The sequence below is a fragment of the Lepisma saccharinum genome, chromosome 20, assembly GCF_977018435.1.
Source record: "Lepisma saccharinum chromosome 20, izLepSacc3.1, whole genome shotgun sequence".
Taxonomy (NCBI): Eukaryota; Metazoa; Arthropoda; class Insecta; order Zygentoma; family Lepismatidae; genus Lepisma; species Lepisma saccharinum.
The window spans coordinates 45,363,833-45,508,011 of record NC_139248.1 but is presented as its reverse complement, the minus strand read 5'-3'; the positions used below and the strand labels follow the sequence as shown (position 1 = coordinate 45,508,011).

At 36.3% G+C, this 144,179-nt stretch overlaps 3 protein-coding genes and 1 non-coding gene across 4 annotated transcripts; 2 read left to right on the top strand and 2 right to left on the bottom strand.

The window, feature by feature from the left end:
- The first annotated feature begins 2,567 nt into the window (after positions 1-2,567).
- Positions 2,568-4,266, top strand: LOC146003260 (solute carrier family 25 member 3-like). Its single transcript, XM_083141445.1, has one exon. The coding sequence runs from the start codon at positions 2,947-2,949 to the stop codon at positions 4,012-4,014; it is 1,068 nt and encodes a 355-aa protein (XP_082997571.1). The 5' UTR covers positions 2,568-2,946; the 3' UTR covers positions 4,015-4,266.
- A 26,535-nt stretch (positions 4,267-30,801) lies between these two features.
- Positions 30,802-31,204, bottom strand: LOC146003861 (small subunit ribosomal RNA). Its single transcript, XR_014443862.1, has one exon. It is a non-coding gene; the product is annotated as a small subunit ribosomal RNA (ribosomal RNA).
- Positions 31,205-39,176: 7,972 nt separating this feature from the next.
- LOC146003453 (uncharacterized) lies at positions 39,177-40,530 on the top strand. Its single transcript, XM_083141739.1, has 2 exons — positions 39,177-39,238; positions 40,137-40,530. The coding sequence occupies exons 1-2, from the start codon at positions 39,177-39,179 to the stop codon at positions 40,528-40,530; spliced, it is 456 nt and encodes a 151-aa protein (XP_082997865.1).
- Positions 40,531-61,816: 21,286 nt separating this feature from the next.
- Positions 61,817-129,203, bottom strand: LOC146003452 (trypsin-1-like). Its single transcript, XM_083141738.1, has 7 exons — positions 129,146-129,203; positions 125,329-125,514; positions 123,702-123,864; positions 122,239-122,450; positions 87,377-87,579; positions 73,552-73,609; positions 61,817-61,938 (listed from the first exon to the last, which is right to left on the bottom strand). Exons 1-7 carry the CDS (start codon positions 129,201-129,203, stop codon positions 61,817-61,819), a joined length of 1,002 nt encoding a protein of 333 aa, XP_082997864.1.
- Positions 129,204-144,179: the final 14,976 nt, after the last annotated feature.

The window sequence follows — 144,179 nt, the reverse complement described above, 5'->3', positions numbered from 1 at the left end:
AAATTCACATTACCATTGTTTTATTATACTTTAATTAATTAATAATAATAATAAATTAATTAATAATTCTTATAATTAATTAATTAGTTTAATTACTACTAATGCAGCTGCTATTTATGAAATAGAACAAAATTACAATTCTTTTGTTTCAAAATAATTGTCTAGTCAACGGTTATTTGTATATGATAAGTGAGACATTTTAAGTGTGAAGAAAATCCATAAAAACAAGCAAATATATTAAATTTATTGAAATAATCGAAATATGAAACTAATTCAAGGAGCCGCGCTGGTCTAGTCTGACAACTTCGTGGGATATCCGGGTTCGATTCCCGGAATTGGTTGGAATTTATCCAGCCTTGTCTCCGCACCCAGCCTATGGGTATCTGAGAACAACCTTGGGGGATGAAGGCTGCCGGAGCATAGTGCTGATCACATCACCTGCAAAATAGTTCGAGATCAAGAATCTTTGGGGCCCACCACACCACTATGTGTGACTTCATGGCACGGTGCTATATACACGGGGGAATTTACATTACCTTTACCTATGGAACTCGCCCAGGGTGGTGATGAAGCGCGAGAATACATGTTGCTAAATTCCACTGAGTCTATGTTTTCGTTGTAAAGTAAGTTTATAGACATTCCAACACATTTATCCCTTCTAGGTGATTCACAAAAGACTTCTTCGACATTATTTAATGATGTGGATGTAGACTCAGCATCACTTGAGAGTTCACAAGGGGATGTGAAATCAGTACCGGGAAGAACGTTTGCAATAGGGACGAAGCAAGGAATTTTCACAATTCTCGCAAGAGTCACTGCGCGACTTTTTGCAAAAGAAAATTGCAAAATTGAACTTTGCGGCCGCTTAGATTGTGTTTGGAATGTTGTGTTTTTCTTCATGCTGCATGGGAATAATAACCCAAATTATTATTATTATTATTATTATTATTATTATTATTATTATTATTATTATTATTACTGTCGCAGATCTTTGACTGTGATAAATTAGCCATTTTTAATTTTTTCTACAGCATTTTCCATAATATTTCAAGAGCTCAAGGGGGGGGTTTAAACCCGGTAACCCCCCCCCTTGCGTACGCCACTGTCTCTAAGTAGTGACATATTAACATGCCGGGGCGTGTTTTCAGCTCAACGCTAGCCTCGAAACTTTGGAAGTCTCGTTTTTGCCTTAAACTGAACGCAGAGAAACGCGAGAACTTGCAGGGATCATTTTTCCAGGGTGTAGTTTTTAAAATTGCTGTAAAAAAGAAATGAGTGGAAATGTCCATTATAAGACGAGGGCGTTATGCGATCGAAGAGACGACATATAAAAAGAACTCCGTCAACCGTATCATTTTATCATAAAACTAGCTGATTACCCGCCGTTGCCCGGGTATTTATTTATCCCAACCTTCTATTAGACAGGAAAATAATGAATTCTAACTATAGCGTAAAATGTAAGTTAATGTAACTAATTTTTAAGGGTGTGCTGTATCCCGAAAAGTCGGGACCGGGATCGAGAAAAAAATATTCCAGTCCCGATCCTGACTTCGGCAAATGACTTCCCGACTTTTCGGGATCCCGAGTAGTCGGGAAATACCGAATGGTCATTTTAAAAAGTTGTTAATTCTCGACGTTTTCTGCACTGCAAGTGTCTGGAACTTATCGGAAATGGTTTGTTTTTATCCGAGAAATGCAAAAACAATCACTTAAGTTGGAAATGACTTGTAGACTTCGAGATTTTCAGAGCTTCGGGAAATTTCGAACATTTCCCATCCCCAAAATTTCCCGACTTTGTTGGGAAATGGCTAATTTTTCCCGTCCCGAATGTGGGGATTAAAAAAAAATCCCGTCCCGACCAAAACAATTCTGTCCCGCACACCCCTACTAATTTATTTACAGACACTACGTGTTCAATGGGCCTCTCCTATGGCGCAGTGGTAACGTCGTCGCCTTGTAATGAAGGGGTCACGGGTTCGATACTCGGTGGAGGCACATATTGGTTCGGACCCCACTTTAAAAACTGTAGGTCCAGTCCCGCTTAGCCTTACTGTGCATAAAGTGGACTTAAAACACCAACTAACTACGTGTTCAAGGTGCTGTACTAAAAATAAAAAGTCCTCACAAGGAAGAGACACAAAAGAAGAAGAAGCTATAGATGAAGTTTTGATTAATCTGTTGTCTTGTTGTGATTTTTTCCGCCCGGCACGCATATTTACGTGTAGCACACATTCATGCATGATCTGTGTTCACTGGCACCTTCGATCAGCTTTTTGAAGCTGGCTTACGGTAATTAATTTTATTATCGTTAATTTTGCTTTGAACTTTGAAAAAGTCGATAATTGTGAATCGGGTGTGAAAGACGAGTGTGATAATGGTTACATTAGGATTCCTTCCATGTTGAGAACATCCTTCCGGAAATTTATTATTTTTAATTTTATTTTCTTTTTCGTTTTTAACTATCGACCCAATTTAATTAGGTGTAAGCACATTGGTCTCAATTAAATGCATTACTTCCTATATTACTGTTATTATTAATTAGTGTCTCATTTCACTTTAATATTGAGTTTTTTTTAAAAAATTATTTAAAGAATAGTCTTGCTTTTGCAAGAGTTCTGTAGTTTGTAGGTATTTTCCGTACGAAAGTTAAGCACTTCCTATGCTGAAGGCAACTTGATGCCACAGAGAACGTGTTGTATAGCTTATCTTTAGTATGCAGTGGCATTCCAAGGTCAACTTGTCTCCCCTCCAACATCTTTGGCACAGTGTGACTAATGTTTACAGGATTATACTAATTGCCTTTTTCAGACGAATATGTCCGAGCATGTCCGATGTGTAATCAGGAAAACCACCGTGAAATTTTCGTTCTTTTTGTGGTGTACACTTCAGTGATTGTGAACTGTAGTTACTGGGCTTAAAGTGTTTATTGTCAGTATTCTGGAGAAGATGTTGCAAGATTTGCTTGAAATGGCCGTAAGCAATTCATTTGTAAACCCTTTCCAAGTAGCACAGTGCGAAGCTTCAAATAAAACTGAAATCCAGAATCAACTTAAAACTCCATCTCCACCTGTGGTGAAAGAAAGCAACAGCTGTGAATTTGGCTCAACTAAATATTATGCCTTATGCGGTTTTGGAGGTATTTTATCGTGTGGACTAACACATACTGCAGTGGTACCTATTGATCTTGTGAAATGTAGGATTCAAGTAAACCCAGAAAAATACAAGTCTATCTTTAATGGATTTAAGGTGACTCTTCGTGAAGATGGTGTTAAAGGTTTAGCTAGAGGGTGGGCACCAACGTTTATTGGGTATTCTATGCAAGGTTTGTGCAAATTTGGATTTTATGAAGTGTTCAAAATTCTGTATGCAGATTTGCTAGGTGAAGAAAATGCATACCTGTGGCGTACATCTATTTATTTAGCTGCCTCAGCATCTGCAGAATTTTTTGCTGACATTGCTCTTAGTCCTATGGAAGCTGTAAAGGTTAGAATTCAAACCCAGCCAGGATTTGTGACCACATTACGTGAAGCAGTTCCAATCATGCACAGTCAAGAAGGATTGTCTGCATTTTACAAAGGTTTGGTGCCATTGTGGATGAGGCAAATTCCGTACACAATGATGAAATTTGCATGTTTTGAAAGAACAGTTGAAGCTTTGTATAAGTATGTTGTTCCAAAGCCTCGCAGTGAGTGTTCCAAATCGGAACAGCTTGTTGTCACTTTTGCAGCAGGATACATTGCTGGTGTATTTTGCGCTCTTGTTTCTCATCCAGCAGATACAGTTGTATCAAAGTTGAATCAAGATAGTGGATCCACTGCTCTCGATGCAGCCAAGAAACTAGGATGGGCAGGCTTGTGGAAAGGTTTGACAGCAAGGATAATTATGATTGGTACTTTAACTGCATTGCAGTGGTTTATATATGATGGTGTTAAAGTGGCTTTCAAACTACCACGACCACCGCCACCTGAAATGCCAGAGTCCCTGAAGAAAAGGTTGGCTTCAAAACAGGAATAATAGGAGAAATTGAAATAATTTCAAATTGTTGAAGTTAGTTAGCTAGGTAACTTTAATGTTTTGAAACAAGTTGCATATCTGTCCTTTTAGTCTATAGTGTTGCTAAAGTTAGTTTATCAGTTGGGAATTTTGGGAATGATTCAGTGAGAGTGACTGCAGCAAATAACAAGTAAGTGTGGAAATATTTCATCATGAGAATGCTGTGCTGTTTTTGGTAGCATGTTGAGAATCATATTTTATTGTTTTAGAGAAGTGAAAAAAAAATGAGGGATCACCAGATCTGCATTATTAAGAGGTACTCCATGCACTTAATGAACTAAATTCAATAAAAGTTATTCCTATATTGTTGTCATAAACAGGACCATATATATTTTACATACCTAGGCGTCATATTCTATAGCTTAAGTAATGTAAAATTACAATGAAAAGTAACAAAATAATTACTTTTTATTGTACCATTCTTAAGAAATTTGACACATTCACTGCCACATAAAATCATGCGTACTGATGCCAGGTTGTGATTATTGCTGGTATTTGATTCTGCTCAGTAGGAGCATTAAATGTTGTATCGAAGTGCTTTCAATATACTAATGAAAGGAAGGCTGTAATGCCATAATTCTTGCAGAGGATTGTATAATTTTATTTTATTTTATGAACACAATATGATTTTTTTTATGTAGTATTCATTTTCAAAAGAATGGGGCATACACAAAAGGAACAGCCATGCCTGAGTCAGGATTCGAACCTGGAATCTTCGGTGTTGAGATTATCTGTTGGCCGTTCAATGCTCTAGTTTCCACCTACTGTGTACATGAAATATGGCATCAGTGGAGCCATCTCTCTTTATCTTCATGCTTATTGAGGGTTTCCCTCCTGTGCTCCCTAAATGTGCCTGTTGTGAAACCTAAACAAAAAAGGACACTAAATACAATTTTACAAATTGAAGAATTATTTTGTTCCTCTTGAAATTTAAACACTATAGAATTTACATATAATGAATGTATCACTGTAATACTTTGAAGCCTGCTTCTGCAGTGCAACATACAAATCTGATCATAGGAGCAAATTAGGCATATATGGGATGTGTAAGTTATGTTTTAAATTTACAAGTTTCATGTAAATGTTTTTGATTACACACATATGCATCTGATTAAAATTTATTTTATGCTGTGCCACTTGACTCTCACATGTGTCCAGTTCATTTGTTATTAATTCAGATAGTTTTTATTACTCACAATGTTGCACTTTTCATAGAATTTTGCTTCTGTCCTTTATTATCCTATTTGTTCTAACAAATATTACGTCAAAAAACTATACAAAATATGAAATCCATTCCTAAAGTATTGCTGTGTTTTTTTGTTACATCCTGTATGTTTGATTTGTTATTTCTATGGTACCCTTGACCCTCTATACTACCATTAAAAGTGGAAAAAATTTGGCATGGCTTATGAAGATTACGTTTATGTATGTTTTCTTTTTAGCTCACGGAGATGGTTCCACATGAAGTAAGGTATCTTTGTTACCTTAACATGAAGCATCGCAGTCCAAAGGCTTTACACAAGTGAATATAGCCTACTGCTTCATGAACACAAAATATTAATGACAATAATATTATGCATTTTACATAAAACAGTACTATAAAACAGGGTGGGTAAAAGTCATGATTCTAAATTTTGAAAATAGTATTTGATAATTTTTTAAATATAGCTAGTCAATTATGTTGATTTTTTAAAGAAAAAAACCACTTAAAATTGCTTATGTATGTTTTTCGACACAATACATATAGATATATCTTTTTTTATATATATAAAGGCTATTTCTCATGAACGGCCCTGTAAAATGTTCGAACAGTTTGATTAAAGCAAATAAATAGTTACATGTAAGTAAATTTTTTTCTGTTGCTGAACCTACTTTTGAAAAAGTTTATTGAGTGTGCTAATGATACTATAATAATTTCAGTAACTTGTCTTCCAGTGAAGATAAAACATTCTGGATGCACTGTATACTAATTATAACTAACTTATTTTTTGTAGTCTTTATAACTGAATTTTGGCATTTTTTATGATAGTTTGCAAAATATCAGCTGCCATGTTTATTTGCAGCTTAATGATACAGTTTAACATGATTAGTATTTTGTATACTACACACAATTTTTGAGTATGAAAATTATTGAGTTTTGAATCGAGAAATTTTAAGTATGTTTACAGTTTACATTTTCCTTTTGCGTGAGCTACATACACCCCGTCAGTGCATATATTTTGTTGCCTTGCTTTTTCTTTCAAAACTTTAGAGTATCTTAGAGCCTAATAACACCATTGAATGATTAATAGATTAATGAACATTCACCAAAAGTGATTCTGATATCTATACAAATTAGGCTACTTATGTGCATTATTCTATAAATTATTCCTTTAATTGGTGATTTTTCTAAAAAAAAAGAAAAGAAAGTCACCTGATTTAAATCGCAATTTTAATCAAACCTCTTTGCTATAAAATAAAGTAAATGAAACAAGAATGACTGAAAACTTATGAAACCAGTATAGAAGTGCAACTATTATTAGGAATGTTAGATTTATTGATATTTTTAATTTTATGTTAGGTTAGGAGTGCTAACTATTTGAGTGTGAATACGACACTTTTTTTACTAATAAGAAGTGGCAAAAGTACTCTTCAGATTATACTTACGTGGACCTTAATTTGGTGTCAAATATCTCTCTTATTTTTGGTTTCCATGCTCTGAAACACATTTTATATTACATAAAACATCGAAATCTATAAATTACAAAATAATTCAACATAATTCTTAAGGGGGTACCGTGGATCATGGGCCCCATTTCTACCACCAATTGAAGTTTATCCTAGTCTGGAAAATCATAATTTGTGAAGTAGTGGAATTTTTGAACTCTAGTTCTAATTATTAGTCAATACATTTCAAGTATTACATGTGATGTTTTCTCCCATCCCTCATACACATCTCTCAAATACTGTTCAGATTCCCTTCACATAATTACTTTTACATGTGAAATTAACGTTCTAAAACTTTAAGTGCAAATCCACGTGTAGTAACTTCAACCCAGACATGTGCATGCACACTAATTGCTCCAATGATTTAGTCTGGGAAAAGTCGGGGAATTCTATTTTTATAAAGTTATAGACAACCTAATGGATATACCTCCCATTGATATCACAGCGCAGCTGGAAAAGGGTGGGAATGTGGCGGCAGGTGTAGCAAGTGTGCCCTAATCCATACAGCTGATGCACAGATTGGATTTTTTTAGTAAAATATTCTAAATAAAAACATTTTCAGTTCGTTACTATGGATTCTTATCTAACATGGGAATAGATTGATACTTTGCAGTACAGTCTGTGTTACTTATTCTTCTTTTCTAAGTAAAGAGCAGGATAGTTATTTGCCATATAAAACCCACCATAGTTGTGTGCAAGGAGGGGACGTCATGGACGTCTGCAGATTTTTTCTACATTATTATACTTTCACCTAGAAGTTTAGTGTAGAACCTTATCGCTGTTATTAAACGATATTATACTCTTAAATAAAATAAAGTATTTTGAAGCTGATTACAGTTCAAATTAACTACGGTGGTAGGGATGCAGTGTGCCAGCATAATGGTCATTGCTCCTCCCCAACCTTGCTCACTTCATTGCAATGTCTGCTTTTCTTACACGGTCTTGTCAAGTTCAGAGCCACAGTTTGGGGGCAGTGGGAGTTGGCCCTTTGTAAAAAGAGAATGCCATGGCGCCGCATCATATTTTTTGTGCCATAGTAAATCAATATTTTTTTCAGTTTGCAAAAATTTGGATCTGAAAATTCTCTTCCTCGCTTTGCTTGCAATTGTATTCTTTTTTGTAATGTATTATAAATTACTAGAGAGAGAAGTTATAACTACTAAGTACTTCAGGCCCTTGCTACTAAACAGTTTTGTCTTAAATGCATGAAACACAATTGTTTGGAGGAAATTGAGCTCTGCACATTTCAGAGACAATTTTTTTTTATTCGTTATGCTTCCTCTATGTTGCTGCATTACACACACAAGCACATTTACCCATCAATGCAATGAATCTAACACAGTGAGATAAAATGAGGTTTCTCTTTCCTGATTGAACTTTCATCAAGGTTTTTGCCCCTCCCCCCCTAATCAGAGGGTATGCGCATGCCAATGAAACCCACTGGAATAAAGGAGACAGCATTATAAGGTCAGGCCCCTAAGAAGTCTTCCTAGCAATCATCTTTTACATTTTAGGATAATGCATTTACTCACTTTATTATAATTAAAGAAAAATATAAAATAAACACTTCGTGAGTGAGTATCGTTTTAAAAACAATCTTGTAAATGACGTTTCGCAGAGCTACGATCCGCTTCTTCAGGTTTCTTTTTTATCAGCACATAAAATGCTTCGTCAGGTGGACAAATCCAGGATTGGGTTAAAAAGTTTTGGATTAAAAGATGTAAAATTACTTAACTGTTAAAAAAGCCATAAGGACTTGACAATTTTTCTAAAGGAGCTGTGTTCCCATCCTACCCACACGGCTGACATCTGCTGTTACATACGTGTGTTACATTCCTTCCAATGAGAACTCTATCATTTCCGAAGCTGCGTGAGTCACTTCGGGCATGACATGGAATTTCACAGACTCGTCATTGTTTTTACCCCATCGTTTAAACAGGTTGATCCATTTTTCATCCAAGTTGCCATCGTCCCTATTTAAATTTTTCCCCCCTGTCTATACAAATGCCTCATGAATGTTTCTATTGGGTTGTTTTAAAACTCTTTACCACTTCTCTTTTTGTAATTTTATGTTTCATTTCTATAACATGCTCGGATAGCCCCGTTTTCAGTACCAGTTCTGTAATATCCTTGTCATGCTCATCCCAGCATATTCCCATGTTCCTTCCAGTTTGTCCTATGTATTCTTCATTGCCAGAACAAATTATCCTATATACGCCCTTCTCATCCCTGTCCTCGTTACATCCCTTTCCATCCTTTTTGTATTCAATAAAAAACTTCTCAATATTTCGGGGTGCTCTCATTCCCCCTTGGGTCAATCCATGTCAAGTGGTCCAGGATATCAGAAAATCATTGCTCCACAATTTTTTAAAAATCTAATTTTCTCTGTGCAGTTACTGAATCATGTTGTTAGTTGAAAACTGTTATTATTTTAATTTTAGTGGCTGTACGTTTCAAGTGGCAGCCATATTTGTTTTCAAAGGTCCGCCATTTGGTGGTGTCGTAAGGGGTTACCAAATCTGGAATATCTCATCCCCTAATTATCCTAGCGATGTGAAACAAAAACCAAAATGATCAGCAAACTGTAAGCTACAAGACTGTGTATTGGCCATTGTTATATTATATGAATTATGAAAGGGTGAAATTTACATTTCAAAAAGTAGGTCATTGATGCTAAAAGTCGTGATTTTAGCAGATAATATTTGCAAGAAGGGAAATGGTCAGGAAGTTGAGTTTTACTGGATAAAAAAAACTGATATAGATGTGCTCATTCACCAAGTTTCAACCCTTAGACATTCCCCCCTTTTTTCTAGAAATGATTAAAAAGTTAGAAATGTGAAAAAAGTGCACCTTTCACAGGGTGGGGGGACCTGATAAAAATATACAATCCCTCCCCATAACAGGTCGGTATGAATATACCAGGTGTCCATAAAATCCCTTTACAACTTCAAAAATTCACTACAAATGCAAATGAGATATTTGAGTGCTGTTTTTTTATTGTACTCGTTTACTATTAAATTTTGTACTAATAGTCAATTTGTGTATTTCTGGTAACATTGTGAAGAAAGAGAGGTCCTCGAAAGGAAAATGGCTACTCCACAAGAAAAGGCACAATGTGTGGCATGGTTCATTGAAACAAAATCCGGCACTCAGACTCAGGGAAACTCCAGGACTAGGTATGGGAAACAACCACCAGCATGTCCATCAATTCATGAACGGCACAGGAAATTCATGGAGACCGGTACAATTTTGGATAAAGCAAGAAGTGGAAGAAAACTAGTATCAGAGGAAGATATCGAACGTGTAAGACAAACCTTTGTTAATTCTCCAAAGAAATCCATTCGCACTGCTACCAGACAGTTACAGCTACCACGATCAACAGTGCACAAAGTCCTACACCACAACCTGCGATTGATTGCATATAAAGTTCAACTGTTGCATGCCATCGAGCCCAATGATAAACCAAAATGCAAAACATTTGCAGTGGACATGCTTCATCGAATATCGGAGGATGCAATGTTCCTCAACCGAGTGTGTTTTACTGGTGAGGCAACATTTCATGTTTCCGGTAAACTGAACACGTACAATGCGAGAATCTGGGACTCAGAAAAACCCCCATGTGACAATGGACCTCAAATGAGACAGTCCAAAGGTGAATGGGTGGTGTGGACTGATGTTCAATCAAATCATTGGTCCATTTTTCTTTGTGGAGCAATATGTGACACCACAACTGGCTGACCTTCAACCAACCGTCCTTTACTAACAGGATGGTGCACCACCACATTGGGGATTAAATGTTCGTGACTTCCTGGACCAAACATTTCCCAGTAGGTGGATTGGACGGGATGGCCCTATTCCCTGGCCACCTCGTTCACCAGACATAATGCCCATAGATTTCTTTCTATGGGACTACGTTAAAGACAGTGTATATCGAACAATTGTACGGAACGTTACTGACCTCAAACAAAGGATCACTGATGCCATTGCCACCATTGATGAGGCTATGCTAGAGTGGACATGGCGCGAAATCGATTTTCGCCTTGACGTCCTTCGTGCAAACAATGGTGCCCATATTGAGGTTTATTAAGTTATGAAAAAAAAACTTTAATATATACTGCTACTATGTGACAAATTTCATTTAATTATCTCTTCATATGTGTTCGGAATAAAAGCTTGAAGTTGTAACAAGACTTTATGGACACCCTGCATTATGTACCAAAAATTAGGATTTTCAGATTTCATTATAAGTACCGTTAATATTAACACAAAGTTATACCTACAAATAAGCATATGCAGAAGTACGGATAAATGAGAGTTTACTGTATATACATCATAAATCAATTGACAGTGGATGAATAATGCACAACGGGGTTTATCAAAGCATACAAGAAAAAGTTATATGAGGTAAATAGAATAGATATGCATGAAAGCAGTAAGCAGGTTGCTCGTTCCAACATGCACAATCGTGTTCAGACATGCATATCATGGGAATTCACCACTGGTGCCTCATTCATATGCTTGCAGCTCAAGTGGAAGGTTGTGATTTTGCAGTTCTGTGTACCGTTACATCCAGTTAGTGACAAAATGGAATGTTATGTAGGTAAATTAAGTGGTGAAGAATGTCATAAGGATGTGTATGGGCCAGTATCAAGAAGCATTAAGGCACTTGGTGACTTCAGTGAAGAGGAATCTTCTGATATTGAGAACAAGCAGTGGCATTGGAAACATATGCAACTACCATGAAGTGAAGTTTTCTCGAAAGTATCATCATCTTTTTGGTCAATCGTGTTGCGACCCTCTAAAAATCCATAAAAAAGTCATATCTAAAGGACTTTTCAGAAATTACGAGTGCACACCTACTAAAGGAAAATAATTATGTTGTAGATCTGATTCCTGGGAAATCCTTATGTGCTACATGCTACACAGACTATTTTTTGTGAAGGAAAAGTGCAATAACAAAAACAATGATGTCACCTCCTAACAGGTGACATAGTTGCATGTATTTATGATGCAAACTGGTATATTGGAATTGTTGAAGAAGTCGGCACCGAACATGATGACCTCAAAGTTCATTTTTACGAACCACAAGGACCATGAACTTCATTCCAAATTTCAAGAGACCACAAGACAGGGTGCCTTTCAAGAATATTTTATGGTAGCTTACACCCATTGAGCTTACAAATGCAACTGGTCGGTGTCACACTATCACTCCTCAGTTGTGTGATGAAATCTCACAACTTTTTGTGGAACACTGTTTAAGTGGTAATAAGCTATAGTTCTTGTATGCTCTGATAAACCCCTTTGTGAGTTATTCATTCACTGTCAATTGATTTATGATGTATATACAGTGAACTGTCATTTATCCGTACTTCTGCATATGCTTATTTGTAGGTATAACTTTGTGTTAATATTAAAGGTACTTATAACAAAATCTGAAAATCCTAATTTTTGGTACATAATATATTCATACCGAACTGTTATGGGGAGGGGTTGTATATTTTATCAGGTCCCCCACCAGAGGTGCACTTTTTCACTTTTCTAACTTTTTAATCATTTCTAGAAAAAAAGGGGGGTATGTCTAAGGGTTGAAACTTGGTGAATGAGCACATCTATATCAGAGCTCTTTATCCAGTAAAGCTCAACTTCCTGACCATTTCCCTTCTTGCAAATATTATCTGCTAAAATCAGGACTTTTAGCATCAATGACCTACTTTTTGAAATGTAAATTTCACACTTTAATAATTAATATATAACAATGGCTAATACACAGTCTTGTAGCTTACAGTATGCTGATCATTTTGGTTTTTGTTCCACATCGATAGGATAATTAGGGGATGAGATATTCCAGATTTGGTAACCCCTTACGACACCACCAAATGGTGGATCTTTGAAAACAAATATGGCTGCCACTCGAAACCTACAGCCACTAAAATTAAAATAATGACTGTTTTCAACTAACAACATGGTAAAGTAACTGCACAGAAAAAATTAGATTTTTTAAAAATTGTCGAGCAACATGGATTGGACCACTTGACATGGATTGTCCGCCTCTTAGTCTGAAGTCTTTTAGGATTCTATCGAACTTTTCCGACAACCCTTTTACATACGGAATCCCCACGTATTTGTATTCTTCATCCCCATTTTCTTTGATTTCACCTTCTTCATTTCTATCCTTACTCAAAACTTTTAGGCCCCCTTCTTTATTCTTCTCATTTCCTCGATTTTATAACCATTTTTGATACCCACGTTCATTATCCAATTTTCTTCTTTCTCCCTTTCTTCCTTCCCTACAGTTAGAAAGTCTACCAGCTCGTATGTAAAAATTCATAAAAAGATTATTCTTAATTTTGTTTGCATGTTTAGAATCTTTGTGTATATATCTATCCCCTGCTTTGTGATAAACCCCAGTTAAACTCCATCTTTAACTCGTTCGATCCTTAAATCAAAAAAATTAATTACACCATCTTTCTCCTTCTCACTTGGAAATTTTATTGTACTATCCTGTTTTCCCAAAATTTCAAAAATTTCTTTTTTCCCCGACTATCAAGATTGTTTTTACAACGATACTCACGTAAGTGTTTATTTTATATTTTTTTCTTTAATTAATCATCTTTTATTGGGAAACCATGATTCTAAAAATTCTTGTTCCTAGGTCAGGAGGGTGAATAGCAGGAAGTCTTCCTTGAAACAATATGGCAATTCTTACTAGCATGTAGATTCTTACTAAAGTCAGCTGACCAGTTACTTGTGCTTTGTGCATGTACTGTGTTTGTGACAGTGTGAAGTGCCAAAATATTCTTGGAAAAGGTAGGTTGTTAATTTTTGCTGTTAAGCATGAATTACTAGACTCATATACTACATCCCTGATTTAAATTATTTTGAATAAATAATGTATAGAAAAATGCACATTAGGATTTTGTAGATATCAGAATCACTTTTGGTGAATGTACAATAATCATTTAATGGTGTTTATTAGGCTCTAAGAAAGGAAGCAAAATATATGTACTGATTGGGTGGAGCTCATACAAAAGGAAATGTAATATGCTAACTATGATCACATTTAAATTTATCTTGATTTAAAATTCAATAATTTATATAAACAAAAATAGCAAATATTTTGTGTAGAACAATGTACAAAATACTAATGATGTTAAACCGTAAATATTGTCATTATCATTAAACTGTAACTAAACATGGCACCTGATATTTTGCAAACTATCATTAAAAAAATACTAAAATTCAGCTACAAAGACTTTAAAAAATATATTTTAAGTTACAATTATAGAGTTCATCAAGGATGTTCACTAGAAGAAAAGTTACAAAAATTATTATAATTACATTAATATGCTCAACAAACATTTCCAAGTAAGTTCATATATCTAGTAGAAACAGAATAGTATACATTTAGATATTATGTTTTATTTGCTTTAATCAAACTTCAAATATTTTACAGGGCCGTTTACTAGAAAAAGGAGGTTCTATATGTATGGTGACAAAGACCATACAAGCAATTTTATGCGTATTTTTTTAAAAAAAAATTGATTTAGCTCAACAAAATGTGATTTAAATTTAAAAAATATCAAAATATTTTTTAAAAATAAAAATGATGATTTTTATCCACCCTGATTTGTTACTTACGCATAAAGCAATTCTCACACAGTACTTACCGTATTTCACTGCATAATGGTTGCTGATTTTATGCCAAAAATCTAAGAAAAAATATTTATAATTTGTTTTTATTTGCCATATATTTCTTAAATCTACAAAACTTCCTCTTTTCAATGAACAAAAATTTGTGAAATTTTATTTTCATTTTCAAACATTTTTTAATATATTTTTCAGCAATGTTTTGTGAAGAAAAAAAAGTACAACATTGTAACAAATGTAAATATAGAGATATTTTAAGTTTGTAATCTGGAAATTTCAATAATTAACTACATAAACTATCAATACATCTTTCGAATCTTGCATAAGAATAGTTCTTATGTGCCCATAACAAAAAATAATTACAAATTACAAGTAATTATCTTTGTATGAAAAAATGGCTGCAGGACAGGACCAGACGATGTATCAGTTGGTTCTGCGTCATCTGTAAAAATTAAACAAATAAATAAATAAAATAAATTTTCATTTGACATACACTATACAAAATAATAAATGGAAAAACTAAAAATACATCAGTGCATGTAGGAGAATCAAGCAAGAGGCAAGATGAATAGACCCAAAAAAATTACCTCTTCTCACTTCATTCATGAAATACTAGAGTTTGCAACACTGTTTATATTGTCGACAATAATTATTACGAATATAACCTACCTTCCAAATCTTCAAATTCATCTGCATCATCAAAATCGTCGCTTACTTCAAACTCTGAGTCGGAATCCTCTACGCAGTCTGGATCTAACGACGCCATTCTAAACAATGCACAGTACAACAATCCGACAACAAACAGTCGCAGGTGCGAGATAAAAATAGCACATGAGTCACCTAGTGGTCGGAATTTCAACAGAGGGGTTTGAATGAACACGAGCATGAGACGAAGTACGAGCATAGCCCGTCGTTCAATCGGCAAAGCGATTGCATACCGCAGGATGGGCTATGCCCGTCGTTCGTCCACATTGACTTTAAGTGCACTGCGGGCTACGCTCGTCGTGAGACCCCAATGTGTTAATCAATAGAAATTTATTCTTCCCAAGTTTAACTTCTATGCATTCACGCACTCACTCCCGCTCCCAATTCTTCATTCAAGGAAGACATAAGTATTAAAACCCAATATATATATATGGATACACTCATTTGAAATACATCGTAACAATTATAGATACACTATTGTGGTAGTGCCGAAAGAAGTCACTGATAGACTTTTTATAAAAACGTTACGTACTAATCCAGCTGGTTCGGAGTAGAGAGACAAAAGAAAAATAATAATTTATCACTGATTGATTTTTTTGTAGCAAAAAAAAAGTCATTTAAAGTTACTCATGAATTTAGAACAAATATTAAATCTCTTGACAGCAAACATCTCATGTTAGCGAGTTACAAAAAAAAAAACTGAATTATACTAAAGCCCACATTGACCCCTTTCCTTCCCCGTTACGTAACATGGCAGAATCCAGATCGACTCGGAAGATATGGCAGCTCAAACATATAACGTCAGCTAAATGCCATGCCAATTACGCAACGAAGGGGAGGTAAAAGGTCGGGCACCCGTTGCACGAACTAATTGATATACCTGAAGTCTCTCCGCTCCGGCTGGCATCTAATCCTGGTCTGTACTGAGAGTCTACTCTGTCAGAACTACCGTTCTGTGTGTGTGTGTCTCGTTCACTGAGTTTCCAGCGCTGCCGATCGACAAGAAAATTTACGCATGTGCAGAGTTACCTCTCGAGGAAGCAAAACGCGCTCTATCGAGAAAACTGCACAACTAGATAATATTATGTAATGATCAGTGACTTATTTGTGCGAGTGGAATACTTCACTCTCATATATCAAGAGAAGAGTGAAGCTGTGGCGGAATAATATTTATATAATATATATCAACCGTCCCAATTCGAAAGTGATGAAAAACTGAATAACGTATGCAAGAGAAAATGGTGGAAACTGAGATAGAAGAGCAAGAAACAAAGCTTTGCTTAAGCATGTCCAAGGGCGGAACGAGAAATTGCTGTAGGGACTGCCTCCAAGGACCAACAGGTTTTGTTTTTTTGTTAGTGCTTTTTTTTGTCCACCTAAAAATTGGTTATAATGGATTTTATCAATTAACCTACATGACATTTATTTGAAAATTAATACTTCGTTTCCTTCGCTTCTACCTCAGTTGTCGTGAAGCACTATTTACAATATGTAACTTAAGAAACTGCATACATGATGCTCACGAGCCTTCCCAGACTTTCCTAAGAGGGAGCAAACTTTTTTCCATGTGTTCTGCAAACAAATCTATGAAAGAAGTTTTTTTCTCATATTTACAAATTACAAAAGGCTTTATTTTTTTTTTATTTCCAGCCTGAAGCACAACTAAGATTTTAATGCTTGAGCGAAAATTAGTATTTGGATATGTCATGACCTTCTCTTTTCTCTATAAAAGAGAGAGAGAGAGAGTCATGTAACTGGTGATTTGCTTGGCTAAGGGGAATTTCCTGAGAATTCTTCCCATTCCAAATATTCCTGTATGTGTGTGTGTGTGTGCGCGTCTAGAGATTGATGCGCTTATGTATGTGTGTAAATATTAAGACATTGACCTGTTAAGAATGTTACATCAATAATACTGTCTCGGGAATGTTATGCTCTTCCCTTTTCTCTATAAAAAAGAGAGATTTGTGTTGATTACTTGGTTAAAAAGAATTTCCCGATTACTTGTTTTGTCACGAGAATTCTTTGCATTCCAAACATTCCTAAGTGTTTGCGTAGAGATTGATGCACTTACAACTATGTGTGGGCATTAACCTGTCAAGAATGTCACATCAATAATACTAGCTCGGAAATGTCATGCCCCCACCCTCATTCTCTATAGGAGGTTATGTGAATGTGCTGATTGGTTGACTAAGGGAATTTCCCGATTAGTAAATTGAGGTTATAAATATAAAGGTTTTGCTAATATGGAATGCAAAAGCTCAGTGCTTGGCTCCCTCAGGGATTCGAATTCTGTTAGGTTAAACAGCATAAAAATTTCACAGCAAGAATTCTCATATGGACTGACGATTTTTTTAACAGACTTAATAATGAGTTATAACCTGTGTTGTGATACCACTATAAACTGTATACAAAATATGCAGTCCCTAGAATGAGATGGACGAGGCTTATGAACCTCGACCTATATAGGTGTACAATTTGGCAATGAATGGATGTTTCTTTTTATTAAGCATAGCAGTGTGTTTTTGCTTATTTTAATATCAGACAACAATGTTAGAAAGTGTGTGCATGGCCCCAAGAATACAATTTAAAATCACTAATGTGATATGAACCCCTTCACTTGTGTGTATTTGAATATGAAAGTGAGATACTTTGAATAATTGAGGAGAACAATCACAAATAAGCTTGCAACGTTATTGGGAGGGGTTACGAGTTCAAACTTCAGACGATTTCTGTTAATCTGCTAAGGCCCAGGGTGTATGGATATCAGTACGAAAATTTGTAAAAAAGAAGAGGCAATTTTGGCTAATGGCAACGATGAGGATGAATAATGATAATTATGATGAAATTGATGTGTTGGCACTTAGAAAACAAAACTTCAAAGTGTATTGCACCAACAGCAACAAAACCTCAAAGTGTATTGCACCAACAGCTACAATTGTCCCCCCTACCCCCACACAAGGTAGTTAACAGAGGTGTACTTTTGTTGGTTTACGACTCTGAGGGCTTAAGTTACTAATTTCACCTATAGCTGTACATATTAAAAAAGAAATGACCTGAGCAATAAAATATAACAATACCGATTCTGGCTTCTTGTCGGATGACTTAGTGGTAATGTTGTTGCAATCTCACCCCCGATGGTGTATAAACTTAAATGTTTTGCATAACATGAAATACTGTTAATGGAAATGTGTTGTTTCTAATATTCTGTATAGAAAGCAGATAACAAGAAAAAGAAGAAAATAAATGTTGCTGGCAGATATGAAGCTTCAACCCAAACACACATGTGATCAGATAGAATATCAACGATGCGTTTATAACTAACATGTGATTATTCACAATTCAAATAGTGCAGTGGAAAACAACTAACTCTCTAGACTTCTTAAACCCGAAGAGAGCTAATACAATCACAAGTGTAAATAATTAAATAAGTTACAAGGGGCTGAGACATGGTTCGAATCTTTTGATCTAGGTATGGATGCAGACAGGCACTAAGTTTTTGTGTGTTGACACAATTGATAATGGAAAAACCCTCTTCAACACAATAACATAGTGGTAATGTTGGTCTTGCTTTGTTCCCATCGATAACATAGTGGTTACATGAAACAAAGAAATAAAAAAAAATAAAAACACTGTCTCCTATAAAGAAATACTTCTCGAAATTATTCAACTACTTTTTCTCTTCCTATCTTTGTAACTAAAAAAAATGTTTTGTCAAACGTTTGGATGACTATGAAAATATTGAAACATATGATGTAATAATAAAACGTTGTTGCATTGTAATGAAATGAATTCGTTGAATATGTAGAATATGGTAGGATATATCTTAAAATTTTAGAAGCTATTTGTTATGGTATTCTTTCTCTTTTTTCTCTCTTTCCACTCTTTCTTAAATTCTCATCCTCATAGTTAAAATTAATCCAAGAGAAAGTATATATTTTGTGTTGACATGTGAAACATGCAATAAAAATGCGTGATTAATAGTTATGGTCAAAAGCTGAATAAACAGTGAGGGTGATATACGCAAGCTTCCAGGCATGTGATTTGCACAGAATTAAATACAAAATTGAGAGATTGAAGGCTTTTGTTGTTAAACCTTCAGGTTTAAGAAGGCAAGAGAATTAGTTGGTTAATACGGAGCTAATTAGAAACTGCCATCCTCGAGGCTTCATGCCCGACCCTGTGGCCGAGTGGTTAGCACATCGCACTGCGATGCCAAGGGTCCCGGGTTCGAATCCCAGTCGGGCTTGGTTGTTTGTGAATGTCCATTCATCAATTTCATCACTCATCCCCTGGTTGTTTGTGAATGTCCATTCATCAATTTCATCATTTCATCACTCATCCCATCTTCGCAAATTAGCCAAGAGGCACAAAACGCTAAGTAAAATAAACTAAATCAAATCGAGGCTTCATAATGCAAGCCTCGCCTTCTACAAGTTTATTTTCGACATGATCCTTGCTCTTGTTATGCTTTTCACAGATAACATCAAAAGCTGTGACATGCGATTTTTTGGCTCTTCTACTTATTATTGTAAGTAGAAGACACTTATGTTTTTTTTTTACGTCGCAACGATGAGGATAGTATTACATGGGTTTTGGTGAGTCTCAGACCTCTAGGAAAAATAAACTTCTGTAGGATTTTTTTGTGTAGTAGTGAGACATGCTAGCACCGTAAATTGAACAACACATAACTGAGATTTTATTGAAAAGCAAGCGGAAGCCTTGTTGGAAGCTGTTTGAAGACTGAAATGGCTATGCAAGGACACTTATTATAATGTTAATATTTTAGTATAATGTCTTGAGAATTGCTTCTCGATAATGTTTGGTATTTAATTTAATCTATTGTTAGATAAAATACATAATTATTAGAATTTAAGGACGGAAAATATGAACAGTGAATGAATGCTACGTTTGACTAATCGTGAAGATGAGGATGACAGAACGTTCCATCGTTCTTATATAAATGTTGAAACGTCATGTCCGCACAGTCATTTCGTCGTTCTTCATGGAACTTTCAGCCTGACCGAGGAAGTCCAGGCTACGGAGCAGATGGCTCAACAGTTTGAGGATTATTTCTACCGTTGTTTATTAGTGTAACTATGGTGTCTTTTATCATATTAAAGACAAGGTTCTTTGGTTTGTAAAATTATAAGCAATAATCATTTGGATAGTATTATATATTATCAACACATTTTAACTTTCAAAACACGGATTTCTCCAATTGTGTACTGGTTTACACTGTTACCTTGCAATCAAGATATTTGGATTTGATTGGAAGCACAAATCAAATTTTACATCTAAGTCTACAAGTAAGTCTAATCAGCCAACCATGTTCACATATAACATTTTCTTATGTAGTTTTTCTGCTTCTACAGTCTAATTGCTATGATGGCGATGAGTGGCGATTAGATGTTTGGTGACTGATGCCATATCAATCTGTCATTTGCGACCAATGTGCAAATGACTGGCGATTATGTGCTTTAAGTGAAAAAGTGCCATTTTAGGGACATATCTCCGTAGCTGGTAGCACTAGCTTAACGAAACAGCCAACATGTGCCTAAGTATTGGCCATATATTTACATGAAAATTCATATATCATGATTTTGTACCGAAATTGGACCTGGCTACCCTGAATTTTCTTTGCCCACGCTCCGCTGCTACTGTGCCTGGTTCTTTAATTGATTCAGCATAGCACATTCATTGGAGCAGCGCACGTGCATTGTTGAATATTTTACTACTCATTCTTACACCATTTGCAAGAGGTTTTCCAAGAAAAATACCCTGCTTCTGTTACACTTCACAAAGCAACTGTTTTACGACTAGTGCATCGATTTCGAAACCAGACTTGTATGTGACAAAACATGAAGTGGCCGCAGTGGGGGATGTGCGTACAGGTCTGGAACAATATCCAACCAAAAGCCTGAGGGAAAACAGCCAAAAGAACAGAATATGCTCTGCTGAAAATTCTCATTCATTCCATTAGGTACCACCCCATCCACAAAAACTTGGGAGTATGGTGTGCTGCATCCCGATGATGTATTGTGTTGCGAGTCCCATTTTCTTTGAGCAAACCGTGGATGGTGTTACATACTGTGATATGGTCACTCAAATTTATTTCCCTGCTTCAGGAGGATGATTTCCAACACATCCAACCACCCTACAAGAATTAAAGACAAACATTGAAACTACAATTTGGAACATTAAGGAGGAAACACTTCAGTGAGTTACAACCAACATGCTTAGAAGTGTGGAGCATGGATTCATGAGGAGGGTGCCCACTTTGAACATCTCCTGTAAACGTGGCGCATAAATATTGTGTTTGCTATTGTTGTCAGACTGTTTCTGTTCTCAGACTTGACAACATTCAACAATATCAATCGCTAACAAATGATCCCACAAATTGTTAAGAGTTGGTATTTACTGTTGAATATCAATTTTCAGATGTTTTCCACAAATTAACAATGTTTATAAAATAGTGGAATTGCTTTTCTTTAGATAAATAATCACATAAATTTATTAACTCAATGATAACTTACACGATTAGTGATTTAATTGGAAAATGTAATAACCAAATTGTAATAATAATCATAATAAAAAGTATACACAAGGATTAGAAGGAACGTAAAACCTCGACGAAATTGCGACGTGTAGTACCTTATTTATGACTAACCCTTACAATTTCGAAACAAGCTCTCAGAGATGGGTTGGAATGACAGGGTTGCCATGTACAGAGAATTTTACACTTAAAAGTCAGATTTCCATTCAAAATTACGATTTTGATTTTTCACGGAAATGTATGGCAAATACATAGGCACATGTTGCCTGCATCTGTTGACAAACTTTCGTTCTGCTATACTGGATTTCAGTGTAGGAACCGAGCACTTCGATGTTTCTCGGAATTTGGAGGGAGGGGTGTTTCCACCCCTCGCAGGTCACCAACAGGTAGGGTTGGGTGTTGCCTTTGTGCCCAAACAATGTTTCCAGCTCGTGTAGTTTGTGACCAGATCGAAGAATGACCGCTTGTGTGGTGGTAAACCGCATATATGCAAACAGTTACAAATTCCCGAATCAAAGCGCAATACACACTAAATAAATATAATGATGGCGGGATGCCTATGTAGATTATCATATCTCTGGGTAAGTAGTATTATTCGCACCAAATTATTCTACTATTGACACAACCTAAAACACTCAACGTGTTAAAAGTAATTATCTTCACTAACTTTATGATTTCTTGAGTTGCACATTATTTTTCTCGATTTTGAGAATGCTCCTTAGCAAACGATGCCTCCGTGATGGCGCCTTTGCCTTGCCTTGTAATCAAGGGGTCTCAGGTTCGATACCCGGTGAAGGCACATAGTGGTTCGAATTCCACTTTAAACCGTAGATCCAGTCCTGATTAGCCTTGCTGTGAATAAAGTGGACTTAAATTATGTTTCGACTTCTTAAAAGCCTTTCAAAGAATCAAAAATTAAGCAAGTAAATACATTTTTGTCATTTTGAGGTAAATTATCATTTTGTCTAATTTTGGTTCATATGAATCTGCCTCATCCTCCTCCGTGATTGTGCGGTCTAAGGTGCTGTGCTTTGGACTCTGGCTTTCATGACGGCATGGGTTCAGTCTCTGGGTTCTCGGCCTGTGTATAGGACTGGTAGTAACCCACCATCGTGAGGAAATTTCCGGGGATGGGGGGGGGGATCAACATGCTGGCACCACATCACCCTTTTACTGATTGAATATCTCCACACCTCTACATAGGATAGTGTGGGGGGGGGGGGAGACTGGCAGTTGAGAGATAGGCCAAGGCCCTTCAAGGGCTGTCAAGCCACGGGCAAATATCATTATTATTGTTGTTATGAATCTGCCTCGCTCAATAAGTTTATTTTATTGAGTCAAGCACAATAGCGAACCCTTGCAATGAGTTACTGGAAAGACATGTGTGTGGTTGCGCATATATTTAAACATCTAAAGAATAATTATATTCTTTTGGTAAGGAGTGGTTGTCATTTAACAAACTTTATTGATTTATTCTATCAGCATTATTGAAAATATTGTGCCATGCTGAACTTAACAACTTAACAAAGGCACATTGATTGCTTAATGAAGCATTTTTCTTGTGTTGCAGAGCAGGTTCGGTTTTTGAAGTACAATGCATTACACAGTCCGTTCGAAGAATTTTGAGAATATTGATGTTTTATGAGAGGGACCACCGCCGAATAAACATCTGTGGATGTTTTACAGGTTTCATCGCATTTAAGATGGTAATTTTCCATTGCAACATGTCTGTTGCTACTCAGACGAAGAGCCTGATGATGCTGACAAAGTTCCGATTCATAGGTGGCAACACTTGCAGGCAGAAACGACCTTGGCAGGAAGGAACTCTGATTATAACCATGTTGACAACTGACTCAAGAAGCCCCGCGACCAACAGAACTCTGAGCCTATGTTGACATAAACTTCAGTGTTAACAGCTACGGATATATGTCCCTAAAATGGCACTTTTTCACTTAGTGCATATAATCACCATCCATAAATCCATCAAATGCTGCACATGATCAACACACACACACACACACCAAAACCAAAGTTTGTAAGTGTGAAAATTTGGTGAACCTGACAAAATTCCTCAGAAGTGACACTGGATGGTCAGAATGAGCTGAAAAAGTTAAATTTTCATCAAAATCAATAACCTGAATTTTTCCCTATTTTGGGGAACTAACCTGGAGCAGATATGCATTTCGGGGAACTCTGAATGTGTGTGGAAATTTAATCTGCCAAACGGGGACTTTTAACCTATTTGGGGAACTGTGTGTCATTTGAAGATGCACACAAGCTCCTCACTTCACATAAAGGTCCCCGTTAATATGATGTAAAGCAACGTCGTGCACACAGTAAGAAATTTGTCCAGAATTTGTATTTGAGAAAGTGTAAATGATTTTAGGAGGGTATATAAGTAACTTTTTTGCCAATGTACACTTTCCATTTACAAATTGTTAATATTATTTCATTTCCTGCATGACTAGATGCCAGATAAAAATAACATGAGAAATGATCAGTTGTCCTCAGATCCATATCGGCCTTCCATAAAATCTGTGCAATACTTTTCTGAAAGTAAAGTAATACAATTTTAAAGAAGCATTACTCCCACTGTGAGTTACATGAGTAGGTAATCCATCAATTATTATATTGAACTGCTCCATTCCATCCATTCAATAGTGGTTTGACCCAACTTATCTGTTGACTAAGATTGACTCCATGGGCGTAACTTGGGATCTAATTTTGAGGGGGCAGAATCAAACTGGGCCTAATTTTGAGGGGACAGAATCAGACTTGTGCCTAATTTTGAGGAGACAGAGTCAGACTTGTGCCTAATTTTGAGGGGGCTGAATCAGACTTGGACCTAATTTTGAGGGGGCAGAATCAGACTTTGACCTAATTTTGAGGGGTCAGAATCAGACATTGAGCCTAATTTTGAGGGGTTAAAATCAAACCTGGAGCTTAACTTTGGGGGAATAGAGACTAAAAGTTTTTCATTCCATAAAAACAGCATCCAGGATTATTTGCTAAATAACTGTGATGTTTGCGAAATCACAAATATTACTCTTGATTACCTTGCTCCTCATGTCCCCCTAACTTGTAAATTTCAATAAACCTGAATCTTTTTAGGAGGGGATGGCGAGTGCCCCCCTTGCCTCCCAAGTTATGCCTATGATTAACCCAACTTATCTGCTAACAGTCAACCTTATAATGGGTGGTGATTATTAAAGTCTCCAGTTATGATTAATGGAGTCTTGAATGGACAACATATGAGGCTTTGTTGTGTATACAAACACACACAGATGAAACTTAAGGTGTCAAGTATATTTCAAAGGGTATGTCATCTAGGTAATCGGAGATGACCCGGCTATAATTTTGAAAATAGTTGTTTTTCATTTCTTCGCAATATTCTTCCCAACCAATATTTGATTCATACATTTCTTTGCTTCCATAGTGCGAATGTTTTCAACCGTTTGCAGCTGAATGTCCGAGAGGCTTTCTCCAGCTGGTGGAATCTCGACAATCATGTGAGAACCAGCTCCTTTTAAATCTCTTGACGGGAGAGAGGGGAGAGGGGAAGGAAACACTGCTTCTCAGGCACGATGATTCCGTGGCCAGGTTAACGTTCTTCTGGAGAGAGTCCACCAGTCACTCTCTCCACCCCAGAGTCCTTGCCGTTCCCTTGGCTAGCAACCATTCTGCCATTCATCCCCAATGGCCTTTGTATCGTAGGAGCTGTGTTGTTTACGGCATGGAAATTTCTTAGGGATGGGAATTCTGGGTTCACAAATTATGTACTGAAAAGGGAAGTAGGGAAAATACATCTGAAAGTACACGAGAAACAGGGAAATCTGAACAATATTTGCGAACCAATTCTATGTTAATTCTCATTTTACATTTGCTTCTGTCTTCCTGATCTCTGCTATTTGAACGGAATTTGTCAAAGGGGAAAAGCTTAAATATTGAAGATCAAGGTAATTAAATCCTGGGCTGGGTTATCTTCCCAGAGGCAGAGCTGTATGCCACCAGGTGCATCCCCAGGTTGCGGATAGGGGAACGGCCAGCAGATGTGTTGGCTAGCTGGAAACAGTCGCAGACAAGCAGCAGCAGGATTGGAGGAGGCAGCTAGATGTGGAGTGGCAACAGCAACTTGGTAAATATTGCAAGGCTCCGAAGAAAATCCTGTGATGTGGTGAGGAGAGCCGCCACTAAATAAGCTCATCCCCTGCTGTCTTGCAGGGAGGGGAGGGATCCCCAAAGGCTAAAGGAAGGATACCCTGACTAAACCTAGGGTGGGACAGACTTGTAAGGCATAGTGAAGCCAGCTGACCTAGGGGAGTAAACCCTAATCAAATCCTGGTCCTCCAAGAATGGGGGTTGGGCATGGGGTGGACAACCCCATCCCACAAAAAGAACCACATACTTACAACTAGCCCGACCCTGTGGCCGAGTGTTTAGCACATCGCACTGCAATGCCAAGGGTCCCAGGTTCGAATCCCGGTCGGGCTTGGTTGTTTGTGAATGTCCATTCATCAATTTCATCACTCATCCCCATCTTCGCAAATTAGCCAAGAGGCACAAGACGCGAAGTAAAATAAACTAAATCAAATCAAAAAAATCAAAATACTTACAACTAAATACTTACAAGCCTGCATTGCAAGAAGTACGTTGGATTGAAAAAGAGAGAAGCAACTGTCTTCTGTAGCTGTGATGAAAGGCTGCATATGCTAGGAACTGAGTTTATAATACATAAACAACTAAAACATCTAGTGATAGGATTTAAAGCTATAAGTTCAAGATTATTGACATTAAGAGTTAAAGGAGAGTTCTTTAATTACAGTATAAGCAATGACCATACACCTACGAAAGTATCCACAGATGATGTAAAATAACAATGAATTAATAATTCTAAAAACATCAAGGAAGATATAATTATATCATCATTAGCTCCCAAAGCCAATATTTTTATTAAACTACTCCTTGATATTAAAATACAATTAATATTAATTACCATTATATTATTATTAGCACTAATAATATTATATATAAAACATCCACTATCTATGGGGGTTATACTAATTATACAAACTGTTACTGCATGTTTAACAATATCAACATTCCTAAAATCCACATGACTTTCCTATGTATTATTCCTAGTATTTTTAGGAGGGATATTAGTTCTATTTATTTATACAACAAGACTTACACCAAATGAAATATTCAAAATAAGAATAAAAATATTGGTTTTAGGTGTAACCCTAATATTATTATGTTTATTTATATTAATAATGATAGATCCATTATTAGCCCCCTCAATATTACAAAATATGGATACATATACAACCTGAAGAAATACCCCCCCCCCTACCAGGAATAAAATTATATAATGAATCCATTATAATAATAACTACTATAACAGTAGTATATTTATTTATTACATTAATTGCAATTGTAAAAATTACTAGACTTTCACATGGTCCTCTAAAAATAATTAAATAATTACAAATGATAAAGCCAGCACGGATTTATCACCCCCTACTTAAACTAGCAAATAATGCTTTAGTGGATTTACCAGCCCCACTAAATATTTCATACTGATGAAATTTTGGTTCACTTATAGGAATGTGCCTTTCAATCCAAATCTTAACAGGTCTTTTTTTAGCAATACATTATATTTCAAGAACAGATTTAGCCTTTTCTAGAGTAATACACATCTGCCGAGATGTAAACTATGGATGAATACTACGAACTATTCATGCTAACGGAGCCTCCATATTCTTTATTTGTATATATATACATGTTGGACGAGGGATATATTATGGATCCTACCTATATTTTCACACATGATCTATTGGGGTCATAATTATATTAGCAACAATAGCAACAGCATTTGTTGGATATGTACTACCATGAGGTCAAATATCATTTTGAGGTGCTACAGTAATTACTAATTTACTCTCGGCAATTCCATATTTAGGAACTATATTAGTTCAATGAATTTGGGGTGGATTTGCAGTAGATAGTGCCACGCTAACTCGATTCTTCGCCTTCCATTTTTTATTACCATTTATTTTAATAGCAATATCTATAGTCCATTTACTTTTTTTGCATCAAACCGGATCTAATAATCCACTATCTATCAATAGCAACATGGATAAAATTCCATTCCATCCATACTTCTCCATAAAAGACATATTAGGGTTTATACTTATAATTTTAATATTAATACAACTCTCATTAATATTTCCAACAACCCTAGGAGATCCTGAAAATTTTACTCCTGCAAATCCGCTAGTAACCCCTGTACACATTCAACCAGAATGATACTTTCTATTTGCATATGCCATTCTATGATCAATTCCAAATAAGCTTGGAGGAGTAGTAGCACTAGTATTATCTATTATAATTTTATTTATTATACCAATACATCATAAAAGAAATTTTCGTGGACTACAATTTTACCCCTTAAATCAAGTACTATTTTGACTAATATTTGCAACCTTTATTTTATTAACCTGAATTGGAGCCCGACCCGTAGAAACTCCATATATTACTACTGGGCAGATATTAACAATTATATATTTTATATACTTCATCATATCCCCGGCAACCCTACTATTATGAGATAAAATTTAAAAAAAATGACTTCTTGACTGAAATTTTAAGTGTATGTCTTGAAAACATAAAATAGAATGTAAATATTCTAGAAGTCTTCACATTCTAATTATTATGCAACTAAATATAAATTGATACAATCAAGCCCCTAAAACCAACAAAAAAAAAAAATAATAATTCAAAGAAACCGGAAGAAAACTCCTTCAAGCCAAATATATAAGCTTATCATAACGAAATCGTGGTAGTGTACCTCGAACTCAAATATAAATAAATCCTAAAAAAATAACCCTCAAATAAAAAAGATAAGAAAAATGGTATCCCCCAATAATAAAATTCTAAATAAAACACTTATAAATAAAATACTAGCATATTCAGATATAAAAATTAAAGCAAACCCCCCAGCACTATACTCAATATTAAACCCAGAAACAAGTTCAGACTCCCCCTCAGCAAAATCAAAAGGAGTTCGGTTAGTTTCAGCTAAACAAGAACTCAATCAAGCTAACGCCAATGATATAGCAATAAAAATAAATCATAAATAATCCTGAAAAACATTGAATAAGAGTAGATTATAACCACCAATTAAAAAAATAAAAGACAATAAAATTAATACTAATCTAACCTCATAAGAAATAGTTTGAGCAACTGCTCGAAGCCCACCAAGTAATGCATAGTTAGAATTAGATGATCACCCAGCAGATATTACTCTATATACTCCTATTCTCATACAACATAAAAAGAAAAACACCCCCAAATAAAAATTAAATAATAAGGTGTGATATGGAAAAACAATCCAAACAACCAAAGATAAGAATAAACTAAAAACTGGAGATATATAATATGGGTAATAATTTCTCAAAGTAGGTAACGTTTGCTCCCTAGTAAATAATTTAACTGCATCAGCAAAAGGCTGAAAAATACCACAAATTCCAACCCGGTTAGGCCCCCTACGAATTTGGATATAGCCTAATACCCTACGCTCAAATAAAGTAAAAAAAGCAACTCTAATTAAAACACACACAACCAAAATAATAAAAGAAATAACTCCAATAAATAAATCTAATATCATCTACTATAAAAAGAAATTTATCTTCATTATTGAATTCTAAATTCAATGCACTTCTCTGCCATAATAGTAATTATTATTAATCAATATCACATATATAATATAAGTATTTGGTCCTTTCGTACTAAAACACTTTTATATTAAGAGATAGAAACCAACCTGGCTCATGCCGGTTTGAACTCAGATCATGTAAGAAATTAAAGGTCGAACAGACCATCAAATTTGAAATGCTACACCCAAATGATATCTTAATCCAACATCGAGGTCGCAACCTCTCCTGTCGATAGGATCTCTCAAGAAAGATTACGCTGTTATCCCTAAGGTAACTTATTCTTTAAATCACTAAAAATGGATCCCAAATAACAAAAATTATTGAATATTAAATAAAAAAGAGCTAATTATTATCTTCCCATCACCCCAACGAAATATTATTTAATAATATATATAGTTATACTACTAATCAAAACATTATTAAAATAATATAAAGATCTATAGGGTCTTATCGTCCCCTTAAAAAAATAAAGCCTTTTCACTTTAAAGTAAAATTATTCATTAATTAACTAAAGACAGTCTATTCCTCGTCCAACCATTCATTCTAGCCCTCAATTAAAAGACTAATGATTATGCTACCTTCGCACGGTCAAAATACCGCGGCCATTAAACAAGTGTCATTGGGCAGGTTATACTTCATATAAAAATCATGAAAAGATGTTTTTGATAAACAGGCGAGAATAAATTTTGCCTAATTCCTTTAATTAATTAAATAAATATACTAATAGAATCATAATTTCAAAATAAAACCAATTAAAACATATAATTAAGTAAGAAAGTAAAACTAAACTAAATTTTTAATAAAATTTCAAATAAATTATAACAAAATTACAAAAATTAGCAATCTCCAAACCAATAAATATAATAGTTTATTATAAAGTTATAACCAACATATTAACCAGAAGCACATACCCCTAGTCATAACTAAGCATTAATATTATAATATATATTAATATAAAAAATATTAAAATGTAAAGCTATATTAAATATAATTCCCTAATAACTAGATATAAGGTAAGTCGAATAACATTTTATTACAAGTAGCAATTTTAACAGAAAAATATAACACTTTTACCTTAAAATTAATTCTACTAGCTCCTCACCCTTCGAGAAAACAGAATATTCAATTAAAATTTAATCCTCCCTGATACAAAAGGTACGATTATTAACATCTCCTATAATAAAAATTAATATTTCATATATTTAATAAATCCCAACACTGTACTAATAATCTATAACAAACTAATTTATATGTACTAAGCATATAACCAACCACAATAAAATTCCTTTTCATATATAAACAATTTATAAACAAAATTCAAATAGTAATAAAATTTCTATCAAAATATATCGAATTGCACGACTAACTACTCAATGTAAATGAATATTCTAACTAACAGAAATATTTTGATACTATTCAAACTAGGCACACCTTCCGGTACGCCTACTATGTTACGACTTATCTCACCTATATAAATGAGAGCGACGGGCGATGTGTGCATGCCTTAGAGCTAATAAATCAAAATGTTATTCTAAAACAAAATTACAATTAAATCCAATTTCAAATATAATTACAATACATTATCCAAATCAACATAATGTAACCCATCTCCACCCACTAATAAGCTGCACCTTGACCTGAAATATATTCCAATAGAAAAAAAAACATATATATTTAAATATTCAAACTACGGCGGTATACAAACTGATACTTTACAATAATAGGTCAAATAAAACGCGGAATATCGATTACGGGACAGGTTCCTCTAAATAGAATAAAGCACCGCCAAATTCTTTGAGTTTCAAGATCATAACTAATACTACTCAAACCAAATTCACAATGATAATAATAGGGTATCTAATCCTAGTTTAATATATCACCTTTATAGAATTAATAAAAATAAAGAACAAATTATATTAAAAATTTCACCTAATAAATAAAATATAAACAACCAAAAATCAATTAATTACTACAATTAAGCCAACAATCCTCCACTTATGTCCCCACGTCTAACCGCGGCAGCTGGCACGAATTTAGCCGGACAAAATAAATGTTAAAACTCAAAATCCTGTAATCTAATTTACATTAAAATTAAACAAACCCACATACTGCGAACTAAATCAAAATAAGCCGTTTCAACCCATAAAAAATTGACGGAAGTTTTTCCTCTCTTTAATAAATACATATATAAAATTTAACTAAGGAGATTTAAGCTAGAATAAAACTTTAATTTTAAAATATAAAGAGAGGTTCTTTATTATTACATATTATGTATTATATTAAATTAAATTATAATTAGAAATTATCTCACGAAAACTTCCTCCCTTTTTTATTTTTACTCACTTTCCCGTACTATATAGAACACAATTTTTTTTTCCCTCAAAATTGTGTTCTATATAGATATATTAACTTCTTTTTTCTCTAGACTCAATAAGTGTTAAAATGACATGTTAATTAAGGGGGTTCTAAAGCCATGCTAAAGCATAGACCGAAATTTCTAAGGGTAACCGTACAACTAATATAGATTCGGCAAGGAAGAAATTTTCCGATATAAAAGATTGTTTCATTCACTAGAACATGTGAACCTTATAATTTTGTTACGATTGAAGGGATTTAAGTAAATAACAGAAAATATAAGGTCTCCGTCATGTTCAAACTGCTGCGTACAGATGGCGCTGAAGTGGTACTTTTGTTAATACCGGTGCATTTTCTTTCTTTTATGATTAGAATGGAAGATTTCGTGGTAAAGCAAAGATCACATGTTCTTCCCGCAAGCATCTGAAATACTATGTGAAAAAATGAAAACATTTCGTTCCTTCAGAGAATAGTGCTTATCATTAAAACTTTTGAAGTGGCGTTCCGTCGCAATATACTCCGTGGTGCTATTTTAGCATACACTGTTGCCAAGATTTCACTCCGTGCTTTCTAACGATATGATCAATGCAAGTTCTTGAAAGAGTGAAAATCAAACCAAGCTACCAGAGGATATCGAATCCCGTACATATACGAGAACAAGGGAACAAATATTCCACGGAGGATGTTAAAAAGCTGAACAAGGTCGAAGGCAAGTCTTAATATTTAATTGCGTGTTGCTTAATATTATCCATCAAAGCAAAATGTTTGAAATATAGGCAAAATGTATAATTTATTTACATGTTGAAGAAATATCTTCTGATGTAATATCGGTGAGAATATCGCTTGACACCATGACTTTTTTAACTTCCAAACGAAGTTGATAATTCTTTGTAAAAGTAAAATCAGAATAGAATGTTATATTTTACGTTAGGCATAATCCTAATAACTACCATTTTGAGATCATTACTATAGCATAAAATATACGTAGCTTAATATAGATTATATCTGATATCATTAAATCAATATTGCATAAAATGCTCTATTTTCATTCCTGTAAGTTAATTTCCAAACCTACGAAACTCGTGCTATTCACATGTACAACATCGGAATGTTTATTACAAATCAGTAGTTTGTTTAAATGTTTTTTACTTTGCTCTTGTACATGGTTGAAACGAGTACTTGCTGACTTATTTTCTACAAGAGTTTGTCTCTTTTTATTTTTGAAGCAGCTCGCAAATATTCATATGTATTAAGTAGGTCAGGCTAAGTTAGGTTTGATTCGAATAGATGTAATGTGAGATCCCTGAATGTTGCAAGTTTCGGACACAGTTCTGTTATCTTCCTTTACAGAAACACGTCAGAAAACACGTTTTGTAAACTGTATGAAGCTCTTCTGTTTTCTTGTCCTTTTATAATTTAGAACGGCTCATAATGAGAGTGCATTTCATCCAATAACTTGATGCTGTATATATTTAAAGTGTAAAAGTACACCCTAACAGTTATGAGACTAAAATCTTGCCGTCTATCGAACACAAGTCTGTATATTTACTGAGAATTTCAAAATGAGTACCGGTATAGATAAATGTTCCCATACTTGCAAGTACAAGGGCAATAATTTAATTGTGGATGACATAGAGCTTCATAGAAATCATAATTTGTCCTGATTATGCTACGTATATTTGGTTCATTATCAGATTGGATTTCAGTAGCCGTTTGTACTAAATAATTTACTTCAAATACCAGTGAGTTTGAATCTTAACTAGTTTTTCTCTCAGACTAATTGATTTTGCATGGATGCCTATTATTAACATTCCATGCAGATAAAAGTTTTTTTAAGCTTTTTTGCTTCTTGGCTGGTCTACTATAATAATTCAAATAAAAATATAGTAGGAACTGAATTTCCATTTCATAATGTATTTCTGTTATTTTACCTCCAACTTCTGCTCCTTGGAACAATGATGATGAATAATGATTTGATAAAATGGATGATTGGAACAAAGATAATGATTACATACATACATGAAACCAGGATTCGAACCTGGAGGAACCTCACTCCATATAGCGTTGCAATCATCACTCTACTATGAAAATATTTCTAACAATTATTTTGCCAATTTCTGTTTTAGGCTCATCATATTTAACATTCATTATAAAGTTAGATCATTGAAGTGAGTTCATATCGTGAACCAAGCTGCCCTTTAATAACAGGACGATATCATTAAGCATTATAGTGCCAATTGGATCCATTATTTTCAAATCCATTTACTCAACATCTGTAAGTTCCATTATTAACTCAACTTGTCTAAGGTTGTAACAATGTAATATCAATATTTTTGAAACTTGTTTTGTAAGTTCATAGTCTCATATACGATGATAAAACTATTTTTATTTGTTTCTTTTGCAGATGAGCATTTGAGAAACTAATCGAAGTGTCTTCTACCAATAGTAAATAGCACTATTGAAATTTGTATAAAAGGACAATAGGTTTGACCGACAATGGCAGTTGGTGTATAAGCTTCTACGGAATATACTGTAAATCAACAAACTGGACTGTTTGAACTTTACATGGAAGAGTACATAAATTTTTGCTTGCTAGCGTAGACACTTGATTGAATGGTGATGATTTACTAGAAATCAAGAGTCCAAAATATGCTCACGAAATTATGTTTCAAGCCTTCATAATATCTGATAGCAAGTGGTCATCAATTGTAAATTGTATATTAGGGGAAACAGGAGAAAAAATCAGTGCCAGGGGTGTGACTTACTTGTCTTGTCTAAGTATTGGTACGCATTCATTGATATTCTTGCAAGTTTAAATTTTTAGAGGTATTTTCAAAAATCCTAAGAAAATAAATGATTTGCAAAAAGCATATCTCTCAGACAGTGGCGGCAATTAGGGGGAGGGGCAGATGGCCCCCACTTTTACCCCAATAATATAAAAAACCTCATCTACCAATGGGAATTAAAGTGTCCCTGCCCTCTCCCATTTTTAGAACCCAATCGCCAACACTGCTCTCAGAGAACGCAATAATGTTTTGCAGGGTACGATAAAGAAAAATAATAAATATGCATTGAAACAACAACGTAAATATGATTTTATATATCCCGAAAATCTAGTTTTAGTAGTCCCTGTAAACAATTATTTTGTAAGCTATTGAACTTCTATTCTAATGGTATTTATTACTGTATTGTATCTTCCCTCGAAATACGTTTTTTAAATCATCTTTATGCACAGAAAGGCTAATTGGAACTGGACCTACAGTTTAAAGTGGGATCCAAACCACTATATACAGTCACCGGCAATAAAAATAGGACACCTATATTCTGAAATACCTGCATCCCTGCAATGCGTTATGTGTGTTGCCTAACTCAACGGCAGTGACAGAACTTGCCATTACAATTCACTCATCGCCGTAGATTTAGACAACACACAAGACGCATTGCAGAGAAGGGAGACTTTCAGGATCTAGTTGTCCCATTTTTATTTGACGATCACTGTACACTCACCGTCTATCGAACCTGGGACTCCTGTATTACAAGGCGATTACGTTACCACTTTGCCAAGGGGGAGGCTCAACTTCCCTCGCAATTCATACTAATATGTTGCTGAACTCTATGACATATCAGCAGTGTTTGAATAGTATGAGTTAATCACTTGAGAAAGTAATTCGCATATAATTGCTGTTATTACTGTTCTTTAGAAAGTACTTGACATAGTTATTATTACAGTTACTTTACTCTAGATTTGTTTCATCTCGTAAGACGTTGTTCGGATCATGAGTTGCAAGCGAGATGTCCTTTTCACCACCGATGACCACTAAATGCTAAGCATTAAGTTTCATGAAATTATAACTTATTTCTTACATTTCATGTACAAACATTGAGGCAATAAAATTCACAGTAAACTTCTGTTACAAAGCAATGACGATTAACATTTCATTTCATTTTGTTGAGCAAACCAAATATTTTCTAGAATTTTTGTTGAACTATAAAATTACTGTCCATGAGGATTGTTGGAGATTATGTATGTAGTCTTATATGGTAAGTGTTCTAATACAAATAAACTTGGGATACATCCTGGCTCTTGACGAAAAAAATACAAAATTGTCCTCATGGTCTCGAGATTTTAATAATCATCAATTGATTGATTTGCTTTATTTTACTTCACTTTTTGTGTCACTTTTGGCTAGTTTACGATGATAGAGATGAGTGGATATGATGAAATTGATGAATGGACACTCACGAACATCCATGCCCAGGCCAGGATTATAACCCTGGACCCCTGGCATCGTAGCGCGATGTGCTAACCACTCCGCCAGGGGGGCCGGTTTAATAATCGTCAATTTACCCATTCTTTGAGGAGAACATTTGGTTCAAGTTAATATTTCTTTCCATGCAGTAAAGTAATTGTACAACTTACTAGTTAGGTGGAAAAATAACTGAGTTACAATTACTAATTTCATAACGTAAGTAGTTTACAGTTACTGTTACTTGAAAATGTTACTCATACTTCCAAAGATTCTACATCAGCTGCAGAACTGAAAACCAGAATAGACCAAATCCGTAAAGAACTATGAAACAGGACATTGTGTGGTGACATGACATGCAAATAAATTAGATGCGCTACAAAACTGTATTTAATATTGATCTATTACAAAAATAACAAATATGTCTTCTATTGTGTATCCAGGATTCTTCTGACATTTTTCTTTCAAAATCGCGATATTAAAACTCAGTAAAAATAAGGGTGCAGAATTACATGTTTATTCACTTGAAGGATAAAAGATTGAGGATCGTTAGAGAGCGCTAATATTTATAAATATTTACAACATGTTCACTGAAATTCTGCAAATTTATGAAAGATCTGCTAACGTCACCGATAAAAAATATAAATACGTTCAAGTACTGTCATATAAAGTGAATTCTACAGTCAATGCAGCATTTGCTTTAAACGTAATTGCAAAATGTTTTCAATTATTTCAATTCTCTTCTTACTTTATGCATTTCGTGTTTGAATTAACTACAGCTATCTTTGTATGTTCTCTTCTGCTTTCTAAATATTAAAAGAAATACATAATACAATACAAGGGATTTTATATTACTATTACGACTATTACTATCTTGCATTGCTGATAAATTGTTGTATTTTTTTAAATAAGAACATACAACTAAAATCTCATGATAAACAATTACGTTGCTCCACATCTACTTAGATTTTTCAATAAAATCTGCTAACCAACGTGCGTCATATCCCATCAAGGAATACCCTAATCGACCAACCTGTATGTATCTACCTTGATTACGCGGAGATCTGGCAACATGTCCCTCGGTTGCCATGGCAAACGGTGCTGCCATCTGTTATCGAAAAATTACCACAAAATTGCCTTTAGTACGGCCTTAAGTCAATTACTTTAAGTTAGACTACAAAAGCTTAAAAAAAATTGGATAAAATTAAAATCAATTCTGAAGTATTTTATATTATTTAATAAATAGGTTCTACTTATTGATCATAACAATAAAAGTCTAATAAATAATATTATTAGCCCACTATTATAATTTACTTATAAATAAGATGTCTGAAAAAGGGTTACCATGATAGGGTAAAGTATACATGAAACTTAACATGTTCTTATTAAATTCATTTTTATTAAAAATGAATTTTTATAACTGAAAGAATTAAACTTTCTCCAATGGTATCAAACCCCATAGTGCATCATACACCAAAATATAATAAAAAAGTAAGCTAATTAAGCTAGAGGGCTCATACCCCACATATGAAGGTCTATAATTAATCCTTCCCTTTTTAATGCTCACAACCCCCAAAAAAATAATATTCCTATTGACCCTCACAATAGGAACCCTCCTTTCTATTTCTTCCACCTCATGATATGGAGCCTGAATAGGCTTAGAAATTAATTTAATATCTTTTATTCCATTAATTTCCACACCAAATAATCAACGAAATACAGAAGCATCACTTAAATACTTCCTAATCCAAGCATTAGCATCATCAATAATTTTGGCCGTAGCATTAATTATAATTAATGCTGCAAATTTCAATATACAAACCCAACTTCTAATTATAGCTTTATTAATAAAAATAGCAGCTGCTCCATTTCACATTTGAATACCAGAAGTTATAGAAGGAATAACATGAATTAACTGTCTAGTAATAACAACTATTCAAAAAATTGCCCCATCAACATTACTTAGATATGTAATTGACAATTTAAACATAATTTTAATTTTATTCTATGATACGTTAGAGAAAGCATTTGATGATTGCCCAAAAATGACATAAAAGTAGTAATTGAGGACTTCAATGCCCAGATAGGCACTGAAGACGTGTATCAACCAACAATTGGTAAACAAAGTATGCATAAAGTAACAAATAACAATGGTATGAGACTAATAATGTTAGCAGCATCTCGGAATCAAGTAATAGCAACAACTCTGTTCCAGCACAAAGATATTCATAAAATGACATGGAGAGCCCCGGATGGAAAGAACTTACAATGAAATTGACCACATGCTGATAGATTGTAGACATAGATCAGATATCATTGATGTTAGATCTTTCAGAGGGGCTAATATTGATTCTGATCATTATTTGCTTATGGGAAGGATTAGAGCAAGAATATCTAATAGTTGACAAAGGAAGGCAACCAGCCTGATGAAATTTAATGTCACGCAGTTAAGAAATCCAACAGTGGTTGAGAGGTACCGAAGTAAATTACAAGAGGGATTCTTCGGGACAAAACCGTCGGAAGTAGAAAATGTAGATAAGAGGTGCGACAGATATAAGCTTAGGATTAGTAATGTGGCAAAGGAAATACTTGAAATACAAAAGCTAGCAAAGAAAGAAACGTGGTTCGATGAAGAATGTCAAAATGTAACCAAAGAAAAGAATGATGTATATAAGAGGATGCAGTAAAGAAGTGCAAGAAGGAGAGTTTGGGATGAATATCAAGAGAATAGAAGGATTGAAAAGAGAGTCCATAGGAAGAAAAAAGGGAATGGAAGAAGCAGGAAATGTTGGCGTTGGAAAGCCCGCATGAGCAGAGGAGCGTAAGGCAGATGTATAAGGTGGTAAATAATACAAAAGATGTTTTTAAGCCAAGGACAACAGTCTGTAGAAATGAAACAGGCGATACAATTAGTGACAGTAATGAAATTTTAGAAAGGTGGAGAATTCATTATAATGATGTATTGAATGGCAGTGCAGATGTAGCAGGTATGCTGGAAGAAGGATTAAATGAGGAAGAGGAAGGAGAAGAGGGCATAGAAAGTTCAACGTTAGATGAAGTATGGGAGGCAGTCAAGATATTGAAAAATAGTAAAGCACCTGGGATAAACTTGCAAGCAGAGCTGCTTAAGCATGGAGGCGAGAGTGTCATTAGAGGCTTGAATGAAATAATAAACATAATGTGAAATAGGTACAGATGCCAAGTGAATGGAGGATGGATATTATAGTACCTATCCACAAGAAAGGTGACATGATGGAGTGTGCAAACTATCGTGGAATTACATTGCTGAACGTTTCCTATAATTAGCAAGAATTATATATAACAGACTACTGTACTACCATATGTAGAAAAGTGCATTGGACCATATCAATGTGGGTTCAGGCCAGGAAAATCTACAATTAACCAGATATTCACATGAAGGCAAATACTGGAGAAAAATCTCGAGTTTGGGATCTATTTATTGATTTTAAATCTGCATACGATAGTATAAACAGGGCCCAACTACATCTGGCAATGGAAAACCTTGGAATTCCAATAAAATTACTAAGAATGGTGAGGATAACCATGGAGGGATCTAATAGTAGGATAAGAGTAGGAGGACAATTCTCGGAACCTGTTTAAATAGAAAATGGGCTAAGACAAGGCGATGTGCTGTCCTGTTTGTTGTTTAACATTGCCTTGGAGAAGGCTATATGGGAAGCTCAGGTGGAAATTAGGGGTACCATATATTATTATAAGTCAATCAATATACTAGCATATGCAGATGATGTGGACATAGTAGGAAGATCTCTACATGCAGTGGAAGAAGCATTTCTGGCCATAGAAAGGGAAGGAAAGAAGATGGGATTGGTGGTGAATGAAGGGAAGACCAAGTACATGGCAGCAGGTAAAGCACACGGATATAATGCATCACCAACCATAAAAATGGCAAATTATACCTTTGATAGAGTGGACTCCTTTATCTACCTGGGTTCTGTTGTGACATATGAGAATGATTCACAAGAGAAAGTAAAGGCATGACTTATAGCAGCGAATAGGGCCTATTATGGACTACAGACACATTTTAAGAGCACAATATTGTCCAGAACAACTAAGTTAACACTTTACAAGACACTGATAAGACCTGTATTGACCTACTGCTGAAACTTGGACCAGTTCAAGGAAAGATGAACAGCTGATAGAGACCTTTGAAAGAAAGATTTTACGAAGAATATTGGGACCAGTATGTGAGAATGGAAAATGGAGAAAACAATTTGATAAGGAGCTCTACGACTTATATCAAGAACCAACCATTATTGGTGTAATAAAGGTGGCAAGGTTAAGATGGGCAGGTCATGTGATTCGCATGAGTGAAAGTGATCCTGCAAAGAGAGTGATGTTGGATAGCCTAGGTGGACAGAGGAAAGGAGGAAGGCCTAAATTAAGATGGGTGGATGAGGATGTTCAGAAGCTTCAGTATAGAAATTGGAAAGTTATGGCAAAAAGTAGAGATAGATGGAGGCAAATCACAGAGGAGGCCAAGGTTCATCAGTGGACTGTAGCACCATAAGAAGAAGAAGAAGAAGGTAATTAAATAAATTAAAATTTAAACTAGAAATTCAAGAAATTACACCAACCTCCATGGTGGAGTGGTTAGCACAACTCCATAGGACACCAGCACGCCAGGGTTCGAATACCGGCCTGGGCATGGGTGTTCTTTGTAAGTGTCCCTAATTTCATATCACTCGTCATGATTAGCCAAAAGTGGCAGAAAAGCGACGTTAAATAACAATTTAACAATAACAATCAATCAATGAAGTAATTAAACTATTTATATGCTTACTTTTTTCCATTTTTGTATTTTAAAATGCGTGATTACTTCTTTCAGTGAAATGAATATTTTTTGAAAGGGAAAGCTATCAGATAATATATATATATATATATATATATATATATATATATATATATATATATATATATATATATATATATATATATATACACACACACACACACACACACACACACACACACACACACACACACACACACACATACATACACAAATACAGGGTGTCTCGAAAGTAATAGCGCAAACTGACACAGGTGAAAGTACACGATAATAGAAGCAAAAAGTCTCGGTAAACATTGCTCTGCAAACGAGCCATTTTTGAGATAATTGCAAATGTGTGGTTTCAAGCTGCCACTGGCTTCATTTTTGTAAATGTCGTCCTAATTGGTAAAATGTACTCCTCTTTGCTGTAAGATTCCATTTTCACTACACACTACAGGACAACTGACGTGACTCCCACAGTATGATTGTATCCATCCTGTTTGATTGCAACGCCACCTCTCGGAAATGTTGTTTTGTAAGCAAAGAGCAAACCTCGGAACGTGCAAGGAGTAAAGCACTCGGTGTTTACAAAATGCAATCAGCAACGGCTTCTAACCACACATTATTAGCATTTTACCAACTAGGATGACATTTACAAACAATGAAGTCAGTGGCAGCTGTAACCACACATTCGCAATTATCTCGAAAATGGCTCGTTTGCAGACCCTTGTTTACTGAGACTTTTTTGCTTCTATTATTGCACTTCTAAACCACGTAATATTATAAAGTTAACATCAGTTGCATACTTGGAGGATAGTTGTACCCCACATCCTTAAATACGTAACAAGGAAAATATCAAAGCATTGAAAGACATAGTGCACAACAGATTCCGATGTTATATGGAAGGGGGCTAATGAGGTAGGGGAGGTCACATAGGTATGTGTTAGTGGCGAAAGTGAACATGATAAAGTGACCACGTGACTGAAGGTGAACATACACTGCTTCGGTTGTTACATATTGAGCTGTGTGGGGAACAATTGTACCCCAAGCATGCAAATGACAATAAGTTTATAATGTTATGACATTGTAGAAAGTGCAGCAGAAAATTGCATCTGATCTTAGAAGAAAGACAAAGAAATAGCTGGCCCGCAAATTAGCCAAGAGTGGCACAAGAAGCGAAGTAAAATAAATCAAATAAAAAATAGAAAAAAAGATACAAAGAAAAATGTATAGCACACTTGTGCAGTTTATTCACAGTGTATTTCATACCTTAAAGATAGTTAAAGTGTACCACACGTGCCTAAGTATGTTACAGTATATGATGCACTTAATGGATAGTGCTTTGAGGATGTCCCCTGAGAATTGTGAAACTGTTGTGGTTTCTGGTACAGAAACACAATCCGATTCTCCCTTCTGGACCTCTAATAGGTGATTGCCATGCGACTGCTTCACTCGCTAGACATTTAGTTCATCTCAAGACACAACAAGCACCATTTAATTTATTGAGACACCATAGATTTGGTTTAACCTCTGTGAAAACCAAATCAATGACTTGTGGTTCCCAGAATGAAGGAAGGGCTCATATTATGTATGAAGAGGGGTAAAGAAATCTCACCTTCATCTGGCCTGTAGTCCAGATGGTATTGTAGGACTCTCTAGAGCACTGTGATGAACTTCTGGAGATCAATTGCCCATACATCTTGAAGAGAAAAAAATGTCTCCAATTTCAGTAATGAGTTAACTCCACGTCAGTTGTCAAATTTCTTTTTGGAATAACAGGTGGGCAGTGATGTGATTTGTGCGTGTGGAGTGTATACTAATGATTGGTGTACCCAATGACAAGCACTCCTGGGACAGTTTTTGTTAAATGCTGACACATTTCCATAGGGCTGTTGTACTTCCTGAGTATTTTGAAATGAGAACACCTTGCATGCTACATCATTGTATATTATAGATTACAAAGTACAGGGTGTGGCACGTAAAACCAGCCCACTGTAATCCCGATGTAATTGCTTTGCTAATGAACATGTAAAACATCTAAGTGAACATGTCAACAGAAGATGGCGTTGCTTGAGTTACTAATTCTGTTTCTCACCAACAGGTGGCTTGTGAACCCGTGGTCAAGTGAAAGCAGTTGAGAATCAGGCCTTGTTGGGTGAAGCCGTGATAATGCCGTATTTGATTCCTGAGCGTGTTGCAATTGTTGAAGCTTTTGTGCGCACCGGATCCTTTGTGCAAACAAGGAAGTTGTTTCAGGAGAAATTTCCAGGACGTCCTGTCCCAGCAAAATGCACAATACAGGATTTGATTGGGAAATGGAGGCGTACAGGATCTGTTGCAAATGCTCCAAGGGAAAGACAACCATCTGTCTGCACACCTGAATTACGGAGGCAGGTGCAGAACATAATGGCGAGAAGTCCTCATAAATCAACGAGGAAATTAAGTCAACAGGTTCCAGCTAGTGAGCGAAGTTGTAGACATGTGTTAAGGGCGCTGAAGTTAAAACCTTACCGGATAAGTGTAGTGCAACAACTGAGGGAGCTTGACCCGGGGAAGAGGGTGGATTTTTGTTCATGGCTATTGACGAATGTTGCCAGTGGTGTTTTGGATCCATTGATGCTCATCATGAGTGACGAGGCATGGTTTCACCTGTCGGGATACATAAATTCCCAAAACAATCGCTATTGGTCGTCACAGAATCCACATGTAATCCACGAGCAGCCATTGCATGACGAAAAGATTGGTGTTTGGTGTGCCATTTCCGCACAACGCGTTATGGGGCCCATATTTTTTGAAACCACAGTAGACAGTAACATGTATTTGGGAATTCTGGAAGAGTTTTATGAACAATTGACAGAAGAGGAGCGTCAGTTCTGTTACTTTCAGCAGGACGGATCAACAAGCCACACATCAAATGCTTCACTATCCCGTGTGCATGAAATGTTTACTCCAGAGAGGACAATTAGCAAAGGCCTGTGGCCTCCTCGGTCACCCAACTTGTCAACTTGTGACTTTTACTTGTGGGGAATGTTAAAGGGGAAAGTATTCTCGAAACAAATCCACACACAATTGAAGAACTCAAGACCTCCATCCAAAATATCATGAACAGCATCACCACTCAAGAATTAACAAAGGTGTACATGAATCTCCTGAAACGTGTTCAGACGTGTGTTGAAGTGGGTGGAGGACACTTTCAGCATCTATTGTGAAGGTGAGAAATCTTAACACACAACATTAAATTTCATTTGGTGTATTGCTTTTGTTTGATTTTGTTTTAATTTCACTTAATCATTCAAATTGTTCATCTAATGATATCTTATGAAGGGACGGGCTGATTTTAAGTGCCGCACCCTGTACCTTGTCATTATGCACAGGATGGGGCAGAAACAATTAGACAATTTAAATTTGGCATTTATGGCATGGTGTGGTGAAACACACATCCCTGGGTAGAGCAGTTTAAAGGCTTCAGTTGTCATGCAGCATCAGAAGAGCATCGAGCCTTTGCTGTGGAACGTTCTTTAGAAACAATGACTCTGGTACTGTAACGCTGCATGTTTATCGATTACATCGGAAGGAATGGAAAGGCTCAGATGCACCAAACAATATTGAATTGGGTTACACAATTCAGGACTACTGCATCCATTGTCAGCAAGAGGCTTCCTGGTCTCTATTCCTACAAAGATGTCGGTATGGTGCAAAATTTAAATTGTCTAATTGTTTCTGCCCCATCCTGTATAATCTTACACATGCATGTTCATATGAACACTGACAATGATAAATGTCAAGTGGACTATAAAAATTTAGGTATTGATTTGTAACAATACACACACACAAACACCTATTTTAGGCTATGGAACCTTGTCTATAGATACCCACTTTTGCACCTGGGATCTAGGTTAAGAAACCCACTTTCAGGCTTGGAAACCTGTACTAAGTAGCTCACCCATGGCTGGACTTCCCTGTCTATCGGGCATGATACTCTTGGCGATGGGGTTACCAATTCAAATTGAATTGGTAGTGGTATGACAATTCAAATCCGGGATCTTTTCTAATGTTGGAAGCGGCCCTGGCACCCACCCAGCATCGAATAACATCGGTACCTGGGGGAAACCCTGGGGCATAAAGGTGGTCAGGGGCGTGATACTGATCACATTACCCCCACTCACCAGTGGCGTATACTCTGGGTCATCTAGGTAATCGCAGATGACCCGGCTATATTTCTTTTTTTTCTAAATATACATTCCTTCACAATATTCTTCCAAACCATACATTTCTTTGCTTCCAGCATGCGAATGCTTCCAACCGTTTGCCGCTGAATGTCCGGGAACCTTTCTCCAGCCTGTGGAATGATGTTAGGGAATCTCACCCTGACGTCATTCCACCCGCTTCCTTTACAACCTTGATGAGGAGGGAGGAGAGAGGAAAGAGGGGGGAGGAAACACTGCTTCTTAGGCACGGTGATTCCGTGGCCAGGGTAACCTCCTTCTAGTGAGAGTCCACCTGTCTCAACCCCCAGAGCCTTTGCCTTTCCCTTCGCTGGTGACCATTGACCTCCTACAACCCTCCTTCACAATTCTCTCCCGAAGAATTTTGTGTCGTTGCTAAACATAGAAGCTGTGTTTTTTATTGCTGGGAAATTTCTCAGGAACGGGAATTTTGGGTTCTCAATTTACCTTCTGTAAGGGAAATAGGGAAAACATACCCGGTAGAGTGCGAAGAACAGGAAAATATGAATAACATGGGTAAACCAATTCTATGCTAATTTTCACTTTACATTTGCTTCTGTCTTGCTGATGTCTGTTACTTGAACAGAAATTTATCAAAATGAAAAAATTTAAATATTGAAGATGAACAGGGACGTCGTTAGGGGGGGGCACGTGGGGGCACTGGCCCCAGCAAACGTCCACATGGCCCCGGGAAACTTCTGTATTTACTGGAAATTTTACTTTGATGACAAATATTGCAAAATAATTCTTCAGTAAATTTTGCTTGCAGTTTGAAACACTTCTTCAATTCTCAGTAGCACGAACCCAAGCAAGGCATTTCTTTCTAATTTCCCTGTTTCTTTCTTGTTGAACACAAACAGATGTATTGGGAGGGGATGCAGTTTATGGTTTTGTGGTGCGCCCCGTTCAGGGAAGTCTGAGACCTATTGAAAATGCACTTTTCCTCCCAGCTGCACCTGGACGCTCTTTCTCTTCATCTGGCCCTGCACTGGCTCCATGGGTGCCGAAAGGACGACACAAACAGGAAGATTTATTTACGGATGGCTAGAACTTTCTGCGTTAATTATTTTATGGTTCAGAAAAGATATCCCTATGTGTTTCAAATTCCAAGAACAAAATTCTATTGCTTGTCCCTTTTTCGGCATGGGAATGAATGACATAGCGGTTCTTCTCACATGCACTCAACCCTCCTGCTAATGACCTGCCCTGCAAGGAGGGAAAGGCCACTTTCTGTAAATTCGGAGAAACATCGAAGCGGTCGGTTCATCTGTTGATTTGGTGGACAGTTGATATGTCAGTTTGAAGTAGGATTTGTTGTCCGAGCGGTGGTAAACTTCTGTATACGCGCGAAGATAGCATCACGAAGTGTTTGTGATCTTGTTTTCCTACATCGCGAGTAAAATGTCGAATGAGAAGCTGCCAGATTGTCTTCCTCTGGAAACAATGGTTCAGGATCGACTGTTCGAACAAATATCCAACATATTGGCATTCTAAAGAGAGTCTGACTACCACACAAGATCCTTGGTTCGACTCCCAGGGTGGTTGATCTCATGTATAATGAAGAATAAACTACGTTTCAATTAAGGAAGAAAACTAGGTATGTAGCAATTTTTTTTACAGCTGTCTTCATGCTCTATAAGTATTATGTTACAAAATTTATATGTGTTTCTGACTTTCTGTGATTTTTCTTCATTTAGCCTCCACCTGCAAATGCAGAAGCTGCTGCTGCTTAGGTGGCTAGGTTGACTAGACATACAAATATAATTAATCCCTAGTCATACAGCGAATAATACTTATAATGTAATCATGAGTTATGGAGAAGCAAATAACTTATCAAGCATATTCTGTTTCTATTTGTTGTGCAGTGGTTAACAAGGTGCATTACGATGCCAGGGGTCCTGGGTTCGAATCCCGGACTGGCCGTGTGTGTTCTTTATGATGGTCCTCTCATCAATTTCACATCACTCATTGTCATCTTTATCTTCACGATTAGCCAAAAAGTGTCAGAAAAGTGAAGTAAAATAAACCAAATTAATCATTTATATATTTCTATATTATGCCGCTTTTCCACCTCTTGGGTTAAATGCGACAATGAGGATGAATGATGAGCCAAAGGAATGGCGATGGGACAGACATGATACAATGTCTGAACCTTGGACCTCTGGTTTCGTAGCATGTTATACTCAGTGGAATTCTTAGGAAGAAAAACTGTAAAAGTAGGGTGAAAAGAAGAAAAGTTGTTTAGTTCTCCTAAAACCTTCCAATTATCGAGTTCGTGTTTTCAGTCCACTGTATGCACAGTAAGGCTAATCAGGGATCGGAACCACTATGTGCCTCCACCGGGTATCGAACCCGAGACCCCTTGATTGGAAGGCGGCGATGCTACCACTGCGTCATCGAGGAGACCCAGAAAAACTTACAATTAGTCAGTAAAATTAATATTGAGGGACAATGCCAGCGAAGAGTTCTTTCATTCAGTTGCACGTGGTCATCTAATCGAGTCCCATAGTTTCGAGAGCAGAATTTGCTTCCATATCGCTTTCAAGTACTTCCCAAATTGTCCTCACGATGTTGGAACAGCACAGAAATTTTGGAACGAATACAAGCATACCCAGGAAGGGGCTCGGGGGCTGCAGTCCTTTCCCGAAATTCTACAAATATCTGATTTTAATAATGTATAGTAGTAATTAAATATACTTCATTAACAGGATTAAACATCTTGTATATGGTAAGTTGCAATATACCAAGAAATTCATCTTCAGTGCATTTACTCCTCCCCCCAACCTTTTCATCTTTAGATGGTGGCTGCCGATAAGGGATAAGCCCCCTCCAAAATCAAATTCTGGCTACCGGCCTGACCACCAGGGATCGAACCTTGAACCTTTCGATTGATTGATTAATTGAACTGGTGTTTTAAGTCCACTTTATGCACAGTAAGGCTAATTGGGACTGTACCTACAGTTTAAAGTGAGATCCGAACAACTATGTGCCTGCATCGGGAATCGAACCCGGGCAGGTTGTTGAACCTGCCAAACCAAACACGAGAGCGTAATTATTTGAGCATGTGGGAACTTTGTTTTATCCAGTGCCATCATATATTCAGTTTTCCACACACAAATAAGTTAATTTTAAGAAATTAGACATGTGCATATAATTTCTTATCGTCATCATTTCACAAGTGAACAATCAGATGCCATAGAAGACTCGGGCCCGCCCTTGAACTAAGAGATACCGGATTCAATTCCAGTATGAACTGTATACATGAGATGCCTAGCTTGAACTCATTACGCACACATTTCAGATTTGCACTGTTGTCAATACTTGTAAACCTGGTTCCAGCACTTTATTTCTAAAACCACGGAAAAGGGTTTTATAAACTTCTCAATTTCTTTCCAGCAAATTTACAAATCTAAAGACTAATAACATTGTTCTTGGTGTATCAGCCATTAAGCTAATGAGTTCATTCTGCATTTAGTTTCCCGAATAATGGCTGTGTATTTCGCGAGAGTATATCTGTAGACTGTTGGGGGCTACAGAAGAAAATAATGTTCCTTTCCAATTTTTTGATTGATTTAGTTGGTGTTTTAAGTCCACTTCATACACAGTAAGGCTAATCGGGACTGGTTCTACAGTGTAAAGTGGGATCCGAACCAGTATGAGCATCCACCGGGTATCGAACCCGGAACCCCTTGATTACAAGGCGACGATGCTACCATGCGCCACCGAGGAGGCCCTTGATCCTTTTCTCTCCAAGACTATATATATATATATATATATACTGGGTTTGGAAGTTAACAAAGAGAAAACTAAATATATGCTTACAGGCCGAAACCAAGTGTTAGGTAATAATCAAAATCTAATTATTGATAATAACTCGTTTGAGCCAGTTTCCAAATTCAAATACTTAGGAGTAATATTAACAAATGAAAATTATATTAAAGAGGAAATAAAAAGTAGGCTTAATTCAGGAAATGCATGTTACTTCTCTCTTCATAAACTTTTGTCTTCTCGTTTAATATCTAAGAAACTAAAGGTTAAAATATACAAAACAGTAATTTTGCCTGTAGTATTATATGGGTGTGAAACTTGGTCCCTTACATTGAAAGAGGAACATAAATTGAGAGTATTTGAAAATAGGATCCTTAGGAAAATATTTGGACCTAAAAGGGATGAGGAGACAGGTGAGTGGAGAAGGTTACATAATTTAGAACTACATAATTTGTATTCATGTCCAGATATTATTAGAATAATTAAATCAAGAAGACTTAGGTGGGCAGGCCATGTGGCACGAATGGGAGAGGAAAGAGGAGTTTACAGGATTCTTGTTGGGAAACCTGATGGTAAGAGACCTGTAGGAAGGCCAAGACGAAGATGGAGGGACAACGTTGAGATGGACCTAAAGGAAATCGGTAGGGATGGGAAAGAGTATATAGATCTTGCTCAAGATAGGAACAGATGGAAGGCCTGTGTTGCTGCAGCCATGAACCTTCGGGTTTAAGAAGGCTAGAGAGTTAGTTAGTTAGTTATATATACTGGGTGAGTCTTTTAAAAGAGGCCCCGTGGAAAATGCGCTCCTTGCACGTAGGCAACCTTGGTACACCGAAGGGAAGAGCGGGTTAGAAAACAGTCCAGGATATCGGTGCCAAGCATATTCGACGACATGACATGACATATCCTGGACTGTTCTCTGCCCCGCTCTTCTCTTCGGTGTACCAAGGTTGCCTACGTGGAAGGAGCGAATTTTCCACGGGGCCTCTTTTAAGAGACTCACCCAGTATATAGACACACACATACATATATAATGCATGTATACAGCATAGGCCTATATGGTGCATAAATAGTTTGTTAATTTATAATAGTTTGATAGAAAAAATCTTATGTTTGGGCCCCCCCAAACTGATAAACCTAGCTACGTCCCTGAAGATGAAGCAAACTAAATTAAAATTCAAAGCTTAAGCAATTAAAGCACCTATAAGCTGACTCCCCCCATTCTTGTATTTACAAAAATATTGATTGTTTCTTCTCTCTAATCTTCAAAAGCAGCGAGAGTACTTCTTTCACGGAACTGAATATTTTTTAAAGGGAAAGATATCAGAAATAAATTATATATATATTAGTTAATTTAAGTTGCTATTCTGCCTCTTTAGATTAATAGTGATGAAGATGAACGACTAAAACATATAAGGAACAAACACATCAGGCACATAGCCAGGTGGAGGACTCGGGTAGCTGAAATTCCCCTTCCCGATTCATTAGCAGTATTAAACACCTTGCATAATACGTTGTAATTATCAACCCAAGGACAGGACAGGTTAAGTGCACTTGCTCTGCTATCAATTGATAAGGAGTTGCTATGTAATCTTCGGAACAACCCCACTTTTCCGTTTCATGAAGCTGTTATTGGGAAGTTCACCTCGCAAATAAGAAGAGGTAAGTTGAATTTTGCACTTAAATTAATAATGAGGGTTTCTAATTCACTAGTGCATGTCTTTCATTTTATATTTCACAGGTTTTTTTTATAGCTTTATAATACGGTCTTGTTTTATTATTTGAAATTCTACACGTATATTAAACTGCAATAACGAGAATTAATTGATTGTGGTCGCAATAATAAGACAAACATTCCCACACAATATTCCTAAATCCCATATGGATCCTGATATAAATTGCACGGAAACTTTTGGAGTTTGAGGATCAAGGGTCAGAGATTACCCACTCGTTAGAACCAGCATACGCCACTGCCACTGACGACCGGATCAAGAAAGTGTGGGGCGTTACCCCCACACCCCCTTTACGCCTTCATGGTGTGGTGCTAAGCACAGGGGAGCACTACCAAGGACCAACCCAAGATTTTTTTTTCTGTTGTATTGAACCAATATTATTTCAATATACAGTTTGGAACAGTGATTCTCTTTAAATAGGTAACCCAAAAAAAGAGGATATTTCTGCTTTGTGAGTGAAAAAGCCACCCTTGAACCATTGCAGTTTTTTCAATCCCTAAAGCTCTCTCTCTCTCTCTCTCTCTCTCTCTCTCTCTCTCTCTCTCTCTCTCTCTCTCTCTCTCTCTCTCTCTCTCTTTATCTCTCTCTCACACATTTATGGCATGGGGTCAAATATATGAAAATTTGGTGACTATGTTTAGAACTATGTAACTTGTAAAATATGCAACACCTGTTTAAACTTTCTTATGTCATTGGTTATTTTTCAAGTCTGTAAATAAAACTATTAGTGTTCGATATATAAGTGAATGGAACTCTTTAAGAGGTGGTTGATATGCATCTTATACAAGGGTTGCTATTTATGTATCAGGAACTGGCAACACTAATGTTGCTAGGTAACATCTAATATATCCATCGTAAAGTTGGACATTTCTATGGTATATGTACCCAGAACGTTTTGCTTACGGATGCTATTTTTGTTTGTTACAGGGACTTGAAAATTTCATCGGATGCCAACAATGGAATTAACTCGAGAACATTTTCGAGCAATGATTTTCTATGTCTTTCAACGTGGATTATCTCAACAACAGTGCATCGATCAACTCACTTCTACTTTTTTCGATGAAGCACCATCTAAAAGCACTGTGTATCACTCGTTTAGTGAATTCAATTGTGGCCATCATTTGCTCACGGACGAATCTAAAGATGGCCGTCCAAAATCGGTTGTTGTGCCAGAAAACATTGATGCTGTGCAAGAACTGATGATGCAAGATCGCCATGTGACATATCATGAGATTGAGGTATCCCTGGACATTAGTATGACTAGCATACATAAGATATTGCATGAACATTTAGCCGTGAAGAAGATTTGTTCACGTTGGATACTCCATAATTTGACAATCACTCAAAAAAAGACTCGTGTCAATTGGTGTAAACAAATACTCACAAAATACAAATGTGGTGCTTCAAAAGCCGTGTATAACATCTACACAGGTGACGAATCTTGGATCTATGAATATGATCCTGAAAGCAAACAGCAATCGACGGTGTGGGTGTTCCAAGATGAGCCAAACCCGACAAAAGTTGTTCGTGCAAGAAGCACTTCGAAGCAAATGGTCGCCTGTTTTTATGGGAAAAATGGACATATGGCTACAGGGCCACTAGGGAATCGTAGAACCGTCAATTCTGAATGGTACACAACCATTTGTTTGCCAGAAGTCTTTGGGGAAATCAGAAAAAACAACCAGCGACGCAGGATCATTCATCACCATGACAATGCGACTTCTCACACATCGGTCCAAACAACTCAGTATTTGACCAATGAATTGATGGGTCATCCACCGTATAGCTCTGATTTAGCACCCAATGATTTCTTTTTGTTCCCGTACATGAAGAATAAGCTACATGGTCAATGATTTTCGACGCCAGAAGAAGCGATTGATGCGTTCAAAATGCATGGTTTCGAGATACCTCAATCGGAATGGACAAAGTGCTATGAGAATTGGTTCAAACGTATGCAAAAGTGCATCGATCATCATGGAGAATATTTTGAAAAACAATAAAACCATTTTCAATGATACATATTTTTTTGTTTGTTTGTTATTTCGGATACATAAATAGCAACCCTCGTAATGTTAAGAAGAAGATGACAACTTGCACATTGTCAGAAGAATAAACTGTTTTGTTGATTTGTATTATGACTGTAATATGAATGGATGGCAAAGACACGATTGTGTAAAATATTTGTTTGTGGTTAATAATTAATCAGAATAATGAAGTCAGTACACTTCACTCTACAGAGTGGTCACAAAATGGGTGTATCATCCCTTTATTTTTGATACTATAATGGTTATGGTTCAATGCTTGATATGCACATATACCTTATGAGTCTAAGGTTCTTAAGGTTTAAGAGTCTAGAACATTAGTACGGAGACCATCATTTTCATAGCACAGCTGAATTCTGGCAGATGTTTTGTGGAGATAATCTGGGGCCACATGTGTGAAGGCATCTTCCACAGATGCACATACCTTTTGCATTGTGCGATACCAGTTATTTTTGACTCTGTCATTGATGTCGACCCAGCGAGAGGCAGGAAACAGCAAAGGATGATGATGATTGATGAACCTCCCAGAATAGTGTGGTAGGGACTTCTTGGATGCCAGTCTAAAGGAGATGGTACCCTTCAGAACCTCTTCCAATCCACATCCCAGGAAAAGCCTTATTCAGGTAATGACACACTTGGAATGCAAAGTGTGCCAGACCATGGCTCAGAATTAGACTGTAATATGATTGATGGATTTGCTTTATTTTACTTTGCTTTTTGTGCCACTTTTGGCTAATTTGCGAAGATAAGGATGAGTGATGATGTGATGAAATTGATGAATGGACACTCACAAACATCCATGCCCAGGCCAGGATTCGAACCCGGGACCCCTGGCATCATAGTGTGATGTGCTAACCACTCCATCACGGGGCCGGCAGACTGTGCTATGAAAATGATGGTCTCCATACCAATATTCTGAACTCTTAAACCATGATGTAAGTGTCCATATCAAGCATTCAATCATAACCATCATAGTGTCGAAAATATAGGAGGGTACACCCACTTTGTGACCATTCTGTACAGTGGGGTCCATGAGTATTACTGTGCAAATTAATTTTTATCTTGCATCCTATGTTTTTAAGTGATGGATTTTATATATGCTGGTGTAGAAGTTGTCTGCAGCTTGTTTTGAGTTTTCTTTTCATTCTTGAAGCTCTTATTGGGTCAAATAAAGTGCACAAACATGGTGATGGACAATTTACATGGTAATACGCATAGATCTTACTGTACATATTGTTCATCAGTGCAACACTGTTGGCATTTTTTTTGTTTCGTTTGTCCTTCTTACCAAAGCAGAACATAATCTTGCTTGGTTTTCAAAATATGCCAGCCCAAACTAAAAAAAAGGGACTGGACAAAATGTGAAAAGAGTTAATGCACAGTTATAAATTTCAAAACTCTTAAAGATCCTTCATTTTGGCTTTAATGACTTAAAATTCTATCTTTGTACACAAGAATTATTGATGTTACTTTTCTAAGAATATCAATAAAATATCACTAAAATCAACAGGATGTTTAATTTTAATTTGATCATCAAGTTAAGATAGTTTTTCTGCTTTCAAGCAAACTTTTCTTTAAAAAAAAAGATCAATACTCTTTATTACAGATTTTTTAAAGATACAGATTTTAATCTAATAGTAAAAACTATCCAAAATAAGAATACATAGAATTTACTTAAGTTATATGGCATTCAAGTGGTAAATTTTATGACAAATGAAAAATTGTGTCTGATGATCTCAAGAGTAATGATTTACATGGCAATCAGTGGCACAAGAACACTTTGTACACCCCCAAATGAAAAGTTCAAGAAACCCACACACATTCCTTTTTTTGAAAGGCCACATAGCTCTCAGTTTTTAAGACACAATTTGCATAACCTTGTACTGCAAATAAGATAGTGACATTCATAAGATCACTTTAAATGTTTAAAAATGTTATTGCTATTTTTGAGATAGTTTTTAACAGGTTTTAAAACATGTACAATTTTGGAACATATAAAGTTGTAGGCTTCATTCTATCTGACCTTTATGTTACAGAGTTTTTACTTTCTTATGAAGTTTTCCACAAACAGAGATCAAGTGAAGTAACTAGAACTACAATAGTGTTTTTGATGCTTTTGCATAGGGAGATAATTCAGACAAAAATAACTTGAAAGGGGTACTGGGGTACAGAAATTTGGGAGGTACAATGTACCCCTGTATATCCCCTCTTCCCCCAGCGCTGTTCCTATGCCACTGATGTTTTCTTTAAATTCCAGAGATTGATATTTCTATGTTCATCGAACACCATATAGTAAGTTGCATTCTGTGACTTCTCAAATTATTTATACAAAGGAAGATCTGCTCAAATTGGTTTTGTGCACCAGAAAATATTACAATTATAAAAGCCATGAATAAGAAAGGTTTTGTTGTAGCTAGAACTTTTAAATGTGTACTATATATCTAGAAACCAAATGCATAGTTGGTGGTGGTGTAGGCAAAAATTCAACTATCAAAAATGTTAATGTCAAATGTGTGCCTGAACACACCATTCTCACTGGAAGTTGTGTCCCAATAATATGTTCCAGAAGGATTTCCTTGGGTGGCAGAAGGTAAAAGTTATAGCAGTCTGGAAAAAAACTACATCTGGACAGGAAGGGGGTTCACGGAGCACACAAACCCCAAACTGAAAACAGAAAATTTTCAATATGTTTTCTTTTCTGCACAATAAAACACTACATTTCAATATACTTGTTTTAGAAAGCAGCTTTTTTCATTCATAATGTTTTCACAATGCTTCAAATTTCCCAATTTCCCCCGACTGTTGACAATAAAAGCTCACCAGGTTAGGCAGTGAGAGCCTGGCGCACATCTGGCACTATGAACTCCCTCTGCTATATTCTTCCTGTGTTGTAGCTTTACCGAAGGAGTCTAGAGAAAACAAGAGGGGGAAAACTGGAAATCAGAGCACATGCACCTTCTGAAAGAACACTGTCAACAGATGGCAGCAACTGTTTGGAGAATGCCGGTACTGGCAGCTCGTTTTTGCACTGCAAGTTGTGTTTTAGACACTAATTAATGACATTTTGCTGCCTCTTATACTATTTATATCCACAAAATATGTTCCGGGGGGTGGCGCAAACAAGGATTTTTTTTTCATGGGTGCTGCAAATGAGGCATCTCACCAAATAGAGATGCAGTTCAAAAAATCGTAGCTGTTAGCCGGAATATATTCATATATGTCAGTTAGTTATCTGGATATTAGAATTATTAAGATACTAATGAAATAAATTACGCGGATACCTATACTGTGATATCAAGATATTTATAATCTACATTATCCATATTTCCATGTAATAGCCTTTATCTTTATGAGCTTCCTGCAAAAGTAAGCGTTATTGTCGATTTTTTTTATGCTGTTGCCACATTCAAAATTGACCTCAAAATGCTGAGAAGAAATTTAGCTGTAGCGAAATTTTTGCTACAACTAGAGGATTTTTTTTGCTTCGCTACTGCTACAACTACAATTTTCAAAATGTAGCTAGCTACAGTAGTGCACTACTTCCGACCACTGGTTTTTCAGCATTGGAATGGTTTTCTTCTACAAGGTACGAGTGTAGTTCCTGTCTCAGTTGAAAATCACAGGAGATGACATTGCCAATGGACAACCAATGTGAGTTGCAATAAATAATACAGAAAATGAAATTGATATTTTTGACTAACACATTTAAACTTTCAGAGAAAGAAAATATTTTTTGGAAGTTCTCGCGGCTCCCCTGGGAAACTTAAGCATCTTCTGAGGGATGTGTGCCTCACACTTTGAGTCCCAGTTGAGCCTGCATTTTTCACTAAAATGTTTACACGCTTGTCATTTGTTACATTCATACTTCATTTCATGGCCTTACAACTTTATTAAAGTAATTTGGTATTGATCTCAGTTTCAAATCATATTGTCTAGACCATATAGCACTATTTTATGTGCTATTCATAGAACGTATTGCAGACTGAAGTCATTTGCATGTTGCAATTAAATTGATGCCTTTCGAAACTAGGAAGCATAATGTTTTCTTGTTAATTCTACACATTGAAATCATTAAAACAAGCAAATGCAATAATGCAGTCACAGGTAGGATAGCCCATGTTGTCTCCGATTCAAAAATCTGCCTACAGAAGACTGTGACCTGAGCATGTGCAGATATACAGTTGGCAAGCCTTATGATTTCTGTATTAGACCACAATTCCCACAGTCAACGTGAAGATTCTCTTAGCAGTATGACATCATCCTTGCTTCATTTGGAGTGGATTGCCCAGGAATTTGTAAGGGAGGGATGTGAACATACTGGGCTGTTATAGCATCTTCCTTAAAATAATAATAATAAAAACAGCCAGCTTATATTTTATCTTCTTCTGGGCTATAGTTACAATATTCCCCAATATCTCTCTGCCCACCCTATAGCTTTCTGTAGGAATTAATTTATTATTAGAGGACACTATATGTAAAAACACGGGCCTCCCCCATGGCGCAGTGGTAGCGTCTTTGCCTTGTAATCAAGGGGTCCCGGGTTCGACACCCGGTGGAGGCACAAGTGGTTCGGATCCCACTTTAAACTGTAGGTCCAGTCCCGATTAGCCATACTGTGCATAAAGTGGGCTTAAAACACCAACCAACTCAATGTAAAAACACATCCCAAGTGATGTTGACGAGTACTCAGTGGCGTGCCCAGGATTTTCGAAAGGGAGGGGTTGTGTATACTTTTTCTTGCTAGTCAGCCCTCATCTTGTCATATTTTCCTACTTTTGACCTTCTTTTTTTAGGAATACTGGGTGAAAGGGGAGGAGGTTATAACCCCCATCAACCCCCCTTGGGCACACCACTGCAAGTACTGTATTTACGTGTGTATAATGAGCACCCTGGTTTTGATGGGGAAAAGTGACAAAAAATTTTAGCTCTTGTATAATGTTCAGTATAATCCAGGTTCAAGAAATTGCATTGTGGACCAAGAGGAGAATATCCTCTTGTGTAAACAGTAAGTCACCAACCCAAGTCACCTCCCCCTGTCCCTCCACTCTGTTTAGCATCCCAAAGCTTTCACTCTTTAAGCACCTTATTTATTCTGTAATAGTAGAAAGGGAGATCAAAATTATATTACAGATTTGCAGTGCTCAGGAAGTTTTTTTGTGTTATTTCTCGCCCAACAAATACTGCTGATACACATCCCATGTGATGGGAGGTGCATGCTCGAATGCTGCCAGAATGGCACTGGTTTTCTTGTGTCGCAGAACATTACATTACAAAGTGAAAAGTCGTGGAAAATTGCCTTTCAACTTTAATGCGTGGTTTTTCTCATTTTCTCTTTACTTTTTTTAAAAAAAACCTTGAAAATATATACTTTTTCCATGGCTGACGTAACATTTATGAGAGGCCCATTCAGGACTCTCAAACTAGCAGTTAGCAGAACAAGATTTATTTCATTAAGGCATTTACACACTCCATATATGTCATTATTTGGCCAGTAATACATTTTAAATACGGAGAAACTAGTACTCACTTTTATCCGCGAAGCTGTTTTTTCTGCTTTTTCGATTAATTTCAGTGGCCACTGCCACCATCCTCGTTGGAACTTGCTGCGCTGTTGCTTGGCGTGCGTCTTTTGTTCGTAGTTCTCTGGCTGCCGTTAGGTGCGCTGTGCATCTTGGTGCGTCGTCTGCTATTTCCGGGCGATAACTGCTGCAGTAGTGGAATCCAAGTATGGTGCGCTTGCCCGCTATCGATGTTTAGTTCGTGCGGGAAGTGCATTATGGCGTGCGTTTCCTTGATTTTGGTGTCTATGAGCGTGTGGGCAGTGTGTTTGACTCGAACCTTTTGAATTTTATGGCTATTGTATTTGATATGTCTAGCAAGACCAGTAGTGGGTTGGGCTTTTTTCGCATCTGCTAGGTGTTGTTGGATTCTTTCATTGACAGATCTGATGGACCTGCCGATGTAATGAGCCTTGCATTCACACTCTGCATCATATACACCTGGGTTGTCAAGGGGGGAGAGGAAGTACCGTTTGTGCTTGTTCAGTTTATCAGTTATTTTGGAGTTGGGTTTGTGCGCTACTTTGATGCCAAATGGGAGAAGGGCTTTGGCTATGCGGTTGGAAGTGGTGGGATGGTAGGGGAAGGCAAACCATTTATATTGGTCGCTGGGGGTTGGTTGTGGCTGGGTTGCTTGTGGATGGGTTGATTGTGGTAGGTTAGGGTGTCTGACCTGTATTTCTGCCTTACTGCACCAAGTGGAAAGTTGTGATTCAGTGTAGCCATGTTTCAGGGCTATTTCTGTGATGGTGGCTATCTCCTCTCGTAGATCCTCTTCTTTGCCACAGTAGGAGAAGGCTCTTCGATAAAAGTTTAGCCACACATTGGCTTTTTGCTTAGGGGGATGGCTAGAGAGAGCATGTATGTACTGGTTGCCTGCATCCGGTTTTCTGTAGACGGTGGTTGTGAATTTGTTAAGTGAACGGCTGATGGTGATGTCCAGGAAGTTGATTTTACCAAGTTTTTCATGTTCTACGGTGAAGTTGAGCCTGGGGTGGATGCTATTTAGTTTGTTCACTAGGAGGTTGAGTTCTTCTGCCTTTTTGTATACAACTATTGTGTCGTCCGCGTACCTTCCATATCGGATGTGTTGTAGTTCTGGAGTATGGAGTATCTCTTTTTCAGCCAGGTGCATGACGATGTTGGCTAAAGGAGCTGATAGCGGGTTGCCCATCGCAAGGCCCTCGGATTGGTTGTAGAACTTATCTTCAAACTGAAAGTAATTGTGTTTTAGACAAACTTCCAATAGTCTGGTTATCTCTTGTACCTCTAGGGCCGGGATTCTGTTGGTTGTCAGCCATCTTTCCACCGAACGCAGTGCTAGGTCTATGGGGATTGAACTGTACATATCTACTATATCGGCAGGTCCATCAGATCTGTCAATGAAAGAATCCAACAACACCTAGCAGATGCGAAAAAAGCCCAACCCACTACTGGTCTTGCTAGACATATCAAATACAATAGCCATAAAATTCAAAAGGTTCGAGTCAAACACACTGCCCACACGCTCATAGACACCAAAATCAAGGAAACGCACGCCATAATGCACTTCCCGCACGAACTAAACATCGATAGCGGGCAAGCGCACCATACTTGGATTCCACTACTGCAGCAGTTATCGCCCGGAAATAGCAGACGACGCACCAAGATGCACAGCGCACCTAACGGCAGCCAGAGAACTACGAACAAAAGACGCACGCCAAGCAACAGCGCAGCAAGTTCCAACGAGGATGGTGGCAGTGGCCACTGAAATTAATCGAAAAAGCAGAAAAAACAGCTTCGCGGATAAAAGTGAGTACTAGTTTCTCCGTATTTATATACTACCGCGTCTCTCTTTTCCCAATCATGAATACATTTTAATTATTAGTTTCTTTCTCATCTTTTCTTACATCCAAACCTATGATCTTTAGACAAATGGACCACTTCCCCATTTTCTCAGCCAAATGAGTTAACTTGAAATTTTGTGTTAAGAGTCATTAGCAATCTTGCATACTTTATTAAACTGCTTTTTCTCACTAGTTTATTTTAGAAGTTGGAATAGACTTCGAGGTCTCCAACTCGGAACTAGATTTCTGTGATAAATTTTTCTCTTCCATATACTCTAATGTGGCATTTATCATGTATTTTAAATGCGAAGTGGCATAGTGACATGCTCCAAACAATTTCCCATTTCATTGTTAGTTCCAGGTTTGGCCACAACCACAGTACATTACTTTCTGGACGTAAATGGACCATGTAAATAAGAGTGAGTGGTCACAGTGGAGATGAGCTACTCTGGACCACATGGCCGTGTATCACTGACCACAGATTTGAACCAAATTCATGCTTTTTGTTTGGCCAAATTGGTAAGAAATGTAGTTTTGTATGCTCTTTATACAGTGGAACCCCGATTTTACGTTCCCCAGTTCTACATTTTCCTGCATTATACATTCAATATTCATGGTCCCAATAGAGCAAAATGGTATAAAAATTTCCCCAATTTTACATTTTCCCGCATTTTAAGTTCTTTCAACTTGGTCCCCTGAAAAACGTGAAATCGAGGTTTCAGTGTACTTGACTTCTTGCATTGTGTGAGTGACAATAGTGGTACAAATCTAAACCATTGTGAACCACATCAATCAAGAACTACCACAATAGATATCCATGCATCTGATCTGGATGTTACCTGTAAAAGTAAATGAGTTTTACACCGTATTGAGACACACTTTTACTAAGCGTGTGAACCTCGAAAGGTTCGGGGATCGAACCTGGAGCCCTTTAGATTAATGTAATTCTTACCACTGGGGGTTAGCGGTAGCCCGTAAGCTCTCGCTTGGCTGCACCTGCTAACTGCGGGAGGCACCTAAAATTCACAGAACCCTTTAAAGAATGGCAACTCTCTTGTATTTGGGTTATAATGACCTAAAGACTGCAAAAGCAAGGATGGCATTAGAAAAGCATATTACCTGTCTCGCTCTTGAAGCATGGATCAAAGAGTTTCTAAATTAACTCTCACTCACTTGCTGCAGTTCGTCTCTTAAATTGTCTCTCAGCTTCTCAGCATTTCACTCCTAAACAAGTTTCTAAAACTCACGTTCAGTGTTCATAATCCAGCCTGAATCTCCTTCAAAATCAAACTCACTCTCCTCTCTCCAAAACTCAAAATCCCTTTTCCTACTCCCGAACAACAGTCCTGTTCTCTTCCTTTCCAAAACCCCAAACCCAACTGTCACGAGCAAGATGCAACTTTCATCCACCCTGATCTAAACTCCTCCCCTTTTCGCTCATCCCATTTTTCTCTGCAAATACTGGTGAATGCTTTTCGCTGAGCTGGCGCTGAAGTTAACATATTCCTTATATTTCCTGCCAGGTTACCTAGTTAAATGTAAAACGAATATGAAAATGAGGGATATGTAATGACACTTACAATTTACAGTTCAATAATTTAATTACCTTTATTTGTTCAATTAAGTGTTGTGGATGCATTGAAATACAATTTTTAAATGAAAAGTACCTCTCACCCTGGTCATTCAAGAACTTTGTTATGCAATTTTTGTAATCAACTGGGCTGATGTACTAAAAAAAACACCTAATTTTGTCCTTGTGAAGAAGAAAATCAAATTTGTTGACCAGCATAATTGATATTGTACTTTTGCATTATTGATTAAAATATTACAAAAGAAAGTGATAATTTTTAAAATTAAATGTTGAATGTTTCAGAGATAACAGTAGAAAGAATCCTTTGTGTTCTGATGGATCCATGATCGAAGTTCAGCCACTCGTGTGTACAGTCCTGGGTAGCCTGGGTCTGCACAACCAATCCCAGTTGACACAACTCCTACATAAGTAGAATTTGAACAAAATGTCCTAATTTCATGTATAATTATTTTGAAATGTACATATTGCAGGCAGAAGGAAGATCACAGCATATTGTGCTTTTTATGGAAATATATCAATACTAATTTATCAAGAATTTTTCTTCTTTCATATTTCAAGGAATGAAAAACATGGTAGCAAATGAATATACTGGAATCAAGTACTTTTATCTATTTAACCCTTAACTTGTGAGGTGCTTATACTGGGACATACTTTGTGAGGTACGTCTGTCAGACCGCTCTGAATTTTTTCACCCCTGCCTCAACATAAATGACCAATTTAACTTTCTGATATTGAAGGATAATACATTTTGGGTATTATTGACTGATTTGACAGCAATTAGTGCCAGAACTTAAGTTATATAGCTACTATATTCATTAGTTTATTCATCTACAAAATATATTATAAATGTGAACATATTCATTTCACTTGTCGTACTGTCAAAAATGTACACAAAACATAACCTTTTACGATATATTTGGCAACTAGTAAGTGCAATTTAACTACAGAAAGCAAAAAGTGTTCAAAAATATTTTTAGTTTTTCTAATTCCTATAGAAGACTGCACGTCACTTGCCATGAGTGAGGTAGACTACATGCGATAAGCTGATGAGAAACTGATGCTGTGAGGAGGGTCAAGGACACTATCGAGTAAGGTAGACGGAAGGTGGTGACACTAGCTTGAATGAAAGGCGGTAATCTGAAACTTCCAGAACCTCAAGCGGTCTGTGAGACCGCACCTCACAAGTTAAGGTTTAATTATTTATCAATGATTCTATTAATTTTGGTGGCCACTGCTCTCATCAAAACATATATTTTTTAAAATATTTTATTTTACCTAAAGTTTCAGAAACAGTACTGAATGACCATTTTATACTGAAACAGTAACAGCAGGAAAACAACAATAATAACAACAAAACAATAGAGTACAAGTTGGCACAGAAATTAATCAAAATTACACATACATAATTAACAATTTTCCAAAACTTTGCTCTGGCAACAATATGTCAACATTTGGAGGCAGGTTATTATATGAGCGAGGAAGTATGCAGAAAAGAGACTCCTGTAGAAGGGAGAGCCTTGTGGTGGGATTGTAAAAGATACGTTGCGGGTTGGTCATAACTTGTAGATGAAATTTGTTGATCATAAATTCGGATTTAATTTTGGCATTCATGATTTTGTACAAAAATTTCATGTCTGCTAATTCGCGACGAGTGTCTCTCAGAGAAGGTATTCTATGGTGAGCAATGGTGAGGAGAAAGTTGAGGACAGAATCAATCTGGGAGAGATTTTGAAGCCATGGTCCAGATAGGGGAGCAGTATTCCAGAATAGGGGAGATAAGGGATTTGTAAAATATGCTGATGGATGATTGGTTTTGGATTTCAGTGAATCTGTACAGACATGTTAGTAGTGTTTGTAGAAGTTTACTTTTTGTCAACGATATTTCCAAGATATTTTTAAGAGGAAACTTTTTTGATGGGATTGTTAGGAAGAATTGTAGAAAGTGGTGCAGGAACTGGTTGAACAGTGTATCCTCCCCTATCTGCAGGAATTGCACATTTTCAAGATAATAAACAGAATTGAGTTTGTTCCTTTTTAGGAAAATGGTATGGCAGGAGCATTTCTGGGGATTCAATTTTCAATTCAAGTTTCCACTGACGATACCACACAAGTAGTTCTGTAAGAGCTTGCTGTAAGATTAAAGGATCATGTTACAATGCACATATGTCGCTTTCTGCCAAGCAATAACTAAGTGGCTTTTATATTGCATTTACATAATATTACACTGTTTTATCAGAAAATGCATTCAGTTACTTTTTAAATAGTCTCATGGAAGCTTTAATTTAAGAGGTAAAGCATGATATTTGGTCCGAAAGCTCTTCAGTTACATGCATTTAATTGATAGCATACATATGAAGGCCATTTTTCTGTGCCATACTTATTATCTAACAAGGAGCAGGATAATTCACTATAAGATCCAATTCTAAGCCAAACACTTGCCGAATAAACTGGCAACATACAACTACATTTAGAGAGTGGAGTTTCTAATGTCATTATTGTTATCTGAATGTTAAATACCCAAAACTTTGTAAACATTATCTCAACCCATGATAATGATGAATGCTAGGAAGGTGGCTAACCTACCAGTCCACCATTTTGAAATGCAATGCTATAATTGAATTTTTGCAGGAATTCAAGTGCTGCAAGTTTTGATAGTAACCACAGACATGACATATAACAACTTTATTATTATTATTACTAAATCACTATATAAAGAAAGCTTTCCTGAAAAACGTAGAAAACTTAATAATAAAGAAAACAAAAGCTGGATCACAAATGGAATTACTATCTCAAGCAAAAAAATGAAATTACTTCACAGAGAAAGCAAAATCAATAACATTCCCACCTTCTAGAACATCTATGCAACATACAAAAATATTTAAAGAAAAGTTCTAAAAGTAGCATAAAAACAGCAGTATGACAAAGAGATAAGGAACGCAGCAAATAAAACAAAAAAAACATGTGGAATATAATAAAGAAAGGAACCAACTTCGCACCAAAGAATCATCAAAACATAAAACTAAAACTAAGACAAAATAACATTAATAAATAAATAATCACTTCATAGAAAGTGTTAGAAACTTATACCCACAAAACCTCACTCCCAAAACAAATAATCATCACTGACAATCAACTAGAACCCAAAAACTTTTTTTTATGGACCTAACAGATGACTCAGAAATTATACTAATTATCGGGAAACTAAAAACAAAAAGACAGCAGGACTTGATGAAATAACAGACCACATTATAAAAGCATGCCATTTCCAAATAGTAAAACCCCTTGTACATATTGTAAACCACTCCTTTCTGACTGCAATTTTTCCAGAAGAACTAAAAACAGCCAAAATAATACCAATCTATAAAAAAGATGAAAAAATGATGTAAAAAACTACAGGCCAATTGCACTACTGTCAGGGTTATCTAAAATAATGAGCATGCAGTTGAGAAACGACTAAGGAATTTTTGTAGCACATGTCAAATTATAACACCAACCGAACATGGTTTTTTAAGAGACAAAAGTACAAATACAGCGCTTCTCGAATTCACAGAAAATGTACTTCTCCACATGGAAAGGAAACTACAGAATACAACAATTTTCTGTGGCTTAAGTAAAGCTTTTGATACCATAGACCATGATGTACTCATTAAAAAACTAGATTGATATGGGATTAGAGTAGTTCCTCTAAATTGGTTTAAATACTACATGACAAACAGAAAGCAAATTGTAGAAATATCACATGAAGATAAGTATGGCAATATTACCAAGCACATTTCAAATACCAATACAAATAATCTTGGTGTGCCTCAAGGAAGTGTACTAGGTCCCCCCTACCCTGTTTCTGCTAGCTATATATAAATGATCTCCCATCTGCTGTACCTGCATCAACTACACTACTCTACGCAGATGACACCTCCCTAAGTATTGTAGATCGTAAAATGAACTCTCTTCAGGAAAATTCTAATAACACTTTAAAAAAATAAATGGATGGTGCAAGGAAAACAGACAAATACTAAAACCAACAAAAACTAGCAACAACATGGCCTTCCACATGACACAATAGTGAAAATATATGTAAACAACTAGCCACTTTACATTATGCAATTCAGAAAATAAGCAGTATCTCTAATTTAAAAATGGTGAAAATACTCTAAGGTATGCCATATTGCTATGGGGGAACTCAACAAAACTGTCGAAGGTTTTCATTCTACAAAAAAAAAAAAATTAGAACTAAGGTCCAGGAGCCTCCATAAACATCTTGTAAAAATCTGTTAACCAAACTTTCAATACTCACAGTACCATCCCTATATATATTAGAATGCCTCCTATTGTAAAGCACAAATCAAAAACTTTAATAAAAATAGTAATATACATTATCATTACACAAGAACAAAGGCAAATATAAACATAGACAACCACAGACTTAACCTATACAAAAGGAGTGTCAAAAACATAGGAATACTACTATACAATAAACTTCCATGTGAAATAAAGCAGGAAAGAAATCTTAAGCTATACAAAAATAAAATAAAAAAATATCTCTTAGAAACATCACAGCATAGAAGAATTTCTATAGCATACCTAAAACTACCATCTCTGTCTCACCCATATACAAATAATATATTTGATACAATATATACGTATATCAACATGTATGAGTATGAATCTTTAATTATGCTGATCTACATCCCAAATATGTTATCAAGGGTATGTAATACAGGGAGGTTATTGCAGCATGCCACCGCAAGAGCGTCGGCCGCTTACCGGCCTTGTCATGCATCAGGTGCCGGCAAATTGCATAACAGATAGCCCGTTACACAAACCGCTTGTTTTGTAATGTTTCCACTTTTCACAATTATAGTTACAATTACAACTTAAATAAGCACGTACCTTGCCGCAAGGATGCTGGAAAAGGTGTCCTCTAAAATACAAATATTTCTGGCACTTTATTTCTGCCCATATCGCTTCTGACAGCAATGACTCATCCAACATAAAGGATTCAATTTTTCATTCTTGTCTTGCCTTCGAATAAACAAAACCGTGACTCTTATTTTGCAGATAACACAAGATTAATCCTTTTGAACACTAGAGTCAGTGGCGTGCCCAAGATTTTCGAGGGGGGAGGTTACATATACATTATTATGCAAAACGAAAGCGCAGATAAACGAATTATTTAACAGTGTCACTTAATTTTAACGTGTGAATATTTTTGAAGTAAAGTAGCGATCATACACTGTGTGCGTTTTTCTTTCTGAGAGCGCCATTTGAAATAAGCACTTTTCCCCTTTTGCTACTATGGGATAAACTGAATATAAAAGGCTACAACTGCTCAACAACTGCATCTTTTTAAGAAATTTAAATTCTAAATGTAAGAATGAACAAAAAGCAACATTTTATGTAAATTCCGACAATTGTGAGTCCAGGGGGAAACGGGGGCCAAATCCCAAAGTTCTATTTTCCCCGTAATTACGCAAAATTTCTGAACGTCGTAATTTCCATATTTTTTTTTTCAAAGTTGCGGCAGGAGCATTACATATCCTCATAGAGTAGTCTTTTGTTGTGCTTCCCTCAAAATTTGGTCCATCCAGTGTCTATAGAGCCGACGCTAGAAGCGAAATTCCTCAGATGTCACAAGAGCGTCAGCGGCTTATCGGAGTAGTGGTAAGCCGCGAGAAGCCTCTCGATACTACGCGAATGCGACAGCTGTCGGCTACCAGTTGTTTAGACGTGTTCACTTCGGTTTGCGTTTATCAGTACTCGTGTTGTTTATACTGTGTTATTGGTGTGCTATTCAGTGCTAGTGCTTTATCGTGTGTTAATTGTTATTCATTCATTAGTTATGCCGCCAAACAAATATAGCCTTGAACAAAGAGTTTTTATGTACGATACTTACGTGAAAACGAACTCTTGCAGAAAAGTAGTCAGGCGATTCGCAAGAAAATTTCCTGGCAATCCTGTTCCGGACAGACATACTGTTTACAACCTCGTTAAAAGATTACGAGAGACAGGATCTCTTGAACCTAAGAAACGTGTTTCCAGACGACGTGTTCTTACGGAAGAAAAGCTAGACGAAATTGGTGAACGACTTGAACATACTCCAAAAAAATCCCTCCGTCGGCTTGCTCAGGAAACAGGCATTTCAAAATCCTCAGCACGAAATGCCACTAAATTACTTAGATTAAAACTCTACAAAATTACAGTGGTTCATGAATTGCAACCGCGCGATCACGCGACTAGAGTTCGATTCTGTAACTGGATGCTGGATAATGTTGTTGCTGGCAGAGTAAATCCAGAATTAATCATATTTTCAGACGAAGCTTGGTTCGAATTGAATGGCCGAGTTATTTCACAAAACAATCGCTATTGGAGCGCAGAAAAACCTGACCTTGTGCATGAAGTTCCGCTCCATCCTGCAAAAATTGGTGTGTGGTGTGGTTTGAATGCGCACAGAATAATAGGGCCTATTTTTTATGAAGGTACTATCAATGGTGAAAGGTATCGAAGAGACATACTACAACCTTTTTTTGAACAATTAACGGACATTGAATGCCAGCAGTCATTTTTTCAGCAGGACTCTGCTACTGCTCACACTGCTTATGAATCACTTAATTTTATTGCCGAGATTTTTGAGGACAGAATTATCAGTACTGAGTTGTGGCCCTCTCGTAGCCCCGATCTTACTCCTTGTGATTATTATTTATGGGGAACATTAAAAAACAAAGTGTATCAGAATAACCCGCGTACAATAGAGGATTTAAAAGAAAATATAAGAAGAGAAATTGCCAGAATCACACCTGAGGAGCTTATGGATGTTCAGAGGAATTTCATACGCAGATGCCGGAAATGTATTGGTGTTGAAGGAGGTCATTTTCAACATCATTTATAACACAGAAGGTTAGTGATCATCATTATTATTAGTTTTAAATATAATTTTACACTTTCGGTTTGCTTTATGCGCCGCGATGCTGTCTTCCCTTTCTGTCAACCGAGGATAAAGTAGAGATGTCTAAGAAAGATTAGATGTCTGAAATAAGGTTGTAATTGTAACTGTAATTGTGAAAAGTGGAAACATTACAAAACAAGCGGTTTCTGTTACGGACTATCTGTTACGCAATTTGGCGGCACCTGATGCATGACAAGGCCGGTAAGCGGCCGACGCTCTCGCGGTGTCTAAGAAAGATTACATGTCAAAAATAAAGTGCCAGAAATATTTGTATTTTAGAGGACACCTTTTCCAGCATCCTTACGACAAGGTACGTGCTTATTTAAGTTGTAATTGTAACTATAATTGTGAAAAGTGGAAACATTACAAAACAAGCGGTTTGTGTAACGGGCTATCTGTTACGCAATTTGCCGGCACCTGATGCATGACAAGGCCGGTAAGCGGCCGACGCTCTTGCGGTGGCATGCTGCAATAACCTCCCTGTATATATTTGTAGCTATAACTGCTGTATCCTATATATGTAATCAAACCGATGTAATAATATATACTTGTAACTTTAATTATGCTGCATCCCATATATGTAATCGAGTGGACTAAATCAATATATAAGTCACAAAATGGAATAGAAAGAAAAGTTGAAATAGTTACCTGATGAAATGTGGTTTATTTTTCAACGTAATCTCCATGAACATTTAGGCACTTGTCCCAGCATTTTACGAGTCCCTCAAAGCCAGCAGCGAAGAAGGTTTGTGGTTGGTGTCGTAGCCAACTGGTAACCTCCCGATGGACCTCCTCCATATCCTGTAACCGGTAACCACCCAGGTGATTCTTCAGTGGGCCGAGAGATGAAAGTCAGATGGTGCCAAATCTGGACTGTAGGCTGGCACTGTGTGGACGAGGATTGTCATCCAACAGAAGAACGCCATCTCGCAAAGCACCTGGACATTTCCAGTGAATGGCTGACCGTAATTCTGCAATACATGCCTTCAGTGACAGTGTGACCCTGGAGCAGAAATTCCACGAGTAGGATGCCTTTACTGTCCCAAAACATGGTGACCATCATCTTCTGTGCCGACTGGGTGACCTTAAACTTCTTCGTTTTGGGTGATGAGGGATGTTTCCATTCCATACTGGCATGTTTTATTTCCAGTTCAAACTGGTGAATAATGATTTCGTCACCAGTGACGATGCGGTTAAGGAACTCACAACCCTCTCTGACGTACCTCATGAGATGCTGTAATGACAGGCCCATACTGGTGTTTTTGTGTTGGTCAGTGAGCTTACGAGGAACCCATCGTGCACACACTTTGTGAAACTTCAGGTTGTCATGCATAATGCTGTACGCTGTTCCATGTGAGCAATTCAACTGCAAAGCCACCTCGTCGATAGTCACACCGATTGGCCCGGATCATGTCTTCCACTTTCCTCATGGTAGCGTCACTGCAAAAGTCTGTAGGACAACCTGGACGAACGGTATCACTGATGCTGGTTCGACCACGATTGAAATGTTCCACCCAGTTGTAAACGGCTTTCCTAGATAAACATGTGTTACCTTAAACAGGTAACATTTTCTTGTGCACTTGCTCAGTAGATTTGCCCTGCGCCCACAGAAATTTAATTACGGCCCGTTGCTCACCATGCGTACACTGGGCTAACACACCTGCTATCCTACCCACTTGACACTCGAATGACTCACCGCCGCATGAGAACATGACTACTAGCGCTGTATACGATACACAGTGGTGCTGCCACCTACACCGACACTTGCGGAAAGGATCAGTGCAACAACTAATATTCATAAAACAATTTCACATTGCAGCAATTCGAAGATATTTCATTTTGCGACTTATATATTGATTTTCCTCGTATTTGTACTGTAATCATGCTAATGTTATATGTAACAAAATGACGTGTTCTATACTGCTGCAGATAGAAATATCAACAATGTAGTCAACAGAATGAGAATAAATTACAATTACAATTAGAGATATAGATTTTGTGTGCAAAAGCATGGTTCAGAAGTTGTTTCATTTCAGTGAGATATAGCTAAGACATTCCACAACTAGAAAATAATTAACAATTCTAGTCAAATTAGGTGTCACAGGGCTGTGTGTATGTAGAAATAATAGGTGTCATTAAACGTACATCCACCCAAGGATAATAAAATGTTAATGGATATAATTTTAGTGTAAGTATTTGTTATAAATAACCTATAATATTAATAAATTATTAATATTTATAGTATATAATATAAATATAATATTTCAATTATAACCAATAAAATTTTATCTTTATTGGTTTGGTAAATACAGCCTTGATTTACATGAATTCTTTTAAGCATAACAATATTATTTTTTTATTGAACTTTAATGGAGTTAAACTTTTTATTTTTAAAACACCTACTTGTGTTCGCATGTGATATTAAAATAACTTTCAAAACCTTTTCAACCAATAAAGACACCAATTTTGAGATGTTTATTTGATTATATACAGTTTGTGGAAAATGTTTACTAAACCAGGGGAGAGGTTTGAACTCATTAAACCTTCCCATTATATATTACTCTTTGATATCCAGTGGCACAATTAATGATTTCTCACCTCCCCCTCCCCTCATAGAAAGCTTTAAGGGATTACATTTCTACTACTTCAATTTTGCTATGTTTGTCCTCTGCCTCCATAGACCTGTACGAGACCTGGAAGGAACCCGTCCACAAGGAGTCGCGCTTACAATAATATGCTTGATTGATTGATTTAGTTTATTTTACTTCGCGTTTTGTGCCTCTTGGCTAATTTGCGAAGATGGGGATGAGTGATGAAATGATGAAATGGATGAAAATGGACATTCACAAACAACCATACCCGACTAGGATTCGAACCCGGGACCCTTGGCGTTGCAGCGCGATGTGCTAACCACTCGGCCACAGGGTCGGGCACAATAATATGCAACACACACTTCAAGCCAGGTGAGCAATCGAGCTTCCCCAAACAAGAATTCACAGGCCTCGATGCCTGCCAGATTTTTATCTTTACCCAGGTGGTAAGAAGTCATGTGAAACTCGATGTAGTTCCTACAGTCAGACGCGAGCACCACTGTCAGTGTTGCCAATGGCTATTATATTTCACTATGCATGGAGACATTTGAATTTACGCTGGTCGCATGGGCCTTCAGGTTCTATAACTGTTAGATTTTGAAACTTATCAAATTGGTTTCATTATTAAGTCAAACCGACTACCACATATTTTCCAAATTTGTTTTGAAGGTCTTGAAATAGGTTTGTGTGTTTTGTTCAGTTTATGTCACTTTTCTGGTCTTGAAATCATAAAGCTTCTCTCGGTTTCAATTTTTACATCATTTGTTTGTTGAAATGTGTAAATAGCATTGCCTGCTATTTGTACCCATCTGAAGATACAAGCTAACAATTATATTTTGCATCGTCTTACTATCAATGCAGTCTGTAGAACTAGATAATTCACAACAACGTGAGCGAACGACGATTAGTTGGAAGAGATGACAATATGCCAGGTGGGCCTAGTAAACGAATCTTGCCGATGTGCAATGCTCTGTCTACCTCACCAATTTCTTATGCTTTTAGGAGTATAACTGTGATGAAATAAACATAAAAATGCAGTATTAACTTAGAAGAAATCTGAATCATAACTCACCATTTGATATGTCTCACTTCTTCCACATATATTTATTTCTCTTTTACTGTTTACCGGTTTACTACTTACTTGACATAAGAATTTTTCCACCACTTTGTCCAGGTTAAGGGTGCAGCAAGTTTCATTTTAAATTCCCATCACAGATAAATCATTTAATCTTGATTCTTCCATTTTATTTCTCCAATCTTTTTTGATTAACTTGAGTGTAGAAAATGACTTTTCAGCTGTCACTCAAGTTATAGGTAGCATTAGATATATAGAGATTTGCTGTGCACAAACCAGCTAAAAGGCTAGCTACACAGCTATTGAATATCATCTAGGTTCACTTAAGATGATGGCTTGCTGTGTATCGTCACTTATTATTACTGGAGATAGGCCTCTGTCTGTGTTATATGATATCTGATATGATTATTTTTGTCTCCCCATCTCACTCACATTTTCACTTCCCTACCTTTTGCACTTGCCACTTCTTTTCATTTATGTAAACACTCACTAATCCATTTTCATTCTTTCCATACTCACACAACATACATCCCCATTTTTGGATTCAGTTCTAGTTGAAAAGCAGCTTCGTGTTCATTGAAAGAATTGTTTTGTTTTGACTTTTTTTTAAAAAAAAATATCTATTTCACCATTTCCTTCGCTGTACCATCTTATGTTACTTTCAGTTTCCTTTTTACTCACTGCTTAAATACTGTTGATTCTGAGACATTGAACTCAATGAGAAACGAACATATGTATCTACCTAAAAGCAGTAACTGTCAAAATGTCGGCTGATCATACGTATAGTAGTAATCCAATGTAGTAGCCTTCACACGTGAGATAAAAGTTTAGCTTTTTACACAAGTGTAGAGCGTTAATATTTGCTAAAAGTCACAGAACATGGAAGCTGTGGAGTAATATTAACATTGTCAAAATTACAATAAAAATAGGGGTCACCCGTCAAAATAATGGGCCCCGTCCTTCTAGTGTTAAAGTAGACTCCCCACTTCCTTCTTTTATTTGCTGAAGCAATCGGTTGGTCTTTTAAAGCAGTGTTTCTTTTTTACTGTTGCAGGAATTCTATTGGGTGCTTTTTTTAATGTTTTGAGAACTCGGTAGCTCTGCAAGTATGTTAAAAATTGTTTAGCCATAGATATTCGTGTGTACAACAACACCTTTAAAAAATACTGTTCCATGAATGTGATTCAAGCAGATAAAAGCAACTGCTAAAAATTGATGCAGTGTAGTAAAATATGGTGGAAAAATTTAGTGCAATTGTTTCTTATAAATTTATTATTTTTTTTTCTGATATCAGGCAACCCCCTCCCCCTGCATGTTGCACTTGTGGGAAAGTTAGTTATGCCAGTATTAGGACCTTTTATGTTCATTGGAATTTCATTTTCAATTACTTTCAATAAAACTCACCTGCAATTTCATATTTGCCTTTGGAATTCAGTACTTGTAATGGACCTCCACTGTCACCCTGCAAAAGAATTTTATGTCTGTGTAAATCAAAAGTAAAGTTGATAGGTATCACTTACCAGGCAATAAGAAAATTCAATGCAAGGATGGCCCTATCAGATCAGAAAGAAACTGTGTGCCTATTGCTCTCTTCATAAACAGAAGCTAAAGTCACATCATATCCATCATTTCTAATTGGAAATAGGCTTCGATACGAACATGGGAAATGAAAATTGTGACCCTACAAAAGAAATTGCGATTTGAAAATTTAATTTTTCATTTTGTTGTGTGTGCGTGAGTTGGTGTTTTGTGAATGTGATCACCATTGATGTTTCCATATTGTGTGAGTTTGTCAGGTCAAAATGCTGAATTGTTTACAATTCACAAATGAAACCCAATAACATTGCTCCTCTTGTGATAAATGGAAAAAGTCACTTAGGTAACTGAAATTTGTAAAAATCATATTTTTACAAATTTTCATTTTCATTTTCATTAACTGATTCAGGGTGTCTACAATTTCATAAAAGCAAAATTCTGCGATTTTTCCAAGTTTTCCAGTCCCAGAACCAACATTTTCCAGACCAGATCATAAGGGCAATTAGTGTACATGAATATGTCTGGAAGTAGAGTTACAATTCTACTATTATATTAGGGTTATTTCGAAAGCAAAGGACGTTTTGTCATACAAAGATACTTATTGATAATATTGCAGAAACAGAATATACATGTTTTGCCACTTGAGTAATTCCATGTCAGATCAATAAAAAAAAGAAAGTTTTTGACCTCACCAGTTCTGATTTTAATGAAATTTGGTATGAAGGACACATATGACAAGGTAAGTAATTCTGCCAATTTTCAGATTTTTATTTTGAAAATTGTCCAAGATACAGACATAATAAAAATCAAAATTTTCGTAAAAAATGACAAACTCACATACTTACAAATGGCTGCAACTTTTACCCTAATTGTAGTACATTGAAAATTCAAACACTGTTGAAAAGCTAAGGAATAGAGCTTTCCATTGATACCCTATATGACCTACTTATGACAATTCAAGGCCATTCACTGTGACCTTTGACCTTGAATATCTCAAAACATGCCATCTCAGAAAATTATGAAAACATATATTTTATTGCCACAACATTCTTCTACCCATGTACCAAATATTAGGCTGGCACTGCAATGGCAAGGCAGTGCAGGATTAATGGGAGTATATGTCCTGCAGGTAAGACACGGATATATATATACGTACAGTAATACTGTTTTCCAGATGTGACAATTTCACAATATGTGTTACATGGTATACTAGTGTTTTTAATTGTACATCAGCTATACATACTACTTTTGATTTGATTTGTTGTTTTAAGTCCACTTTATGCACAGTAAGGCTAATCGGGACTGGACCTACAGTTTAAAGTGGGATCGAAACAACTTGTGCCTCCACCGGGTATCGAACCCGGGACCCCTTGGTTACACTGCGCCATCCGGGAGGCCTATACATACTACTGCCACAATGTTCCACTTTCACAATGACAAGAAATGTAACAGTTCACACAAGTGAAGCACTTGGTTAATGATAAGGTTGCAAACCTTAGGAAAGTGATGCCGGTGACCATCTCCATTTCATTTGGCTCCATAAAATATGTCCGACCTGTTGCTGTTCATAGGTCAACCTTCGTAATGACTGCTGTTTTGTCCACTTCTAATATATCTGGCTTGTTTGGGTATGTGAATGACAGTGATGGTCCATGTGTGTGAAGAAAACTTATCTTAACTTGTTCTATAAGAATGTTCACATCCAAAACACACCCAACCCAGCACTGGTTATCATACACAACAATGACATAGCCACGAATATCCTCCAGATCCAGTTCTGATGGATTTAACAACACTGACTCAACTTTGAATTCAGCCGACTTTGAATACATCTTGGTTTTAACAGCTGTGCGGCTTACTGGTATTACACAGTGAAGTTTTTGAGTACCAGGAATTGGTCGAGCACTACTATGACGTTTCTCATAGTCCTTGTCTATGCTATATTTAAAATGGCAACAAGGAATGTTTCTGAAAACCCAATCATACAGTTGTTGTGGTGTCATAATTTGGTCATTGTATGAACACTGAAGGCTGGCATGTGCAGCTAAGAATCACAGGTCAAGAATCACAGTTGAAGAAGAAGTATTCTGGAAGAGGAGGGTTACAAGTTATTCTTGCAAGGCAATCTTTGTATGTTCTAACTGGTAATTCATCATTAAGAGTTAAGTATTGTAATTTGCACCCTGTTAGCATAAGTTTTACATTTTCATGAGCATAACACACACAGACACAGTGTGTTCCACAGCCAGCACACAATTCTTTGGTCGCAACTCACAGAACATTGAAAACCCTACTTTGTCATTGGGATTCTTGTCTTTAAATCCTTGAAATATTTCTTTCAGATTTCCTAGAACTAGACGTTTCTGTTTTTGCACTTTTGATCCTGATTCAATCACTGTAACATAATATTCTTTTCTAGTTAAACAATGGCTCACTTTATTACTATTATACAGAGTGTCCACAAAGTCCTGTCCCTTGAACTTTGAATAGCTGTAAGTTGGCAACGAAATGTCAAAGATGAACACAACTTTAACACAAGAGAGCACGGTCCTTTGGCATGTTTTTGCGGTTGAAAGAAATACACCACATACCTGAAGAAACACAGGAGTGGAGGGGTATCATGCAGGGTGGAGAAAAAAAATGAACAAAATCATATTTTTGCCCCAAATCTTCTCTCAATTCCTGGTTTGTGACAACTATCTCTGATATCGCACACCAGACACCTATTTTCATGGAATGAAGTGGCTCCTCATGTTTTGGTAGCCCATATCCTACAGTTCTGACTGTTAACATAACCTGATAGGTGAAACCATGCTTCATCGGAAAAATATACTTTGTCAAGTTCCCTTTGAGATCTGAATGTCTGAAGAAACTATCTAGCAAATCGTACTCTTTTGCCCATGTCCGGAAATTTAAGTTCATGTACGACACAAACACAATAAGCATGAAACTTTAACTTACGCAGTGCTTTCTGTATGTTAGATTTGGGGATATGCGATTCTTTCGATAAATGCCAGAGTGATTTCTTAGACGAACGAGCATACTGACGTTCAAAATCTTCGAAAAAATCAGCTGTAAAGGCACTAGGTTTTCCACTTTGTGGCTTGTCACACACCCTACCAGTTTCACCAAATTTGTTTTTCAGCCACAATATTGTTTTCCTATGTGGTACACTCTTGTTAGGATACGTCATTGAAAACTGTTCCTGCACCTGATGATGACTGTTTGCAAGAAGCATTTGAGGATAGAAACACGTTCTTGCAAGGTGTAACTCATTTCAAAAGATAAGGGAATAATAATTTTTAAATCAAATTAATAACAGCATTCACAGCAGCTAAAACAACGTCACTCACATACGACACAATCAATGAACCAACAATGCAACAAACAGACCAGCACTGACCGGCTCGATCCAGTTACTCAGCATGGCAGTGCCGCCTGGATTGCTCACCAGAGAAGTCAGTGTTGCTAACCAACAAACAGTAAAAGTAATCGTCCATACCAGATGTTACAATTTACAATCACTCGATATCAGTACTTTATTCTTCCCATGTTGTGTAGATACCCAGTATGCATCGTGCCGTGCAATTCGATGCTCACAGCATTGCAAACTGTCATGAAAATGTGCAAAAAGTAGGTTTTCTTGCTTACGTCATAAAATTTGATTTCTCTGTCACCCTACACATTGCAACCAAAAAAATTTAGCCTCTTTCGACATTTCTGTGTATGTAAAGACTAAAAGTTCAGAGATAGTTGTCGTAAACCAGGAATTGAGAGAAGTTTTGGGGCAAAAATATGATTTTGTTCATTTTTTTCTCCACCCTGCACGATACCCTTCTCCCTCCTGCATTTCTTCAGGTACGTGGTGTATTTCTTTCAACCGCAAAAACATGCGAAAGGACCATGCTCTCTTGTGTGAAAGTTGTGTTCATCTCCGACATTTCGTTACCAACTTACAGCTATTCAAAGTCCAAGGGACAGGACTCATAGACACTTGGTAGTATGCAATAACGTTTTCAATTGTGCTGTCACTGAGAGTCTTATCAGGCCTAGGATTTGGAGTTGTTAAAATACCCTGGTAAAGGTAAAGGTAAAGTGTTCCCCTGTGCTTAGCACCACGCCATGAAGGCGTATAGGGGGTGTGGGGGTAATCCTCCACAAAAAGTTTCAACTTTCGTGCCATGTAATATGTTACACCAAATTCTTCCTGAATTTTACGAATGCTCCAGGTTTTAGGTAATATTGTTAGTATTTGTACTTTTGCACTGCTTGAGTCTGTTTCTTGAAATTTTTCTTTCAACTGTGAAATCATGACCGATTCATCAGACACTGTCACAGGATTCTCACATTCTGGAACACCCTAATAGTCTTTTATAACTTTACCAATTTTCTTAAATGTCTTACTGTACCGTCCAACACCTAATTTTTGTTTTTCACAGGAGATTCGCCTAGAGAAAGTAATGTATCATTCAGATCCTTCAAGTTTGTGTCTCTGTCAGTCCATATCTCACTCTGCACCTCTACCTCTCAATTATCTTCACTTGATAACTCAGGTTGTTCTTCCTCTGCATCTGTTTCAGTTATACATGATGGACCTGGCATTTCTGAGAGTGATTTTCTGCACGACTACTTATTTTCTGTTCTTATGTTATATTTGGATATTTCTGAACCATACAAGACTGTACTTTTCTCAGATTCTTTCTCCACCTTGTGTGTCCACTTTTAGTCAGTGGATTACAACAAAAAATATGACCTTTAAAGTCCATTTTGGTTAATGAAACTGTTTATACAGGAAACTGATAAAATTACAAAAAGATTCTCTCAGGCTATCATCCAGGTGAGTTGTGGAAATGATTCCAAGCTTTCGAGAGCTAACATCACTCTCATCTTCAGGCGTTATCTCTCGAAAGCTTGGAATCATTTCCACAACTCACCTGGTCAATAGCCCTAGATCATATTTTCATCATTTGTCACCAGGAAAGCTTCAAGTCTTACATCTGATAAAATTAAGATTTGTTGCTATTTACTGATGAAAATTGTGTCTATGAAATATAGTTGCTATCACATAGCAGCATATTTCTGATAAATCTGTTGATTTGTTATAAAATATACACATTTCATGTATAATAAACCCAAATCCTCAAGGTATGAAATATTTATTGCATGGTATGTCTATGTGCCTTACCTGCAATAGTATGCAGCATGACACTCCCGTTAATCCTGCACTGCCTTGCCATTGCAGTGCTAGCCTAATGTTTGGTACATGGGTAGAAGAATGTTGTGGCAATAAAATATATTTTTTTCATAATTTTCTGAGATGGCATGTTTTGAGATATTCAAGGTCAAAGGTCACAGTGATTGGCCTTGAATTGTCATAAGTAGATCATATAGGGTATCAATGGAAAGCTCTATTCCTTAGCTTTTCAACAGTGTTTGAATTTTCACTACAATTAGGGTGAAAGTTGCAGCCATTTGTAAGTATGTGAGTTTGTCAAATTTTTACGAAAATTTTGATTTTTATTATGTCTGTATCTTGGACAATTTTCAAAATGAATATCTGAAAATTGGCAGAATTACTTGCCTTGTGTCCTTCATATCAAATTTCATCAAAGTCAGAACTAGTGATGTCAAGAAGGTGATTGATCTGACACGGAATGTCTCACATGCTTTTTCCTACATCTCCACATAGTCGCCTTTTGCTTTGCTCTCATCTGTAAATTTGATAAATTGGAGTTACGTCCATCTTTTTCTCACATGATGCTATGTTCATAGCACTTGCCATTTTTTGGGATATTTGTTTAAAATGCTTAAATATTTTAGCTTAAAGTTAAAATGAATGTACTAGAGGAAAAGTGAATATGTCCAGACAGAAAATTTAATTGTAATGAAAATGAAGAATGTTTCTTTGTTTATTCTATGATGTAGTGCCAAAGCTCTTGTGATGTTCCAGACAACATTCTCTCTGAAAGATAATGATGCAATGTCAAGCAAATCCACCACTTATCACAGGAGGGGATTAACTAGTTGTATTAGGAAAACTCATAAGTGTAGACATAGACTTTCTAAATATTATTTTTTTGGAAAAGCCCCAGTCGCAAAACTGAACCATTCTATTTGCATTCAATAGTGCCTCACAATGAACAATGATACTTTGATTCTTTGCGTGACTGTAATAAATTCAGTAGAATACTGAAGGACACAGTTTCCTAAGGACAATCTGTGGAACTTAGAAATTAACCTGACCTGCTATTTTCTTCCATTTCCCATCACCTTTCATTAACATGACATCTCGTTCATAGAAATCTATTGCAAAATATATAAATAAAGCATGCGACATCATTTAAATGTTTACTTCCCCCCCATTCGTAGTCACATTACTAAAAAACTGAAATTGCAGGATTAGGTGTACCATCCTCTTGTTCTTTTCATCAGAAAAGTTAATTAAAGTTAAGTTTAAAACATTTTTCATGTCATTTGTACATTAGAAACTTCAATTTGCAGATGAGAACAATGCCACATAGTGCTTGAATCGATATGCAGGTGAGCTGCACAGCTGAATATCCCTTTCTTATTAACCATATTTCTTGAAGGAGATATTTTATTTTAGTTGGATTCATTGGAAAAGAGCATATATTGTAGGTACATAATCTTTCTTCAGTACAAGGGCACCTGCAGAAGTCCCCAACCCCCCTGCCCTGAGATATCTGAAAAAACTTCATGTAATCCAAATATTGAAATTGTAGTGTGAAAACATGGACCAGGAATGCCCTGAATGAGAGCTGATTATTTGCAAATTATCCTAGTTCTAGGGATGCTTTGTGAGAATTCTCCTAACTGCAGGATAGCATCAGCCCACCTTTCCCCACTTTAAACACGGCTACACCCCCTGAGAAAAAATCCTGTGGGCAGTCTTACTTCAGTATCTAATTATGCAAGTCAGTGGCGTATACTGGGTTAAAAACCTGCCCTATCGCACCATATCATAATGTCGAAAGGACAAAAATTTGCTGGTGGGGATGTTTTTTTTTAACTCATTTTGGGTTCAAGTGATGTGATTGATTGATTTCGTTTTTTAAGTCCACTTTATGCACAGTAAGGCTAATCGGGACTGAACCTACAGTTTAAAATGGGATCCGAACCACTATATGACTCCGGTATTGAACCCGGGATCCCTTGACTACGAGGTGAAGACGCTACCACTGTGCCATTGGGGAGGCCCTTGAAGTGATGTAACATTGTGATTAAAAATATATAACTCATAAATAAAATATGGAAATGTACACTATTTCAAGAATTTCATTCTTATTTACATAAATAAGCATGGACGTCCGCAGGATTTTTTCCAGGGAGGGGCAAGGAAGGTATTTTTTCCAGGGGGGCAAACGAAGGCAAATTTTCACCAAAAATAGTGGTGTTCCATAAAAAACATTGCTTTAATTTGAATGTATGGTGTTCATGCAATAATTAACACATATTATTGTGGCTAAAATGAAATTATATGTGTGAAATACATATTTCTTGGTTGACTTTCATTTTCCAGGGGGAGGCATGCCCCCCCCCCCCTTCCAGACGCCCATGTAAATAAGAGGCCCATATTGCGAAATATTTATGTACGCCTATATACGAGAATAAATATAAACTTCTACCTACCTATTTTCATGATTTAAAGTTCGGGGCCTCCTCGTTGGCGCAGTGGTAATGCCATTGCCTTCTTACTAAGGGGCCCCAGGTTTGATACATGGTAATTCAGATATCACTTTAACTGTAGGTCTGATCCCCATTAGCCTATCTGTGCATAAAGTGGACATAAAACAAAAAATCCAAAACGATTTAGAGCTTATCCTCATATGTAAGCCGAATAGACAGCTTGTTAATTATGTCCCTTATTTCAGTTCACTACACAACACTGCACATATCATTCACAAAAATACAATCCACTCACTACTGTATTCACACGCTGCTTCTAAATAAATTCTATGCACCAAGGAACCCTTCAACCAGGGGCGGCGTACTTTCAACAACGACAACACCCCTCACTGCTGATCAATAACAAAATAAAATGAAGAAGTGAAGATACTAATTACAGAAATAAGAGAAAATAAAATACCTTTCTTTCCATTTATAATGATGGAAGAGCTTCTCCAGTTTCTGTGATGAATATTTTCCTTCGTACGATGAACTGTGATGACAATGATGGTGAATGAAGCCTATATGCATGATCTATCTCCAGGCGAGCGGCTGCTCCTCGTCTTTTAATAGAGGGAGGGGGCATGGACTTCGATTCCACACAAAGTTATATAGTGCAGAGTAGTTGATTCACTATAATATGTCAAAATTTCACACATTCATACTTTTAACACTGGGGGAGAGGGGATCTTGCTCCTCATCCTTTCTGCACCTCACCATGCCAATAATGTAAACTAATATTAATGTGTTATGTCTTTGTATAAGAAGTCCATTCTGCGGTTCTTCAAACATGCAAACTTCTCTATTATTCTTTTGTTGAAGTCAGGAATTTCACGAACAAGTTCTTTTTCGATAGATAGCATGGCCAATGCATTTAATCTCTTCTCTTTCATGGTGTTAAGCATAAAAGTTTTAATGTGCTTTAGCGTAGAGAAGCACCTTTCTGATCCCGCAGTGTTCATGGGAGTGGTTACAATAACACATAACAGCTTCACAATTTCAGCGTATACCCCTTCTAAGTTGTTATGAAGGAAAAACTGAAGGAGGGAAGTTGCTCCACTACTGATTCTGAAATCTTTTCTCGTGTACAACGTAGTTAGTTCAGTTTTCAGCCGTGGCTTATTTAGAAAGGGGTATGCATCAAGAGCAGCGTTTGCCTCACATTCAGGAAATTTTAGAGCATATGTCTGAAACTTATTTGAGCTAAAATGTGTTGAAGCCACAAGATGACCCGTGAATGAGAAGCGCTCATGGGCTTGTGTTGTTATGGTATCGTAAACTTCTAGAGATGCCGCTAGCTTCCCTGTTCCTGAGTTCGATTCACGCCGACGTTTTGGATCACTTCCTTCCTCGGATGAACGTTCTCTTCCGGATATGCCATTTCTCACGTCCGTGACTGCATTTTCGAATTTGTTTATAGCAGCATGCACTTGTACTGCGTCCGTGTTCGTTTTCTGAACTTCGGCGTACAAGTGGTCAACATGCGGCATGATTTTGTGAAAGAGTGATAGCCAATATATAAAGGTGTTGTTTTTCAATTGATAACATAAACCAGCTGCCTCTCGAATTGTCACACCGTCGAATTCGGCATTCTGTTCTATTTTTTCAAGACATTCAATAATTTCCGTCCTGTATTCAAATATTGTGTTCACCAGTCTGCTATTGAAATTCCACCGCGTAGGCATTGCCCTGGGCAACTGCTTTGATGCAACTGATTCTAAAGCAGCAATTCTCTGAGGTGACCTCGAAAATAATGATGCAAAGCCAGCAAGATGCATGAAGAATGTCCTGACCCCACTTATATGCAGAGTAGCCTGTTGCACGGTGAGATTTAATTGATGGGCATAGCAATGAATAAAATATGCATATTCATAATGCTTCCTAATAAGTGTTTGAACACCTGCATGTTGCCCACTCATTTCAGCTGCCCCAGCGAAGCACTGACCAATTAATTTATATGGCTTATCTTTTAAGAACTGACCTATTTCGGATAACAATATTTCTGCAATATCATTTGTTCTGGCACGAGCAGGATTAAAAAATTCCCAGAATCGTTTGTAAACTTTTCCAGATCTCTCATAGCAGAAAATGAGAACAAGTTGTAGCTGTGAAGAAGAATCTGTAGTTTCATCAGTCTGAATTGCAACAAAATGAGCATTTTCTATCTGAATGCTTATTTCTTCTCTGCATACTTCCAAAATGATGTCCAAAATTTCATTTTGAATCGTGCTTGAGGTTCCCTTAAATACACTAGCAGACTCAAGATGTTCTTTCAATGATAAATCAAGTTCTGCCACAAAATTTACAAGGCCAGGAAATATTCCTCTGTTAAGTGAATCTGCAGATTCATCATGACCTCTCAATGCACATTCAAATACACCGCAAATTTAATGCAGTCTATGATAGTTGAATGAATTTTCCTGTTCTTGTCAACCATATCATTGTGCCATTTCACTGCTATTCAATATGATGAGTCCAGCAATACTTACACGACCCAGTAATGCAAGATCCGTACATGCATGAATGTGCAATTTGGAAGATTCGTGGCTTTTTATCTTTTCTGACAAATGTTTCATTTCCTTTATACCTGTACGTGTCCAAGCAAAGTCGCCCCCAAACAAAATACAAGGAAAGCAAAATAAAGCTCTGCATTTATCGCAACCACAAAGCCACACTTTTCGTTGATACTAGTCCATGTTAAAATTCCAATTTACTTGCTTTCCCTTACATGTTGTTGAATGCTGAATTGAAATATTTGGTCGATGTGGTCCTAGTAGCTTTATCTGCAGTTTCTCTTCCATTGCCAATGAATTGAAAGGCGTAGATATTAAAGTTTCTACATGATTCATTGTCATTTTAACATGGACTAGCATTGCAAAATGTCTTCCAAAATAATGAAAAGAAATATTCTATATTCACCAAGTATCCACTAATATCAATGACTAACTAGGAAGATGATACAGCATTAAGTTCAGTTACAACACTTTACATTAGCCATGTACCCCCAAAAAGTTCGTTTATACTTACGAAGATATTCTGCATGTCAAGTTGCTGGAACACAGACACAATCACACAAATAAATAAACACGTACAGTAACTATAAACTTGCGAAAAACTAATTATTTCATAAGCGACCAATACGCACAGATGGAACGCAATGCAAACTCACACACTAACTGAAATCCAAAGCCGTATTACAATGGGAAGAAAGGAGGATCTTTTTGAAAATACGAGGGACTAGTTTGTGCAATAAAAAGTGTTGTCAACTTTTCAGGTTGCCGGAACAAGCGCGAAGAAAAGCATTCGAGGGATTTTTTTTGTATCTTATTGCTGCAGGCTGGAAGAACGAATGAACTGCCTGCCAAGCGTTGGAAACACTGAACAGTGAACAAGGCAAACATGAATGGGCAGGGCACCTCGTTCACTGCCCAGAGACGGCTACGAATTTTGCGCTTTTCCATTGTGAGGGTGATACTGTCCCTTGCCTATGCTGTAAATGTTTGGATTAGTCAGTGACGTCACGTCTCAGGGCAGAGCTGAGATTGGACTCCCTCCAACAGGACAGAGAAATATATTATCCTCGCACAGGGTGCATACCCTGTAAGTCTGGTTGCAGCAACGTAGGAGTGAGGGGAAAAACAAAAAAATTAGTTATGTTTATATACCGATAGTCTCTTCAGATGAACTTTTTATGTTAAAATTGTTGTGGGGCAGTCCCCTAGTTGCCCTTTATGTAGCATCACCACTGCCTTCAACACCCCTCAACGTGATCTAGACTAGAACTGGTCTTTGTCGTTTGATTAATTTCTAGATGCACTCATAAACCATTCCCGCTCAGCCAGCAATTTTCTCCTCCCCACTGTAACTCTAGTTGTTTTAAGGTCAACGACTTCTTTTTCAACTCGTCTGTAAGCGTTCAATGATGTCTTTGCCCCTGTCATATGCCACGCTTTCTGTTTGCCTGTGATAATTCACTTCAAATTCCCCATTCCTGGGAAAAATTACATGCTGAGAACTATGGGTTTGCAACATTAACCCAGATTTTTGAGGATGTTCAGAGGGTTTTTTTCCCACCATATGCAACCCTTTTCCATCTTCTGTAACAGTTTGGTTCCACAATTCCCCATTCCTGGGGATATTACATGCTGGGAAAAATTGGTTTGCAATGTTGATTGGATAATCCTTGTGGTAGCACGACTATGTGGCCCCTGGCCTCGCCCGTCACCCCCTGGAGCTTCACCCCAGCCACCACGCGAGTTCAAGGAAAGCAGGTAAGGTTTCAACTCCTAAGCAATCAGCTTCATCTTCTTATTGAAATGAACAATTTTATGCACATTTTCTAATAGATTTTTTTTCTGTATTTTGGTCACTGAGCAGATAGCCCTGAATATATGCCCCTGATACAAGTAACATCTAGGTAGCAAATATTTTATTCTTTATTTGCATGATAATTGTCATCACTCACTCCCTCCCCATGTATTTTGCTACAAAACTGGATGTTCAGTGAGCCTTATAGGCACTATTGAAGTTGTCAAATTCATAAACATCTCATTAATAGACCCTATAAAATCTACCAAGTTATAACTGCATGTGTAGGGGCATGTTAAAAATCTGAAACTGTTAAAATTGGAAATACATCTAATACATCTAATGTGGTTTGATTAAATGTTTTGTATTAATTAATAATGGAATTATAAAATAATACTTTCTCAATGAATTCTATTATATTTAAAGCACATAAATCATTCAAATGCTGACCAAGGCAAAATTTATTGTGTAAAAGATATACACTAAAAAAGTAACGTTTTCACCCTCTAACAGGGTCTTCTTCAGACAAAGATTCACAATAAATTAAGAATTCCTTATACAATAAATTTTGCCTTGGTCAGCATTTGAATGTTTTATTAACATGGAAACAAGGCTTAACAGTGTTACAATTAAAGCACATGCATTATGGTTGTAATGTTTTCTATGAAAAATGTTTTATTGATGCTTTTCTCTGTGCTGTAATGGTTAATAATTGTATTTAGTATAACCAGAAATAAAAAAATGCCAAATATGCATTTCAAACTTTTGTTACGGGATAATTTTATCTTACTACAAGAAAGACACATGCGTATGGTGTAATAGTGAATGCACATGAGGCAAAATTGTAATGATTTTACTACAATTCTTGATAACAACCAACAATAATATCGTACAAGTACATTATTCAAAGGGACACCTTGTTGATGAAAATTGGTACCACGTTCATTTTAATCTCAGTCTAGCCCTGATACAAATAAATTGTGGTACTAGTTCCTATAGAATTTCACATAAAATTTTTCACATAAAAACTAAGGGAAAAAAATAACTGTTCTCTTATTAACAAAGTAAAGGAGTTGCTTTGACTAACTCACAATTAATAAAGAATATTACAGAGTTATTCTGATACTTCTCTCCATTCTGAGACTTGAGGAGGGCAATACTGATTGATATCTAAACCTATTGCCCATATTGGATATTATTATTCAATTTGACTTGTGACATTCACATAAAGAGAATAGACATTTATCACCAGAATAGTTAAACAGAGAAGCAGCTTCAAATCTTTCAAAACATGGCATTTTAAGAAATTTTCAAATTTTTAACATTTCTGTTGTCAACCAGTTTCAGAATTGAAGTATATTTTCAGGATCATAAATGACCAATTATTCATAAATGAACAGTTGTCACTTTTTCATATCCATGTAGATTCTACAGTGCATTGGCAATGACACATATTACAACTCCTTTGATTTAAACTCTAAGGCATTCCTTTGACAGGCCATTTTGAAATGTGCTACAAACACTTTCTAACTTACTAAATGTTGCTTCTTACATCTCTTTCTCCAAAGGAACTTTTACAATATCTAGTGTTAATCAGCTGAAGACTTTGTAACAATTTTATTTCTGTTATTATTTTGGTATAAAACGAATTTACTCTGATCAAGAATTTATCAAATAAATTATTAAAATTAAAAGTTACCTGACAAGCATCTCTGCCACCTTGTAAGTAGCCAGCACAGAAATGTGTCTCGCCTATTTGGAATGGCAGATACTTGGATTCTGTGCATTGGGCTCTGGACATTATTGGAACATCAACTTTCTGGAGAGTGCATGACTGGTTTCCAAATTTTTGTGTGTTTCCCCAGCCACTTACTGTCCCTATTTCTCCATAATAAATAAGACCTGAAAATGAATTACCTTATTAATTTTTATGTTGTGCAAGTTTTTCGAGAAAAAATAAATACTATTAACTATAACACTGCATTACAGTTTTCTTTTCTGGAAAGATAATAGTGTTTCTGAAAGTACTTTTGCTGCTTAACTCGAACATGGGTCCATGTGAAATCGAACAGGCCATATCACCTGTTGTATCCTCGGTCAGGAGGGGTGGAGAATACAATCCTTCGAAGTACGTGTTCGTTGGTCCAGTGAAAACTTAGTAGTTAACTTCAAATAAATTAAGTTCGTACTTGAGGTTTTAAATATATATGTATTGAACGAAATCACTGGAGACACTACAATTACACTTACAGTCATTCACATGTAGATTTGGGGACATCACATTCACATGTAGATTTTTACAAGTCTTTACCGACACCAAGTTCTACAATTAGTCTTTCAGACTAAACACAAGGAATATTATCCACAGGTATTTAAGACGATAATTACCATGTACCCGGCAGTAGTATGATTTGACCTATTATTGGCGCGAGAAAGTATGAACCCCCCTCAGGCAGATTTGGCTACACTTAAAACAAGCTCAACATGCCCATATGAGCTTTTTGCTCAAGTGTGGAACCCTGTCTAATCCAAGATTTTTGTAAAAATGCCCTCGGGAATTTCCCGTGAAAGTATGACCCCCCTCACATTGATTTGCCTACACTTATAAAAGGCACTTCTGTGAGATTGTTGTCCATAAATTTGTTAAAAATATGCCCCTCTTGATATTTTTTTTGGCTACACTTAAAACTAGGCCAAACGTATTAACACACACACACACACACACAAATCACACTGCTGAACCCAACTGATATTTTTTATTAAGCATAGAATTTTGATTTGGACCCCAGGAAATCTTATATAATAAACAACAACAAAAATGCCAAATCAAAAATATTGTAATCATTGCAAAAAGAATATATCCAGCCCCAATTGGGCTAAGCATCAAAAGAATTGTAATCCAGACAAATGCAGAACTCCCACAAAAATATGCCCTAAATGCCATAGAAAATATAGTCTGGAATATTTCACATATAAACATAAAGGTACTTGTTCTGCACAGTCATCAACATTGCCCCCACAACCATCTACATCTGGTCTGAAAAGGAAGCATGAAACACCTGTTAATGCTGGACCGGCAAAGCAGCCACGCTATGAACCCATCCATAGCAGTTTTAATGGCCAACTTAGAGATCACCGGTTTGTATCAGAGCCAAAATGTGATATTAAGAATTTTTTGAACAGTATAAATTCTGATGTGCAGGCAATTCTAAATGCACAAAATGGCTCTTATAAGCTGTCCCTCAAATTGTTTACACAATATAAGAAGCCAAATGACACAAAATTTACACAGCCCCACATAACAGAAACTGTACCGGTATATTCAAATGCAAATTCAGACAAAATAATAAGCAGTTTGATAGATCAATTGAATATTAAACACTCTGAATTTGCAGCAAAAGAGTCTGGATGGACCCTATGCGGATCTCCACACAAGCTCTATGTTAATATTTCTGAATTCAACCCATTACAAGGATCTACATATTTGCCTTTACCTGCCAATATTAAAAACAAAACAGCCGTGGTTAACATAGAAAATAATGATGAGAAATGCTTTTTGTGGTGTATTTTAGCTGCTTTGTATCCAGTTTTAAGGGATCCTGAGAGAATAAGTTATTATATACAGCATGAACATGATTTTGATGAAGCAATGGAGGGTTTAGAATATCCAATGTCTGTTCAGAATATTGATAAATTTGAAAAAAAGGCCCGGGATATTAATGGTAAACAATTATCTATTAATGTATTTATTTCTTCTACTGGCCGTGGCAATTGCTTGATAGCACCTCTCAGAATCAGTACATTTGATGATGATTCTGCTGTTCCGATTGATCTGCTCTTTATTGAAGGGGATGATACACACCATTATACTCTGATACATAATCTTGAAGCTTTAGTCAGAACACAACTAGACAAATCCAATACAATATTCAAGTTGTGCAGAAGAAGTTTAATTGTATTTGATGGTAGAAAAATGGTGAATGGTGTTTGTGAAAAGAATGCAGAAATTGCTAAAAACAAGTTAATTGAGCATCTGAAATACTGTGGCAACCATAAACCTGTTCATATGGTGATGCCTAATCCAAGTGAAAATGCCAAATTCAAAAAATTTGAAGCCTTGTTGGAACACCCAGCATATATAGTCTGTGATTTTGAATCAAACCTCAAACCTCTTGCATTCTGTAGCCCAGATCCTGATGAATCTTCAATTACATCATATCAGTTACATGAACCTTCTAGTTTTTATTATGTGGTTGTACAGGATGGGGTTGTTAGTAAAGAAGATTTATACATGGGAGCAGATGCCATCAAAGAATTTGCAGATAGAATAGAAAATGAGTGCCATGACATAGCATCTAATGTCTTATTAAAATCAAAACCTATGTTGCCTTTAACAGAGAAACAGATTGAAGATTTCAACAATGCAGAAAAATGCCCGGTATGTGATTCTGAATTTTCAGATACAAATATCAAGGTTCATCACCATTCTCATACAGATGGTAAATTCTTAATGGCCCTGTGTAATAGCTGTAATATTAAGATCCAGAGACCAAAATTTGTCCCTATATTTTGCCATGGTGCATCCAATTATGATTTTCATCATCTGATCAGGTACGAGGGGTTTGACAAGCAGAATTTAAATATTTTAGCTGAAAATAATGAGAAATATATTGCCATTAGCAAAATAATTAAAGTTAATGGTGTTCCTATTCACTTAAGATTTCTTGATTCATACAGAATTCTGTCTGCTAGCCTGGCTACACTGGCCACTCAATTATCTGATGATCAATTCAAAATCACATGTGCTTTGTTTCCAAATCAGGACCTGAAATTAATTAGGCGGAAGGGTGTATATCCATATGATTATGTTACAGATTTTTCTAAATTTGATGAGTGTTCTCTGCCACCACAACAAGAGTTTTACAGCAAAATCAGAGGATCTGGAATCACTGATGAAGATTATCACCATGCCCAGTTGATGTGGAACAATTTAAAATGCCAGACATTTGGTGATTATCACAAGGCTTATTTAAAACTTGATGTGACCCTCTTAGCTGATATACTGCAGACATTCAGAAAATCTTCCATGCAAAATTATAAGCTGGATCCAATGTATTTTTACAGTGCTCCGGGCCTAGCATGGTCTGCAATGTTTTTAAACACTAAAATGCAATTGGATCTGATCCAGGATCAAGATATGTATCTGTTTATGGAACAATGTATAAGAGGAGGCATGGTGCAATGTTCTCAGAGATATGCCAGAGCAAATAACAAATATATTCCTGATTATGATCCAGCACTGCCATCAAATTATATACTGTATGTAGATGCCAACAGCCTCTATGGTTATGCCATGATGAAAAAACTGCCATATGCAGGGCTTGAGTGGGTCGAAGATTTCAATATTGAAGATCTTAAGGATTTTGATGACAGTAACTATGGCCTGTTCTTAGAGGTTGATCTGACAATTCCTGATGATTTACACAACACATTTTCTGATCTGCCCCCAATTCCTGAGGTTAAGTGTTCACCTGGCTCTAAACAGAAGAAATTGATGATGACTCTAGAGCCGAAACAGGATTATGTCATATATTACAAAAACCTCCAGTTCCTGATGAAACATGATGTTCAAGTGACCAAAGTTGGAAAAGTTTTGAGGTTCAGGCACTCAAGATGGTTGAAACCATATATTGATACAAACACAGAGCTTCGAACATCTGCAATGAGCCAATTTGATAAAACTTTGTTTAAATTGATGGTCAATTCAGTGTATGGCAAAACAATTGAAAATGTCAGAAAACATATTGATGCTAAAATAATTACTGACCCCAACCGGAGCAAAAAATTGATTGCAAAGCCCAACTTCAATTACAGAAGAATTTATGATGAGAATATGGCACTTTTCAACATGAAAAAAACAAAGATTAAGTTTGATAAGCCTATTTATGTAGGGGCTGTGATATTGGAATTGGCCAAATTACACATGTTAAAATTGTATTATGATGTGTTGAAGCCTTTTTATAAGGATCGTGTAAAACTGATGTACATGGACACAGATAGTTTTGTTCTTGATATTCAAACAGAAGATGTTTATCAAGATATAACACAGCCTGAATTGTTTAAATATTTTGATACCTGTGAACATACAGAGATTCAACATCACAACAAAAAGGTGCCTGGCAAGTTAAAAGATGAGACACTTGGTGATGTTATTGTGGCATTTGCTGGGTTAAGGGCCAAGATGTACAGTTTTGAAACATGTAGTGGCGCTGTTGCCAAAAAGGCCAAGGGCATTGGCAGAGTGACTGTAGACAAAGAGCTTGAATTTGAAGATTACAAAAATTGCCTCAAATCATGTAGCACAATCAGAACATCAGAATGCAGAATTCAGAGTGTGGATCACTTGTTGACTAGCAATATTGTAAGAAAAGTGGCTCTGGACCCACATGATGATAAGAGATGCATTTTGTCATGTGGCATACATACTTTACCATGGGGTCATTGTGATTTGAAAAGTGTTAATCAATGCCCAATTACAGAGCATGATTTGAAATAAATAAACATGCCTATGAACTTATTTGGGTTCAAAAAACAGGCTATTATGGACCTGCCAACACCACAACCCTCTTCTGATATAATATCTAAACTAAGTGCTTTGTTAATTATTCATCTGAACAGCATACTTACAGATGTTGATGATGAAACAGATAAAATATTGTACATATTTAACAATAATTTAAATCATTACCAATTACCTGTAGGTGGTCAATTGCAATTTATTACAACCCCTGAGGGTAATGTCAAGATTTCAGTAGGGAGAAATATTTATAGAATTAAGCACTCAAACATGATTTCTGGCACTGTATATACTGTTTCTGCTGGTGACTGCTTATATATTGAGGTCCCGGGATCATATGACAAGCTTATACCTTTTTTTATAGAATTAAGAATCAGATATTCAATAATAAATAACCACTAAAACAAAATGCCTAATGATATATTTGGCCATACAAGACATGAAGATCACAGTGATGAGATTCTGATGCTTGATGTCAGAGTCAAGAAATTAAAAAGTGATTTACAAGCTTTACAAACCACACTCAATGCCAGTCTTCAACTAGAAATTACAAATTTACAATCACAATGCATGGACCCTCTTCTTAAAATTGATTCTGAACTCAAATTATTGCTTCAGAAATATACTGATTTGGCCACATTAGATAATTTTCAAAGTTTAGAAGAAGCTGTAGCAGCTCTTCAAGCCAAATTTAAGACCCAGGCCACCAACTCTGAGCAATTGAAACAGCAATTGGAAGAGCAGATAAATAATGTCCAGACACAGCTCCAAAAATTGTCAAAAGCATAAAATCACAAGAAGATTTTGATCTAGTGATTTCCACTCTAAAGGAACAGATTCAATCACTCCAGATACCTAATCTGGACCCTTTGAACAATGCCATAGCCGAGGTTAAAGAAAAAATTGAGACACTTGAAAATTTTATGAACAACTTGCCATCTTCTGATGCTTTGAGTGCAATAACTCGGAGTGTTGCCAACATTAAGCTGCAACTTGAAACATATGAAGATTTTGGAAAAATTCAAAGTACCATAACCCATCTTGAGGGTACAATAGCAGCAGTGCAAAGTGATTTGACAAATGTACAAGAATCTCTAGAATCCCGCCTGCCTGGTATTGTAGACACACTTGTCAGTGTCCAGCAACAAATCACAAAGCTTGAAAACCTCAACACTGAATCTGAACTCTCTCATTTTCATCACTTGATCGATGATATCCAAACAAAACTTGAAATTTTACAACAATCAACACCCACTCAGGCAGATATAGCCCTGCTCCAAAATGCTATGCAAAATGTGGCTGATGCTTCTGAATTAAATAATGTGAAATTGGCACTTGAATCTTTGCAAAATACTGTATCAAATCTGCCTACATCACAGGAACTTAAAAATATTAAGAGAGCTGTGAATCGCATATTGAAATCAGAAGATATCAAGAATATCCGGACAGAGATCAAACAACTCACTCAGACAGTGGTCTCTATACCAACTAATCAACATATTAATGAACTGCATGCCCTGTTTGAGGATATCAGAAGACAGGTCCATGTTCTTACTGCTCAAAATTCAAAATTGGCAGTTATTGAAAATTTGCAACAAATTGTAGCTAATAGCAAGCAACAGCTAGGGACCATGGAATCCAATCAAGCAAATGCTCTGTCTGTTTTTGCTACCCAGCTTCAAGAGATTGTGCAACAATACAAAAAACTTGTTGTGGCAATAAAAATCAAGCCAAGCCATGATGATGTTGTTAGGACCATCAATGAGCACCTTGAATCTGTAACAAGCAGATTGCTTACAGCAGAAAAAGAAATAACAGGCATAATCGAGAATCCTAAACATACAGTAATTCTTGAATTGTACAGCATCCCCAACAAAGAATATGATTCACCATTTACACCAGGTGGCAAAATATATATGCTGTCTCCTGCACAATTTTATTACCAGTTTTTTGTTGGGGGCACACTGAGACCAATCAAGATCAAATATTGGCTTCAACCACAGGCACACCACTACCCCACCTTATCAATAACAAATGCTGACAACAAACAAAAAATCACCAGTGTAGAGTTAGAGGATTTTACAGATCCCAATACATTAGAAACATCTTATGCTGAAGATGAAGGCTCTCTGGAATTTCATATACAAATAGGAGACAAATTATATTTAGAAAATCCTGTAGTATCAGCTGCTGAACACCCCATAGTCGCAATATTCTTGTTTTCATATTATGTCTAGACAAATTATTGTTAATGAATTACACAGACAAGCCAGACATAATTATAAGAGACTCCCAGTAGTCACAAAAGGCATAGATGATTTATGGCAGAGCGACTTGATTGAGATGGCAAGTGGACAGCTGAAAAACTTAGACAAAATCAACAAGGGCTACAAGTATCTACTTACTGTAATAGACACATTTTCAAAATTTGCCTGGGCTGTGCCACTCAAATCCAAGACTGGAAAATGTGTTACAGAAGCCTTCAGGCTTCAGGACAATCATCAATCAGAGTGGAAGATCACCGCGCTATTTGCAAACAGATAATGGCAAAGAATTTTATAATTCTGTGTTCCAACAATTTATTAAAAGCCAGTCAATACAACATTATTCGAGTTACAGTGATCTCAAAGCCTCAATTGTAGAGAGATTCAACAAAACCCTAAAAAATCTTATGTATAAACAATTTACACTTCAAGGTAATTATAAATGGCTTAATATTCTTCCAGAACCTCTACATAAATATAACAACTCGGTCCATTCCACAATCAACATGAAACCCTCTGAAGTAACTTCATCTGATGAGCAAAAATTGATCAGGACTGTTTATTATCCTAGATACCAGCCAACAACAAGAAAGGCCAAATACAAGGTGGGTGATCAAGTAAGAATCAGCAAATATAAGCACTTATTCAAAAGGGGCTTTACAAGAAACTGGAGCACTGAATTATTTACAGTGGTTCAAATTAAACCTGGGACCCTTAACACATATATAATAAAAGACCACCGAGGAGAAATTCTCAAAAGCAGATTCTATGAAGAAGAACTCAGCAAAACTAAACAGCCTGACACATATCTCATAGAAAAAATCATCCGCAGAAAAGGCTACAAGTTATTTGTCAAATGGCTAGGACTTCCAGAACACAGCTGGATCGATGCAGACAAAGTGATAATATGAGCACCTGGGTTGTTATAAAAAGGCTGCCAGAACCTGAACAGCAGATTAAGAGAAATGGCAAGTTGCTGCCTGATAATATTAGATGTCTTATTGTTGGGCCATCGGCTTGTGGTAAAACTACACTAATGATTGATATTTTTTTATTGGCACCCAACTGGTTAGACTGGAAAAACAGGCACTTGTATGTTTTCTCTAAGAGCTTGGAACAATTAAAATATCAGCAGTTGATGAAGCTATATGATGGATTGGATATTGCCACTTTTGAATCAGATGTTAAGCCACTCCATGAATGTCTCGATAATTCTGTTGTTGTGTTTGATGACATTATACTGGATAATCAAAACAAGGTTAGAAATTTCTTTACACAGGGGCGGCACAAAAACATAGATTGCTTCTACCTGGCACAGACTTTTTCTAAAATACCGAAGCAGCTGATCCGAGACAACAGCAATTTTATATGTGTGTTTCATCAAGATCATACCAACCTCAAACACATACATGATGAATATGTAGGTGGGGACTTGAGCTACAATGATTTTTCCAAGTTTTGCAGTAGGTGCTGGAACCAGGACAGTTATGGGTTTGTCACAATTGATATGACAAGAAAACCCAGTAGTGGCAAATACAGAAATAAAATCAACAATTTTCTAGACATTGAAACATATATAAATAACCATGAAAAGGCCAATTATTGATGATCTTAAATTAAGAGATTATCTTGTAAAAAGATTTAAGGGATGGAAATCAGAGAACCGAGGAATTTATGAACAACACAAGCAAACAGAACAGCCTATTATTGATGCTATTAGTGAATTAGGTAAAAGTATCAAAACTGTTACAGAGCAAAATCAAAATTTGATCACAGAGCTTGTACCTGTAGCTGCAAGGAACATATTAGATTATCCAATCACCCCACTTTCCAGTATTCATACACCTAGTCCTGTTGCTCCTCGAAGAATTGAAGCTACTCTGGATCCTATTGAATTGGGTCTTCTTGCTCAAAAATATTTAAGCACACCTAAAGACAACAAAGATGAGGTTTTTGGCTTATATGCTAACACAGAGCGTGATGGTAGCATCATACATAGAATTGGCAATTTCAGAGTAACATTTATGGGAGATGATCTCATTGTATATTCAGAATCTCATCTTGGAGAAAAAGGTGGTTTTGTTAAATATCCTGGCACACCTGGATTGTGGGAACTGATGACTAGGAAAAGACCTGGCAGCTATACAGATCAAGATTATGAGCATTACAAAGAAATATTAATAAAATCAGATGCTCTATACCGGAACAATGATCCCACACAAAAAAGAGTCAAGTCTAGCAGTGGAGCAAAATACAACAATTTAATCAAGCCCATATAGTCACAGATCAAGACTGGCAGTGGAATCAAACAATACAACACCCTGCCTAAAGAATTTGTCTGGGTTGATGATGTCAGGAAACTTGTAGATAGGTTATTGGTGATTGCTGGGGAGGAAAATGCTGGCAACCACAATTTTTACAATGAAAAGGTTGGAATTATGGACATGATAAGCACAAAATTGTCTAATTTTATAGTGAATGACACTAAGGGGATTGGATATCTTATAAAAATTATTAATACTCTACCACCTAAATTTTGGAATATTTCTGAGGGCCGGGGGTTGGTTAATGACATTATAAACAAGCTGCCATTTGAATTACACATTCCAGGCTATCAGTATTGTGGTCCCGGTACAAAATTGGACCATAGATTAAACAGAGGTGATCCTGGTGTTAATCCCCTAGATGCTGCTTGGAGAGACCATGACATAGCATACAACACACATACTGATCTTGACAAGAGACATGTTGCAGACAAGAAATTAGAAGAGGCTGCATTTGGTAGATTTGTAAGCAAAGATGCTTCTTTGAGTGAACGAATAGCAGCATTGGGAACCACCATAGCTATGAACACCAAACAAAAACTGGGGTGGGGGCTGTGAATATATATATATATAATAAACCTAGAATGAAGGCCAAGGGTGTTATGTATCAAATACCTTATGCAGGTCTTAAATCTCTCAAAACTATTGATAGTCTTTTAACCAAAAAGCAGCGCAAGAAAAAAAGCTCTTGTATTGCCAAGGGCCATGGTATGAAATTGTTGCTTAGTACCCCCCAATTAAAAAAATTACAGCAATCCAGGAAAAAATCACATGTGGGGGGTTTCATATTTACTATCCCGGCCATCTTAGCAGCACTTGGGGCTGTTGGGAGCTTGGCTAGGGGATCAGCTGCCATAGCAAAAACAGTAATAGATGCCAAGAAAAATAGGGCAGAATTAGATGAATTGAAGCGCCATAACCTGGCCATGGAGAAACAAGGCAAAGGTGTTAAGAGAGCCATGAATAAGTTTAAAAAAAACAAGAGCCGCTTACAAACCAAGATATTGAAGCTTTAATCAAGCCACTGGGCATCAAAAATTTTAGAGGTGTGTACATGTCTGATTCTTTACCAGAACAACCACTCAACAAAGAGTGTGGCATTGTTAATTTGGATAAGTACAAAAATCAGGGCACTCACTGGATTTGTTATCTTAAATATTTAAGCAATGAGGCATTTGTGTTTGATTCATTTGGAGGTGTTCCACCTGAAAATTTAGTAAAATATCTAAAATCAGCTAATCTTTATTACAATAATGCCCGTGTTCAAAACTTCAAAGATGTTAATTGTGGACATTTGTGTTTATCTGTTCTTAGATATATGTCTCAAATAAATAAACCATCAATTGAAAATTTTGAAAAAGCCCTGTGGTATTTAAAACATCATGGGGGTATTCCATCTCACCAGCCAAAATTCAAATATTGAAACTCAAATTACATGATGATATAGTGTATCCCAAAACAATAGCTCTCAGAGCATTTTATGGCATGTACTTGGTCCCTAATATTACACACCACAACAACAAAATTGCAGTAGGGGATCAAAAAATTGTCATCACTCCAGGGCAGTATAATCTGTCCACTCTAAATGCTCAATTACCCAGAGGTATAGTATTAACTCAAAATTCTGTCACTCACAGAGTAGAGATTGTATCTGCTACAGAAACAGTGGATCTGGGTACTATAGGAGAGCTGTTAGGCTTTGAGAACAACACAAAACTTGAACCAGCCATCAAACACACTGCTATTAATATACCTAAATTCTTAGCCATAAGGACTCTGAATATTCACTGTAATGTGGCTGAGGGTATGATCACCAAATCAAATGGCATAGGCACTCACAAACAAACTGGCATTATTGCAACATTCAAACCTAACTCTGAATTTATGGAGCCCATCATCTACACTCCATCCCCAACATTATATTTTCCTGTGTGCCATAATAGAATAGATTATATTGAGTTGATGGTCACTAATGAAAAAGAAGAAATAGTTGATTTTGCTGGAGCCACAACAACTGCAATCATAGAGATTAATATTTAAATAAAAATACATACAAAAAAAATGGAAAATATTGAGAGTTATGAGCTACAATCATTCCCCCCAAACAGGAGGACATTTGCAAATTTAAATCAACCCAACACAGAGATTGAGGTTGATCTTGATGTAGGGGATGGCTTTATACACCCCCACAGAGCAGATCTATACATCAAATTTGATGTTGTAAAGCTCGATGGAACAGATTATCTGGCAAATTCAAATATAAGATTGGTGGACAATTTTGTGCCGCATCTGTTCTCTGAAATTGAGATCAGAAAGCATGGTGTTGTTATAAACAGAGTGGATTATCCCGGCATTACCTGCACAGCTTTGGCCACACTAAAATTATCCAAAACCGAGGCTTCTTACTACAAAATAGGTGGATTTGAGGCTGGTGATAAAATATTATCCAAGAGCCACACATTGCTGTTTCCTATGCGCCTGTTGCCAGGATTCTTTTCAGATTACAAAGATATTATGTGGAATGGTGGTTTAAGAATCACATTTAGAAGAGCTGCCAATGATAATAATGCTTTGATGAGGTACAGTACATTAAATTCTACAGGGGAAGCTCTGCCCAATACCCTACCTGATGAGGGCAAATGCATTATTCAGACTATGGAGCTAAGAATGCCGGTTGTTGAATATGAAGCCAGTTATGCTCTTAAATACAAAGCAGATATAATAAAAAATCCACAGATTCCTTTACAATTTTATACATATCAATGTGTACAGAAACCTGCCACTGGTACTTATTATGAGTTTGATGCTACAAATTCATTCTCCAGTATATAATATGACATGCTGGATTTTGTGGTGGTACTGTTTCAGACTGGAAGACAGAATAATCAGGAAAAAAATTCAAGTAGATTTGATAACTGCAACATCAAGAACATATATCTTAAAAATGGCAGAAATGAGGTATTCCCTAGAGAAAATTTTAATTTAGACATGTCCAAGGATGATTTCCTTAAATTATATGAAGCATTTACAGCATACAAAAGGGTCACTACTGGCAATACTGACATGTATTACACACCAGATGAATTCAAAGCACAGAGACCCATGTTTGTCATCAACACTTCAAAAAGGAAACAAGTTGTGGTTAATGACAGGACAAACATTAAAATTATCTGTGAATTCCACGATACACTCCCTGATGACACCATATGTAGTGTTATTCTCATAGGTGAAAAATCATATGTTTATGATGTAAGAAATGAGAGAGTCACAGAGCAATTCTAGAAGAATTACATTATCTTAATACTAGATATACAAGTTGAGCCTGGTGCCCAATTGAACTTAAACCGGAAGTGGACCAGAAGTAAATATATGTGTGTGTGTGTGTGTGTGTGTGTGGGTGTGTGTGTGTGTGTGTGTGTGTATGTGTGGGTGTGTGTGTGTGTGTGTGTGTGTGTGTGTGTATGTGTGTGTGTGTGTGTGTGTTAACACGTTTGGCCTAGTTTTAAGTGTAGCCAAAAAAAATATCAAGAGGGGCATATTTTTAACAAATTTATGGACAACAATCTCACAGAAGTGCCTTTTATAAGTGTAGGCAAATCAATCTGAGGGGGGTCATACTTTCACGGGAAATTCCCGAGGGCATTTTTACAAAAATCTTGGATTAGACAGGGTTCCACACTTGAGCAAAAAGCTCATATGGGCATGTTGAGCTTGTTTTAAGTGTAGCCAAATCTGCCTGAGGGGGGTTCATACTTTCTCGCGCCAATAATAGGTCAAATCATACTCCCGGCCGTTTTCCAGGTATAGTTAGTTAGTTAGTTACTAACCCGGCAGCTCCACAGTGGGCCCGATTGGAGAATAGAAGAACGACTGTACTCTGGTACTGAAATTTGGTCTTTTTATACAAAAGCTGAAGCTGTATTTGTGGTTTCTTAATTACTTTCTATTTTCCATTTCCGTGGGTCTACGTGAGGAGAGCCTGGTCATTTAACAATACGTGAAAAACAACATTTTCCCGACACCTGATGGTTACAGGTCAAGGTAACAAAAACATGTTTTGAAATTAACAGTTCCCTATGGCAAGAGGCCACTGAACCACCATTACACAGAAACACTTAAGATACCTTTTGCCTTAAGTCTAATATATACATTTGACAATCGTTTCTCTATTCCCAAGAAATCCTTTGACTAACAGTTACACAGTACAGGTAAAAATAGACAAAAAGTAGGTGAACATGAATCAAGTATAAAGATTACTTCAAGAGGAAAGACTGATTCTCACTGCAAGCAACAGAAAGCTGCAAAAAGTATCTTTGGGAATGAATTCGTAAATGACGAGAGCGACAATGTTCTTCCAAAAGAATAACCCAAAAGTTGTCACCTACAACACCTCCCTCCTTTTTGATGAATTTTTCATTCCTTTGTAATGAAAAATTCAACAATAGGGACATTTTATCTTTTCTCTTCTTATCATTTAATTTTGGTTAATATTGCTTCTTTTTAATTTACTCATTTATATGTCAGAGCCATTATTCTCTTGTGTTATCTTGCTAAAATATAGATTCGTGGATATGGTAAACTATCATTGTTATACAACATTTTACACTCATTTATATTTCTAGTAACAACAATATACCACTATTTTACCTAAAGATAAATGATACAATTTTAATATCTGAACAGTTCGTCTATATTTTCATTTTGAATAATTACTTTTTCTTTGCTTGCATACTCTGTGTGTGCTTGAATTGAAGTGTATACTTTGCACTTATTTGTCCACACCTTTTTTTCTGCATTATCCTTGAACCTTTTCATACAACTCATAAGTACCCTGATTACCGTTGTTTTGAGGTTACATATTTCCCATTATTAGTGACTCAAATCTGCCTTAGTCAGTTTACAATATGTTGGTTATAATCCATTAAAACTCTATGTGATTTGTTTTCGTATTCCACATGGTTGTGTTGATTTAGAATAGCTATATATATTTATATTCGTATGCCATATTAACAAGCTAACGTTTATTATTGTACACTGAATAAAATTTTTGTTGTCCACTTCTCCGAGAGGTATGTTAAAAAAACGATGATAGCTGTTTGTCATTTCTAGTATCCTAAACAACTCAAACCTGTACTCTTGTCAATGTATTTTATTTCTAACTGAACATAAGCTTGCATAGTAGTATATGGAATCTTACTACGTTATAAGGTTAGGTTGTAGGTTATTAGTCATTAGCAGCTTAGCTATGTAAGTCAGAATTCCATTGTTTAAAAATTACATGATATTATCTTTGAATCCTTTGTACTGATTTAGTTAAACTTGTAGGTATTGACAATTTCGTTTTTGCATTTTTACTTGCCGTAAACGTTTTATTTTAAACGATATTATATTGCGTTATGTACCTGTAAAGCACCGTACCCTTTTGAGAATCGAGAACTGTTTGTAATACATTTTACTATATAACTTCCAATTCTCTTAAATTACTATTAATATTCTCAATTTAAATTCTCTAAACTAGAGGTATATACGTCAATTGAAGTTAGGATGTCATTTACCCCTTTTCTTTCTTTCATGGTTTTGACACATCAGTTACCTTTAAATTTAACTTTTTGTTTCCTTGATTCTATCGACTCGGACTAATACCTGGTTTACAAATATTGAACATGGAGTTTCATTACTTCGGACAATTGGATTCTTGAACAACTCTTTTGTCCGTTCTACAGTATTTTACACTTTAACTCCGTAAGATTTACAAAGGTCAGCAATTCCCATTCTCAGGAATATAATTGAATTTCTCCTATATGATCATAGTGCAGTCCTGAAGTGTCCTGGAAGTGTTCTATTTGAACTCCCAAACCATTAACTGCTCTCTTGAAACAAACTATTTGCACTATGTGCAACCACATCTTTCTGTAATAGAAAGAAACACTAAGTATCCTACGTGATACTCATCATTAGTACAACTTGAACCATTTTGCATATTCTGCGGTAACTCTTTTACCTATATGCCAACATTTTACATCTTTGACTGCTACCACCTTAAAAGGATCTCTGCTCTGAGAGTCTCGTTTCTTCGATCTTGTCGAATAGCTTCATCACATTATCTTCGTAATTGTGGAGTCACAATTTGATAATTTTTCTTCTTCTTAATATCTGCTTCTTCCTAGTTGTTGTTCCTCTTTTTCACAGGCTGTTTTTTTTCGCTTTGCCGTTTGTATTAGACAATGTACCATCCTGATCTTCCTTCTCGAAAAAATATGTCATCAGGAATCTTCTACCTTGAGCACATGATTGACTGTGGGTATCTGCAAATGATCAGACAATAAAAGCTTCTTTTCACTAATTTCATTTGACACTTATCCTTATTATCCTTGTTTGTTGTTCTTTGGGATGGTTCTAGGTGTTATTGTTGACAGATGGGAATTATTTTGTGCAAAGGAGTCCCAAAAACGATCAATCTTCTTTTCTCTCCCTGTGAGAATTTCAGAAAATGTGAGAAAGTTGTGTTCACTTTGGAAATAACTGCATTTATAGACTTCGCACCCGCTTCGATCATTATTACTTTTAAATTTAGCTTATCGCACTCACTTTCGCTGTCGTCTGATGTTTCATAATACAACATTCTAGTCCTAATCCTTTTTTTCTTTGCTGTATCTCGTAATGGGTCCACCGTCCTCACTCCGAGACTTGATATAAATGCATTATATTCTGACTAGAAATCGCTGCACTGTTCCTTAGGAATAGGTTCTATATTTTCGAAAGCATCGAAAGGACTTCTAATACCCAAAAAATAAAAATATTATCACCCTTTATGTTCCTTTTTTTATAGATTGTGTTATGTTATTAAATTTCATTGAGCACTTAAATTATAACTGTGTTATCAAGTTACATGTCGTTGATGGTACGATTTCCTGATAATCTCCACCATGGTCACTACATATACATATATTCTTATTGAAATATCCCATAGTCTTGTAATTAGATAAGCCATCTTCGGAGTCCTCTTTTGATGAATAAGGTGACCACTTTTTTCCAGAGCCTTTCCGAGTTTTCTTCACTGTGCAGCTGATTGATTTTAAAAGATTCCCTTGTTGTTCGGCTTCAGTTCCCGTCACTGATCTTACTTGTATCAAGGCGTTTACTGGAACAACATCATCACTTATCCTTCTTAAAATTAGTAATTTCATTAACATGCAAACAAAACTAATCTGTTTGTTTGGGTTCGCTACGTAACAACCAGTGTTGGCAGACTATGCTAATTTGTCCTTTTACGTTTAACGTTGTAGCTGTTGCAATCTCATTGGTTCCTTCGGACGGAGATCTACTTTTCTCCTACCTTTGGGTCTCGTACCCAGTTTCATCGAGTTTGTTTCCTTCGACATCCTTTGTCTCATATTTCTTCTTGAAGAGCCAGTTCTACCATTGATCCTAGCGATGTAGAATCTTCCGCTTTACTCCGTTCCATCATCTGTACTACTGTAGAGCCCTTGCATAAAACTTGCATTGGCGAGAATTTCCATTAAGGACATTGCTCCTTGTAATTTTGCAGGTTATGAAATTCTTACTATTTCTGGTCTAAATTCTGATAGTAACTTATCTACTTTGTAAGCCCAATCAGCAACATTTTCTACCTTACCCTGTCTAGTGTTAAAGAGTTGACAGGCATAAAAATCTACAGTCTTGTGATACGAGTAATTTTCTATCAGAATATCTTTTACCACTACTAACTAATAATTTAGATTTAGCATTTCCTGTTGCCTTCACAAATTTTAGTTGGTCATGCTTACTACTGTGAACTAGTTCAAAAGCTGAGTCACAAATTGATAGGAACTTCTGCAAATTTTATCTTTTCCCAGAAAACGGAGGCATTATCAGTTTAACACTTCAGGAATACTGCAATAATCGGAAAGATCATTAGGAGTTGCGCTTCTCTTTCTTCGCTATTCCTTGGCATATTGCTGGACACTTTATACCTTTGTATATCTTACAGACTGCTAATAAGTATAAATATATTTACTTACTTTCTTTGTTAACACTACCTTCTAATTCGTAAACTAAAGCGTAAGAGTAGCTCCCCCCATAAACTAAGTTATGGAACACTTTCTCCTTGAAGCGTGACAAGGGTAACAACTCCTCCCTCGGGACACGGATATAATCTACTGCTTCGGTCCTTATCCATCTACATCTTAACTGGCACTTAATTTCGAAAGTTATAGATGTAATCTTGGCTTTCTTCCCAACAATCACAAAGAGACATAAGTTTTTGTTAAAATTATTGGTTAGCTTACTTGCTTGCACTTTCGTTGCGGTCCTCCAAGTTGGCAACTGCGGCTACTATTGATGTTTTTAAAAGGGGCCCGGTCACCCTCTGGTCACCAAGTTGGCGGTTAGTTGGCTTCAGGCTGGCCTTGCCTGAGTTTGAAGTCCTGTCTGGACAATGGCGTGAAACTGTCCGCCGTTCACCAAAAACTGAAGCTGAATGTCCGGTTGTCTTCTTTGTGTGTTGAATTCCACCTTCAACCACCACTGCATCTAGTAGTAGGAAGCTTCTTCACTTCTCGTTGTGATAACAAAGAAATATTCTATCACCGTTAGGGCTACGGCAGTTGTATCAACGTTATCGTAATGTAACGGTCTGACGGATATCCTGACAAGACTTGCTGGAGGTACTGACCTTGCTGTGTGGAACACTGACGGTCGACGTCTTGTGGAGCTGTGGCTTGTAGGGGGGGGGGCACTGTCAGTGTGGAGGGCATGCTACCGTGGAGCTGTCAGGTTTATGTTTACTATACTGGAATCACTTACGTTTGAATCTGCACTATGGATTTTTAGCCAAAGGCTCTGTTATAAGAATTCCTACAATTTCCATCACAATTTTGGTCGCGTTTGGAGTCATGTCGGGTGTTAACTATCTGATCATAACGACATCAAAGGTGGAACTCCCATATGCAGCATTCGTTAACTCTTGCACACTTTCAACCCGGAGTTCCCCTCTTGCACTCACTACTTCTTGCAATTCCGAAAAGATCTTCGATAAAACGTTCGCGGCATCACTTCTTTGCCACAAGATTAGCACTTGATGTCCTACTTGAATATGCTCCATTGTTTTGTCGGCTCTTGTCTGGAAGGTTCTTCACCAATGGGGGTTGGTTCCCAATGAACGGGATGAATTCTGTCGTGAGAGTAATTTACTTGAAGTCCGGACACATCCCGTCGCTGCCGCCAATTTTCATGTTGTATCCTCGGTCAGGAGGGGTGGAGAATACAATCCTTCGACGTACGTGTTCGTTGGTCCGGTGAAAACTTAGTAGTTAACTTCAAATAAATTAAGTTCGTACTTGAGGTTTTAAATATATATGTATTGAACGAAATCACTGGAGACACTACAATTACACTTACAGTCATTCACATGTAGATTTGGGGACATCCCAAATTACACTTACACTCAATCACATGTAGATTTTTACAAGTCTTTACCGACACCAAGTTCTACAATTAGTCTTTCAGACTAAACACAAGGAATATTATCCACAGGTATTTAAGACGATAATTACCATGTACCCGGCCGTTTTCCAGGTATAGTTAGTTAGTTAGTTACTAACCCGGCAGCTCCACAGTGGGCCCGATTGGAGAATAGAAGAACGACTGTACTCTGGTACTGAAATTTGGTCTTTTTATACCAAAGCTGAGGCTGTATTTGTGGTTTCTTAATTACTTTCTATTTTCCATTTCCGTGGGTCTACGTGAGGAGAGCCTGGTCATTTAACAATACGTGAAAAACAACATTTTCCCGACACCTGATGGTTACAGGTCAAGGTGACAAAAACATGTTTTGAAATTAACAGTTCCCTATGGCAAGAGGCCACTGAACCACCATTACACAGAAACACTTACGATACCTTTTGCCTTAAGTCTAATATATACATTTGACAATCGTTTCTCTATTCCCAAGAAATCCTTTGACTAACAGTTACACAGTACAGGTAAAAATAGACAAAAAGTAGGTGAACATGAATCAAGTATAAAGATTACTTCAAGAGGAAAGACTGATTCTCACTGCAAGCAACAGAAAGCTGCAAAAAGTATCTTTGGGAATGAATTCGTAAATGACGAGAGCGACAATGTTCTTCCAAAAGAATAACCCAAAAGTTGTCACCTACAACACACCTACCGACATGGATGTGAATAAAATTGTGTATACTTGTAGCTTTGACCTAAGTAAGAAACCACATCAATGTTCTCTTCTCTGGACCTTATACTTTTACAGTTACAGGAGGTCAAATAAATATGTTGCTGGCTCTACTTTGCAGGACTGTAGTATATTAACAAAGTAATTATATTTAAGCATGCAACATTCACAGCTCCATGATTTTTTTTTCTGTAAACCAAAGTGTGCAGATTCAAATAAAAGATACATAATACTTATGTGTTTTTCCCATTGTTGCAATAAATAATTTTACATAAACAAAGCATGTTTCTTACTGTAAAAAACATCAAATTTGCATAAATTAATATTTTAGCAAAAGACAATGATTTTAACATCTCTGTATTTATTTGCCATGAATCCTCTAAGTGGCCACGGTGGCTCAGTCGGTAACGCGTCTGACTACCATGCTCAAGGTCCCGGGTTCGATCCCCGGCCGGTTCAAATCCGGGAACTTCTTTTCTAACATTGGAAGCGGCTCCGGCGCCCACCCAGCGTCGAATGACATGGGTACCTGGGGGGTAAAGACGGTCAGGGGCGTGATGCTGATCACATCACCCCCACTCACGGCCGGATCAAGAAAGTGTGGGGCGTTACCCGCACACCCCCTATACGCCTTCATGGCGTAGTGCTAAGCACAGGGGAGCACTTTACCTTTTTTACCTCTAAGTATGTTCTAAAGTTTATGTCAGCGTAGGATCCGAGCACTTCGAGTTCTGTCGGTCGCAGGGCTTCTTGAGTCAGTTGTCAACATGGTGTCAATGAGAGTTTCTTCCTGCCAAGGTCGTTCCTGCCTGTAAGTATTGCCACCTATGAATCGGAACTTTGTCAACGTCATCAGGCTCTTCAGCCTGAGTGACAACAGATATGTTGCACCAGAAAATTGGCATCTTGATTGCGATGATATTTATCAGATAATTAATTATTCGTGGGTGGTCCCTCTGATAAAATATCAGTATTCTCAAAATTCTTCGAATGGACTGTGTAAAGCATTGTAATACTCCAAAAACTGAACCTGCTCTGCAACACAAGAAAAATGCCTCATTAAGCAATCAATGCGCCTTTGTTAAGCTGTTAAGTTCAGGATGGCACAACATTTTCAATAATGCTGATAGAATAAATCAATAAAGTTTGTTAAATGACAACGACTCCTTACCACAAGAATATAATTATTCCTTACATGCTTAAATATGTGTCCAACCACACATGTATGTCTTTCCAGTGACTCATTGCAAGAGTTGGCTATTGTGCTTGACTCAATAAAATAAACTTACTGAGCAAGGCAGGTTCATAATAATAATAATAATAATAATAATAATAATAATAATAATAATAATAATAATAATAATAGTGAGTTGCTGTTTTAAGTCCACTTTATGCACAGTAAGGCTAATCGGGACTGGACCTACAGTTTAAAGTGGGATCCGAACCACTTGTGCCTCCACCGGGTATTGAACCCAGGACCCCTTGATTACAAGGCAATGACGCTACCACTGCGCCATGGGGGAGGCAGTAATAATAATAACCAGTAGCTCGACAGCCCTTGACCTATCTCCTAACTGTCAGTCTCCCTCCCACAATCCTACCTAGAGGTATGGAGATATTGAACCAGTAATGGGGGACGTGGGGTCAGCACGTTGAACCCCCACCCCCTTGCCGTTATATGAGATATTTATGACCGGCTTATGCTGCTCACTCGTAGCTCCCCGGACTCGAACCCATGCCATCCAGCAGTCGAAGCCCAAAGCACAGCACCTTAGACCGCACAGCCAAGGAGGACAAGGCAGATTCATATGAACCAAAAATAGCCAAAAATGAGAATTTACCTCAAAGTGAAAAAAATGTATTTACTTGCTTAAATTTTTTATTCTTCGAAAGGTTTATTGAGGAGTTGAGATGGGATTTAAGTCCACTTCTTGCACAGTAAGACTAATTGGGATCTACGGTTTAAAATAGGATCCGAACCACTATGTGTGTTCACCGGGTATGGAACCCGGGATCCCTCGATTACAAGGCAACGATGCTATCATTGCAGCATCAGGGAGGCATTGTTTGTTAAGGAGGATTCTAAAAATCGATCTTCACGAAATCGAGAAAAATAATATGCAACTCAAGAAATCGTACAGTTTGTGAAGAGAATTACTTTTAACATGTTGCGTATTTTATATTGTCTCGACAGAAGAATAGTTATTTGCTACGAATAATACTATTTGCCCTGAGATATGATAATCTACATAGGCATCCCGCCACCATTATACTTATTTTTGCGTGTATTGCGCTCTGATTCGGGACCACTTGCAACTGTTTGCATATATGCAGTTTACTGCCGCACAAGTGGTCATTCTTCAGCCGGTCACAAACTACTCGAGCTGGAAACATTGTTTGGATGCAATGACGATACCCAACCCTGCCTCTTTATGACCTATGAGGGGTGGAAAGGCCTCTCCCTCAAAATTCCGAGAAACATCGAAGTGCTCAGTTACTACACTGAAATCCAGTATAACATATGAAAAAAAAAGTTGTGGGGTTTTAATGGCGTATTTATAAAATTTATACTAATTTATGAAACATGCTAATGGATACTTCAAATAAAAACACTGATATTTCACATTACAAATACTTTCCTATTAAAGGAAACTTACTCCATGAATTTTCACACTATAACACATATTTAGAAGATTTACCTACATTTGTATGCAGGGTGTGCCAAATTCGGAACCACCTCTTTAAATGACAGAGAAGCTGAGATAAACAAATACAATGTTGCATAACATGTGGGGAGCGTTAAAACCATCCATGCCATGATACCAAAATGGTCGCCATCTTGAAAGCCGTCACCTAGGAGTTACATCAATATCTTAATGGAAAAGTGGTCGTGTAACATATCAAATTGGGCTAGAATCTGACAAAAAAATACGATTGATCATAACGTCAATTATTCTCACATAATTGGTCATTTTGTTGCCATTGCCAATGGTCTGGAAAAAGTTAATTGGAAAAATGAAACTCGCGATGAGTTACAGAGTTAGCTTGCACAAGCATCCGTATTACAAGAAACCAATTTTCAAACAGCTATAACTCAAAGAGGAAATCAGTAACAGAGCTCAAATATTTTCTGCTAAAATTTCGGATGCATATGTTTCTTCTTAAAAAAAAACCCTAACCTTGGATATTTCTTCAAAATTGAATATCATTTTTGACCCTAAATTTCAGGCATTTGCATTTAGAGATGGTGGAAAAGAGGAAAAGACATAATGTAGCTTGAAATGAACTGAAAACAATGTTTTTTACCCCAGCTTTCTTTCATTTTCTTTGCCTGAGTTATCATAATTTACGTAACTGTCTGCAAAGGCCAAAAAATGGCCGCCATTTTCAAACAAAGTCAAGTTTTAGGAGAATAATACGTCTTTTGAACTACCCTTGCATAAGGGTTACAATAACAAAAAAAAATGTAAAATGTTTTGGACTGTTGGTATGGATTGTACTCGTACATATGTCCTTGTAATTGTATTTTACTGTATCACATTAAAATATCTTTAGAATCTACAGGGAGCCGGCCCCTGTGGCAGAGTGGTTAGCACATCACGCTACTATGCCAGAGGTCCCAGGTTCGAATCCCGGCCTGGGCATGGATGTTTGTGAGTGTCCTTTCATCAATTTCATCATATCATCACTTATCTCCATCTTCGCAAATTACCCAAAAGTTGCTAAAAAAAACGAATAAAATAAAGCAAACCAATCAATCAATCAATATAATCTACAGGTAAACTGCTGGCCAGCAATCCCTCAGATTACTAAATTTCATTCACATGTCATAATCCTTTAAGTAATAAATATATCAATAAAACTGAAAGAAAAACAAGAAAATTTAATGATGTTCTAGTTTATCTATGACTGCACTTACATAACACCAGTTTATGTAGGTGATGGTGGGTTTGCACAAAGTAGATGTACCAGAATACCCAAACACAAAAAATGGCACCTATGCAGATGACACAACCGTTCTTGCCAGAGGTATCGACCCTACAAAGCTTGAAATAAACACTTTTATCACCATAAACCAACTGGCACAATACTTAACTTCACACGGATTAATAATAAACAACAATAAAACAAAATTTATGATATTCAATACAAGCCGAAACATGGATTTTGAGTCACAAACACTATGCATAGACAATGTGCTCATAGAAACTGCTATACCTGCTAAAACAAATGGCTGAATATAATTTAACAGAAATTAACAAATGCACATATTATGGACTAATTTACCCCTATGTTGAATATCGCATAATAGCTTGGGCTGGATCATTTTATAATAATAGTGTCAGAATACTGATACTTCAAAAGAGAGCACTTAGAATAATGTACAAACTAGGCTGTAGGGAATCTTGCAAGAGTTATTCAGGGAGAAACAAATAATGACAATATACTCCCCATACATCTATAAGGCTATATAACGTTTGTTCTAAATACTGGAAGCATGACTAAAAGTAACCAATTACACAACCACAATACAAGGGGGAAAGATAATTATTACCAGAACCAACACAGACTCAATATCTCAAAACAATCACCAATGAATGGCGGGAAAATATTCTACAACTAGCTGCCTCATGACATAAAACTGATATCTCCAAAAAATAAACAAATACAAACAATAAAAAAATAAGCAACAATGATAATGTGTTTTTATTTTTATTGTAGTGTAATGAAGTGTATTTTTCAATTTTTACTTTCGTGTAGTGATGTAATGTACTATACAATGTTTCTTCTTTTTTGTTATGATGTACTAAACTAATTATTATTTCATTATGTATCTTGACGTTTCCCATGCCCTTTTAATCAAGGGTCAACGGAAGAAAATTCAATTCAATTCAATTCAATTCAATTTCATGTTGATGAAAGGAAATATGGGCATTTATGTGAGAGCAAACTGCATGGAAGACAGAAGTTGCCTTACTACGGAATATGTAATAATAAAAAATCTGTTAGGAATGTTTTTCTAGATGTTTCTGCTTAAGTGGCTCTGGAGCTACTTAATCTGTCATTTGGGAAAGGGAGGGGGGTTAAAGCACCTGATGATAACATCACTTCTGTCTTGACCAAGATCAAGAATCTGTGAATCAATCTTCCACATCATCCTTCATGGAACATGAGATATTGTTAAAAAATAAACAAAATGTTGAACTTCTAATGAATTATTGTATTATGTACTGTAAATTTTATTTGATCCCTGATTATTCTGAACAGGTCGGTCAGAAAAGAATGATAATGACAATGTGAATGGAACATGTTACTTGTTAAGAAAAACGTGACTATAATTCATGTAACTTGTGACCTTGGCCTGTTGCCCAGCTGAAGTGCAGAATTTTCCCGTGAGTTGGCACCACGGGGCAGACAGTATTTCCCAGTAGTGTTGGGTGTGACATGGACAAGTGATGCACTTTCTTACTGTTGTGTTATCATGGCCTGACTCAAATAATCAACAAACGCACTCGAATCATAGCAAATAGTAAGACATTGTTAGACTTCATAGCAATAGATAATACTGAAGTTGTTCACAGGTCGAATGTTGAAAACCCTATAGGTACCTCTGATCACTGTCTCACATATGTATCATTGGTTTGTGATAAGCCCATAAAGCAGATAAAATATGTTACATATCATGACTTTTCTAATTTTGATAGTGATATGAAAGCCATAGATTGGGAATTGCTGAAACCTATCCATAATATACAAGACAAAATAAACTATTTTAATAAAAAAAACATAAGCGTTTTTGAAATTCATGCACCTACGAAAATGGCAAGGGTAGGTAAAAAATATACTTCATGGATCACAGATAATGTAAAACTAGTAATGAAACTCAGGGATAATTTCTTATGTAAATTTAAACGAACAAATAACCCACATGACTGGCTACATTACAAAGATCTCCATAACTTCACAACATCAATTACAAAGCAGGAAAAGAAAGCATATTTCACATCCCATGTAAACAGCAGAAATATGAACACACATGGTACCTGGCAAAAATTAAAAGATTTAGGTATTGTTTATAAAACTACAAATAATATTGATGCCCTTTCATTTAATCTTAGGGATGCAGATGTTATAAACAACCATTTTGTTAGCATAACACAGAATCTCAATTTTTCTGAAACACTTATCCAAAAACAGTACAATTACTTCATGACAAACAAGAATGAGATTTATGTTTCACAATTAGAGCAATAACAGAACTTAACATATATAAGGCAATACATAGTATACACTCAAATGCAGCTGGAGCTGATAAAATCACAGTTAAAATGTTAAAGTTATCGCTTCCCTTTGTACTGCCTGCACTAACACAAATCATCAATTTCTCTATCTGCACTGGAGAATTTCCCTCCATATGGAAGGAAGCTCACGTAATCTCACTAGCAAAGAAGATGAATATTCAAAGTCTTGATGACCTTAGACCAATAAGCTTGCTGCCTGTTGTCTCCAAAATTATTTAAAAAGTAGTGTGTCAGCAACTCACCAAATTTGTTAATGCGAACAATATATTACCAGAATTACAGTCAGGTTTTCGCAGTAAACATAGTACAGCCACTTCACTCACAAAAGTAGTAGATGATTTCCTTCATTTCATGGATGAACAGAGTGCAGTCATACTAGACCTCAGCAAAGCCTTCAAGAGTGTACGGCATGATCTACTTTTAGCTAAACTCAGATATTATAACTTCAACCCATTAGCAATCAAATGGTTCAACTCATATCTTACAGACAGACACCAGAAGGTACAAATGCCTGGCACTGCCCTATAATTTTCAAAATCTGTTCCAATAAAAACTGGGATGCCTCATGGATCAATATTGGGGCCATTATTGTTTACTTTATACACAGCAGACTTATCGAGAGCAATACAAACATGTACATATCATTTCTATGCTGATGACACACAGATATACCTACCTACCACGCCAATTACAGTTAAACATGATGTCATGGTCCTCAACAATGAATTGGAAAGAATTTCCACTTGGTGTGATTCCAATGGACTGATATTAAATCCCAACAAATCCACATACCTGTTACTGGGGAACAGACAAACAATTACGAATGACAAGTATAATGACATGGTCTTGATAATACGTGGGACACGCATACCGCATAAAACAACATCTAAAAACCTGGATTTGGTGATTGATAGTTCTCTTACTTGGACAAAACACATCAATGGATTGTGTAGAAAAGCATTCTACATTCTCAGAAATTTATATAGGTCTCAAAATTATCTAACTGAAAAAGTTAAACTGAAGCTCACCGAGCTCTTATTGTGGTCACTCTTTGATTACTGTGATATAGTTTATGGCCCTGGGGTCTCAGTCAGAGATAAAAGGAAAATTCAGGTGATGCAAAATTCTTGTATACGATTTGCATTGAACATAAGAAAATATGAACATATCCTGCCTCATTTGAACACAAAGATATTAACAATGGACAGAAGAAGGCATCTGCACTATATCACTTTCATAAACAAAATTTTAAAAAGTAAGTAAACCAGGTTATTTATTTAGAAAACTTAAAATAGGCACTCAAATACACTCACACTCCACGCGAGTGCATAACAAACGTTTTACATGTCATTACTTCACACATCCTTCAAATCATCATTCTCGGTAAATGCAGTTTCAACCTGGAATAAATTGCCCATAACAATAACTAACCAATCAACACCGCATGTTCTTAAATCCAAAGCAAAGGACTATCTACTATATAAACAATTTGAATCTAGACGGACTCATGAATAAAAATACATCCCACAATTGAGTAATGACAATGCAAGAATTTGATATTACTTGATGTCAAATATTTCTATTCTTGCACATCAAACATTAACAAATATGCATTGACATGTACATGTGTGTGTGCCTCTCTCTCTCTCTCTCTCTATAAAGGTAAAAAAAAAAAAAAAAAAAAAGGTAAAGTGTTCCCCTGTGCATAGCACCACGCCATGAAGGCGTATAGGGGGTGTGGGGGTAACGCCCCACACTTTCTTGATCCGGTCGTGAGTGGGGGTGATGTGATCAGCATCACGCCCCTGACCGCCTTTACCCCCCAGGGTTTCCCCCAGGTACCCATGTTATTCGACGCTGGGTAGGCACCGGGGCCGCTTCCACCGTTAGAAAAGTTCCCGGATTTGAACCGGCCGGGGATCGAACCCGGGACCTTGAGCATGGTAGTCAGACGCGTTACCGACTGAGCCACCGCGGTGGCTTCTCTCTCTCTCTCTCTCTCTCTCTCTCTCTCTCTCTCTATATATATATATATATATATATATATATATATATAGTAACAGTAACATGGAAATTATTCTAAATCACTTTCAGCAGTCCAACAAAAAGGTTGCAGTGATAGGTGATCTAAATGTTGATTTTCTAAAAAATAATGTAAATCGTGAATTAAACATGCTTGTTAACATGTTCAACACAGAAGCAATGGTTAAAGTACCTACCAGAGTAACAAAAAATACAAAAAGTGCTCTGGACCAAATTCTATTGAACACACAATTTCTCACTTTCCACACCATTTTCAGAAAGCAATAGCAATGTTAAACAAATAAATGATTATACCACCAAAAGAGTTTTTAATGACGAAAATACAACTTACTTCAATCACTTACTCAGCAATGAAGATTGGAAACATATATATGAGTGCAGCACAGTAAATGATGCTTTCGACAAATTTCATTGCATATTTTCTTACTATTTTGATGTAGCTTTCCCAAAGAAGGAAGTTAAAGTGGCAACACAGAAAGAGAAACCTTGAATCACAAAAGAAATAAAGATAGCTAGTGATAGAATGAGATTCCTAAACAGGGCTAGGAAAAATACAGCTGTAACAATTGATTTTGAAGAATACTTCAAGAAGTACAAGTCAACATATAAGCATGTGTTACAAGCTGCAAAGAAAGGGCATAATGGGAAATTAATTTCAGATTCTTCAAATAAATCCAGAGCAATGTGGGGCATAATAAAAAAACAACTGCAGGGAAATTGCAAAAAACTAGAAAACATCACACTTCATCAAAATGACACAAACGTAAGCAATCCTTTGGTGGTGGCAAACTTGGTTAATAAATACCTAATCAATGTAAATAAGGATAAAGTCAAAACCAATCAAAACTCTGGTAAGGTTAAAATGAATACACATAGTGCATCAATGTTTCTACGCCCAGTCTCTGTTCAGGAACTGACAGATATCATCTTAAAAATGAAGATCTAATGGTCAACTGGCTTGGATGAAATTCCATCCTCAATTATAAAGAAATGTCACACCCATTATGTTATCTAGTGAACTTATCCTTTGTTACTGGTGTGTTCCCAGATAAACTAATATGAGCAAAAATCAAACCTGTGTGTAAAAAAGGGGATAAGCGTAGTGTAGATAATTACATGCCCATAGCTCTGCTTTCACCCTTCTCAAAAATCATGGAAATTGCAATGAATAAACAAATTGAAACTTTCTTAAATAAAAACAACATAATATCTAAATCACAACATGGTTTCCATAAAGTCAAATCAACAACTACAGCAATATTTGAATACATCAAACATGTCAGACAACTCCTGGACAATAGGGAACAGTGTGTAGGTCTCTTTCTTGATTTATCAAAAGCTTTTGACACAGTATCACATGACTAACTTCTGAAAAAATTAAATCACTATGGAATAAGAGGTATAGTAAACACCTGGTTTAGATCTTACCTGCAAAATCGCAGTCAAGCTGTAAAGATCTTACATGTAGAAGGGACAAATACCAATGCTTCTTCCCATATCTCTAGGCTAGAAGAAGTGACATGTGGGGTTCCTCAAGGCTCTATTCTAGGGTCAGTACTATTTACCATATACATAAATGACCTGCCTTCAAACTTACCCTCAGTTAAAACTACCTTATATGCAGATGACACGAGCATTGTGCTAACTGGCAAAAATGAACAAATTCTAAATTCAAATATAAAAAACACCTCAAACGAAATCTGCAAATGGTTCCCCACAAATAAGTTAACGATAAATAAAAACAAAACTTTAGCAATAAAATTCCATCATTCAAGAAATAAGAACAATGAAGAACCAGTAATAAATATAGAAAATGAATACGTCAAATATACAAATTCCATAAAATTCCTGGGTATTTGGATACAGGAAAATCTCAACTGGGACATACATATAGAGCACCTAGCAGGGAAATTAAGCAAAACCATATATGGTATACGAACCTTAAGAACCATAATAAACAGGGAGACAATAAGAACAACATATTTCAGTCTTTCCCAGTCACAACTAACATACAGAATTTTATTTTGGGGGAATGCTAGAAGCAGTGCAAAAATTTTTATTTTGCAGAAGAGAATAGTACGAATTATGGCAGGAAAGAAAATAAATGAACCATGTAGGAAAATCTTCAGAGATCTTGGCATTCTACCATTACCTTGCCTATATATATTACATTTACTGTGCTACGTAAAACAAGATATGTCTAGTTTCTCCAAACGTATCAAGGAAGTACATCAATACAACACAAGAAAAAGTGACAATCTGGTTATACAAACTCATAATACCACTCTCCTTGAAAAAGGTCCTAAATTCGTAGGTATCCACCTGTATAATAAATTACCTGATCACATGAAAACAATGGAATCAAGTACCCAATTTAAGAGGGAATTAACAAAATTCTTATTACGACATTGTTTTTATTCAATAAATGAATTTCTAAATTTGTAAATATTAAATTACATAAATTGTCAACAAAGAGAGTTTGATTGTACAGAAAATGGAATTATACTATTTATATTATCATGTACGAAGTATTCACTATATGCTATTATTGTGTCTAAATGATCATTAATCAGTTCTGTATATATATTGCATTCTTGCATGTTGTATAAGTTACATATTTACTTTTACATTTTATTTTTACACTAGAAAAATTTCTTCGCTTGTTATTGTGCTCGCCTTAAATATTGTATGTAATTTCATTCCCATAGTGTATTCTTCTTTTATTTGGATTTCCTTCATGTAGAAGTTCTACAAATCATTGCTGTAATTCTTGTCTATAATTGTATTAATATTTTATTAGTGTATTTGGATTTCCTTCATGTAGTAGTTCTTAAAATCATTACTGTAATCCTTGTCTAAAATTGTATTAATATTTTCTTACTGTATGTATTGTTATATGATGATTTCCATACCTATGGACATGGGTCAATGGAAATAAAGAATATGAATATATATATATATATATATATATATATATATATATATATATATATATATATATATATATATATATATATATATATATATATATATATTATAAAAAATTTATTTAAAATTTAGTTGTATATAGTTTTATGTGTATACATATACTCATTAATTGTATCTTTACAGTTCTTATTTGATTTCAAATTGTCCATATGTTTTTCTTTCATCTTTCTTACTTATTTACTATTATTATTATTATTATTTTTGTTTTGTTTTCTTTTTTTTCTTATTGGATATATATACCGTTTGTAAGTGTAGACTGTATTCTGACAAGGGTTAGGTGGGAGATCAACATATGCTGAACCTCGCCCGCTCAATAAAGATATATTATTATTATTATTATTATTATTATCAACAACCTGGTTTTTGTGGAAGGATGGCGTAATGACACCCCTTAAGAAGCAGCAATTAGGGCAATGGAAGCAGGACAACATTCCAGTGTCAAAAGAACTCAAACCAGGTTTCACATGTGGGAAACAGCTGATATCTCATGCTGATGTCACCATACCGCTAGAGTGGCTCCCACATGATGAAAAGATTAACAACAGTGGCAGGTACTGTTGCCAGCTCCATTGCCTTCATCAGAGAATTCAGCAAAGACAACCAGGTAAATGGGCAAAACAAGTATTTTTCTTACACGATAACATGTGGCCCCATACACATATGCAGATTAGGTTAAAAGTACAGGAACTCGGATATACCATCCTCAAACGTGCTTCATACTTGCCAGACCTTGCACCCTCTGATTACGCCTTGTTTGACAGCATGAAGAGCCATTATATAGTCAGAAATTCATCGATGCTGAGTCCTTACATGAGTCTGTCTGCTCCAGGTGTCATACCACCCCAAAATGCTGGTTCCGATTGGCACTTACAAAGTTTCGAGACAGTTGACGTCAATGTATTGGGGCAGAGGGAGAATACGTCCACCAATGTGAATCTCTGCTATGGGATCTTCACATCCAAATTAGGCAAGTCTCATTCTTTTCCGACCAACCCAAGCAGTATCATGTTCATAGGCATAGTTTCATCCGTCCACTTGGGGGGGGGGGGGGGCTAACTGGGGCTAACATTATGCATGCTTTTATCCATTACGAAAATCATTATGGGTATTCTCCTTGGAAAACAGGTGTCCCCACATCATCTTATGCAAAGGAAATGGAATTGTGGTTATGTCAAGTGTTACTTTTGTGAAAGGAATAAATACACTATTATAGATGGATGCAAATTTATTAAAGAACACATTTCTTCTTTAGGATAAGGAAGGTATAGTTTTAGTGTACTAATATTGGGTAATCCATTGATCATGGTATTGAACAAATTTTAAATCTGCAAGGCATAGAACTGAGAAGCACTTGCTATTAGTTTCGTGAAAAAACTAAGATATTACACAAATTATATAATTGTCTTGTCTAAGTGCTCTTCTTTTATCTTCTGTATAAATTCCTGAAGAACTCTTTGCAATCCGCTACAATTTCCCTTTCTATGTTCAATAGTGTCTTGCCTCATAGTTGACTTAGCCATATTTTCATTGCAGTAAAAGACCGTTCTGCTGTAGCCGAATACACTATGCAATGTTCAACATTTTGTGCATTGAAAATTAATCTCTACTCAGGGTGAAATTTGTGCACCCACACCTTGCCCCTGCCAACTTACGCCAATACTTTCGGATCTTAAGGAAACGTACACTGAAGAAATGAATTAGGGAAACGAAGAATTCCAGACTATTACAAAATCGAGAACCTTGTAAGTTATTGAATTATTCGCAACAGGTGCGATATTCTTGGTCTCTATGTAGGCTTACGGATAAATTTGATATTTTATTAAAATAATTATCATAGGCTCCTGAAGAGAAGTTCTGACCTAAACAAAATATAAAGAAGATCATACTTATACTAAACCTGCACTAATAATAATTGATGGCTTGAATGATACAGAAGGGTTCCTGGGTTCGGTTCCCGGTGGGTGCTCCAAAAATTTTGGCATTGACCCAGCGTCGTGAGGACAATTTGGAAGTTACTTGAAAAGAAGAAGTAGCAACTCCGGTCACAAAAGCCAGAATCAGCGGCGATGGGACCCGATGCGCTGACCACGCATCACCCAATGAGAAAGCTGCTCTGGCAGGCCCTGGCCATTCGATGGCTGTTGCGCCTCGGAGTTTAGTTTTAGAAGGGTATAGAAAGTTGCAATTTAAGTTATTTATTTATTATATACTTATTATATATTATTATATTTTATTCAATTATCTTCTAAAACTAGACTTTTTATTGATTGATTTGTTTCATTTTACTTTGCTCTTCTGCCACTTTTGGCTTATCGCGAAGACTTTTTAAAATGATAATTCTCAACCTAACTACTTTTATATAACCCTGACAAGATGACTTCAAAAGGACACCAAGTATTACACTCAAAGTATGTTTTATAGGATCATTTTGAATATGCATCTTTTAATTTTCTTTCTCAAATTCAATGGTCTAATTCTGTTCGCAGGACACCTTACTTTTACTATTAACAAACTCTTTAATCAAAAGGTGTAATCATCTTGTCATCTGACTCTTACTTTCACAAATAGTGTGAGCAATTTAAAATAATATCCAATCTCCAAAAGATGATTAACATTTCTTGCTGTTATATAACCAGCATAAGCACATATTCTTCCACAATAATCTTCCCGTGGGTTATTTGAAACAACAAATAATCTTTTTAAGAAAAATTAATCTATCCTGAGATTCCTAGAGCAGTATTATTAGAAGTGATCCAGAAAATTCATTGTCCTTGAACAAAGGAAAATTAAATACGTAAGTTCTGGGCATGTGCATACATATTCGTGATGTGGTGCAATGCACACAAATGACTTGGAAAGTGATTGCGCGCGATTGAGTTGGTTCTACACGATTGCAACATTCAGGTGTAAATCTTTAAATTATCCGTACGCAATGCAGATCCACAGGAACTAACTTTACTTTTTTCTAACGCCTTTTCCCCATCAAAACTGTTATTTTATTTAAATCTCTACAATGAATTGTTATAGTTATTTTTTAAGTCCATTTTATACACTAATCGGAATTTGACCTAAAGTTTAAAATGGGATCCGAACCACTGTGCAATGTGCCTTCACCAGGCTTTTAACCAGAGACACCTTCCTTACAAGATCATGTCTCTACAATTTTATGTTCAGAAAAACTCAATTGCAGGAAGTCATTGTTGAAAGACTCCATTTATGTTAACACTGTATGCCAAGCCGCAATTGTCTGAAAGCAACATTATTGTTTACCATGTGCTCCAAGGTGGAATTTCAATAGAAACAGTGGTGATATATTGTCTTGTCTGCACATATGGTCCATCAAGTGCACATGGACTTAAACTTTTATAGAGAATAAATCACACCGTGCACCCTGCATGTACCTTCTGTTGTACACTGACTGCGTCAAAACATAATTTGAACTTATTTTCTTAAGTGTGACTGTCACACTACAAGAGCAACACCTGAAAGTTTCATGATGAATTTTCTAATTATTATGCAGTTTCTCTCTCCTCAATTTTTTTTTGCATATGCCACATGTGTTAGGGGGTAGGGGCTAATGTCCTGCTCTGGGGGGCTTAGCCCCCTAGCCCCTACCTAAATACGCCCATGATCATGTTGTAGTTTAAGTAACTAATACAGAAAATAAAAGGAAATATAGTTATCAAATTTAGTTTGACCGTCCAATTACCAAAAAGGAAACCAGAATTTTTTACACTTAGGAAGCTTCTTCATTGGGCAGTAGATATATCTTGTAAGATGTACAATACAGGCTAATCATTTGTTTTATGATACACACACACATAGTCAGTTTTCATTTTTGTAAAAAGACACACAAAAATTTTGAATTACTTACTTGTGCCTAGTTGTGGGAGGCAAATGGGCCTAATTACATCATTGAAAGTGACACGCATACTCAGCTTTATAAGAGCTACATCATAATTTTGTGTAGAAAGATCATATTTTTCATGGATGATTGCTTCTTGCACTGAGAAAGAAACTGTTCTCTGGTCCTTTTCACACTGATTGTGTTCTCCAAGGATGACTTTCATGTCTGCTGGAGAGATGCTGGTAAAAGCAATTATTTAATTTAATTTGTTATTAATAGTTGGAAAATATAAAGTAGCATGAGTCTTATTTATTACAGCAAAATCAATAAGCAAATTTTATTTTGAAGTTTCTTAAGTCTATTTTATGCACAGATAGGCTAATTTGGACTGGGCCTATGGTTTAAAGTGGGATCAAAACTACATAGAGTATCAAACTTGGGACACCTTGATTACAAGTTAATGATGTTACCATTATGCCACTGGGAGGCCCAAGCAAACTTTATGTTATGATGAAGAAAAAGATAGTATTAAATACAAATAAATTATTTTACTATCTTTGAATTGAAAATCTTGTAATCTACAATCCACTTAAGTAGTAAATTTACTGTAATATGCCATTCATTAAGCAGTGATTAATAATCATGATATTATAACAATGAAATATATCTATTTTGTTTCACCTGATGGAAATCTAAATGCACATCTTAAACTTAAGTTCCTTTTTTCTTTGCAGTCTTTGACTGTAAGATACAAGCTTGAAGAAAAAACTTACAATAGCAGTTTTTCCTTTTCCTGAGCATTCATGATTTGTTGTACTATGATTCCATTCACATTATTAAAATTATCACTATAATCGATTTATCTTTAGTACTAATTGCAATGTGCTGTATGTGCAGTTGCAGACATTGCTAGGTTGTTTACCATTGAAAGTCAATTAGGTCATTACAACAAAGAACTGTACGAGCATAATACCCTCAAATCTTGTCTTAAGGAAAGTAGTGATGAAATTCACAATTACAGCACATACATTTACACATTGTATTGAAAACTGAAAATACATTCCGAATTTCTCAAGTTATCATACCATATTTTCAATGTTAAATTTTGATTTAAACATTGAAAACTGCTGCATGACTTATGCATTTGAATGTTTAATTAATATCCTTTAACTTCTCTGAGCGTTGTGAAATTATTCCGGAAGATTCATTGATATGTTTAAAAGATAAATCTTCACATTTTTACATAAAAATGTTGGCATACGACAGCATCAATGAAATACTAGCTAGACAGTGCAATCACTTTGACGTTGTGATCATTTTCAGAATGAATTATATTATTCTCATGTTTGTGTAAAAATTACAATTCCAAAGGTTATTGTAAAAAATATATACATGTAAATATTTTCCCCATCAATATTCTTAATTGAAATTACAGCAAAATATCTTTGAATTGATGAGAAGTTAATATATATTTGATTATATTGACTTACCCTCGTAGACAATGTGCTGCTGTAAGCATATAGCGATCACTAATCAATGTTCCACCACATTTGACACCTCTTCCCAATGTAAGTAAACCCATCCATGGGAATTCATATGGGGTTACTTCCTTTCCACCAATGATTCTTGGGGTCCTATTTGATGCTCCACATTCTGTAATTAAAAACTAAAATGCATTAAGAGAAGTGCCTATGTAGAACTTACTGCTATATCTGAGGTATGGACGTATTGATACAGAATATTCAAGCAGACACAGAATTTCTTCTAATGCAGTGTTTTGGCAAAGATATAAACGTCTGAAAATAAACCCATCTACTTGAAACTATAATTGGTTTCTTTACTACAACTCTTCCACTACACAGACATATGATATGATATGATATGATATGATTTATTTAATTCCTTTGACCATTGTACAATGGTTGTTTTCCACACATGGTATGGAACATGTGAGCACATTACCGTTAATAATTATTTTCAAATAGGTACAAGTATGAAGATATTATACATAACATTTAAAAAAAAAAAACATTGATTACATTATAATTGATTCTCCTTGTTCTTGCTGTTAGTTGCAAGGTTTACATTAAATTTACATACATATAATAGATAAAATCAATACATACATATACATGTCCTAGGAGTTCATTTAGGATGTGACAATTTGCAATTTATTGTCAGGTACTCTTTAACAGAATAAAAACAATGATCTAATAGGTATTTTTTTACATGCTTTTTATATGAGGTAGCTGATTGTATTATTTTTATGTCACTCGGAAGGTTATTGAAACAGTGAACAGCCATGTATTTAGGTCCTTTCTCAAATAATGTGGTGTTGTGTGATGGTATTGTGAGGTTGCTGCCATTCCTTGTATAATATTTATGTGAGGAGTTGCTACATTTGAAGGAATCTAAGTCAGTTTTTACATACATCAGCAGATGAAGTATATACAAGCATGGTGAGGGTAATATGCCTAAATTTTTAAACAGTCTTCTGCAGGGTGTATTTCTCTTAGCTCCTGCTATTATTCTGACAATTTTCTTTTGCAGCACAAAAATTTTATTACTATTAGTGGAATTTCCCCAGAAGATTATACCGTATGTTAAAAAAGATTGAAACATGGTGTAATATAGTATTTTCAATGTTTCTAAGTTTGATATTGTTTTCAGTGTATTAATGCGGCCGCGGTGGCTCAGTCGGTAACGCGTCTGACTACCATGCTCAAGGTCCCGGGTTCGATCCCCGGCCGGTTCAAATCCGGGAACTTTTCTAACGGTGGAAGCGGCCCCGGCGCCTACCCAGCGTCGAATAACATGGGTACCTGGGGGAAACCCTGGGGGGTAAAGGCGGTCAGGGGCGTGATGCTGATCACATCACCCCCACTCACGACCGGATCAAGAAAGTGTGGGGCGTTACCCTCACACCCCCTATACGCCTTCATGGCGTGGTGCTATGCACAGGGGAACACTTTACCTTTTTTTTTTTTGTATTAATGCCAAATATAATTTTACCTAGTTTTGCGGAGAGGTGATCTATGTGTGGGTCCCATTTTAAGCTTTCATGAATCCATACTCCCAGGAATTTGACTGTTTTAGCGTGATTTACTGTCATATTACCTAATGTAACATTTGGTTCATTTATCATTTTATTCCTTGTGTGATGGAAATTGACAGCCACAGTTTTGCTGCTGTTTAATACTAAATTATTGTCAGAGAACCATTTGCTGAGTTTGATTGTTACATGTTTGATATTAGAGTTAAGGGTTTGTTCCTTACCACCAGTGATGGCTACACTTGTATCATCTGCATAAAGAGTCGTTTTTGCTGAATTTAAATTTATTGGCAAATCATTAACATATATTAAGAAGAGTAATGGTCCAATAATAGAACCTTGTGGAACTCCACTTGATATTGTGCAGGGTTTTGAGACAAAGCTAGATTGCACACCGTCATCCTTTCTGTGGATAATCTCGACTATTTGCATGCAATTGCTAAGATAGGATGTGAGCCAATCATGTGCGATGCCTCTTATGCCATAATGTTTTATTGTTTGTAATAGTTTTTCATGGGGTACTAGGTCGAAGGCTTTTGTCAAATCTAGAAAGAGTCCCGTGCATTGTCCTGGTTTGTCTAATGTTTCTCTTATATATTCCAAATATTGAAACACAGCAGTTTCAGTTGATTTCCCTTTGCGGAAGCCATGCTGAGTATTTGAAATAAGTTGTTGTTTTTCTAAAAACGATGCAATTCGATTGTTCATGGTAGCTTCTAAAATTTTCGAGAATGGGGAGAGGAGAGATATTGGTCTGTAGTTGGTTAAGTTGTTTCTCTCTCCTTTCTTGTATATTGGAATTACGTTTGCTTCCTTCAGCTTTTGTGGAAAAACTCCTGCGGTGAAGGAAAAATTGATTATGTGGCACAGTGGGATTGCAATATATTCTTTGCATTGTTTGACAATATAAGTGGGGATTTCATCTACACTACTCGACCAAGTAGGTCTGAGTTTCTGTACGATATATATGGTCACTCTCTCTCATTGATAGTGAGAGCCTTTAAAAGCAGCAATAGAGATAGGTTGGAAAGTTAGTACAGATAAAACCAAATAATCCTGTACATGTTTCCAGGTCAAAACTAAGTGTCAAGAAACAGTGGCGTCACGTCGAGTAAATCCTTGGGTGTTCACAGCCAGCCTAAAATCAGAGAAAATTTACACCATTCCCCCAGACCGAGGGGGCTACAAACACACAGAGAAATCAATTATTGATCACCATCTCAGAGAAGAGAACAGTGAACCTAAGTGACATTGGTTAATCAAGCATACAAAAGGTGAAATTTCAGCCAAGGGCCGAAGCTAAGATTTATTTTCTTTTTTCTTCGAATGCCTTTGCCAAATGTCGAAGAAAGCAACATAAAAGTAGAAATATAAGAACTCATGTTTTATCGAAATTACGAACCTGGGACCTTGTATTTTTAGCGCATTGTGTAGAAAATCTGCCAGAGTGCTTAGCGAAAATACACCCAGCTGGAAATTTTTCCAATCGGTTCCGATAGCCAATATGCATTTTTAGACACTCTATTGGAACCGATTAGTCTATTGGAACTGATTGGTCAATTGTAATGAATTGGTTTCTATTGGAAAGTATTTTATTGTTTTCAATATATTGCTTATGAAAAATTCTTATCTATGCAACTGTAAATGCAATGGAGAAATCATATAAAACAACTAAAATAAATCTCTGGTAAAGCATGTGGAATTTGTAACTTAAAAAAAAACTTTCAGATACAAAATTGTTTCAAAGATATGAACGTTTCTAACTCTGTAGCTTCATACACTTATAGAAAATTGGAAAACATGCTGCTTCAGTCATAAATTGACATGATGTTCTTCCTTTAAACATGCAAAAACAGCAAAAAATTAGGTTAAACAAAGAATCTGACCCACAACACTTGAAAAGTTGATGAACAAACAAAACACTGTTGGGATCGACTTAGTTGAACAAAAGATTGCTCATTTTTCCAATTGCATTACATGCACATAAGATTAACCATGGATATTTCATATTGAAGAAAAAACAAGAACTAATGTGAACATTTATTCCAACTACTAGCTGCTTTAAGGTTGAGTTGGTTCTTAAAAAATAGTTCTTCTTAGGTATCTATTAAGATAAATCTGACTTCAGTAGTATGCATTAGAATTCAGAAAAAAATCAGATCAAGTGTGTTGTTTTTCCAAAGAACTTCTAGATTACGAAATGTGGTGTCAAGAATTAAACTACCTATGCTTTGAGTCAATAAATGAATTTAAAACATATTTTGATTCTACAATATATACAAACTTACAATTGGATACAATTCACCAATTGGAAATTGTCTTAAATTTCCAATTGGTTTCAGTTGAGATTCCGATTAAAACCAAAACATTCCGATAGCTGTATTAGGCATCCGATAGGATCCGATTCATTCGAATTGAAACCAATCCAATCCAATTGAAATTTCAATTGGAACCAATAGAAAATTCTAGCTGGTCATTTACAAAATACAGGCCAATTTTAAATTATAGCGAATTATCGTGTCTGCTTATCACCCCACCCGCTTTCTGTCGCTCGTGAAGACTCCCTCAAAAACATGGAAAAATTACCAAGTTAAACAATGCAAAAATTATTTTGTAAATTTAAATTATTGAAATTCCTTACTTTTCTCCTCGCCGAACTCTGTGGTAGAGTGGTTGGTTATCACAGCGTCCTACAACGATAGGGGACCAGGATTCGAATCTCGGCTAGGGCATGAATCTTCTTTGTCAATGTCCCTTCATCAGTTTCATCATGTCATCACTCATCCTCATCTTGGCGATTAGCCAAAAATGGCAGAAAAGCGAAGTAAAATAAACCAAACCAATAAATAATTACTTTTCTCTTTATTTTAGTTTCGGAAATTCCTTTTCTTGATCATAAGAATTAACCCCCGCTCTCATTTGAGCGAATCATGATACCGTCGAATATGTGATTTTATTTTTAATAGCTATTTGTAATTTCACAGCAGCTTCCCTATATTTCATTCGTAAGTCTCTGGCAATGCTCAAATATCATGATGAGAATTGCAACTCGTGATACTTAAAAATTATTGTTTTAAAGCTTATCTGTAGGAGTTTATAACAATTATAATATATTTTCTAAAATATGTAACATACTCGTTTTACATGTGTACCAAGATAAATATTATTTTTTGCTAACAGTGTCTTAGTTATCTTTCGTTTTGACTCATGTACATTATCTAAAGGTTTATGCAACCCATTTGAACTATCAATGTAAGTGTAAATCTGCTAATTTTGGTGATATAGTGTTTTAGAACTTAAAACCTTCGCCAAGCAAGGTTTTGGGTGCTCGACAACTATTTGCAGTGGAGTTGTTGAGGAGGCTCGTGGCGTTAATTTTTGGTGAAATGTATTGGAAAAGAAAGATATTAGGCTAAAACATCGAAGATCTTAGGAATTACTATAACAATGCAAACAGTGCTTGCATTAAAGTAACTGGGGTAATAACGCCAATTGAGGAAATATCGCCAGGTCGCTATATCTCACATAGATGAAAGTGAATTCGCTATATGGCATATGCACAGGGGTGCCCATCCCTAAAAAGGCCATGGGCGCATCCCCCCAAAATCATGTCATGCGTCCCCCAAAATCATATCGTAATCCCCACAAAGTATTTAATTACGACAGCGTGTTTACCGAAAGTAACTTTTTCTTAGCTTTACTGAACACTATACTTGATATCAATGAGAAGATGGCAGATGGTAGCTAGTGCGTAACGTTTGTGCTCCCGAAATATCATAAACAACTGTAGTAAATTAACATTCTAATGGTCAAACTATTATTGTAAGGTGAGATTAATATCTGAGAAGTGCATTTGCAGATAACACACCTTCGGTTCATTACTTTGTGCCTTGTATTGTACTAATTCACCGTGAGCTTGTAAATTTGAGTTCCTTTTCATGGTTCGACGTTAATTATATTTAATTACAAAACTCTATGTGTTCAATATCAAACTATTGTTATACCTATGAATGTGGCAAATGTTAATCATATACAATAACATTCTCTATCATAATTCCTTTTGGTTTACTGTTCATTGAATTTTGATGCTGTGGCGAATTTATATTGTTTCATAATAAAATAATATTTCCACTTCCCCACTTCACTCTATAATTAAACGAATATTGCATATGAACTATAGTTGATTGAAATACACGATTTAATTTAGTGCTTGTTTACAATAAAATTTAAATAATTTTGGATATTTTAAGTATGCCAAAACAACCCATGAATTTACGAAAACATCAAATTAGTTACATTATTGGAACCATCAAGCCAAGGTCATATAAACCCGCAATAAACTGGGCACAAACAGTTATTTTAACCTTGCGCTGGACCTCTGGCGAGTGCTCGAAATGCACCCACACCCCCTCCTTTTTCCAGCCGGTGCGATGTGTTGCAGAACATCCTGCGATCACATTGTTACATCCCGTTTTAAATGTCTCACGTTCACACAGAGGCAATTTATGTAGAATTTGTTACTGAAATTTGCACCACGGCTAAAGAATACGATGATGATAATCATGAATGAAGGAATCATGTGTGTGCTTCCCCGGAAATCGAACAACTTGTTGTTAAGTTGTAATTTTGGCGGTTTTACTACAATCGCTTCCTTTCATGTAAATGGTCAAGGAAAATATTATTCTACTCCTTAGTGCTTACCTCAAAAAAGACAAATTTTGTTCTGCAACCACCTCGGTCGTAATCAAAATTTGACTGTAATAATGATACGACGTGGCGGAGTAGTGTGATTTGTGGTATTATAAACTCAACAAATGATGAACCCCCCTCAGGCAGATTTGGCTACACTTAAAACTTGCTCAACATGCCCATATGAGCTTTTTGCTCAAGTGTGGTACTCCGTCTAATCCAAGATTTTTGTAAAAATGCCCTCGGGAATTTCCCGAAACTACAGTGTACAAATGATGAGCCCCCTCAGATTGATTTGCCCATACTTACAAAAGTTGCATCAGCCAGATTGTTGTCCATAAGCTTGTTAAAAATATGCCCCTTCTTGATATTGTTTTGGATACACTTGAAATTAAGCCAAAATCCTCATAAAACACACACCCACACACTCACACACACACACACACACACCCACACACACACATGCTTACTTCTGGTTTATTTCTATTGCATCATGCTGTGCAACAAATTATTATCCAATATTATGCATGTGTTGTTTTCTGATTGGTTAATTATGACATAATGTGATGATGTGTTATATTCTGATTGCTTTGTTGTTTCAGATGTTTTAATCCATGCTTAGGGTATATAAAGAGATTTTGCATTACATATCAGCCAGTATTGTGAGAGTGGCTGAGGAGTACAGATGTGTTGTTACAGTGCTTCTCATACTTACAGGCCTGTTTGGTTTAATATATAATATTTCTTATTATTCATATTAAATATATTTCTGGTATATTGAACAAAAAGGGCTTATATTTTGTATAAAAAATCTGATATTTGTTGCATCCAGCTTGTTTGTTGTAATCCACTCTTATTTAGAGTCAGGCTTATATCTGTCCCAGCCTGTTATACAAAAATTAATACATAACACAGTGCTAGGTCATTGCCTTTCTAGGACATGCATGTCTGTGCAGGCATTTGCGGAAGGTCAGTGTAGATCAATATTTATTCTCTTTTTCCACTTGTAGGCTATTAGCTTTACAACCTGTCATAATAAGCATAGAGTTTTGATTTAAAATCCAAAAAATTTTGTATAATAAACCGAGAATAATAATTAATAATATTAACATATTAAATATACACAAGAAATATACAAAGCACACAGCTGAACAAAATATATATATATATTAAGTACAAAATTTTGAATTGAACCCCAGGAAATCTTATATAATAAACCAACAACAAAAAATGCCAAATCAAAAATATTGTAATCAATGCAAAAAGAATATATCCAGCCCCAATTGGGCTAAGCATCAAAAGAATTGTAATCCAGACAAATGCAGAACTCCCACAAAAATATGCCCTAAATGCCATAGAAAATATAGTCTGGAATATTTCACATATAAACATAAAGGTACTTGTTCTGCACAGTCATCAACATTGCCCCCACAACCATCTACATCTGGTCTGAAAAGGAAGCATGAAACACCTGTTAATACTGGACCGGCAAAGCAGCCACGCTATGAACCAGCAGTTTGATAGATCAATTGAATATTAAACACTCTGAATTTGCAGCAAAAGAGTCTGGATGGAGCCTATGCGGTTCTCCACACAAGCTCTATGTTAATATTTCTGAATTCAGCCCATTACAAGGATCTACATATCTGCCATTACCTGCCAATATTAAAAACGAAAGAGCCGTGGTTAACATAGAAAATAATGATGAGAAATGCTTTTTGTGGTGTATTTTAGCTGCTTTGTTTCCAGTTTTAAGAAATCCTGAGAGAATAAGTTATTATAAACAGCATGAACACAATTTTGATGAAGCAATGAAGGGCTTAGAATATCCAATGTCTGTTCAGAATATTGATAAATTTGAAAAAAAGGCCCGGGATATTAATGGTAAACAATTATCTATTAATGTATTTATTTGTTCTACTGGCCGTGGCAATTGCTTGATAGCACCTCTCAGAATCAGTACATTTGATGATGATTCTGCTGTTCCAATTGATCTGCTCTTAATTGAAGGGGATGGCACATATCATTACACTCTGATACATAATCTTCAAGCTTTAGTCAGAAAACAACTAGACAAATCCAATACAATATTCAAGTTGTGCAGAAGATGTTTAATTGTATTTGATGGTAGAAAAATGGTGAATGGTGTTTGTGAAGAGAATGCAGAAATTGCTAAAAACAAGTTAATTGAGCATCTGAAATACTGTGGCAACCATAAACATGTTCATATGCTGATGCCTAACCCAAATGAAAATGCCAAATTCAAAAAATTTGAAGCCTTGTTGGAACACCCAGCATATGTAGTCTGTGATTTTGAATCAAACCTCAAACCTCTTGCATTCTGTAGCCCAGATCCTGATGAACCTTCAATTACATCATACCAGTTACATGAACCTTCTAGTTTTTGTTATGTGATTGTACAGGATGGTGTTGTTAGTAAAGAAGATTTATACATGGGAGCAGATGCCATCAAAGAATTTGCAGATAGAATAGAAAATGAGTGCCATGACATAGCATCTAATGTCTTATTAAAATCAAAACCTATGTTGCCTTTAACAGAGGAACAGATTGAAGATTTCAACAATGCAGAAAAATGCCCGGTATGTGATTCTGAATTTTCAGATACAAATATCAAGGTTCATCACCATTCCCATACAGATGGTAAATTCTTAATGGCCCTGTGTAATAGCTGCAATATTAAGATCCAGAGACCAAAATTTATCCCTATATTTTGCCATGGTGCATCCAATTATGATTTTCATCATTTGATCAGGTACGAGGGGTTTGACAAGCAGAATTTAAATATTTTAGCTAAAAATAATGAGAAATATATTGCCATTATCAAAATAATTAAAGTTAATGGTGTTCCTATTCACTTAAGATTTCTTGATTCATACAGAATTTTATCGGCTAGCCTGGCTACACTGGCCACTCAATTATCTGATGATCAATTCAAAATCACATGTGCTTCGTTTCCAAATCAGGAGCTGAAATTAATTAGGCGGAAGGGTGTATATCCATATGATTATGTTACAGATTTTTCTAAATTTGATGAGTGTTCTCTGCCACCACAACAAGAGTTTTACAGCAAAATCAGAGGATCTGGAATCACTGATGAAGATTATCACCATGCCCAATTGATGTGGAACAATTTAAAATGCCAGACATTTGGTGATTATCACAAGGCTTATTTAAAACTTGATGTGACCCTCTTAGCTGATATACTGCAGACATTCAGAAAATCTTCCATGCAAAATTATAAGCTGGATCCAATGTATTTTTACAGTGCTCCGGGCCTAGCAAGGTCTGCAATGTTTTTAAACACTAAAATGCAGTTGGATCTGATCCAGGATCAAGATATGTATCTGTTTATGGAACAATGTATAAGAGGAGGCATGGTGCAATGTTCTCAGAGATATGCCAGAGCAAATAACAAATATATTCCTGATTATGATCCAGCACTGCCATCAAATTATATACTTTATGTGGATGCAAACAGCCTGTATGGTTATGCTATGATGAAAAAACTGCCATATGCAGGGCTTGAGTGGGTTGAAGATTTCAATATTGAAGATCTTAAGGATTTTGATGACAGTAACTATGGCCTGTTCTTAGAGGTTGATCTGACAATTCCTGATGATTTACACAACACATTTTCTGATCTGCCCCCAATTCCCGAGGTTAAGTGTTCACCTGGCTCTAAACAGAAGAAATTGATGATGACTCTAGAGCCGAAACAGGATTATGTCATATATTACAAAAACCTCCAGTTCCTGATGAATCATGGTGTTCAAGTGACCAAAGTTGGAAAAGTTTTGAGGTTCAGGCATTCAAGATGGTTGAAGCCATATATTGATACAAACACAGAGCTTCGAACATCTGCAATGAGCCAATTTTATAAGACCTTGTTTAAATTGATGGTCAATTCAGTGTATGGCAAAACAATTGAAAATGTCAGAAAACATATTGATGTTAAAATAATTACTGACCCCAGCCGGAGCAAAAAATTGATTGCAAAGCCCAACTTCAATTACAGAAGAATTTATGATGAGAATATGGCACTTTTCAACATGAAAAAAACAAAGATTAAGTTTGATAAGCCTATTTATGTAGGGGCTGTGATATTGGAATTGGCCAAATTACACATGTTAAAATTGTTTTATAATGTGTTGAAGCCTTTTTATAAGGATCGTGTAAAACTGATGTACATGGACACAGATAGTTTTGTTCTTGATATTCAAACAGAAGATGTTTATCAAGATATAACACAGCCTGAATTGTTTAAATATTTTGATACCAGTGAACATACAGAGATTCAACACCACAACAAAAAGGTGCCTGGCAAGTTAAAAGATGAGACACTTGGTGATGTTATTGTGGCATTTGCTGGGTTAAGGGCCAAGATGTACAGCTTTGAAACATGTAGTGGCGCTGTTGCAAAAAAAGCCAAGGGCATTGGCAGAGTAATTGTTGACAAAGAACTTTAATTTGAAGATTACAAAAATTGCCTCAAATCATGTAGCACAATCAGAACATCAGAAAATAGAATTCAGAGTGTGGATCACTTGTTGACTACAAATATTGTAAGAAAAGTGGCTCTGGACCCACATGATGACAAAAGATGCATTTTATCATGTGGCATACATACTCTACCATGGGGTCATTGTGATTTGAAAAGTGGTAATCAATGCCCAATTACAGAGCATGATTTGAAATAAATAAACATGCCTATGAACTTATTTGGGTTCAAAAAACAGGCTATTATGGACCTGCCAACACCACAACCCTCTTCTGATATAATATCTAAACTAAGTGCTTTGTTAATTATTCATCTGAACAGCATACTTACAGATGTTGATGATGAAACAGGTAAAACATTGTACATATTTAACAATAATTTAAATCATTACCAATTACCTGTAGGTGGTCAATTGCAATTTATTACAACCCCTGAGGGTAATGTCAAGATTTCAGTAGGGAGAAATATTTATAGAATTAAGCACTCAAACATGATTTCTGGCACTGTATATACTGTTTTTGCTGGTGACTGCTTATATATTGAGGTCCCGGGATCATATGACAAGCTTATACCTTTTTTTATAGAATTAAGAATCAGATATTCAATAATAAATAACCACTAAAACAAAATGCCTAATGATATATTTGGCCATACAAGGCATGAAGATCACAGTGATGAGATTCTGATGCTTGATGTCAGAGTCAAGAAATTAAGAAGTGATTTACAAGCTTTACAAACCACACTCAATGCCAGTCTTCAACTAGAAATTACAAATTTACAATCACAATGCATGGACCCTCTTCTTAAAATTGATTCAGAACTCAAAGTGCTGCTTCAGAAATATACTGACCTGGCAACATTGGATAATTTTCAAAGTTTAGAAGAAGCTGTAGCAGCTCTTCAAGCCAAATTTAAGACCCAGGCCACCAACTCTGAGCAATTGAAACAGCAATTGGAAGAGCAGATAAATAACGTCCAGGCACAGCTCCAAACAATTGTCAAAAGCATAAAATCACAAGAAGATTTTGATCTAGTGATTTCCACTCTAAAAGAACAGATTCAATCACTCCAAATACCTAATCTGGACCCTCTGAACAATGCCATAGCCGAGGTTGAAGAAAAAATTGAGACACTTGAAAATTTTATGAACAACTTGCCATCTTCTGATGCTTTGAGTGCAATAACTCGGAGTGTTGCCAACATTAAGCTGCAACTTGAAACATATGAAGATTTTGGAAAAATTCAAAGTACCATAACCCATCTTGAGGGTACAATAGCAGCAGTGCAAAGTGATTTGACAAATGTACAAGAATCTCTAGAATCCCGCCTGCCTGGTATTGTAGACACACTTGTCAGTGTCCAGCAACAGATCACAAAGCTTGAAAACCTCAACACTGAATCTGAGCTATCTCATTTTCATCACTTGATCGATGATATCCAAACAAAACTTGAAATTTTACAACAATCAACACCCACTCAGGCTGATATAGCCCTGCTCCAAAATGCTATGCAAAATGTGGCTGATGCTTCTGAATTAAATAATGTGAAATTGGCACTTGAATCTTTGCAAAATACTGTATCAAATCTGCCTACATCACAGGAACTTAAAAATATTAAGAGAGCTGTGAATCGCATATTGAAATCAGAAGATATCAAGAATATCCAGACAGAGATCAAACAACTTACTCAGACAGTGGCCACTCTACCAACTAATCAACATATTAATGAACTGCATGCCCTGTTTGAGGATATCGGAAGACAGGTCCATGATCTTAGTGCTCAAAATTCAAAATTGGCAGTTATTGAAAATTTGCAACAAATTGTAGCTAATATCAAGCAACAGCTAGGGACCATGGAATCCAATCAAGCAAATGCTCTGTCTGTTTTTGCCACCCAGCTTCAAGAGATTGTGCAACAATACAAACTTGTTGTGGCAATAAAAATCAAGCCAGGCCATGATGATGTTGTTAGGACCATCAATGAGCACCTTGAATCTGTAACAAGCAGATTGCTTACAGCAGAAAAAGAAATAACAGGCATAATCGAGAATCCTAAACATACAGTAATTCTTGAATTGTACAGCATCCCCAACAAAGAATATGATTCACCATTTACACCAGGTGGCAAAATATATATGCTGTCTCCTGCACAATTTTATTACCAGTTTTTTGTTGGGGGCACACTGAGACCAATCAAGATCAAATATTGGCTTCAACCACAGGCACACCACTACCCCACCTTATCAATAACAAATGCTGACAACAAACAAAAAATCACCAGTGTAGAGTTAGAGGATTTTACAGATCCCAATACATTAGAAACATCTTATGCTGAAGATGAAGGCTCTCTGGAATTTCATATACAAATAGGAGACAAATTATATTTAGAAAATCCTGTAGTATCAGCTGCTGAACACCCCATAGTCGCAATATTCTTGTTTTCATATTATGTCTAGACAAATTATTGTTGATGAATTACACAGACAAGCCAGACATAATTATAAGAGACTCCCAGTAGTCACAAAAGGCATAGATGATTTATGGCAGAGCGACTTGATTGAGATGGCAAGTGGACAGCTGAAAAACTTAGACAAAATCAACAAGGGCTACAAGTATCTACTTACTGTAATAGACACATTTTCAAAATTTGCCTGGGCTGTGCCACTCAAATCCAAGACTGGAAAATGTGTTACAGAAGCCTTCAGGACAATCATCAATCAGAGTGGAAGATCACCGCGCTATTTGCAAACAGATAATGGCAAAGAATTTTATAATTCTGTGTTCCAACAATTTATTAAAAGCCAGTCAATACAACATTATTCGAGTTACAGTGATCTCAAGGCCTCAATTGTAGAGAGATTCAACAAAACCCTAAAAAATCTTATGTATAAACAATTTACACTTCAAGGTAATTATAAATGGCTTAATATTCTTCCAGAACTTCTACATAAATATAACAACTCTGTCCATTCCACAATCAACATGAAGCCCTCTGAGGTAACTTCATCTGATGAGCAAAAATTGATCAGGACTGTTTATTATCCTAGATACCAGCCAACAACAAGAAAGGCCAAATACAAGGTGGGTGATCAAGTAAGAATCAGCAAATATAAGCACTTATTCAAAAGAGGCTTTACAAGAAACTGGAGCACTGAATTATTTACAGTGGTTCAAGTTAAACCTGAGACCCTTAAAACATATATAGTAAAATACCACCGAGGAGAAATTCTCAAAGGACGGTTCTATGAAGAAGAACTCAACAAAACTAAACAGCGTGACACATATCTCATAGAAAAAATCATCCGCAGAAAAGGCAACAAGTTATTTGTCAAATGGCTAGGACTTCCAGAACACAGCTGGATCGATGCAGACAAAGTGATAATATGAGCACCTGGGATGTTATAAAAAGGCTGCCAGAACCTGAACAGCAGATTAAGAGAAATGGCAAGTTGCTGCCTGATAATATTAGATGTCTTAAAACTACACTAATGATTGATAATTTTTTATTGGCACCCAACTGGTTAGACTAGAAAAATAGGTACTTGTATGTCTTCTCTAAGAGCTTGGAACAATTAAAATATCAGCAGCTGGATTGGATATAGCCACTTTTGAATCAGATGTTAAGCCACTCCATGAATGTCTTGATAATTCTGTTGTTGTGTTTGATGACATTATACTGGATAATCAAAACAAGGTTAGAATTTTTTTTAAACAGGGCCGACACAAAAACATTGATTGCTTCTACCTGGCACAGACTTTTTCAAAAATACCGAAGCAGCTGATCCGAGACAACAGCAATTTTATATGTGTGTTTCATCAAGATCATACCAACCTCAAACACATACATGATGAATATGTAGGTGGGGACTTGAGCTACAATGATTTTTCCAAGTTTTGCAGTAGGTGCTGGAACCAGGACAGTTATGGGTTTGTCACAATTGATATGACAAGAAAACCCAATAGTGGCAAATACAGAAATAAAATCAACAATTTTCTAGACATTGAAACATATATAAATAACCATGAAAAGGCCAATCATTGATGATTTTAAATTAAGAGATTATCTTGTAAAAAGATTTAAGGGATGGAAATCAGAGAACCGAGGAATTTATGAACAACACAAAGAAACTGAACAGCCTATTATTGATGCTATTAGTGAATTAGGTAAAAATATCAAAACTGTTACAGAGCAAAATCAAAATTTGATCACAGAGCTTGTACCTGTAGCTGCAAGGAACATATTAGATTATCCAATCACCCCACTTTCCAGTATTCATACACCTAGTCCTGTTGCTCCTCGAAGAATTGAAGCTACTCTGGATCCTATTGAATTGGGTCTTCTTGCTCAAAAATATTTAAGCACACCTAAAGACAACAAAGATGAGGTCTTTGGCTTATATGCTGACACAGAGCGTGATGGTAGCATCATACATAGAATTGGCAATTTCAGAGTAACATTTATGGGAGATGATCTCATTGTATATTCAGAATCTCATCTTGGAGAAAATGGTGGTTTTGTTAAATATCCCGGCACACCTGGGTTGTGGAAACTGATGACTAGGAAGAGACCTGGCAGCTATACAGATCAAGATTATGAGCACTACAAAGAAATATTAATAAAATCAGATGCTCTATACCAGAACAATGATCCCACACAAGAAAGAGTCAAGTCTAGCAGTGGAGCAAAATACAACAAATTTAATCAAGCCCATATGGTCACAGATCAAGACTGGCAGTGGAATCAAACAATACAACAAACTGCCTAAAGAATTTGTGTGGGTTGATGATGTCAGGAAACTTGTAGATAGGTTATTGGTGATAGCTGGGGAGGAAAATGCTGGCAACCACAATTTTTACAATGAAAAGGTTGGAATTATGGACATGATAAGCACAAAATTGTCTAATTTTATAGTGAATGACACTAAGGGGATTGGATATCTTATAAAAATTATTAATACTCTACCACCTAAATTGTGGAATATTTCTGAGGGTCGGGGGTTGGTTAATGACATTATAAACAAGCTGCCATTTGAACTACACATTCCAGGCTATCAGTATTGTGGTCCCGGTACAAAATTGGACCATAGATTAAACAGAGGTGATCCTGGTGTTAATCTCCTAGATGCTGCTTGCAGAGACCATGACATAGCATACAACACACATACTGATCTTGACAAGATACATGTTGCAGACAAGAAATTAGAAGAGGCTGCATTTGGTAGATTTGTAAGCAAAGATGCTTCTTTAAGTGAGAGAATAGCAGCATTGGGGACCACCATAGCTATGAACACCAAACAAAAACTGGGGTGGGGCTGTGAATATGTATATAATAAACCTAGAATGAAGGCCAAGGGTGTTATGTATCAAATACCTTATGCAGGTCTTAAATCTCTTAAAACTATTGATAGTCTTTTAACCAAAAAGCAGCGCAAGAAAAAAAGCTCTTGTATTGCCAAGGGCCATGGTATGAAATTGTTGCTTAGTACCCCCCAATTAAAAAATTACAGCAATCCAGGTAAAAATCACATGTGGGTGGATTTATATTTACTATCCCGGCCATCTTAGCAGCACTTGGGGCTGTTGGGAGCTTGGCTGGGGGATCAGCTGCCATAGCAAAAACAGTAATAGATGCCAAGAAAAATAGGGCAGAATTAGATGAATTGAAGCGCCATAACCTGGCCATTGAGAAACAAGGCAAAGGTGTTAAGAGAGCCATGAATAAGTTTAAAAAAAACAAGAGCCGCTTACAAACCAAGATATTGAAGCTTTAATCAAGCCACTAGGCATCAAAAATTTTAGAGGTGTGTACATGTCTGATTCTTTACCAGAACAACCACTCAACAAAGAGTGTGGCATTGTTAATTTGGATAAGTACAAAAATCAGGGCACTCACTGGATTTGTTATCTTAAATATTTAAGCAATGAGGCATTTGTGTTTGATTCATTTGGAGGTGTTCCACCTGAAAATTTAGTAAAATATCTAAAATCAGCTAATCTTTATTACAATAATGCCCGTGTTCAAAACTTCAAAGATGTTAATTGTGGACATTTGTGTTTATCTGTTCTTAGATATATGTCTCAAATAAATAAACCATCAATTGAAAATTTTGAAAAAGCCCTGTGGTATTTAAAACATCATGGGGGTATTCCATCTCACCAGCCAAAATTCAATATTGAAACTCAAATTACATGATGATATAGTGTATCCCAAAACAATAGCTCTCAGAGCATTTTATGGCATGTACTTGATCCCTAATATTACACACCACAACAACAAAATTGCAGTAGGGGATCAAAAAATTGTCATCACTCCAGGGCAATATAATCTGTCCACTCTAAATGCTCAATTACCCAGAGGTATAGTATTAACTCAAAATTCTGTCACTCACAGAGTAGAGATTGTATCTGCTACAGAAACAGTGGATCTGGGTACTATAGGAGAGCTGTTAGGCTTTGAGAACAACACAAAACTTGAACCAGCCATCAAACACACTGCTATTAATATACCTAAATTCTTAGCCATAGAGACTCTGAATATTCACTGTAATGTGGCTGAGGGTATGATCACCAAATCAAATGGCATAGGCACTCACAAACAAACTGGCATCATTGCAACATTTAAACTTAATTCTGAATTTATGGAGCCAATCATCTACACTCCATCCCCAACATTATATTTTCCTGTGTGCCATAATAGAATAGATTATATTGAGTTGATGGTCACTAATGAAAAAGAAGAAATAGTTGATTTTGCTGGAGCCACAACAACTGCAATCATAGAGATTAATATTTAAATAAAAATACATACAAAAAAAATGGAAAATATTGAGAGTTATGAGCTACAATCATTCCCCCCAAACAGGAGGACATTTGCAAATTTAAATCAACCCAACACTGAAATTGAGGTTGATCTTGATGTAGGGGATGGCTTTATACACCCCCACAGAGCAGATCTATACATCAAATTTGATGTTGTAAAGCTCGATGGAACAGAATATCCGGCAAATTCAAATATAAGATTGGTGGACAATTTTGTGCCGCATCTGTTCTCTGAAATTGAGATCAGAAAGCATGGTGTTGTTATAAACAGAGTGGATTATCCCGGCATTACCTCCACAGCTTTGGCCACACTAAAATTATCCAAAACCGAGGCTTCTTACTACAAAATAGGTGGATTTGAGGCTGGTGATAAAATATTATCCAAGAGCCACACAGTGCTGTTCCCTATGTGCCTGTTGCCAGGATTCTTCTCAGATTACAAAGATATTATGTGGAATGGTGGTTTAAGAATTACATTTAGAAGAGCTGCCAATGATAATAATGCTTTGATGAGGTACAGCACATTAAACTCTACAGGGGAAGCTCTGCCCAATACCTTACCTGATGAAGGCAAATGCATTATTCAGACTATGGAGCTAAGAATCCCAGTTGTTGAATATGAAGCCAGTTATGCTCTTAAATACAAAGCAGATATAATAAATAATCCACAAGTACCTTTACAATTTTATACATATCAATGTGTACAGAAGCCTGCCACTGGTACTTATTATGAGTTTGATGCTACAAATTCATTCTCCAGTATACAATATGACATGCCGGATTTTGTGGTGGTACTGTTTCAGACTGGAAGACACAATAATCAGGAAAAAAATTCAAGTGGATTTGATAACTGCAACATCAAGAACATATATCTTAAAAATGGCAGAAATGAGGTATTCCCTAGAGAAAATTATAATTTAGACATGTCCAAGGATGATTTCCTTAAATTATATGAAGCATTTACAGCATACAAAAGGGTCACTACTGGCAATACTGACATGTATTACACACCAGATGAATTCAAAGCACAGAGACCCATGTTTGTCATCAACACTTCAAGAAGGAAACAAGTTGTGGTTAATGATAGGACAAACATTAAAATTATCTGTGAATTCCACAATACACTCCCTGATGACACTATATGTAGTGTTATTCTCATAGGTGAAAAATCATATGTTTATGATGTAAGAAATGAGAGAGTCACAGAGCAATTCTAGAAGAATTACATTGTTTTAGTACTAGATATGCAAGTTGAGCCTGGTGCCCAATTGAACTTAAACCGGAAGTAAATATGTGTGTGGGTGTGGGTTTTATGAGGATTTTGGCTTAATTTCAAGTGTATCCAAAACAATATCAAGAAGGGGCATATTTTTAACAAGCTTATGGACAACAATCTGGCTGATGCAACTTTTGTAAGTATGGGCAAATCAATCTGAGGGGGCTCATCATTTGTACACTGTAGTTTCGGGAAATTCCCGAGGGCATAATTACAAAAATCTTGGATTAGACGGAGTACCACACTTGAGCAAAAAGCTCATATGGGCATGTTGAGCAAGTTTTAAGTGTAGCCAAATCTGCCTGAGGGGGGTTCATCATTTGTTGAGTTTATAATACCACAAATCACACTACTTGGCGGTCGACGGACGCACTGTTTCGATTCACCATAGATAACTGACCGTAACTGGGCAACTCAACACCAAACTTCAACTGAAAAGTTCCAGACAAAGCGTGTGAAACGGACATCTGCTTTTTACCCGGAGTATTGTTACAAGCAGGGGTGTGCAAGATTCCAAAAAGCGGAAAAAAAAATTCTCGTCCCGATCCCGACTTTGGGAAATGACTTCCCGACTTTTCGGGATCCCGAGCAGTCGGGAAATACCGAATGGTCATTTTAAAAATTTGTTAATTCTCGACTTTTTCTGCATTGCAAGTGTCTGGAACGTATCGGAAATTGTTTGTTTTTATTCCCGAAATGCAGGAATAATCACCAAAGTCGGGAAATGGTGAATTTTCCCAGTCCCGAATGTCGGGATTAAAAAAAATTCTGTCTTCCACGCCCCTAGTTACAAGCAAGCGCACCTGTACAAAACCTGGTAGAACTCGAAACAGAAGTAGCAAATTCGTAGGGGGAAGGGGCGGGGGAGACAATTCACGTTTCACTTTATTTCAAGAGACCAAACTGCCATTCGTAATCTGCTTATGGATCTGTCAGTCACGTACTTCCTGTTCTTGCTGTTAACAGAAACTTGAGTCCAGGTTCATTTAACGAGTGCAAAAATATTTTCTCAAAATTTCTTCAGAATCAAAAATAAGTTAGAAAAGTATAGTCTCAATTTTTTACGGCGCGATTGGGGGGCAAATAGACCGTCTTGCCCCCCTCGTTGATGATACCCCACCGTTGATGATACCCCCCTGCATTAATTGATCTACGTTTGTCAGCAACATGCAAAATGTAATCCAACATGGTGTCGGTGAGCCAGTCAGCAACAGCGATCATAGAATGACGCACGTTGTACTTGCGTATAACAAACCAGAAAGCGTGAACAGAATTATATGCCACAGAAATTACGGTGATATTGATTATGATAAATTCATGAAGGATGCAGAAAAAATTAACTGGGGGAAAAATATGTAACACCGATAACTTGGATATGACAGTAGAGTATTTCAATGCCAACTTACTTGATCTCTTTGACAAGCACGCGCCAGTCCGTAAAACACGAGTTCGTAATAAACGTATGCCGTGGATTACATCGAATGTGAAGCTGTTGATGAAACTAAGGGACAATGCGTTTCGTAAATTCAAACGAACCGGAAGTGAATCTGCATGGATGGAATACAAAGAACTGAGAAATTTCACGACATCCGTTATTCGGCAAGAATAAAAGTG

Coding starts and splice junctions, on each gene's coding strand:
- LOC146003452 (XM_083141738.1), bottom strand. CDS start 129,203: ATGAAAAGGAACTCAAATTTACAAGCTCACGGTGAATTAGTACAATAC. Junction 87,580..122,238: donor CCTCCCACAACTAGGCACAA/GTAAGTAATTCA, acceptor ATTCATTTTCAG/GTCTTATTTATTATGGAGAA. Junction 61,939..73,551: donor AGGCAAATATGAAATTGCAG/GTGAGTTTTATT, acceptor CTACTTATGTAG/GAGTTGTGTCAACTGGGATT.
- LOC146003453 (XM_083141739.1), top strand. CDS start 39,177: ATGCCAAGTGAATGGAGGATGGATATTATAGTACCTATCCACAAGAAA. Junction 39,239..40,136: donor AAGAAAGGTGACATGATGGA/GTGTGCAAACTA, acceptor AACTTGGACCAG/TTCAAGGAAAGATGAACAGC.
- LOC146003260 (XM_083141445.1), top strand. CDS start 2,947: ATGTTGCAAGATTTGCTTGAAATGGCCGTAAGCAATTCATTTGTAAAC.